The sequence below is a fragment of the Lagenorhynchus albirostris genome, chromosome 10 (assembly GCF_949774975.1).
Source record: "Lagenorhynchus albirostris chromosome 10, mLagAlb1.1, whole genome shotgun sequence".
Lineage (NCBI taxonomy): Eukaryota > Metazoa > Chordata > Mammalia > Artiodactyla > Delphinidae > Lagenorhynchus > Lagenorhynchus albirostris.
The window spans coordinates 43,071,806-43,212,565 of NC_083104.1; the positions used below are offsets into that span (position 1 = coordinate 43,071,806).

A 140,760-nucleotide genomic window follows, 5' to 3' on the forward strand; every position below is an offset into this window, starting at 1 on the left:
AGTTCCTGTGTCTGGACTAATAATAAAGTTGACACAAAGATTAATAGGAAAAAAAGAAACCAATTTTAATTTGTGCACACCAAGGTTTCATAGAAATGGGACCTAAGAAGTGGCCAAAGCAGGCAGTTTTTAAATTTTTTAAACAAAGAAACAATAAATTTGTGAGGAATTGACAGAACAAAGAAACTTAGGCTTTGGGTGCTTAATGAGTAAGGAATTTAAGCATAGTTTGGGTTTGGGTAGTAAATTAGTAAAGAAGTAACAACGTTTTCTTATATAGACTTCTCAGTCCTGAATTCCCTATCTCTGGTGATAAGAATTACCTTTCTACAGGGAGGGGAAACTTTCATAGGGATATGTATTTCCTGTTTTCAGTGGACAGAGAGAAAGCTCAAAGTGTCCCTTTTGCATGGGCCATTTCTTATGTAACTTTAATTAAAAAATAATCAATATGCCATTGTGGTGTATTTTGGGGTGGTCTGCCCTGGGCCCCAACAGTGACCTGATGGGAGTAGACCAGAGAATGTTTTACCCTGAGGCCAGCCTTTTCTCAGGAGAGGTTGTTAAGGATGTTGACTTAAACAAAAATGCACATGAGAGTTGTGAGTTTAAGTTTTCTTCAGGGTCTTACTGAAGACTATAGCCTGGGAGCCAGCCATTCAGTAGCTCTGAGTAAACTGCTCCAAAGAGGTAGGAGAGGAGACAGTATTTTTATGAATTTTTTGGCTAAGACATATACACAACTCAAGCATACATCTTGGTAAAAGATTAATGCTAAAAAAAAAGATTAAAGTTAATCACAAACAAAATCAAGTTAATGATTTTAATGCTTTTCCATGTACAGGAAGATGCAAGAAGCTGGGGTCACTGGAATACTTTCTGAGATATGCATCTTAGCTATCTAGGGGCCCATCGATTCAAAGAACAGAGTGCCTCATTTTGTTTTTTCATCCTGAATTCCCCTCAAGGCCCATTGTGCACTGTCAGTGGGTGACTGCAGTGGGTTGTGACTTAACCTTTGTAGAACCGGATGGTGAGTTATACTCCTCATTCTTTTTTTGCTCACAAGGAGGACTGTGTGCTGGCTCAGATTGAGCGTGGGTTAAAGCTTAGGGAGCTTGGAGGAAAGAATCTTAACCGAAGTTTAACAAGCATTTTGTTCTGATTGGTCAATGGGAACAAGCAGTTCAGTTAATCATTTATGAGGCCAAGAATGGGAACTTAAAGGGTCTGTGTCTAGTCTTGTCATAGGTAAACAAGGGGGCACACGTAAGTCTTACCTAAGTCATATGGAAGAGCATGGTTCTTTGTAGTCTTTTCCAGAACACAAAAAAGGCTCTGTGTGTGCACGCACACGTGTGTGTGTGTGTGTGTGTGTGTGTGTTTCTTTGACTGTCCCTGTTTTCCAGGAGCACATGGCTCAGGGAAAATTCAACATTGTCAGGATGAAGCCTGGACTACAATATTTTCTAGAAGCTCCCCAGGTAATGTATAGATTACAATAAAAGAATTGAGAGACACATCAACTAATCAAAACGTGTGGACCTTATTCAAATCCTAATTCAAACAAAACTATTTGTAAAAATGACCTTTATAAAACAATTGGGAATTTTAATACTGAATCTTTGATGAAGTTAAGGAATTACTGCTATTTTTTTAGGTGGGATAATGATATTGTACCTATGAATTTTTAATTTTTTAAAAAAGTGATAATGGTATTGTCATTATATTTTTTAAAAAGATTCCTTATATTTTAGAGATACTCATTGGAGGAAATGTGTGTAGGTTAAATGATATGATTTCTGGGATTTGCTTCAGTATCATATAGAAGGGGAAAAAGTGGGTGAGGAAAGTTGGCCATGAATTGGTAACTGTCAAAGTTGGGTGGTGTGGGTCACGTGGGTTCATTAGATTAGTCTGTCTACGCTTGCATATGTTTGAAATAAAAAAGCTTTTCTAAGGAAGCTCCCTAATTGTTCTTAATAGGCAGCCCATGTTGAAAACTGCTTTTTATATCCTTACTTATTTTTAGTCTGCTCAATTGCCAAGACCTGAAAGAGGTCTGTTAAGGGTTCCTTTTCCATGGCTATTGCATTTCTTTCCATTTCCCCTTGTATTTTCTGCAATGCTTCATTTCTATAATTCATTGCTTTATTGTTTGACACATTAAGGTTTATGAAAGATTTCCTTTTCCTTGCCATGAAAAAAATGTTCATGGCAAAAGTAAAGAAAAAAAATCAAGTAGTATAAAAAGGTACACTGAAAAATAGATTTCTCTTTCAACTCAGATTCCCAACTTTCAGTCCCTCTGCCGAGTGTCAGACACAATTATCAATTTCCTCTCTCTCCATCAAGAAATAGTCGATGTGTATGTGAACACATATATGTACATATGTACACATACTTGGAAGGCAGCTATGCTCACCACTATACCACCAATGCCATATTCAGGTACATATATTTGAATGTCATACACACACACACATACACACAATTGGGACCAAAGGATTTTACATTCTGTTAGACTTCTTGCATTTATCACTTTAATCTTGTACAGAAAATGGAAAACTATACACTGTGGTCAACCCTGCAGCATTACTGATTCTGTTTCTATGAGAGCTATTTTACAACTCTGTAAATTATAGATAACTGATAACAAGGCAGAATAACTCCTATCTATAGACATGTAAATCAATTCTGTCAAGTGCAGGGACAACCTCCCCCACTGGTAGTAAACCAGTTTGGCCCTCATTTGCACATCCATTTCACCCTTCCTTTATTGCACATGAATCTGTGCTTCTTGACTTCTCCTTTGAGCCAGTTATGACATCTGACTAGCCCTCCTCAGTATAAAAGTCTTTCCATGTCCCTGTTTCTTGATTGTGGGGAAAAGGCTTCAGTCTCACAGGCCTTCCCCACATTCCAAAAAGCTGGCTCAAGCCGTTAATGATTAGGAAAAGAGAGTCACAGGACTCCTGGTTCCTCCTGAAGGAATATAGATAACAATTTGATCCATATCTTTGAGTTGTTCTGCAGAAACTGAGACCCTCACCCAGGTGGAGAATAGTGACTATATGCTGACCACAAGCACTAGACCCCAGACTGGTTGGAACCAGAAGGCTGAGATTCCTAATACATCACCCGGTTACCTCACCACCAACCAATCAGAAGAAGTTTCAGGAACTGATCAGGCATCCCACGACCCTATCCCCTAACAATATCTTTTAAAACCCTTGCCTGAAAGCCATTGGGAAGTTTGGGTCTTTTGAGCACAAGCAGCCCATACTCCTTGCTTGGCCCTTGCAATAAACCTTTCTCTGTTCCAAAAGCCGACGTTTTGATTTGTTTGGCCTCACTGTGCGCTGGGCACACAAACTTAGGTTTGACAACAGTCCTTCATTGTGAGCAAAATGAAATCGTTAACACTTGTTCATTTTATATCTGCATGAGAGTCATGTTTTTTTTTTTTAAGAATTATCCTTTAACAGCGTTTCACAAATAGGCTGAACATACAACTCTGGGATTTAAGGAAAACCCAACTTTACTTCTGTCTCTCATTGTCCAGTGTGAATAACTGTCTGGATGTATCAACTCATTTAATCTGTCCCAGTCATTTGCTTCAACAATGCATCAGAGGACGAGGGGAAGATGGCGGAACAGTAAGACGCGGAGATCACCTTCCTCTCCACAGATACACCAGAAACACATCTACACGTGGAACAACTCCTACAGAACACCTACTGAACGCTGGCAGAAGACCTCAGACCTCCCAAAACGCAAGAAACTCCTCACGTACCTGGGAGAAAAAAAGAAAAAACAGAGGCAAAAGAATAGGAACGGGACCTGCACCAGTGGAAGGGAGCTGTGAAGGAGGAAAGGTTTCCACACACTAGGAAGCCCCTTCGCGGGCGGAGACTGCAGGTAGCGGAGGGTGGAGCTTCGGAGCTGTGGAGGACAGCGCAGCAACAGGGGTGCGGAGGGCAAAGCGGGGAGATTCCCGCACAGAGGATCGGTGCCGACCGGCACTCACCAGGCCGAGAGGCTTGTCTGCTCACCCGCCGGGGCGGGCGGGGCTGCAAGCTGAGGCTCGGGCTTTGGTTGGAGCGCAGGGAGAGGACTGGGGTTGGCGGCGTGAACACAGCCTGAAGGGGTTAGTGCACCATGTCTAGCTGGGAGGGAGTCCAGGAAAAGGTCTGGAGCTGCTGAAGAGGCAAGAGACTTTTTCTTCCCTCTTTGTTTCCTGGTGCACAAGGAGAGGGGGTTAAGAGTGCTGCTTAAAGGAGCTCCAGAGACGGGCGCAAGCCGCGGCTAAAAGCGCGGACCCCAGAGACGGGCAGGAGACGCTAAGGCTGCTGCTGCCCCCACCAAGAAGCCTGTGGGCGAGCACAGGTCACTATCCACACCTCCCTTCCAGGGAGCCTGTGCAGCCCGCCACTGCCAGGTTCCCAGGATCCAGGGACAACTTACCCGAGAGAACGCACGGCGAGCCTCAGGCTGGTGCAACGTCACGCCGGCCTCTGCCGCCGCAGGCTCACCCCACACTCTGCGCCCCTCCCTCCCCCCGGCCTGAGTGAGCCAGAGCCCCCGAAACAGCAGCTCCTTTAACCCCGTCCTGTCTGAGCTGAAAAACAGACGCCCTCCGGGGACAGGGACATATACGCAGAGGCGGGGCCAAATCTAAAGCTGAGCCCCTGGGAGCTGTGAGAACAAAGAAGAGAAAGGGAAATCTCTCCTAGCAGCCTCAGAAGCAGCAGATTAAAGCTCCACAATCAACTTGATGTACCCTGCATCTGTGGAATACATGAATAGACAACGAATCATCCCAAATTGAGGAAGTGGACTTTGAGAGCGAGATTTATGATTTTTTTCCCCTTTTCCTCTTTTTCTGAGTGTGTATGCTTCTGTATGAGATTTTGTCTGTATAGCTTTGCTTCCACCATTTGTCCTAAGGTTCTTTCCATCCGTTTTTTTTTTAAAAATTTTTTTCTTAATTAGTTTTTAATTTAATAACTTTATTATATTTTACTTTATTTTATTTTACTTTATCTTCTTCCTTTCTTTCGTTTTTCCTTCCTTCCCTCCTTCCTTCCTTCCTTCCTCCCACCATCCCTCCCTCCTTTCTTTCTTTCCTTCTTTCTTTCTTCCTTCCTTCCTTCCTCTCTTTCTTTCTTTCTTTCTTCCTACTTCTACTAATTCTTTCTCTCTACTTTTTCTCCCTTTTATCCTCAGCCATGTGGATGAAAGGCTCTTGGTGCTGCAGCCAGGAGTCAGTGCTGTCCCTCTGAGGTGGGAGAGCCAATTTCAGGACACTGGTCAACAAGAGACCTCCCAGCTCCACGTAATATCAAACAGCGAAAATCTCCCAGAGATTTCCATTTCAACGCCAGCACCCAGCTTCACTCAATGACCAGCAAGCTACAGTGCTGGACACCCTATGCCAAACAACTAGCAAAACAGGAACACAACCCCACCCATTAGCAGAGACGCTGCCTAAAGTCATAATAAGTCCACAGACACCCCAAAACACACCACCAGACGTGGACCTGCCCACCAGAGAGACAAGATCCAGCCTCATCCACCAGAACACAGGCACTAGTCCCCTCCACCAGGAAGCCTACACAACCCACTGAACCAACCTTAGCCACTGGGGACAGACACCAAAAACAACGGGAACTACGAACCTGCAGCCTGCAAAAAGGAGACCCCAAACACAGTAAGATAAGCAAAATGAGAAGACCGAAAAACACACCGCAGATGAAGGAGCAAGATAAAAACCCACCAGACCTAACAAATGAAGAGGAAATAGGCAGTCTATCTGAAAAAGAAATCAGAATAATGATAGTAAAGATGATCCAAAATCTTGGAAATAGAATAGACAAAATACAAGAAACATTTAACAAGGACGTAGAAGAACTAAAGATGAAACAAACAATGATGAACAACACAATAAATGAAATGAAAAATACTCTAGATGGGATCAATAGCAGAATAACTAAGGCAGAAGAACGGATAAGTGACCTGGAAGATAAAATAGTGGAAATAACTACTGCAGAGCAGAATAAAGAAAAAAGAATGAAAAGAACTGAGGACAGTCTCAGAGACCTCTGGAACAACATTAAATGCACCAACATTCGAATTATAGGGGTTCCAGAAGAAGAAGAGAAAAAGAACGGAACTGAGAAAATATTTGAAGAGATTATAGTTGAAAACTTCCATAATATGGGAAAGGAAATAGTTAATCAAGTCCAGGAAGCACAGAGAGTCCCATACAGGATAAATCCAAGGAGAAATACACCAAGACACATATTAATCAAACTGTTAAAAATTAAATACAAAGAAAGCATATTAAAAGCAGCAAGGGAAAAACAACAAATAACACACAAGGGAATCCCCATAAGGTTAACAGCTGATCTTTCAGCAGAAACTCTGCAAGCCAGAAGGGAGTGACAGGACATACTGAAAGTGATGAGGGAGAAAAACCTGCAGGCAAGATTACTCTACCCAGCAAGGATCTCATTCAGATTTGATGGAGAAATTAAAACATTTACAGACAAGCAAAAGCTGAGAGAGTTCAGCACCACCAAACCAGCTTTACAACAAATGCTAAAGGAACTGCTCTAGGCAAGAAACACAAGAGAAGGAAAAGACCTATAATAACGAACCCAAAACAATTAAGAAAATGGGAATAGGAACATACATATCGATAATTACCTTAAATGTAAATGGACTAAATGCTCCCACCGAAAGACACAGATTGGCTGACTGGATACAAAAACAAGACCCATATATATGCTGTCTACAAGAGACCCACTTCAGACCTAGAGACACATACAGACTGAAAGTAAGGGGATGGAAAAAGATATTCCATGCAAATGGAAACCAAAAGAAAGCTATATCAGACAAAATAGACTTTAAAATAAAGACTATTAGACGAGACAAAGAAGGACACTACATAATGATCAAGGGATCGATCCAAGAAGAAGATATAACAATTGTAAATATTTATGCACCCAACACAGGAGCACCTCAATACATAAGGCAAATACTAACAGCCATAAAAGGGGAAATCGACAGTAACACATTCATAGTAGGGGACTTTAACACCCCACTTTCACCAATGGAGAGATCATCCAAAATGAAAATAAATAAGGAAAAACAACCTTTAAATGATACATTAAACAAGATGGACTAAATTGATATTTATAGGACATTCCATCCAAAAACAACAGAATACATATTTTTCTCAAGTGCTCATGGGACATTCTCCAGGATAGATCATATCTTGGGTCACAAATCAAGCCTTGGTAAATTTAAGAAAATTTAAATTGTATCAAGTATCTTTTCCGACCACAATGCTATGAGACTAGATATCAATTCCAGGAAAAGATCTGTAAAACATGCAAACACATGGAGGCTAAACAATACACTACTTAATAACGAAGTGATCACTGAAGAAATCAAAGAGGAAATCAAAAAATACCTAGAAACAAATGACAATGGAGACACCACGACCCAAAACCTATGGGATGCAGCAAAAGCAGTTCTAAGAGGGAAGTTTATAGCAATACCTTCCTACCTTAAGAAACAGGAAACATCTCAAATAAACCACCTAACCTTGCACCTAAAGCAATTAGAGAAAGAAGAACAAAAAACCCCCAAAGTTAGCAGAAGGAAAGAAATCATAAAAATCAGATCAGAAAAAAATGAAAAAGAAATGAAGGAAACAATAGCAAAGATCAATAAAACTAAAAGCTGGTTCTTTGAGAAGATAAACAAAATAGATAAACCATTAGCCAGACTCATCAAGAAAAAAACGGAGAAGACTCAAATCAATAGAATTAGAAATGAAAAAGGAGAAGTAACAACTGACACTGCAGAAATACAAAAGATCATGAGAGATTACTACAAGCAACTCTATGCCAATAAAATGGACAACCTGGAAGAAATGGACAAATTCTTAGAAATGCACAACCTGCCAAGACTGAATCAGGAAGAAATAGAAAATATGAACAGACCAATCACAAGCACTGAAATTGAAACTGTGATTAAAAATCTTCCAACAAACAAAAGCCCAGGACCAGACGGCTTCACAGGCAAATTCTATCAAACATTTAGAGAAGAGCTAACACCTATCCTTCTCAAACTCTTCCAAAATATAGCAGAGGGAGGAACACTCCCAAATTCATTCTACGAGGCCACCACCACCTTGATACCAAAACCAGACAAGGATGTCACAAAGAAAGAAAACTACAGGCCAATATCACTGATGAACATAGATGCAAAAATCCTCAACAAAATACTAGCAAACAGAATCCAACAGCACATTAAAAGGATCATACACCAAGATCAAGTGGGGTTTATTCCAGGAATGCAAGGATTCTTCAATATATGCAAATCAATCAATGTGATAAACCATATTAACAAGTTGAAGGATTAAAACCATATGATCATCTCAATAGATGCAGAGAAAGCTTTTGACAAAATTCAACACCCATTTATGATAAAAACCCTGCAGAAAGTAGGCATAGAGGGAACTTTCCTCAACATAATAAAGGCCATATATGACAAGTCCACAGCAAACATCATCCTCAGTGGTGAAAAACTGAAAGCATTTCCACTAAGATCAGGAACAAGACAAGGTTGCCCACTCTCACCACTCTTATTCAACATAGTTTTGGAAGTTTCAGCCACAGCAATCAGAGAAGAAAAGGAAATAAACGGAATCCAAATTGGAAAAGAAGAAGTAAAGCTGTCACTGTTTGCAGATGACATGATACTATACATAGAGAATCCTAAAGATGCTATCAGAAAACTACTAGAGCTAATCAATGAATTTGGTAAAGTAGCAGGATACAAAATTAATGCACAGAAATCTCTGGCATTCCTATATACTAATGATGAAAAATCTGAAAGTGAAATCAAGAAAACACTCCCATTTACCATTGCAAGAAAAAGAATAAAATATCTAGGAATAAACCTACCTAAGGAGACAAAAGACCTGTATGCAGAAAATTATAAGACACTGATAAAAGAAATTAAAGATGATACAAATAGATGGAGAGATATACCATGTTCGTGGATTGGAAGAATCAACATTGTGAAAATGACTCTACTACCCAAAGCAATCTATAGATTCAATGCAATCACTGTCAAACTACCACTGGCATTTTCCACAGAACTAGAACAAAAAATTTCACAATTTGTATGGAAACACAAAAGACCCCGAATAGCCAAAGCAATCTTGAGAACGAAAAACGAAGCTGGAGGAATCAGGCTCCCTGACTTCAGACTATACTACAAAGCTACAGTAATCAAGACAGTATGGTACTGGCACAAAAACAGAAAGATAGATCAATGGAACAGGATAGAAAGCCCAGAGATAAACCCACGCACATATGGACACCTTATCTTTGATAAAGGAGGCAGGAATGTACAGTGGAGAAAGGACAGCCTCTTTAATAAGTGGTGCTGGGAAAACTGGACAGGTACATGTAAAAGTACGAGATTAGATCACTCCCTAATACCATACACTAAAATAAGCTCAAAATGGATTAAAGACCTAAACGTAAGGCCAGAAACTATCAAACTCTTAGAGGAAAACATAGGCAGAACACTCTATGACATAAATCACAGCAAGATCCTTTCTGACCCACCTCCTAGAGAAATGGAAATAAAAACAAAAATAAACAAATGGGACCTAATGAAACTTAAAAGCTTTTGCACAGCAAAGGAGACCATAAACAAGACCAAAAGACAACCTCAGAATGGGAGAAAATATTTGCAAATGAAGCAACTGACAAAGGATTAATCTCCAAAATTTACAAGCAGCTCATGCAGCTCAATAACAAAAAAGCAAACAACCCAATCCAAAAATGGGCAGAAGACCTAAATAGACATTTCTCCAAAGAAGATATACAGACTGCCAACAAACACATGAAAGAATGCTCAACATCATTAATCATTAGAGAAATGCAAATCAAAACTACAATGAGGGCTTCCCTGGTGGCGCAAGTGGTTGAGAGTCCGCCTGCCGATGCAGGGGACATAGGTTCGTGCCCCGGTCTGGGAAGATCCCACATGCCGCGGGCCGGCTGGGCCCGTGAGCCATGGCCGCTGAGCCTGCGTCTCTGGAGCCTGTGCTCCGCAATGGGAGAGGCCACAACAGTGAGAGGCCCGCGTACCACAAAAAAAAAAAAAAAAAAACTACAATGAGATATCATCTCACACCAGTCAGAATGGCCATCATCAAAAAATCTAGAAACAATAAATGCTGGAGAGGGTGTGGAGAAAAGGGAACACTCTTGCACTGCTGGTGGGAATGTGAATTGGTTCAGCCACTATGGAGAACAGTATGGAGGTTCCTTAAAAAACTACAAATAGAACTACCATATGACCCAGCAATCCCACTACTGGGCATATACCCTGAGAAAACCATAATTCAAAAGGAGTCATGTACCAAAATGTTCATTGCAGCTCTATTTACAATAGCCCAGAGATGGAAACAACCTAAGTGCCCATCATCGGATGAATGGATAAAGAAGATGTGGCACATATATACAATGGAATATTACTCAGCCATAAAAAGAAACGAAATTGAGCTATTTGTAATGAGGTGGATGGACCTAGAGTCTGTCACACAGAGTGAAGTAAGTCAGAAAGAGAAAGACAAATACCGTATGCTAACACATATATATGGAATTTAAGAAAAAAAAATGTCATGAACAACCTAGGGGTAAGACAGGAATAAAGGCACAGACCTACTGGAGAACGGACTTGAGGATATGGGGAGGGGGAAGGGTGAGCTGTGACAAAGCTAGAGAGAGAGGCATGGACATATTTACATTACCAAACGTAAGGTAGATAGCTAGTGGGAAGCAGCCGCATAGCACAGGGAGAGCAGCTCAGTGCTTTGTGACTGCCTGGAGGGGTGGGATAGGGAGGGTGGGAGGGAGGGAGACGCAAGAGGGAAGACATATGGGAACATATGTATATGTATAACTGATTCACTTTGTTATAAAGCAGAAACCAACACACCATTGTAAAGCGATTATACCCCAATAAAGATGTTAAAAAAAAAAAGAAAAACCACATTAAAAAAACGCATCAAAAAAAATTCTTTTACTGTATTTTTCAGTTAAATGTAATTGCACTTGTAGGATGAATTTCTAGAAGAGCAACTGCTAAATCACCCTCCAAGGAGATTATACCAATTTATCCTCCCACGAAGTCTCTAAAATGATGGGTTTTCCACATTCTCTGAACACAGTATATTATCAAATTTTTAGATCTTTTCCAATCTGGTAGGTGAAAAATGGAATCTTATTTAAATATGTATTTCCTTCATTATGAATGAGATTAAACACATTTTCATACAATGTAAGCCATTAATTTTCTTTTTCTGTAAGCTGCCTATTTATGTCCTGTGTTCATTTTTTTTCCGTTGTGTTTTGGTACTTTTCATATTAACTTATATGCTCTCTTGGTATATTAAGGAAATTGGCCCTTTGTCATGTGTGTTGCAAATATATTTTCCCATTGTGGTGCTGGGGTACCATGAAGAGACGGGGCAAAACAAGCGTAGTACAACTCAGTGGACTGATAATATAGCTGCATCTAGAAAGGCTGCAATTCTCCAGCCTTCCAGAAGTGACTGAGCTGTTACCTTCTCATTCACAACCGCTCAGCAATGGGATCTAATTGAAGTGCAAGAAAAAGACTCACTGAAGAGTTACCATGGAAACTAGCCCTCCCACAGCATTTAGCATTCAAAAGCTTCTGCAGGCATTCATGTACAACAAATTAGCAAAGAAAGATTTCCAGACTCACAACCCTAATTTTGAATGCAGTTTAAAGGTGTTTGGAGGCATAAAGAATACCTGTGGTTTCTATAGGGAGTTTACCAGGAAAATAATTGTCTTGGGTTCTAGCTTCTGTGCAAGATAATTTGTTGAGATATTCGAGGGTACTTTGTTTTTGCAGCAGTTTTCCCTCCTTCCCCCACCTTCTGCTGATGGTTGCCAGTCCACAGTACTTGCTGATCTCAGGAGTGGTTTGTAATAGCGGTCCTGAAGCTTAAAGACTCCCTCTTGTCTTGCCTTTAAAGAAAGCCCAAGCTCAATGAAGAGCTTAGGCTGCAAATCTAGGTGGGAAAGGGTGTGCAGGGGGAAAAAATCCATACTCTTTGTAGGGCAGAGAGGTGAGTGAAAGCAGGAAGAGAGGTTCTACAAAGAGTAAAGACCTGTGACCACTGTTGAAAGCATCCCGGTTGGTGACAGACCCTGGTCAATGATGGCTGCATATCTTAGAAGGGTGGGGCCCTAGGCACTAGGATTTCCAGCTATAACAAAAACCCCCAGTCCCAGTGGAGGAAAAGAACAGAGGCCTGGCCACTTTCAAAGGACACTGGGTACCTCAGCCCTAACCACTGTGGCCTGAGGATTGTTGGTGCTTCCCCATATGACTCCTGGTCATTCGTCAGTGACCTAACGGTGGATCAAGGTAGTCAGAGGAGCCTTAATAATAACTGAGGATGACTTTTCCATCATTTTGGCTGTCTGGGAACTCAGAATTATAAATAATTTCAATAAGCTAATATGATATACTTATATGTCAAAGTTTTAGAGTAAAATTCACATCCACTGTACTTTTTTGGACTAGTATTTTAGGAAGCCTCAGGCAGTTCAGCTCCTGTACAAAAATTCCACCACAAAAAAGTACATTTGTGGGACTTCCCTGGTGGTCCAGTGGCAAAGAATCTGCCTTCCCATGCAGGGGACGCCAGTTCGATCCCTGGTCTCGGAACTAAGATTCCACATGCCGCAGGAGAACTAAGCCCGCACACTGCAACGAAGAGCCCCCGCAGCGCAACAAAAGATCCCGCATGACACAACGAAGACCAGACGCAGCCAAGAATAATAAATAAATAAATAAATAAATTTTTAAAGTACATTTGTGATGTAGGTTTAATTTTTTTTGTCCACTTAGTAAATACTTATAAGTGCATTCATTTTGCTTTATTTTCTTTTATTCCCGCAATCAATTATGGTTTTTTATGGGAGTGAATAGGCTTTCTAAAAATGTACTTTGATTATGACATTTTATCAGTAGGAAATAAGTACCAAGGATTTTAAGGTCTGACTTGTCACACATTAGAGCCAGTGAGGTTCAAAATCAGGGATGGCTTGGATGGTTCTCTACTGCCCTCCAGTGGGAAAGCTAGACAAGGTCAAAACATTTTTGGAACGGAAGAAACTGGCTTCTCTTCCTAATATTGGTGTGTAAGAACCTAGGGGTAAGACAGGAATAAAGACACAGACCTAGTAGAGAATGGACTTGAGGATATGGGAAGGGGGAAGGGTAAGCTGTAACAAAGCTAGAGAGAGGCATGGACATATATACACTACCAAACGTAAGGTAGATAGCTAGTGGGAAGCAGCCGCATAGCACAGGGAGAGCAGCTCAGTGCTTTGTGACTGCCTGGAGGGGTGGGATAGGGAGGGTGGGAGGGAGGGAGACGCAAGAGGGAAGAGATATGGGAACATATGTATATGTATAACTGATTCACTTTGTTATAAAGCAGAAACTAACACACCATTGTAAAGCAATTATACTCCAATAAAGATGTAAAAAAAAAAAGAAGTAAAAAGAACTAAAGGATACTTTTTTCCCAGTGTATTCAGAAATAAGTTAACGTTGAATAAGGAGTCACTCAGTAAAGCCTTCTAAGACTGTATTTAAACCTGAGGATTTGCTGACAAGACATAAACTAGCATACAACTTTTGACATAAACATCTTAAGCATTCGGAGTCTCTATGTTTACTTATATAATATTGCTTCACTTATGCATGCTTATTTAATTATGATCTTACAGTCTATTATATATCATAACACCCTATTTCTTTAAGGAAGCATTGTTTTAGAGAATCATTAAAGAATTATAAGGAAATAATGCAGCTTCTCAATTTCTTCATGAAGTTGGTTGATATCATGACAGGTTTGCTTTACAAAGTTTATTTAGCACTTCCACATTACTTGCATGAGGCTTAAAATTTTATTCTTTTTAAAATTCATCTTTAAAATATCCAAGTTAATGCATTAAGCACTAGCAGACCGTAGTAGCTGCAAACCAAGGCGTTGCATGATTGTGTGCTTTTAAACAAATGTTCAAAACATATTAATTCCTCTTAAAGAATTAAAACAGAAAACATTCATGTCTCCCCCCCGATGATGGTAAGTCTGGGGTTTGGTTCAAAGACATACCTGGTCACCTTCACTTCCTTCAGTAAATGGCTTGGTCATGGAGCCAGAAAACATGTATTTAAACATGTGGACAAATCTGGTAAAAGGCCTTATCATTTCATGAATCTTTTTCCAGGCTGTTGAAAACAAGAAAGCAGGCAAGAACAAAAGATAAATTTCAAGCTGGTGTGAAAAATTTACAAAGTGATAGAGTCTACATTATATAAAACAGGAGAAAATCTATCCTGGGAAATTACAACATTTTGGTAATGTTATTATAACATTTTGGCAATGTTTCCTGAGCAAGGTGATGTTAAAAATAACACCTAAAGTATATTGAATATTTCCTACCTACCAGGTACTGTGGTAAGGTTATTTCATAAGAACCATATGAAATAGGTACTGTTATGATTCCATTTTTTTTTTTTTTTTTTTTTTTTTTTTTTTGCGGTACGCGGGCCTCTCACTGTTGTGGCCTCTCCCGTTGCGGAGCACAGGTTCCGGACGCGCAGGCCGAGCGGCCATGGCTCACGGGCCCAGCTGCTCTGCGGCATGTGGGATCTTCCCAGACCGGGGCACGAACCCGCGTCCCCTGCATCGGCAGGCGGACTTTCAACCACTGCGCCACCAGGGAAGCCCTATGATTCCATTTTACAGATTTAAAAAACTGAAGATGTAAGAAGTTAATTGACAGGTAACTGACAGAGGGAAGGGTCCCTCCAGAGTAAGATTTAACAAGAACCACTCTGGTTTATTTGTAAGTAGAAGCCTTCTAGAACTCTTATTTACTTTTTAAATCGATTGTATTTTTATTTAATACGTATGTGGATTTTTTTTTCAGGATGTTAAAGTTTTCATGTTGCCTAGGACTTTAAACAGAGGTCTCAAAAACTGAGAAAAATATAGTAGGTGTCAAGGCTTCTTACATTTTGAATAAAGGTACCAATCTTCCTATGGAGGAAATTCTAAGAGACTGATGAAGGAATTCTGCCAGGAAAGCCTCCTGACAGTTACACAAGAAAAGACAAAGAATTAAATGGAGATTGTAGAAGCTGATGATGAGACTATCTTTGTAAAGTTGTGAAAGTGCTGTGACATTTCCCCTCCTCATGGAGAAGGGAGGGTGCATTAGTTATCTATTGCTGCATAACAAATTATCCCACAACAACAAACATTTATTATCTCACACAGTTTCTGCAGTGGCAGGAATTTGGGAGCAGTTTAGCTGAACAGTGCTGCCTCAGAGTTTCTCACCAAGTTGCAGTCAAGATGTCATCTGATTAATTAAGCTGAGGTCACATGCATAGACTCTTGCTATAAGAAGGCTAGAGAAACTGAGTAACTGTCTTTATCACTTTCTGTAAGCAGTGCTCACCACCAAGACACATAGTGGGGAATTCCCCAAACACAGAAAGAGAACTCAAATGATGGACAGCAGAAAATAAAGCCACAAAAATATCAAATGTAAAGTCATCCCTTTGGCTGCCCAACACCAATATAACCACTGCTTTCAATGCTTATACTTCAAAAAAAAGTTGTCACTTAAAATACTGCAACTATCCTTTACACAGTCAAAGATGCACTCACTCTGTCACCCTCCAAAAGAGTCAACCCAATGCTTCATCAATTACCACATCCATCCTCCATTTCTAAGTCTACAACCTCTAGTTGCTATCTTTTCCTCTGCAACTTACTAAATAATGAATTTACCAACAATAGGACACCCCACATATAATAGTGAAGTAAAGGGTAAAGAAAGAAAATAAAAGTTAAAACACTTAAAAGTATACATGATACATCAAGAAAGGAAAGGAAACATGACTGTTCTCATTTCTTCCCCTGATCATGAGAATTTCACTTCCCTTTATGACTTCCTTTTTCCACCAGCTATTCTGTTGTCCCTTTACCTTCAACAAATACCTTCATTTCTAAGGGATCTGAGTGTTTGATGTACCTATCTGTTTAAAGCTATATCAGCAAACCTATTTCTGCTTCATGATCAGGGTTAATTACTTCCACCAAAACCATAACCTTGCTCTTCTTCTCTTTCCTATTCAGTGACACAAAACATGCAAAATGGTGAGGTGGCAGTCCCAGCTCCAAATCAATAGAACCGTCATTCAGCCTTGTTGGAGGAATTCCTTTCTTTGGTAACAAACCTCTAAACCAGCAGAGTCCAGAATTTCAGAGAATGGCAGTTTAAAAAATTGTAATTGGAGGACATTAGGTATAATATCCCTTTGTTCCTAAATCCACTAATTTTACCTTTGGAAATGTAGTGGTTTTAAAACATATCCACAAATTCTTTGACATTTCTCCCATTTTAAAAAAAGGAGTCTCCTTAGATATAAGCAGTCTTAGTGATTAAGTTCTATTAATTGAATGTGGTTGAAGTGACACTGCAGGACTTCTACTGTTAGTTTAGAAAAGGCATTACAGTTCCCACCTGGATTTCTCTCTCCTGGCATGCTTGCCCTTGGAACCCAGCTACTATGTTGTGAGGAGCCAAACAGCACTGTGGAAAGGCCATGAGTAGGTGTTCTGCCCACAGATTCAGCATCAGTCACCAGACATGTAAAGGAGTGGGCCTTTAGATGATTCCAGCTGCCAACTTTTTAGCTGCCCCAACTGGCATCAAGTGGAAAGTGGAAGAGAGATAAGCTGTCCCCACTGAGCCCTGCATAAATTACAGATTTGTAGGCAAAGTAAATGTTGAAGTTGCTTTAAACGACTAAGTTTTGGGGTGGTTATACAGCAGTAGATAACAGGAACAGGAAGAAAGAGTGCCAAATATTGCACACTAGTTCAAAGCATATACTGCATCCTATAAAACAGCATCAAAAAGGGTTATTTTCCAGAAAGCACCATAACTAAGACTTCAATAAGACCAGGTGCTTCTTGGTGATAGACTATACAATTAGACCAATGAATTCTATGGGCAACAGCCCACTGCATTGCTTCTTTCATTACAGAGTGAATTTCTTGATCAGAAGCAATATGGTGTCAGACACAATGACAGTGCATAAAGCATTCAGGAAGTTCCCAGATGGTGGTGCTGACAGAGCACAGCAATCAAGGAAAGCAAATTTAAACTTAGTGTATTTCAGAGAGGACAAATAACTACCACTTCCTCGATGACTGGGAGGGCCAATGGAATCCGCTTGCCTCCAAGTGGTTGGCTGGTCCTCCTGGAGCATGAGGCATATCACCAACTCAGGACTGCTCACTGCTGCTAGCAACCTGAACGCTCAGCAGTGGCTTGGTGATCCCATGCACAGCTCCAAACTTGTTATCATCACCATTTCATTCATGAGTCCACTGAGCAATCACTGAGCCTGGAAAAGGAGGCTGAGTTTAATCCACAAAGCTGTTCATTTCATCCATATGATTCTTAAGATTCATTCTGCAAAGTCCATCACCATATCCCTTCCCAAGGCTTCCTTGTCACCAGTTCTCCAATCGTGCTCTTTCCATGTCCTCGACCAACTGGCCAAATAATTAGCCTGGGACCATCAAGACTTATAATTAGTGTCAGGAAAATTTCCTCAGGTCAGACCTTCATCCAGAAAGGTCTAACTGTCCCAGTATAAGAGATGATTTAAACCAGATACTAGAGTGAGCCCCAATTCCTTCAGGATTTGGAATTTAGTCGTCTCTGTCAACATTTTTTTTTTTTTTTTTGGCCGTGGGTCATGCGGGATCTTATTTCCCGCCCCCGACAGGGAATCAAAACCATGCCCCCTGCAGTGGAAGCTCAAAGTCTTAACCACTGGATCACGAGGTAAGTCCGGCTGTAAACAATTTTAACTAGTATTTTTTGCCTTCTTATAACATCAATTTTTTTTTGGCCGCTGAGTCCTAATCAGGACCGCCAGGGAATTCCCTACCTCTTATTTAAACGAACACTGTGCGCCTCCATAAGATGGGGCCACCTCCTTTGCAAACCTTTCTATTTCTCCTCCTTCCAGGCCAGTTTATAATCCTCCGCCTTTTTTAGGTACTTCATGGCAAATATGCCGGTTCCCTTGGCTGCCCACGAATGTTTGAGGGAGTGGAGGTGGAGTCCATGGCGCCCATCTCCAACATTAATTCTTTCAGCGCTTTTCTTATGCCTACTTGGGCCTCTGAGGAGAACAGCGCAAGCCAGGGTCCAGGCCCACACAGAGCTGGATACAGATTGCTCCCTTGGGTCACAAAGTGGCTCTCTCTCCGTCAGCACTATATGCACGCAACGATTTTTAAGTGCTTTTGTCGCACTACAGGGTCACCGGCCGCAGCGACAAAGAGTCCCTGAGAAAAGCTCCACAATGCCTCGGCCAAAGGGGAAGAGGCGGGACATCCGCCCGGTCCAAGCCACTTCCGGAAATGACGTAGGACTGTCAACATGCAAGATGGCGGCCCATCACCGGCAGAACACGGCAGGGCGGAGGAAAGTACAGGTAGGGACCCCGGCTCCTCGACCTCCCGGGCGTGGCAGGCATCCCCGGGCCCACCTCCAGCGAGCAGATACCTCGGGCCGCGGTCGGCCGGGGTAGCGGCTTGAGGCGAGCGGGACGGGGCGCGGCCGGCGGCTAGGGGTGGGGCTGCGGCTCTAACGGCTTGAGGAAGGGGCGGGGGGCGGCTGACTGGACCCGCCGGGGCCCCGTCCCGGGACCCTTGGGCGCGCGGTTGGGAGCCTGGGGTTGCTGGTCGTCCACTGTTTCGTAGGCTTGGGCTTGCGTGGTCGGGCTGGGCTCGTTCCCCGCCCATCTGCCTCCCTTCCCTTGCCTGTCTCCAAAGCGCTGTGGCCAGCGGCGTCGGAGCGGAGGCCTGCGGGAGCTTCCCCGCGGGGCGGGCAGCGGAGTGAGTGGGCCCGTGCGGGGGCGTGGCGGGGCTGCGGCTGGGCTGCGGAGCCCTGCAGGGTTTTTGAGCAGGGGTCTGCATGTGGGAGCCCCCTGCCTCCTTTTATGCGGGAGCTTCCCCCCACCCCCAAGGTGAAAATGACGTGGGAGTATGCTTGTGTTAGTGGGGGAATTATAATTTTCATTGTTTTGGAATTTAATTTCGTCTTCACCGTTTCTTCTTCAGAGTGCATCCTTGAATCTTTCTTTCTGTTTCTCTAATGTATTATTCAAGGGTAAAGAGTTACCTAACCCGCCCGTGTGTGCTTTATGCCTTCGTGAATCCAGTTTTGTTTTGGGTACGTTTAAGCGTTATTGCTTTCTGTTATTTTCAACGATCTGAGGAGTAAAAGCCCTATTACAGGTGTTTACCTGCAGGTATGTTGTATGTAGTGGTGACAGTACGGTGCACTTATTAAACATTTACTGAGCACTTAGTTTAGGCCCCAAAATGTGCAAAGAATTGAGAGAGTACAGGAATAAGTAACACCCAAGCTTTCTTTATAAAACACAGCATTATATATAGTTCTACAGGTTGAAATCAGCCAGTGTTTAATAGGTAGTCCGGACAAGGGCTTCCTTCATTGAGGAAATGGCTGTAGGTCATAAAGTCTTCTGGCCAGTTCACTTCTTTGTTTTATTGATCTCATTGATCAGTACAGTGTCCTAGGCACTCACTTAGATGTTTGTTGAATTGAGTGACATTAATAAGAATCTAAAATAGCATACCTTGTTGGTGATTTTTAAGTGCATCAGTGATGGGATTTAAGTAACCCCAGCATCCAAGTCAGGTGAGAATGTCTGTTCCTGACTAAAATGTAACTCAAAATTGTAACTTGATTATATTCTAGACACTAGAGTGGTAGGTACCTTCCTTAGGGTAGTAAGGAGAGTTAATCAAGTGTCTTAGTTTCTTGCATTTAGACTTAAAAGTCAATATAAAAGTACTGGATGGGGGAAATGTAAATTAGCTGCAGCATGTGTGGAAAAACTGAGTGTTTTAATAAGCTGAATATGAGCCATTGTATGCAGGATGAGGAAGATGATCATTTCACTCTTCACTGATCAGAGTACAAAACTAGAGTTTGGGGATCAGCACTTAGCACCTTGTTCTTAATAGGTATAGCAATCAGATTGGTGAAGTGACTTGAAGCTATTTCCTAGGAAGAGCATTCAGAAGAACCATCTAAGATCAGTCTGCTGAAGAGAAGATTCAATGAGTCTTGTTAGCTGCTTTCAGAATTTGTCTTTAAGGTGTAGAACCAGTATGAGAAGCCACAGAGATTGATTTTATCTCAACACAAGGGAGAACTTTTGTTTATGGAAGTGTTTTTTAAACTAGTGCATGTTCATTGCAAAAAGAAAAAACCCCACAAACAAAAGTGTAAATGATAATTGTCTTCCACTCTTCAAAGAAAACTGCTTTGAAGACTGTGAGATATAATCCTAGCTAAGGGTTTTTCACTGAGAGCCCTATTGACATCTTGGGCTGGATAATTCTTAATTGTGGGAGGACTGTTGTTTTCCATCATCCTGCCTTCCCACTAGACACTGGCACCTTCCCAGTTGTGACAACGAAAATTGACTCTAGACATTTTCAGATGTCCCCTGGAGGGCAGAGTTGTTGCTGGTTGAAAACTAATGTTCTGTACTTCTTCGTGTGTGTACCCGACTTAGGTGATTTTTTTACTCTAAGTGGAGTCATGGTATTCACTGTTTCGTGTCTTCCTGTTTGTCAGATTTGTAAATACACATTTCCTTTGACCCAGCAATTCCTTGTCTAAAAAATTGTTTTACAAAAGTACATATGCAGGGCTTCCCTGGTGGCGCAGTGGTTGAGAGTCTGCCTGCCGGTGCAGGGGAGACGGGTTCGTGCCTAGGTCCGGGAAGATCCCACATGCCGCGCAGCGGCTGGGCCCGAGAGCCATGGCCGCACTGAGCCTGCGCGTCCGGAGCCTGTGCTCTGCAACGGGAGAGGCCACAACAGTAAGAGGCCCACAGACCACAAAAAAAAAAAAAAAAAAAAAAAAGTATGTATGCATATATCTTTCTCTCATTATGCAAGGGTGTTTATTATAGGAATGCTGTCATTGTGAAAAGCAAAAATCTAAATGTTTATCAGTAGTAAATTGGCAGATAAGTTAGGTACATTCATATAGTAGATTAGTTTGTAATTAAAAGATAAGCTAGATGTATATTATTAAAAAGGAAAGGTGTCCAGAAGTCAAAATAGGAAATCAACATATCATGGTCCCATTTCCACAAAGGAAATAAGGCATTTTCAAAGTCTGGAAGGATATCAACAGTGATTATCTCTGGAGTATTACATTATGTGATTATTGGTAAGGTGGGAAACAGAATATCTTTTACTTTAAAATAATGAACCTTTATATTTTTTAACTTTTTACAACATTCTTTGCTCTTATAAATTAAAAAAAAATCTTTCCATTTTGGAAAAAATATATATGGCTACAGTAATTTATTTTGCCTCTTGGCTGTCTGTTTCTTGTACTAAGAGGCAGTAGCCCTGAGCTCCGTTATCAAATAGTAGGCCAGAAAGAACCGTTGAGACTTATAATATTGATAAATAACCAGTGGAGAAGGGTCCAAGCATACTACTTATTAATTATAGACACAATGAAGAATGAGCACATGTCCTACCATCTTAAACTTCTAAGGAGACTGGAGGTGAGTATGTGGAGGAGGGGTGGATTTGTGATTGTCCGAAACATGATCAGACAAATGTGTGAATTTAAATATATGATGCAGCTCTCTCCTGGTAATCAGGATATCACAGCAAGGCTTTTCACTCCCTGGCAATCCCTTTAATGTTATGATTTTCCAACAACCTGGGTTTGTTGGTTGGCTGTCTGTCTCCATCTTTCCTTCAGCTGTGGCCTCTTTTCCTTACTTGCTTCAGAACTCTTGGAATGAGGTTGGACAAAAGTTACTAGTGTTCGTGGTTTAGGAGCAATAACCATGCCCTAGTACTCAGTGTTGGTCCAAGAATGTAAATACTTGGTCTTTCATAACAAGATAATTCTTTTGGTTGGAAATGACCCCAAATCCAACATAACCGGGTTCACACAATAAACATATGTATTGGCTCATATAAATGATAACTCAAGAGGTGGTGCTAGCTTCACGCAAATCTTGAACCAGCAGATTCACTGTGACTCTCTACCCTGAGGAGTGATGTAAAGTCACCTTTACCATTGGGCTGCCTCCAAGTTGTCCTCTCCTATTCCCAAACTCCTAGATCTAGGTCTTCCCTCTTGGTGGCATGGTGGCTGCACCTGTTCTAGACCTCAAATCCTTTCCCCATACTATCCATGGTAACAGTCTCTTAAATAGTCCCTACACAATTTCTTCTGGCATTTGCTTGCTTTGAGGAAGATATTGGGGAGCAGTGGGGAATATAGAGGCAACCAACAAATGTCTGTTCTACCAGTACTAATCCCCTTTCCCTGCCAAATATTTAGTTATTCTAGACCTAGTCAGAGCTCAGCGTGGTCTTTACTCCTCATTCTGAGCCCCAATTCTGGGTTGTTTAATCTTCAAGACTTTCTTAAGGTAGCAGTAGGATGATGCCAAATCCTGGTTTCTCAAGGAAAGACCCTTATAAATTAGCCATATGTCCAAGGTAAGTTACTTTTTATATAGGATGGGTAATAAAAAATTCAGTGCCAATATGATATCCAGTGGAACAGGGGTCAGTAAACTTTTTCTCTAAAGGGCCAGGTGTTAATATTTTAGGCTTTGCAGGCCATTCTCCTGTTTGGTAACCACTCAACTCTGCCATTATAACATGGAACCAGCAATAGGACAATATCCAAATGAATAGGTGTGGCTGTGTTCCATTAAAACTTTGTTTACAAAACAGACTTTGTTCTGGATTTGGCCCTTTGGTGGGTTTTTACTAACCTCTGTAGAAGTTTTTTACTAACCCCTGACTAAGAGAAGTCAGGCTAGAAATTGTCCTATTTTTATTTGCAAGACTACTTTTTAGAATACTTTTTAAAATCAGCACTCTCGAAACATAGGGACAAGCAGAAAGTCATGGTCCACGAGGTTGAACAGGAAAAACACATGTAAGAATTATTCATATTTGGCCAATTTTTCTTGGCCAAATTTAGCCTGATGTAGCCTGAGAGCTAGAAGTAGCCTTACACAAAAGAGCTGTGTGGTTCTCTTTATAAGGTGTTACAGAACAGGCAAAAGTAATCTATGGTGAAAAGGGTCAGTTCTAGATTGTCTGGGGGTGGGGTGTAGAGGTTGGGAAGAGGATGAGGGAACTTTCTAGGGTGGTGATGTATATATCTTGGTAGAATTTTGTATTACACAGGTGTATGTATTTGTCAGATGTATCTATGTATGCTTAAGATGTGTGCATTTCACTAAATGTAAATCTTACCTTTGAAAAAGGAGCCATAAATAAATAATGAACTCTGGTCAATGATATACATGCTGAAGTACTTAGGAGGAAATACTATTAATGATGCACAACTTAATTTGAAAGCCATTGAAAAATGATATGGATCAAATGGATGGGTATGTTCAAATGGATAGAAAGTGTTCATTGTAGAATATATCCATATGGATATATGGATGTTTGCTGTGTAATTCTTCCAACGTTTATATGTTCTCTAAATTTTTCATAATACGATGTTGGGGGAAAAATAACCTTTAAATGTCAAAAAATGATTAATGATAAGCAGCAGAGGAGGGAAAGTGAAATTTTTTTGTGGTGGTCAGAGAAAGCCTTGCTCAGAAGCTGACTTTTGAGTAAGAATCTAACAGAAATGAGATTGTTACTTGGCGGAAGAGCATTCCAGTGAGAATATCAAATGCAAAGGTCCTGAGGTGGGAATGTACCTGGCCTATTTGTGGAATAATAAAGTTGCCATTGTGGTTGCCATGGAGTGAGTGAGGGGAAGGGAGTAGGAGCTGAAATCAGAGAGGTAACTGCAGACCAAATCATGTAGAGCACTACAGGCCATAGTAGGGCTTTGGCTTTTACTCCTGAGTGAGGTAGGAAGCATTTGGTGGATTTTGTGCAGAAGAAATGTGTTTTCTCAGGATCACCTGACTGCAGGTGAGCAAGGGCAGAGCAGAGAGACCAGTAGCTATTTAAGAAATCCAGGTGCTATATGATAGTGGCTCCACCCAAGGTGGTGAAAATGGGTTGAATTCTGGATGACAAAACTGGCTGACAGGATGTGAGATGAGAGAAGTTGAAGTAAGCCTGGCCCTAAGGTTTTGGGCCTGAGCAACTGGAAGAATGGAGTTGCCATTAACGTCATCAATGAGGAAGACAGGAAAAGCTCATTTGGAGAGGACTGTCAGGAGCTCGGTTCGGGACGTGCCGTGATTAAGATGTCTGTTAGACATCCAAGTGGAAATGAGTTAATGCACACCTCGGGGAAGCCTGGGGGAATAGCCCAGAGTGTCCTCTTTGTGAGCCTGAAATGCTTTTAAGTCTCCTTTCTTTTCTTAAAAATATTGTGATTCTGTAATATATCCATATTTGTTTTCATACAAAAAATTGTTACTGTGGTAGGCAGAATGCCCGCCCCCCACCACTGCCAAATGTCCATGCCCTAATCCCTGGAATTTATGCATATGTTATGGTTACATGATAAAAAGGATTTTGCAGCTGTAATTAATGTTACAGACCTTGAAATAGGAGGATTATCCTGGATTATCCCAGTGGGCCCAATCTAATCATGTGAGCCCTTAAAAAGTAGAGAACTTTCTCCGCTGGAGGACCAAGTCAGAAAAATGTGAGACATGAGGGCGGCCCTTCTGTTGCAGGAGAAGGCACATAGAAAGCATGAAGATTGCAGGTAGCCTCCAGGAACAAGGATGAATCCCTGGCTGAAAGCCAGCAAGGAAACAGGTCCCTCGGGCCTACAACTTCAGGGAGCTGAATTCAGCCACCAACCTGAATGAGCTTGGGAGCAGGCTTTCCTAGCGTAACCTAACTGGATATTGCTGCTGGGGGAAATACCCTGTCATTTTTCTCCCTGTCAGAGTCCCTTTAACTGTCTCTTCCAAATGCATACTTCGTACTGAAGGTCTGGCTTCTGGCTTCCCATCCCTTGCAGAGTCCTTATAGTACCTTCTCTTCCTTCCCCCCCCTCCTTTTTTTTTAAGCAAATCTAGGCAGAAATGAGTCCTCATCTTCTCTGCCTTTGCCTGTACTCTTGACTTTGCCTAAATGAAGTTTTTCCAGGACTTTGTTCACTCATTTATTGCTTCTGTGTCCAGCACCTTCTACTCTTCTTTTTCTTTTACTTCCATCTCTTCTGCCTGCAAAGCTTGCCTGTATCTTGAGAAAAAAACTTCACTTACTGTCTTTCCCCCACTAGAATGAAAGCTCCAGGAGGGCTTCTGTGCTCACTACTGTATCCTCAGCATTTAGAATAGAGCCTGGCAACTGGTGGATGCTTAATCAGTATTTGTTGAAAGACCTGAATCCTATTTTTCTTCTGTCTACAGCCAATTTTTTTTCTTTAACAAGTTTTTAATGTGATATGTCTTGGAATATATCATTGTATGTAATTTATTCTTTAATGACTACGTAGAATGGATGGACCATAATTGACCTAGCCATTTTCTTATTGAAGTTATTGTTCCTATTTTGTCCATCATGCTAAAATTTACAAAAAAAATTAATAGCAGAGTTATGAAATAGTAAAGGAAGTCTTACAAAAGTAAGCAAAAAGACAGAGATAGATAGTATAGAATGCATAAAAGATGAAGGATCAGTTTGAAAGTTCCAACATCTGACTGATGAGAGTTTAAGAAGGAGCAAAGAAAACAGAGATGGTTATTAATGAATTGATGTAAGATTTCCCAGAGCTGAAAGTTTCTAGATTGAAAGGGCTTTCAAAGTACACAGCAAAATTAATGATAAAATGACCAAAAATTATCATGATAAAGAACCCCCCCAAAAAAATACCCCACCAAGTAAAAAGAGAAGATCCTAAAATCTTGGGCTGTATAGGTGGTGGTGCGGGAGAGAATGAAAATGGGATCACCTTGAAGTTGAGTGAAACAGAATTGGCATTGAATTCAGTGGCAGCACTGGATGCTAGAGGAAATTAGAGTAGTGCTTTCAAAAGCTGAGTTTTTTTCTACATGGACTTCTTTATCCTGCCAAATCAAGTGTCAAGGTAATGACCTTTTCAGACATGCAAGGGCTAAGTCACCTCCCATGTACCTTCTTCTATGTTAGTTTCTTAAGGTCCTGGGGATGTACTTCTGCCGTACTGGGAAGTGAGCAAGGAAAAGAGACATTGGAATTCAGGAAACAATGGCTCTAACCCAGAAAAGCAGTAAAGGGAAGCACCGAAGGTGACAACTGTGCCAGCAGACCGAGAGGGCAGCCAGCCCAGATTAGAGTGAGAATGTGGGAGATTCTGAGGGGGAAGCCTTGTGGGAAAGTGGGGGTTGGAGGTGGGTTCTTGCTGGACTATCTAATATGCTGCAGTAATTCAAGAAAATCGAAGTTAAAGTAGAGGGAGCCATTGAAGGAAAGAAGGAACTCTAGGGAAAATGAAGAGCTCTCTGAGGAAGGAAATGTATTCATAATATAGTACTTGGCTAGTCAGTAGATAGCAATTACAGTCCAACAGTGTAGCACAGATTATTTAATCAACCAAAAACAGTGATAGATCTATCGATATCAGAAGAGTAGAGGGAAGAATTACTGAGGCAAGTTTCAGAGCTACATCCTAACCTACCATAGCTTGAGTAAATAGGCGATGTCTAAAATGGATAAGGATAAGTACAATATTTCGAGAAATGCCGTAGCTATCTAATAGAAACAACCAAGAGTTGAAATTAATTACCTCTAAGGATTAAGACTGGGTATGGGGAGTCTTAACCAGACAGTAGGGAGATGGTTTTTCATTATTGTCTTTCAGTACTATTTGATTTTCTGAATACAGGCAAGAATTAGTTGGATAAGAATTAAATTATAAATTCAAAAAACTAAGTAATATATGCCTATTATAAAACATTCATACTGTATTAAAAAGGCATGAGTGAGTGACAGTCACCATAATTCCATCACTCAGGAATAACTACTGGTAGTTTTATACATGTATATCCTTCTAAACTTGTGTGTTTATTTTTAAATATATGTATATTTAATATTATGCAACATTTTTACAGTAATGATTATTATACACTACTGTGTTAGACCATGCATACTTCACTTAAATATACCCTGGGTTTCTTCCCATATTAATCAGTCTAGAGTTACACCAACATTTTTAATGATTAAATAGTATTCTCTTTTATAGATGTGTGTGCCAAAATTTACCCAACTAGGTTGGATACTTATAGTTTTTTGCTGTTTTTTTTGGGGGGGGGGGGGTGGTGTTGGTTGTTTTTTTTTTTTTTTTTTTTTGCGGTACGCGGGCCTCTCACTGTTGTGGCCTCTCCTGTTGCAGAGCACAGGCTCCGGACATGCAGGCTCAGCAGCCATGGCTCACGGGCCCAACCGCTCTGTGGCATGTGGGATCTTCCCGGACCGGGGCACGAACCCGTGTCCCCTGCATTGGCAGGCGGACTCTGAACCACTGCACCACCAGGGAAGCCCTATTTGCTGTTTTTAATCTCACATCTGTAATAGATGCCCTTAAAGAGGTTGGTCCAAACTTTTTTTGCTGAGAATTCCTTGCCACCTGGAATGAGGACTGACAATCATGTTGTTATTCTCTGACCCTTTCCCACTGGGCCAATCAGATCATCTCCCAGAAATTTGAAAATCAAGATTCATGTATGCTACCTCATCTTCGTTAAATAGGAAATGTACTGAGAAAAGCTGATAAGGAGCCTTGAAGCCCCAGAGGAAGAGGCATTAAGAGAGACTGAAACTAACATTGAAGCCAGCTTGTTTCCTGATGGTTTTTCAGTATCTGATTCTTGCAAAAAATGTTTATGAGATGTCTTTTGTATGCCAGATACTATATTAAGGATACTGTGGTAGGAGGAACAAGGCAGACAAGTTCCTTGCCCTCTTGCAGCTTTTATTCTAATGGAGAAGATATAGCAAAAAAGATAAATATGCAGCGTGGTAAGAACTGTAGAAGAAATGGAGTAGGGGAGGTGATAGGGGAAGGAGATCAGGGAAGGCCTTTTAGAGGAGATTACTTTTCTGCTAAGACCTGGAGTGTGAGGGTGAGGGTGAGTCAGCCAAGATGAAAGCTGGGAGAATAGTATTCTTGTGGGGATTGGAGAGGTGAGGAATCTTCTTGGCACAGGGAAAAGTAAATCTGAAGGCCCTAGGATGGGAAAGAACTTGATGTGTTTGAGGAACAGGAAGGAGTTTAGTGTGACTGTCGTCAAAGAGCATAGGGGAAGTTAGTTTGAGGTGAGTGTGAGTTTGCAGGGTAGAACCAAAGCATATGAGGAATTTGGACTTGACTTTAAATGCAGTGAAAAGCTTAAGTAGAAAAGTGCCATGATTTTATTTTTAAAATGTCTCTTATGAGTCATGATTGAATTTCCTGCCCTTGAGCTCTGTTAGATATCCTTGTTAAATTCTCATCTTAAATTCTCCATTTTTAAAAATATTTAAGCTTGTTTGAGTAGATTTCAGTTACAGTTACTTGCACCGAAAGGCCGGGTTAAAACAACATCCTTGTCTTTGTGTATACAACCCTGGCCCTTTTCACATCTTTTATTATTTATGTGTTTGTTGGCCATTTTCTTTTCTTTAAAAAAAATTTCCTCTTCGTGATCTCTGTTTCTCCTTCTGTTGGAGAGGTTGACTTTTTCTGTTGTTATCTAAGGAATCTTTGTATGTTGTCAAGAGTAAACTCTTGTCTTTTGTATTCATTTTTTCCCCAGTTAGGTGTTTGCCTTGTAACCTTGCTCATGTTATTTTTTTGACATTCAGAAGTTTGCTTTGTTTTAAATAACAGCTTTAATGAGATAAAATTCACATAAATTTACCTTTTTAAAGTATACAACTCAGTGATTCTTAATATATTTGCAAAGTGCATTGACCACCTAATTCCAGAACATCACCCCCAAAAAGAAATCCTGTACACCATAGTAGTCATTCCCCATTCTCCTCTTCCCCAAGCCCCTGGAAACCATTAATCTACTGTCTGTGGATTTTTCAGTTGATGGACATTTGAGTTGTTTCCATTTTTTGGCTATTGTGAATAATGCTGCTGTGAACATTTGTGTATGTATAGAAAGTTTTGGCTTGTGTTTGGTTAGATCAGCGTTGCCCTTTTCTTTTTCAAAGATTGTGGTCTTTCTTGTCACGTTAGCAGAGCCTTCTCTATGTAGAGACTATGTAAATACTTGCAAGTATTTTCATGATTAGGTTATTAAATTTCAATCTTTAGTCCATATGAAAATTCATTTTGGTTTAAGATTTGGAGAGAGGATATTATTTTTTGCAATAGAACCACTAGATGTTCCTAGATAATTTATTAAATAATTTATCATGCCCTCATTGTTTCAAAATCTGTTCATATCAAAATAAAAAATGTATAATGGGAAAATATGTTTCTGAATTTTGTTTTATTTCATTGATCCTTTTATATATTCATATTGTGGTCCTCCTTTGTAATTCTGGTAGCTTTATAATACCTTTTAAGATATTTAAAGAATATCCTTTCATTTAAAAAAGTGACTGGGTAGTCCCCTCAAAGCATTGTACTATTGGTATATATTTTGTCAACTTCTAGAAAGAAATCCAGTGAGACTCTGACCACAGTTGGGTTAAAATCACAAAGTTAGGAAAAAATTGTTTATTTTGGATCTTCCTGTACTACCTTCCTTTACTACTTCCTGTAGTACTTCCTGTACTAATATGGTATGTCTCCTTTATTCAAGTTTTCTTTTATGTACCTTGTCCTGTTGATTATGTATCTTCTTTGCAAAATGAATTTCTAGATATTTATTTTTGTTGCTATTGTAAATAGGGTCCCCTTTCCACCATTATATCTTAACTGGTTATTTCATTAGAATAGAAAAGTTTTGCTTTTGGCTGCCAGCCAGCTTGTTGAGTTTTTCTTAATTGTAATTGCTTTTGGTTGATTCTCTTGAGTTTTCTCATGGAGCAGACAGAGGTTATCAACCATAATAGAGTAGGGAAAAGTTCTCTGAAAGAAAAGTTTAGTGTGTTATTGGAGAGCAAAACCTCATTTTGCTTAGCAGGTCAAAGAAGGTCTTTTTGAGGAAGCATCATTTCAACAGAAATCTAAAGACTGCAGTAGGAGTTAGCCAGACAGAGTGGGAGGAAGAGCTTAGCCAGACAGAGTGGGACGAAGAGCTTCTAGACAGAGGGGACCAGCACATGTGCCCGTCTGGAGGCACAGTGTGTGCAAGGAGTGGGAGCAGTGAGCAAGGATGAGGGGCAGGAGAGGCACTTGAGGAGTCCAGATCCAATCCTGAGTCTAGTGGAGTAAGCAGCCAGAGGGGTTTTTGAACAGGGAGCGATATTCCTATTTACATTTTTTAAAGATATTTCTATTCATGTGTTAAAGATTCATCCAGCTGCTTTGTGGAAAATGGATTAAAGACAAACAAGGGTAGGGGAGAAAGTCCAGTTAGGAGATATTTGCAGTGGTTTAGCCTCAGACTTGCTTATCTTGGTCTAGGCTATTATTAATGTCACTCTTCTCTCCTCAGCCCTTCAGTCTCTATAGAGTAAAATAAAGTTTTTATTGGATTCGGAAATAAGTTTTATATTAGAAAACATGGGATTTTGAATTTCAGATTGGCCACTAGAAGGCTACATTTTATTATCACATGTTTGTAGCTTCATAAACAGCCAATCTTGACATATTTGTCAGGTTTCCTATGTTATTCGAGATGAAGTGGAGAAGTACAACCGAAATGGGGTCAATGCCCTGCAGCTGGACCCAGCACTAAACAGACTTTTCACGGCAGGTCGAGACTCCATCATAAGAATATGGAGTGTCAATCAGCACAAGGTAAGTCAGGGATTGAGTTTATATTTTAAATCTATATTCAGTAAGTTTTGGTCTGTCTAATATGGTGCCTTTCACAGTTTCAGATTTAATCTGTTTGAGCACTGAGTTATTTGGTACACTCTATAAATAAAGACGCTGCAACCAGAATTCAGTAAGCTGCTGAGAAAAACACCCCAGGGGAGTTTCAGAAGTGTTTTAGCTAAGGCAGGGACTCTATAAACTAGGTTTGTGATAAGAGCCCTTTGCTGCAAAGGAACAAAGAGATTTGTCTGGTAGGGAGCTTCTTTGCAACAATTTATTTTTCTGTTTTAAATATGTTCCCAAAAAGCTTTCTTGCATCCCTTTTCAGTGTTACTAAAAAAAGATTGAATATGCTTTTACATTTATAATTAACCTTGAACAAGTATTTGATATCTTCATTTAAAAGTGATTAGGGTGCCCACAAAACCCATAGGGCCTTATTATATAGTATAAAGTTGGTGTAAAACTATGAAAACAGGAGCAGGACTTAATGATATGTGAAGATAAATCCCCAGTCAAATGGAAAGGAGCTCTTTTTGTATTTTGTTTGAATGCCTGTATTATGAATGACATAGAAAGAAAGATTCAGGGAAGAAGAAGGAGCATTTCTTGAACTCCTAGCTATGTACCAGACACTTAGCACTTTCGTATCCAATATGGTTTTAATAATCCTTCAAGGCAGATATTAAGATCCATTTTCATAGGTGGGAAAACGGACTCAGAGACTCTAACCCATGGTTAAGTAGCTAGTTCATGACAGAGAGTTAGAACCCAATCTAACCCTGAAACCCTGATGTTAGACCTTGTCATTTTAAAAGTCTGTGTCTTTTAGCAAGCTCTACAAGTCTGATGCTCCATCTGAAAAGGAACCACTACTTTGCACAGTTCCTGGATAGTTTCTTTAAATGGACTTTGGTCCAGCAGGCTTTGAATTCTTTAACCAGTGGAAACAGTGGTGGCCCAATGTTAAAAACATGGAAAGTAAGAAAACTATGGCTCTGAAATGCTTTTTGGAACTTATATTTGAATTGGAATGTCACTTTCCTGGAAATTTACAGTATTTCAAACAAATTAAGGAAAACACAAGAACTAGCCTGGAAGAATTAGAAAGCTGCCTATCCTGCCGTCAGACATTTCTTTATGGTCCTCATTTTTATGACAAGATTGAATAGCATCATTTCTCAACTAGACTTATAGAGAGCTGTTCTTTTTGCCCATGAATCATCTTGAACTTGCCTGTCTTAGGTGTAGGATATAACCAAATACTCTTCTTTAAAAGTCCTCTTCTGGTGATTAAACCAAGTGAGAGGAATAGAAAAATCTTGAGTTACTGAATTGAAATGATGATCCTTTAGCCCTTGGCTTCCATTTCTTCTCTGAAGGACTGTAGATACTGTGACAAAATGTTTAGTTCACAGGTAAAAACAGCAGTAGGCAGCTAAGAGCAGAAGCGTGCATCCCCTTCTGCAGTCTGGCTACGCTTCTCACCACTCTCATCAGCTTCCTTTCTGTCCCTGCTGTCAGCTTTGAGCCTTCACCACTACTGAGTCAGATCCCCCCAGCTTGCAGATTTGTTCATGTCCTGTCCTTTCTAGTGAACCCCTTCCTATTGCACTCGTGTCACACACAGTGCCTAGCCCAGATCTTGTTGCCTTCACTAACTCAGGGCATAAAAATTAAGCATTTTTCCTGGAAACCTAGACTTTCATCAGTAATAAAACTGTCCTGAAACAAAACTTCTGTTTATATCTGTCATATGGAAGCATCAATTGTTTGATGAAATTCTACTCTGAATTCAGTTGTCAATTTTAAGACCTTAGAGCAGTGTGTCACATTAATTGAAGAATATAAACATATCTATAATTTGTGATATATTTTATCCTCTAATGTAGACTAAAGACATTTTTATGATTTTTCTTTTAATTTCAGCAAGATCCATATATAGCATCTATGGAACACCATACCGATTGGGTAAATGACATTGTACTCTGTTGTAATGGGAAAACATGTAAGTATTTCTTTGAATTTTGGGGCTGCTGGAAGATTTTAATTCAATTTGATAACTTTTTTTTTATGTAAGCCTTTTTATTGAAGTATAACATACATACAGAAAAGCACACACACCTTGAGAGTACAGCTCATTAAAATTTTACAAGGTGAACATCCATATCAAGAAACAGATTACCAGAAGCCCCCTTATGCCACCCTTTCAGTCACTACCCCTTGTCCCAAGGTAACTGCTCTCATGTCTTACAAGCACTATTGATTAGTTTGCCTGCATTGTCATTGTATATAAATAGACTCATACAACATGTATTCTTCTTTTAACTTTATTAATATCTCTTTTTGTTTTCATTATGGTAAGATCCATTTCTTGGTTTTGCAATCTGTGTTAGAGAAACTTTGCATAATCAAATTAGTTGTGCCTTCAACTGAAACATTAAAAAAAGTCTGTCTTGCCTATCTAAAAAAATATTTGAGACAAAATACAATAGGTTCTAGAAAGAACTTTCAGATGTGTATGTGTTTATGAATATTAAGATGTTTGAATTAATGTTAGGAATATTATAAATATTCAATACACATAAATATTCAAATATTTATGTATGAACATTTTGTATGTATGTGTGAAAGTTTGAGACAATGTTACATTGTTTTACGTTAATTCTTTAAAATGGTGTTAAGTCACATTACTAAGGGGTTTAATTCTTTGCCTCTTCTAGTAATATCTGCTTCCTCTGATACAACAGTAAAAGTATGGAATGCACATAAGGGATTTTGCATGTCAACATTAAGGACTCATAAGGTAAAACAACTAACACAATTTTCAATGTCTTTAGTGTAATACTGAGATCTCAGTACTTCATGTGGGTCATTTGCTTATTGATCTACAGAGTAGATCAGAGTATGTGTATTTTGTTGCAGGATTATGTAAAAGCCTTAGCATATGCCAAGGATAAAGAACTGGTAGCATCGGCTGGGTTGGACCGACAAATATTCCTTTGGGATGTGAATACTCTAACAGCATTGACTGCCTCAAATAACACTGTAACAAGTAAGGTGTTTGAAAATAATTTCTTTGAAAGTGATCCAAATTGACATAAATAAAGAATGGTTTATAAAACAAGTTTGATAAGTTTGCATTAAGAGAGTGGTTCTACCTACAGCGTTCTAGCCCCCAAGAGTATGATTAAACAACAAGGAACTAGTTTCTCACTGCAATCTAAAAATGGTAACTTCTCCAGGTGTAACCTGGTTATTTTTGTACATGTGCATGTGTTAGCTCCCTAGCTGAAGTGTAAGCTTCCACAGGGCAGAAGTGCCTGTCTTATTACTTTGTGTATCCCAGCTGTGCCTGGCCCAAAGCCACACTCTAGGCAGATATTATTGATGGAGGTGGTGATTACCTGGCAAAAAGTAGGCAGTTTTTGACTTTTAAAAGTGTTACTATATACTAAGAGCCTTTGAGTTAATGGCCAACTTGGAAAATACCCAAAGGAAAGAAAGGGTTTTAGTGCCAATATTGTGGGACCCTTTCAGAGCAGCCCTAAAGAATCCAGCCAACTCTTCCTGAACAGAAGAGTTCAGGAAGGCTAACCTAACATCTAGAGGCAATTCAGAGAGATTCACAGCAGGTTAGTAGCATGGATGCCTCATCAACTAAGAGATCTCAATTACCCAGTCAGATCCAGACAGGTCTAGACTTGAAACTCAGCTCACACTTGGCCCAACCAATAATAGTTCTCTAGGCCAGGTGTCAGTAGGGATTCTTGAGAGCACATTTACGGCTAAGCCTGGCCTAGAAGGTCTGTGTTCAGGATATGGGCCTGAACTATCTAGATTCCTACATAACAGGTCCAATTTGTCATGACTGTGGAATACTCATGTTGATATAACTAACAGTTCTAATATAATCTAGCGTGTGCCAAGAAGAGTAGGTTGGGAGACCGGTGTTTATAATTTCTTAAATATTATTTTGCCCTTTTTCTCAGGAAATATGTGAAAGTCTAAACACTGTTCTTCCCTTGTTTTCCGTGATTTTTCACCTGTACACAATCTCAGGGATTCAGCAGCTGGTCCCCGCTGGGGGCTGTCATAATACATCATTTAGCTCTCTCTAGATGTAAGGCCTGCCTGAAAGAGACACTAACAAGAAGGAATGAAGCAAAAAAAGCAGGATTGTCCCAAGGTCAGAGACGAGGCTAGGTGGTTATAGATTCTGCAACAGATATGTCTTGCTTAGAATTGTTTAGAGAGGATATCAAATAAGTTTTTTATAATTATGGAGGTAATAATAATAGCTAACATTTATTGAGCATTTAATACAAGCAGTTACCTTTCTAAATACTTTACATGTATTTACTCCTTTACTCACAGCATCTCAGTGTGTTTGTTTAAATTTATTCTTTGTTGTACAGTTGGAATCATACTGTATAGACAATTTTATATACATACTTCAGTGGTATTGAGTTCTGAATCAAAGGGCATGAATATGATTCTTGCTACACATTGTCTAATTTCCTTCTAGAAGAGTTGTACCAAATTATCATTCTACAAGTAATGTATGAGGGTGCCATTTTAACTGTATTTTTTGAGAATTAAGTATTGCCTTGTTTTTTATCTATTTGGTAGGTGAACATTGTATTTTTGTTTTGATTTGTGTTTTCTTGTAAATAATGAGTGTAGCCATAGTTTTCATTTCATTTTCATGTGCATCTTTGAAAATACATTACTTATGCATATAGTTTCTTAAATGGCAGTGCAATTCAATTCAGCAAATATTTATTGAGCACTTGTGTATGCTCAAATCCAGAAGAGATGTAAATTTTGTTAACAATATTATGATTTAGAATTATTTCCATTATAGAGATTTCTTTTCCTTAGAGTACTCATAAAGATAAGATTTTCTAAATCGAATAATTAAACTTGCAATTTGTGCTAACTAGTTATTAAACAGCTGATGATTTTAACATATAGCTCCATTTATCCTTACTAGCTTCTTCTTTAAGTGGGAACAAAGATTCCATTTATAGCCTGGCAATGAATCAACTGGGAACAATCATTGTATCAGGGTCCACTGAGAAGGTAAGGGGAAACTTAAAGGGTATATTTTAACACTAGAAAGTAAAGAAACCAAAATAATTTGATCTGGGTAATTACAGAATATATAGACAGCAGTTTTGCCTGGTGGCTACTAAAATAAGGTTTTATTTGAACAAATAAGAGTATAACTGTATAATTACTGTCGTGTGTGGTAACAGAGGCAGAGGGTGGAGTGGGGGAAGCCTGTGCTTTTTTTGACATTAAAAAGACTTCCTCCTACTTAAAAAAGTTGGGAGCCTTGGACACTGTCTATTGGCAGAAGTAGTACTCCCCTCTCAGAATTTAATAGTTGTCATTTGATTTATAAAAGTCATCCGTTATTTAACTTTGATCATTTGTATGATACTTTGTTAAAATTCGCAGGTTTTAAGAGTATGGGATCCAAGAACATGTGCAAAACTAATGAAGCTTAAAGGGCACACGGATAATGTTAAAGCATTGCTGTTGAACAGAGATGGCACACAGGTATGCAGTTCACATGAACATTTACCTACTGACCTTGTCAAAATTTCATACAGCAGAAGCTCCCCCACTTTGTATATTGTTGCATAGTTGGCTTGAACCAAAAGCCACACATATGAGAAACTGTGGTCTAATTTTTAAATCCTTAAAATCCTCAGTTGCACATATAATAATCCACATTTCAAAATCTCTCTGTTTGCCTAACTTTTAAATAAAGACCAAACGAAGGATTTCCTAAGAATAATTTTAATGCAAGTGAGTATATGCAGTTATGATATGTATAGCTGAAATAATTTAAAATGTTCCCTTGTGTAAAGCAGAAGGAAGCTTTGGTATTGAATGCTTTCTGGCAGTGTAGTAAATGCAAAATTTCCTCACAGTGGGTCTGTTTTCCAAGCAAATCTTGTCAGTTGACTATGTAGATACGGTCTGTAGATTTAGTTATCTAACATAGTACTTAGAGTGAACATTTCAAAGAAAAACATTTTGGTAATGTTTGAACATGTATTAATACTCTGTTGGCCACATAATTTGTGAATTATATATCACAATTCTGTCCTGTAGCAGTAGAAAAATGATCTTTCATCAGTGTAGATAATAAAAAACAAAAACTGAGCACCATTTTATGTTATGACATACCTCTACCATGTACTGCTGCCATTTTTTGCATAGGGCAGGGGTCATTGGAATTGATTGTGATTGGTTTAGAAGAAGGAGAGTATGAATGTGATGAGATGAGAAACACCATTGGTCTGTTACTCCTGTGGAAATTATGTCATGGAAGTTGCCTCATACATGAATTAGAGAAGCCTTTGTCTCCAGAGGTGAAAGGAAGGTTTGGAAAAGTAGCCAAAGGAAAGAAATTATTTTTTGAGAACCAGGCAGAGAAGCTTGAATATTCCCATGGAGGTCTTTGGAGATGAAGGATCTTGATATTAAAGTATTGTGTGGCCTTGAGGAGAGGAATCTACTGGTCCCTAGTTTGCTTATCTGCAAAGTGGGAGTCATAATATTTAGTTAGTGTAATTGGTGAGAAGAGTAGAAATAATAAGTATGTTCTTGTCTGTAAGCCATGGCATTTTCTAGAGCTCTTGAGTTTCTTCATAGCAGCATTTTCATGTGAGTCTAAAAAGCCCAGTACAGGGGAATTCTCTGGCATCCCAGTGGTTAGGACTCCATGCTTTTACTGCTGGGGCCCAGGGAACTAAGATCCCACAAGCCATGAGGCGTGGCCCAAAAAAGCCCAGTACAGTTAGCTCCTCACTGTTGCAGTAGCTGCTAGGCTACACTTGATGGTTGTGCATGCCTAGTTGTGTTAGCTTTGTCCAGGATTGAACTAGATCATATGGTCTCCATGGGACTGTGCTTAACTAGAGGCTATAGACAAGATGGTTTCCAGAAATGGGCTGTGGGCCTGTCAGACTTTCTTAAATCTCCTCCTGTCTATTACACTCCATGCCTTGTTTCCTATATAGACAATTACGAATGTGCTTTTACTTAAGACGATTTAGGTAGCACATTTACTTACACATGCACTTCACCTGTAGTCAGTTCCACTTACTGAAAGCAGAGAAGGTGATGTAGTACTACTTTAAAAGCCGCCTGTCATGGGCTTCCCTGGTGGCGCAGTGGTTGAGAGTCCGCCTGAATACAAATATTCTTTGATTATTATACAAATAATCAAAGATTATTATTATAGATTATTATACAAATAATCAAATATTATTTTGTATTCTATATCAGGGTTGATATAGAACTCTAATATACCCTGTGTTTCCTCATGCACTTTCACCTGTGCATTCTGGGTTTGGAACTTATCTCTTTACTTCTGTAAGTCACCCAGCCTGTGAGGACTTTCAACCCATCATCTTTGCCTTCCTTTTCCTAAAGTTGTCAGACCTTATTCCCTGAAGATACATGGTCTAGAATCTGAGTGATCAAAGCTTTACTAACAGCTTTGCCACCACAGAGTAGCATCTCTTCCTGGAGTGGAGAGCTCCTCCCTGCCTTCTCCCCATCAGACTGCCACAGTGCTCCTACACACGTGATGAAGGTCTGCTTGCCACCTTACTCCTGACAGTTTCTTTATTGGTTAGTCTCTTGGTTCTCTTGTGAACTAGTTGGAATTGGTGACTAAAGCACTGATGCTCCTGAAAGCTTATGGGGGAGTCTGTTAGTATGGTGTTTGTGTAACTAAACATGTCTGAAGGCCCCTTCAAGTCAGAGCAGGCCAGTAAATCCTTAATATTCCTGAAGGCCTCATCTGTTCAAACACTGTCCAGGTCTCCAAGCCCACAACTATCTTCTCTTCTTTGAAGGTCTTTGCCTGCTTAATTTCATACACCAGCACCAGCAGTTCCTTTCCCCTCAGGGTGATTTTTTTCCCCAAAGAAATAAGTTTTTATCCCTTTCCTCAGGTCACCACAGTAACTAGTAGAGAACGCCAGGCATGCTGAACGTGAATGTGGGGTGGCTGATTCTGCCTGTTTCTGTCACACTCTCTGTGTGCTCAGCCCTGATTTGTGTACCTGCAACTTCTATGTAGTTGACACTCCTGAGCCTTTAGAAATTGTCAGAATTGCCAATGTTAACTCTGAATGCTGAGGGTCTACATTTTGTATTAATGGATATTGAACTTGAAGCTCATATAGGAAGTATCCAAGCTCACAGAGTGAGTGGCAAGCCTGGATTTTGCTTTTGGCTCCTGTCAGTAGAATCCAGGAGACCTGGCAGGCCATCAGGAATCCAGAGCTGTGAGGTGGGGGACAAAACAGAGGTGTGACCCAGGGCTGCAGAAGGCTTCCTTGCCTAGTGCAATGCTTGTCAAACTTGGCATACCAGGGCTTCCCTGGTGGCGCAGTGGTTGAGAGTCCGCCTGCCGATGCAGGGGACACGGGTTCATGCCCCGCTCCGGGAGGATCCCACATTCTGTGGAGCGGCTGGGCCCGTGAGCCATGGCCGCTGAGCCTGCGCGTCCGGAGCTTGTGCTCCACAACGGGAGAGGCCACAACGGTGAGAGGCCTGCATACCGCAAAAAAAAAACAAAAAAAAAAACTTGGCATACCAGAATGACCTGGAGAGCCTGTCGAAACAGATTGCTGAGCCCCACCAGAGTTTCTGCCTCATTAGGTCTGGAATGGGAACGGGGAATTTACATTTTTAACATGTTCCCAAGGGATGGTGATGCAACAAGTGGCCAGGTACACAGGACAGAGGAAGTTTTGCTCAGAGGGTTCCCCTGCTTGAGCCCATACTGTTGCCTTTGGTTGTTTCAGGCTATGGTGTATGCTTGTCAGAAATCTTTATCAGAGTCAGGAATACAGGTTGTTAGAGGTGTGTGTTTGACATTGTGGAGTCAGGAGCGAAGACAAGTGCAAAGCACAAGAAAGCAGGAACTTTTTGGCAGGTTTCTAACCTTAGCTTTCTTTGTTCTCAGTGCCTTTCTGGCAGTTCTGATGGGACAATTCGCCTTTGGTCCCTTGGCCAGCAGAGATGTATAGCAACGTACCGAGTGCATGATGAAGGTGTTTGGGCTCTACAGGTCAATGACACCTTCACACATGTGTACTCTGGAGGAAGGGACCGGAAGATTTATTGTACAGACCTAAGAAACCCTGACATTCGGGTGCTAATCTGTGAAGAAAAAGCACCAGTTCTCAAGGTATGTCATATGTTTTAGTTTTATGATTAAGATTGTTACATGTGCTAGCCAAATACAGCAAAATCAATATTAAAACACAAATCAACTGTGAGGTTGTAAAAAGATACTTGTTAGTCACCCATAGAAGAAATGGCGATTTCATGGGTACATCAGGGATGGATGGCTCTCGCACTGGCGAATCCTAGTGAGCTGGCCCCAAAGTGCTCCTGAGCTCTCCTGGCTTTCCTAACCTGTCCTTAGAGGAGGAATATGAGGGGTTCAGGTATCTGAGAGTGGACAGCAAAGCAGAAATTTGTCCACTGCCTCAAGAGGAGGATGTAGAAGAGTTCTCCTGAAGAAGAGGGGAAGCTGGTTCATATTCCAAACCATCACTGACTCAAAATAGTCCTGGGTGGTGGGTAAAAGGGTACTTGAGAAGCCATCCATATTGACACCTGCTAAAAGTGAAGCCTAGAAAATGGCCAGTCATCATTGACAAGATGTTCAGTCTCACCGATGTTCACAGAATTGCACATTAAGACAACGGTGAGGAGATTTCCAGGTTTAAAATGGAGGCATAAAGGCAGCACTCCCCCCCACCCCTTCTCAGAAATCATCTGAAAACAACAAGGAAAGCAGGAAACAATTGTAAATACTCATCATCTACGAAACTAAGTGACATCTGAAACCACAGTATAGGAGGAAGGACTGAAAAAGGGAATAGAGGTCAAATGAGATACTTGAGAGGATGCCTGTGGTCTAAGAGCTCACATAATACTGGCCAGTTACAGTTCTTTAAAACAGATGGCACAGCCTAATGGACAAAAGCAATAATCCTTTAGAGAAGCAAGAGAGTGGAGGCTAAAATACAGGCACAGCATGTGTGCAGGAAGCACACTGATGGGGAGAGTCACGTATGGAGGAGAAACTGCACTGTGAGTCCCGCAGCTGCCAGGATCTCTTGGCTGTGGAGAAAAAGACTAGAAGTGTTTAGCACAGGCATAACCATGTTGTAAGGAGCATCACTTTGAAATGAAGAGGATTCCTACTTGCTAGTGGTTCAGCCCTGTCCCCATGTCTAAAAACCTGCAATTTCCTGGTGCAGGAAGAATAGTGAGCAAATGTAGAGTCATTCCATTTGCATAATGTATACATGGGTATATGTGTATTTTTATATGTATGGTATTTTAAAAATATAGGAGGACACAGTAAACTGTTCACAAAGTACAGTTGTATTCCTTAAGCAAATGTGTGGGGGGGTACATTATGTGGGTACTTTTCCTTTTGCTGTGTTGTTAGAATGGTTGTTTTGGTTTTTGCTACAAACATTTTCCAAGAAAAAAACATATTTCCTTGTTACTAAGAACATGAAGACAAAACACAGGAGTGACAAAACTAAAAAGTTATAGTAAGTCATCCTTTTGACTGTACCCATCTAGAACCCTTAAATTATCCACACTTAAAACTTTAAGCCACTCTTTTTGGTAAGTAGTCACCCCTATTACACTTTTATAGGGCTACGAATTCCTATAGCAAAGAGACTCATTCTTCTGTGCATCCCTAGCTTTTAACACACGCTGTGGTATCGTCAGCACACAGATGTTGAATGAAGGAGTTGATATTTAATAGTGTATAGCTGGTCCTGGCAGTTCAGAAGAGTCAACATTCCACAAAGCAATATTTTTGTGCTTTATTTCAGATGGAGCTTGACAGATCAGCTGATCCCCCTCCTGCAATCTGGGTTGCAACAACGAAGTCTACAGTAAATAAATGGGTAAGTGAGCCACTGTATATCTGGCAAAGGTTTATAAACATGTGGTTTGTTACCACGGACCTCCCAGGTACCAGTAGCAAATGCTCAGTATGAGCCTGACTCTCAGCATGCTTTTGGACAGTGACAAAAATCTGAAAGCCCCTATGAATGCAGGTGTGATCCTAAGGATTGTACAAAAATTAAAGTCATAGTCAAAATGCAGCTTCTGACTTCTTTGTCAGGAGCCAAGATACACATTTGATGTGCTTAGAATAAGCACTGTTCCCTGATAAAAACCAGTAAAGTACAGCTTTAAAGTAGTACAGCTTCTGATCTCATGAAGCTGTATTTGAAAAGAGGCAGCCCAAGTACCAACACAGCAGGGAAACTCCAGGATTCTGTTTTTCTAAACGTAGAGAAAGCAGGAAGTTGTTTTTTCAAATTCATTTCCTTTTTCTTTATAGCATGAAGAACAGGTATAGAAATAAAGGATAAGCAGAGAGAAATCAAAAAAGTACTATTAATTCTTAAGTCTTAATTAGAGAAGATTTAAGTTTTCTTGCTTACCAGACTGTTTGTGGATAACAAAAGAGAAAGTGTTTGCGTTTATTCCTGTTTATATGTAGATCAAGTGGTCTTTCTCTGTACTTGTAAAAAAAAATGTTATATAACTTGTTTAAATTTCATTGTGCCAATTTGAGATCAACATAGCTTTACCTGGAAGAGTGCCTAGTCTTCTCTCCAAAAAGACAACATTCCCTTCTTAATTTTTGTTTTGTATTTTTTTAATCATTGGTAGGTAATTGTATTTTGTGACTATTTTTTGGTTGATGTTGTTATTGTCGGTTTTTCTCATTTGTTCTTTGTTGTTGGTTTCTTTTTTGTTCTTTGTTTTTCTTGCCACTTTAAACTAATTGGCATAAAATGATTAAATAATGAATTTTGTTCCTTTAGACATTGAAAGGAATTCATAATTTTAGAGCCTCTGGAGATTATGACAATGACTGTACAAATCCTATAACACCCCTTTGTACACAACCCGACCAGGTTATTAAAGGTAAGTAAGGATATTGGAAGGTATTGTCCGTTTTACTGAAGTTAATTATACTTACGAAGAGATTGACAAAAATAAAGGAGATGACCTTCCTTTAAATGTAATCCTGATGTCAACAAAAGACTAATAGTATATTGGTTTGTTTTTAATAGAAGAAAAATATTTTTTAAATGCTTTTTAGTGACTTTAAAAATTGAGCTTTCTTGAGTTAATCTTTTTGCCCAGCATTAGAATAATCATGGTGTTGGTAAAGCCAGCAACCGCTTTGTAAAAGATATAAGATTTAATGTTGTCTTTTGGCACAAGCCAGAATGGTCAGATCTGGCCCCTGAATTCTGCATGCTACAACTGCGAGTGACAGCTCTGACTTAAAGGGGATTAAAAGTATTGAATGGTGTGTTTATCTATAGTTAAATGTCCACGCTGTGACCTTTAGGATGGAATGTCCATTCACGAAAAGGAAGATAGGAAACAAAAGTTAATGAGAGATAGGACTGATTCAGAGATTTCCTGTCATCATGTGGACTTTTCCTAGTGGGTAAAAAAATTATTAAGGGGTTTGTTCTTAATAATTTTCCACTAGTAGACCCTTGAAGTGAATGGAGAGTCTTTTAATCTGTTAATTAAAATCAGTTTTTCTTTGGTTAGCCTTAAATTGCCTTAGGTATAATTATATGGTATTCTGATTTACCTTCTCCTTTCTGGGGGCTAGTATGATTTACATTCTGTTACAGTACATGCCAGTTAACATTATTGCTGTACTGTGAATTTAAATATAGGATTGTTTTCCTAATTGTGTGAATTTGTTTCCTTTAGGGGGTGCTAGTATTATTCAGTGTCACATTCTTAATGATAAGAGACATATATTAACCAAAGATACCAATAATAATGTGGCATATTGGGATGTATTAAAGGTAAGTATCTTTTTGTAATTAAATATAGGTTATTGGATTATGTATCCCTTTATTTTTTATTGTAGTCTGTGTGTGTGTATATGTGTGTGTGTATAAAATAACCAAGATAATTATCATATAAATAAAGATTTAATTGCAGCCTTATTTTGGGGTGGATATTTATATTCTTATGTGAATATTAGATAAGGCCATAGTTTATCTTTTTTTTTTTTTTTTTTTTTTTTTTTGCGGTACGCGGGCCTCTCACTGTTGTGGCCTCTCCCGTTGCGGAGCACAGGCTCCGGACGCGCAGGCTCAGCGGCCATGGCTCGTGGGCCCAGCCGCTCCGTGGCATGTGGGATCTTCCCGGACCGGACACGAACCCGTGTCTCCTGCATCGGCAGGCGGCCTCTCAACCACTGCACCACCAGGGAAGCCCCATAGTTTATCTTTTTAAGTACCCAGAATTTGAATGGAACCGTTTTCTCTGTTTAGTGTATTACAAACTGTGTTGTGCTGCCTTCCCTTAAAATGAAAACAACAGAGTTCCTCGTCCTTGAAACTGTTGACGTTTTGTCAGGGGGGGCGGGGGGGGCGGGGTAGGATCTGTCCTGTGCATTGTAGGATGTTTAGGAGCACCCCTTAGCCTCTACCCAGTAGATGCCAGTAACCACCTTCATCCCTATCCCCCACTTCAGTTATAACAACCAAAAATGTCTCTAGATATTGCCAAATGTTTAGGAGGAGGAAGGAAGAAGGAGGATGCAAAATCACCCTGGGTTGAGAACCACTGGAGTACACAAAATAGGTTTGGCCATTTCTTAGGATTTATAGCCATCACTGTGAGCAGCAGTTACTACTTTGGGTCATGTTACAGTGACTCCTTGGATAATTGAGATGTATTAAGCTGTTCAACCACATTATAAATAGCACTGAAGAAGTTATAGACAGATTGAAAAGTTTGCTTTTAGAATCCTGACAAATGTTCCTTCTTAGTGTTGTTGTTATATTTGTTCAAAAAATATTTCTGGGGCTTCTCTGGTGGCGCAGTGGTTGAGAGTCCGCCTGCCGATGCAGGGGACACGGGTTCGTGCTCTGGTCTGGGAAGATCCCACATGCCGCGGAGTGGCTAGGCCTGTAAGCCATGGCCGCTGAGCCTGCGCGCGCGTCTGGAGCCTGTGCTCCGCAACAGGAGAGGCCACAGCAGTAAGAGGTACGCATACCACAAAAAAAAAAATTAAAAAATTCTGGAATGAATGAATACTGTGTGCACAGAACTGTGCTGAGGGTCACAAATGATGAAAAAGTGTATTTCATGATCCCTTTTTGTAGGAGGGACAACAGAGAACAAGATAGCTTATGGACAAAGGTGATTACTTACAACTGGAGAAATCAGGAGAACCTCACAGTGGAGAAATCGTTTGAACAGGGCCTTAAAGGATTCCAGCAGATGGATTATGGGAGGGCATTTTAGGAAGAGGGAGTGAATGGCAAAGGTACAAGAGGAAGGTAATCAAAACATACTTATTCAGGGCCAGGTGAACAGTTTTGTATAGCTGGAGACCAGAGTAAGTATAAGAGTAGTAGGGGTGTGTAAGGGTGAAAGATGAGATTCACATCATTTACCAAAAAGTCATGAATTTCAGGCTCCAGGCTTGGCCTTTCTTTGGTACTTCCTAAAGATTCTTAATCATAGATGATTTTAGAGCAGGAAAACCCTATGTTCAGAGCAGTAGCAGTATGTATCATGGGAAAGAAGCTGGAAGTCAGGAAGTCAGTTGTCTTAAGCATAGTGACTTGAGGATCTAAAGAAAGAGATGGATGAGTTTTGGCCACTGTGAAGCCTTGGAGAGATCCTGGCCAGACCGAAGACATCAGATCTCATTGTCCTCCAGGCCTTCCACCCTCCCCTGGAGTCCCTCAATAAGACGATTTGATCCAAAAATAAAAGAAGAGACAGATGTTGGGTATATTTTAAAGGAAGAATTGAAAAGATCTGGTATTTTGGTTAGGTTCCTGGTTATAAGGAACAGAGGTTCACTTAAGTTAACTTCTGGATCCAAAGGATAAACACATTTCTTTCTCGGAAAAGGGGACTGTCTCTGAATGGAAACCTTGGCCTGACTAACACATTCCCCCACTGTGGCGCAGCTGTGTGGGAAATCACATTACAGAACAGTTGCTTGGTGAGCATGGCTTCAGAACAAGAGACCTTAGTTGAGTGGAAAATTTAATTGCAGTAGGCTCCAAAAATTCCGATTGGTTTTTTCCCTACAGTAGAGATGTGCTTGTCAGGGGACCAGAAACTCACGTTTGTTTCAGAGAGGGGTTCTGTGAAGACGGAGAGGATTCAGAGTAGCCCTAAAGGACCTCATCAGTAGGAATTTGGCTGCTTCACCACTAATGTGGCCCTAGCTCTGCCCTGTGGCTAGGCTTTACCTCATGCTGCGCAGCATCTGATGTTCTCCAGAATATCTAACAAAGTCAAATCGAGCCAGTTCCTCTTTGATTTTCTGCCTATGAGTCTGATGTCCTCTCTTGGTCTAATTAGCTGAAGACTGAGTAGAGTCCTGCTGTCTGAATGGGAGGTAGTTCTACTTAGATGGGGCGCTCAGCTGGCATGCACCATCATTGGCATTTTTGTGTCCCTGGCAGCTTCCCATATCCAGACACTAGACCTTGAGGTTTTAAGATCAAGTGATCAGGCAAAATAGACATGGCATTATACAGAAATATGGAAGTAAGGAGTATTTAGGACCATATGCTCAGAGTTAGAGCTGCATTCTGACCTTGGCTCTGCCAGCTACTAGCCAAGTGATCTCCAGAATATGCTTACCTTTGTCTTTATTCCTAAAATCTGGATGGTCCATATTTCTTGGTAATGTTAAGGGGGTGTTTGAGAAGTATTTACTGTAATGACTGACACATAATAGTTAGGAGGCTGTTGTACTAATACAGGCGAAATATCGGATATTCCTCTAGAGTGGGGTGGGAACAAGGGGAAAAAAACAGAATGATTAGAAAGAGATTTAGGCCTATAGATAAGAGTGATGCTTGAATAAAAGGGAGTATCAAGAAAAGGAAGGAGCAGAGATTAGCCTAGGTTTCAGGATTAGTTTGGTGAGTGGAAGTGATACAGAGAACGTAAGAGGAGAAAGCATTGTTGGGCGAAAGGGACATGGTGAGAAAGACAACGGATTTGGATTTATGTGAGATATCTGGGTAGAGGTGTTTGCTGGGCAGAGAGCTATACAACCTAATGCACGAATGAAAGAACTGGGCTGGAGAAATCGGTTCAGCCGTCTTCAGCTGTGGATTATAATTGGAGCCATGAGAAAGGTCAGAGTTCCTAAGGGATACATCTATACTGAAAATAGAAGAAACCAAGTCATCTCCCTTTCAAGAATTTTTAGAAAAAGAGGAAGCCACAAAGGTGTGTAATAAAAAGGGGTAAGAAAACGAAGAGCTCAAGGACTAATTAAGCGTTTCAGAAAGGAGCTTGTGGTTAGCTGCATTGGCCTGCTGAGAGTTTGTGTGAGACACTGGAATGGAACGTGCACATGCATCTAGCCAATAAAGAGGATGGTGTCTGGGGAGAGCAGTTTCTAGGGAGATCTAAGGGCAAAAGCCAGACAGAGTGGGTTGAATAGTGTTTGGGAGGTGAAGAAACAGAATTTGAGGGGAGACAGTCTTAGATGAAATTTGGCTTTGGTGAGATGGGCAGGAAAGGCAGTAGCTGGAGAAGATTTAGGCATGAGAAGGTCAAGGGAAGGTTTTGTTTTGGTGTTTAGGCATTTTTAAGATGGGAGAAATTTGATCGTGGTTCACTGTTCGTGAGGAGAAGCCCGTAGACACATGAGAAGGTAAATGATGGTACAAGGTCCCCAAGAAGCAAGAGGTGAGGGGATCCAGAGCACAGAAAGGAGGGACACCTTTTGCCTTGCACCAGGAAGAACAGTAGCAGAAAGTTAAGAGGATTCTGTCAAGGCTTCTCTTTTTTTGAGAAGTAGAGGTCAGAGTCATGTGCTGGGGGTAGTGAGGGAGGTGGTGGCAGCAAGGTCAGGGGTATGAGGAGAGTAGAGATTTGACAAAGATGTTGTGGAGGACTGACTTTGGAAACAAGTTCCAGGTAGCATTAATGACTGTATATTTATAGTGGGAATACTGTCAAGGATTTGAGAGGCCATCTTGTCCTGTGTGTTGTCCATGTGGATGTTCATATTGTCCGGGATGCAAGCAAGATCTCAAGACGGGTTTTAAGACATTATGCCAGACTCAAGTTGCCATTGAATGAGGAAGATGAGGGAGAGTGAGCACAGAGGTTGCTAGATGGCTGTGAGGAAAAGGGGTACGGTTTACTGCAGCTAAATGATACGGGCTCAAAGAAATAGGAGTTTTTACACAGTGATGGTGGAATGATGGTCTCTGTATGCCATTAGAGAGTTATGGGATGTAGGAGAAGATGCAGAGTCACCCTTTGAGAAGACAGCTGATGAGATGGGACCCTCAGGAAAGAGCCAGTTTGCTGTTAGGAAGAATAGGTAGAGGGAACATTCTGTGATATTGTTCAGGATTGAGATGAACTGTGATTGGAAATGCTCCATGGCACGAGGGGAAGTTCAGGACATACTTTTGGGGAGCATAGATATTTAGGGAATGAATAAAAAGGATTGTAATGGTCAAGAAAGAGAAACTTAAAATTGCTGCCTATATTATAGCTGTTGTCTGAAGGTATTGATAGCTTCACAATTCTCCTAAAGTGCTTATAAACTGTTATTTGTTCCTTGAAGATTTTTTTTGCTTCATTTGACATTGCTTCCTGATAAGTGTGGTGGTATACTATATCAGTATGAGCAAAATTAGGTTACAGTTTCCCAAAAAAGAACAGTTTGTGGTTTTTTAATTTAAAATTTTAATAGGATGTAGTTACTTAAAGGTAAATGCTTTAAGATAAAAATATTTGACCATGTTCTTTTTGGAATGTATTTAAGACTCCATTATATTTAGGCAAATGTGTAAAATTTTGAGTAGCTAAGTCAGAATCAAATCAGTTGACCACTTAACATTGATAATTATCATACTTTATTTTTGATGTATAGGCATGTAAAGTTGAAGATCTGGGCAAAGTGGATTTTGAAGATGAAATTAAGAAAAGATTTAAGATGGTGTATGTACCAAATTGGTTCTCAGTAGACTTAAAAACAGGGGTAAGTTAGCAATTGATATTTGTGCGATTTGGGATAGTTGAAAATTTCTAATATAGCTCAAAATTAAGTATGATTAGTTATAGAGTCCTGTGTTTTTATGTATGAAAGGAAAAAATTTTATGCAGTTTAAATGCCTTTTCATATGCCAGTATATTAAATTGTAGTTGCATTGAATCACGCAGAAACACATTTTGGTTCTGAATCTGTGGCTTAGCACTTTAGTTAAATAGTACAAATAAGTAATGGTTTAGAGACTTATTTGGAGAATGTATTCACATGGAATGTCACTAACAATTTTTTTCTTTTGACAGATGTTGACAATTACTTTGGATGAGAGTGACTGTTTTGCTGCTTGGGTTTCTGCAAAAGATGCTGGCTTTAGCAGCCCCGACGGGTCAGATCCAAAACGTGAGTTTAAGTGTCCTTCTTTCCCTTTCTCCTTCCAAAAGAGAAGGTGGATCTGTGCTGTTTTTTTATGTGCTCATCTTTTTTTTTTTAAACAATATTTGGGTTTTTCAAAAATCATTTTTCAAGAAACTTGTATATTCTCTCATATGGAAATGGAAAATACTATTCATTTTAAATGTTTTGGGGATCTTGATTTTTCTCACAATCTATGGCTTAGCTTTAACAATTAAACATGCAGGACACTCTCTACCCTTAAACCATGTGGGAAGTCTGTTAGGTTAGGAAAGTGAATGTAGGAAACAGTTTTTCCCCCCCGATTTAAAAAAAAATTATTGAAGTATAATTGACATATAATGTATTAGTTTCAGATGTACAATATAATGATTCAATAGTTGTATATATTGTAAAATAATCACTACAATAAGTCTAGTTAACATCCATCACCATACACAGAAAATTTTTTTTTCTAAATGAGAATTTTTAGGATCTACTCTCTTAGCACCTTTCAAATATGCAATACAGTATTAGTAACTACAGTTGCCACGCTGTATATTACGTCCTCATGACTTATTTATTTTATAACTGGAAGATTGTACCTTTTGACCCCCTTCACCCATTTTACCCATTCCATTACTCCCCACATCTGGCAACCATCAATCTGTTCTCTGTATCTGTGAGCTTTGTTTTTTGGCTTTTTTGTTTTTAGATTCCACATATAAGTGGTATTTGTCTTTCTGTGTCTGACATATTTCACTTAACCATAATGCCTTCACGCTTCATCCTTGTTGTCGCAAATGGCAAGACTTCATTCTTTTTTATGACTGAATAATATTTCTGTGTGTGTGTGTGTGTGTGTGTGTGTATCACATTTTCTTTACCCATTCATCCATCAGTGGACAATGAGGTTGTTTCTAATATCTTGGCTATTGCAAATAGCGCTGCAGTGAACATGGGGGTGCATATATCTTTTTGAATTAGTGGTTTCTTTTTCTTTGGATAAATAGTCAGAAGTGGAATTACTAGATATAATAGTTTTATTTTTGAGGAACTGCCGTACTGTTGTCCACAGTGGCTTCACCAATTTACATTCCCATCAGTAGTGCACAAGGATTCCTGTTTCTCCACGTACTCTCAAACATTTGTTATTTGTGGTCTTTTTGATAATAGCCACTCTGACAGGTGTGAGGTGATATGTCATTGTGGTTTTGATTTGCATTTCCCTGGTGATTAATGATGTTGAGCATCTTTTCATGTACCTGTTGACTGTCTGTGTCTTCTTTGGAAAAATGTCTATTCAGATCTTCTACCCATTTTTTAATCAGATTGTTCAGTTTTTTTGCTATTGAGTTGTACGAATTTTTTATATATTTTGGATACTAACCCCTTTCAGATACATGATTTGCAAATATTTTCTCCCATTCACTAGGTTGCCTTTTCATTTTGTTGATGATTTCCTTTGCTCTGCAGAAGCTTTTTAGTTTGATGTAGTCCCACTTGTTTATTTTTGCCTTCATTGCCCTTGCTTTTGGTGTCAGATCCAAAAAAATCATTGCCAAGACCATTGTCAGCGAGCGTACTGCCTGTGTTTTCTTCTAGGAGTTTTATGGTTTCAGGTCTTACATCAAGTCTTTAATCCATATTGAGTTAATTCTTGTGTATGTTGAGAAGAGACTCATCTTCATAAGAGTCTATTACATTTTGTTGATTATGAATGTAGCATGTAGAAATACCTGATATATATAAATATAGTGTATTGGCTTTGTATGGAAATAGCCCTTTAAAGACTACAGTTGCTGTTTTTGTTTGTTCATTTTTAAAGAATGGCTATATCTGAACAACCAAATAGAATATGTGTTTGCTCCATATTATCACAGCTTTAAACATTCTAAGATAAAATTTTAATAGACTTCGTGATATCTCTAAATCTTGCTTTTAAACATCCTTGGCATTGGGTTAAGAATGTAACATCAGAGTTTGTGGAAATTTTTAATTTTTACTTCTTTCCCTCTATTTTTAAGTTAAAGCTAATGATTCTCTTTTCCATTTCTTTTTTATATTAACTCTTTTGCAGTGAACTTAGGAGGACTTTTACTCCAGGCCCTCCTAGAATATTGGCCTAGGACGCATGTGAATCCAATAGATGAAGAAGAAAATGAAGTAAACCATGGTTCGTGTTTTTATATCAGGATAATTGATTTAAAATTTACTCAGAAGTTAAGGATACTTAGATTGTTTGTTATCCTGAGAATGTTTTCTTAAAAAAATTATTTTAAGCATTTGCTAAAGTGTGACATAATAAATATATGTGATGTGCCCAATTTACTGCCCTCCCTTCCACATCCTAGAGAACATCCATCCAGTCTTAACTGAGATTCCAAGAGAGCTTTTAATCAGTGAGATTCTATACACAAGATATATAGAATAAACCCTGTGTATTCAAATGACCTTTGTCCTTAAACGTAGGCAGCTTAGCAGGGTTATTCCAAAGATATTTCTTAGGGTATCCATGGACCGGCTAGATTTACCTCCAGTGCTCGCTAATTAACATCAAAAAGCCAGGTTTGTCCTTGTGTAGTCAAACTTCACATTGGCTTGAAATGTAGATATTACCTAGTCTGATGATCTACCTGATCTTGGCTCAAAAATTCAAATCCCAACTCAGAAGTGTCAGGTTAAGTGAATGAGTATGTGTAAAGAATTAATGTCATTGAGGGCATTGAAAAGCTTTGTGTGCCACAGGCAGCGGCAGTAACTTTCTCTGGGAAGCAGAGGAGAATTTGGCTCAGTTTCATTAAAGAAAGGGGAAAAGAAATCTTAAAATTTCACAACTCATATGCAACCTTAAGTCCCACCCACTGAGGACTTATCTGCTGAAGATTCTCTGAAGATTGCCCACTTACGGTGGTCACCAGTGATGAGGACCTCCTGCCAGAGACTTTGTTCTGGCTGACTGATTCATCCAGAATGATTTTTGGAGTTTAAATCTGTTTTGCAAGGATGACATACCTCTTTCTCTGAAAGCCAGTCTCCTGATGTCCCTGTCATAGAGAGGGCACTGACCCCACCCGTGATGTCATTTCTTTTGTCACCTGGCCCACTTTATTCCCCTTTAGAATTGTACAGTGGGCTGTGAGCCAGAGAAATTCAGTGGAAATTTCTCTTCACAGAGGGTTGAGCAAGCTAGGTTCTGGTATGGGCTCTGCCATTTATCAGCCATGTAGTTATGGGCATGTCATTTCCTGTTCTTGGCTTATTTTTCTCCATCTGTAACATGACAGGGTGCCCTCAGAGGCCCAAGTAGCAATAATACATATTAAGTAATGAAAAAACAGTGGTACAGGGACTTCCCTGGTGGTCCAGTGGTTAAGACTTTGCCTTCCAATGCAGGGGTTGCGGGTTCAATCCCTGGTTGGGGACCTAATATCCCACATGCCTCGCAGCCAAAAAACCAAAACATAAAGCAGAAGCAATACTGAAACAAATTCAATAAAGACTTTAAAAAAGTCAAAAAAAATCTTTAAAAACAAAACAAAAAACAGTGGCACAGAGTAGGGGGGTGTGATGAATTGGGGGATTGGGATTGACGTATATTCGCTAATATGTATAAAATAGATGACTAATAAGAACCTGCTGTATAAAAATAAAATAAAACAAAATTCAAAGAAAAAGATCAAAAAAACAAAACAGTGGCACAATCAGCACCTCTTGGATCCAGGCTTTGGTTGGGGGTATAAAGAAAAAGTCACAGGAAACCCCAAATCATCCTTAAAATCAAACTGGCATAGTAAAGGCAGGACAGGACCCAGCCAGAGCTCAGGACACTGCACACTCTATGTGTCTGGTAATCTTCTGCTACACCTGCACCATGCTCAGTGGATACTCAAGAGCTGCTTAGATTATACTTGGGGAGCAGTTCAAGTATTCTGAGGCCTGTATTGTGTTGCAGGTGGGGGTAATAAAGATAAATGGGCATGGACCCTACCCTTCAGGGACTGGCATTCTGGTTGGGCAAAGGGCCGCTTACATCAGCATTATGAGATCAGAGAGTAGGTTCTGTGAGAGAGGTTCTGAGAGTGCTGTAAGGTTGCAGAGGGCAAGACTGCTTCCAGATTCATCAGGGAAGTGTTTATGCACAAGCTGGCACTTGAGTGGGGGTCGACGGCACTCCGTTCAAAAGATTACAAAGAAAGCAGAGTGAAATGAAGTCTGCAGAGAGCAGTAAAAATGAGATTATTACCTCTTTGAGGTTTTGTTTTTCACTGATACCTCTGCCATTAGTTGTGACTACCGTTAACCATAAAGTTTTTTCTGACAGAAATTTTTCTGAGCTCGGCATTTTACCGGCCCCATCCCGTCCCTGCAGCAAAAAAAGAGCAGATCATCGTTTATAAAGAGGCTGTCCTGTACTTACCTGTGGCTGAAATAGACGGTTATGTTTTTGTCTCAAATCTCAGACATTAATCTCTTCTGTTAAAATCCTCTAAAATGTAGTCATTTCTCATGAGGTACATCCCAAGTTGCCATATTTCGTATTTTCAAGAATTTAACTTTTTTTTTTACCTTTATTTTTGTCTCTGACTGACGTACAGGATTTTGACTTAAAAAATCTTGCAATGGTTGGGCTCTGTGGAAATGAAGTGTTTAGAGTCTGTGTTTTTAGCACTAACTCTGGATCCTGACACCATCTGTACCTTTTCCTAGTAAATGGGGAGCAGGAGAACCGAGTACAGAAGGGAAATGGCTATTTCCAGGTGCCCCCACACACTCCTGTGATCTTTGGTGAAGCTGGAGGTCGCACCTTGTTCAGGTACGGGTAAGAAGGGCTAAGAAGACATCCTGTTTGCCAAGAAGTATTCATTCAAGCACATGTTTAACTTCTAGAGGTGTCAGGGGTTTGGAAGCTTCTTCATCTCCATGACATAGTTAAGTGTCTGGTGCTATTAGACCCCATTCTAATTGTGAGCTGAGCCTCTAGTGTTCAAATGAGGTTGATAGCTTGCCTTGAGGCAGCTTCTTAGTGGTTTCTGCAGGAAACCATCACCGGAAGTGTCTGCCCACAGGACAGCATCAGAGTAGATAACTTCCCTCGGGCTTGGCCAGGGGAGATGGACTGGGCTGCTCTTGGGAACTGTTGTGCCCAACAGTGGCCCGACCTGAGGAGTGAGGCAGTCCTTCATGAGGCCCTGCACGCAAGAGCTAGACTGGCTTCATCTCCAAGTTGCCAGCCAAGGCCCAGGGAGAGTCATGGGGGAAAGCCTACTAGAGTCTTCTGTAGGGCCAGAAGTAAGAAAAATGTTTGTCTTGCCCTTGAGGGCAGAATTTTCTTCCTTTATGATGGTTTCCTGAGAGTGTGGTTACCAAAAATAAACCTGACCCCCATTGTGTGTGGAGTGCCACACTCTATAGCACTGGCAGACGACCTTTCTCAAGTGCTTTGCCTATACCCAGGTTCCTATCCTCACCCAGGGAATCAGGCAGCTGTAGTATATGTCTGGCCTCAAAATCTGGGGGCCTGAGTTTTAGGGCTTGCTCTCCCTCTTAGCAGAGTGAGTCATTCTGCCTGCCTTCACTTTATTTCCTCAGCTGTCAAGTGAGGGTTATCCTAAATGAACTCTGTAACAGTCCCTCCCTCTAACGTTTATTGACAATGATTTTGGGATCTGTGCTTGTTTTGTCACTTACTACCTGTTGGATTATGTTTAGGCTGCTCTGCCGAGACTCTGGGGGTGAGACTGAGTCCATGCTTCTGAATGAGACAGTGCCACAATGGGTAATTGACATCACTGTGGATGTAAGTATCCTCCATTCCCACTTTGCCCTTTTATTTTTTTCCAAATCATGAAGACAATTAAGAACTACTTTAGACTGTGTAATCTTTAATTAAAACTACACTACCAAGTGGAATCCTCTTCTGCTTCCCTGCAGTTCCAAAGTTTCAGAAGAAGTATTAATAATTATTTATATATCTCTTTATGTCTTTAAATTATATAAATAATATACGCTTATCAAAGAAAATAATAAATGAATAAGGTGAAATTCCCATCCCTTTCCCAATCACTGTTTCTCTTTTATTCACTCCCTATTCTTCTTCCCAGAGGTAGTAAATATTAATAGTTTAATGCATAGCCTTCAGTAGTTTTTTCTGTGCGTACACAAGCATATATTATTTGTGTATATATGTGTGTGTGTATAGATCATTTTATTTTGCACAAAATCTCCTACTATATATACTGTTCTGCAACTTGATTTTTTTGTTTTTTTTTTCTCTTCTCTCTTAAAAATATATCTTGGACATTTTTTCATGTCTGTATATGGATCATTCCTTTTTAATGACTGCAAGGTATTCCATTGTATAAATGTACCAAGATCTATTTAGCCAGTCCCTATAAATGGACATTTAGGTTGTACCCAGTGTTTTCTATTACAAACAATGCTTCAGTGAACATCCTTGTACATATATCTTTGTGTACTTTTTAGGATAAATTCCTAGAAGTGGAATTGCTGGATCAAAGGGTATGCACATTTTAAATTTCGATAGATGTTGCCAAATTGCCCTCCACAAAGGCTGTACCAGTTTACACTCTTACCAACAGTGTATGAGTGCCCAGTACTGCACACCCTCACCAATGCTGGATACTTACAATCTTTGCTGAAAGATAGGCAGATTTTTGTTTTATAGGCAGATATTATCTCATTGTTTTAATGTGTTTTTTGGTTTTGGTTTCATTTGTGGTGAGGTTAAGCATCTTTTCACGTTGGCCATTTTTATTTCTTCTTTTGTGGATTGCCTATTTGCATTCTTTACTCAGTTTTCTATTGGGTTATTTGTCTTTCTTACTGACTTGTAGGCGTTGTTCATATTCAATATTAACCCTTTGACTATTATCTTGCCTCTCAATTGAATTTTACTTTGTTCATGATGTCTTTTGGCAGGCAAAGAGTTTTAATTTTTATATGACCAGATCCTTTTTGGCTCTGAGTTTCATGTCTTGCTTAGTTTCCCACTTCAAAGTAGCAAAAATGTTCTCTTCTTGTATTCTCTTCTAGTATGTTTATGATAATGGTTTGTGTCTAGATCTTCAGTCTATTAGAATTTATTCTGTTTGGTGTGAAGTAGAATGCTAACTTTCTCCAAATGGATAGCCAGTGTGCCAACACAATATATTGAATAAACTTTTGCTACTAATTTGAAATGCTATCTTTATCATATACTAAATTTCTATACACACATGGGTCTGTTTCTAGACTCTTTTATGTGCTATTGACCTATATTTCTAAAGATATATGAAAAGAGATTTAATCTCTAGAACTTGCAGAAAATTCATTTTCTGTCCCAGATATACCTCCAAGAACTTAAAACTGGTCTGACACCTGATAGATATTCTGTGGTCTTCTCTAAATCCGAGCTCCCCATAAACCACAACTTCCTTTGAGTGTTAAACTCACCTGGATGCATTGCTGACTTTGGGCCTGTGGCTCATTCCTCAGAGGAGACATCCAGACAGGATATGATATGGAGGCTCGGAGAGGATGAATCCCCAGAGAAAAGATGACCAATTAATTTTATCCTTCATCTAAGTATGTGGTTTACCTCGTGGTGGACATCTAGGTGGTTGGCTGAAGTTTCCACTCATTTAAAACCTCAGACCTTACTCTAATGTCAGAGGAAAAGAAAGTGGGAGGACTTTGATTGGCCTTTTCAGTTGGATGATGGGCTTCACCAGCGTAGAGCGTATGGTTTTGCTCAAAGGTGAATGTTGTGGGTTTCTCGCAAGACACTTAATTTTTTGTTTGGGCATTTTAATGTAGAACTCAGATTTTGGTTTGTATAGCTTAAAGAATTAAAATTTGTTTCCTTTTCATTCCTTGAATTGTTAATAGAGAAGATCCATGCTGCAATTTCATATTGCCACTGACATTGCATATAATTTGTCTTTATGTATCTTTTATTACAAAATGAAACATTATACTTTTCTGATACCTTTTCACTAAGGCTGACGTAGATAATTTGATAGCTTATTATAAATTTCATAGACAGTCACTTTTAATTGTGAAATAACTTAACTTGTGGATGGTTTTCCTGTTGACATCATTTTAGTTTATCAGCTAACAGAAACTATCTTACCTTTTTTCACTTTTCATGTTTCAGAAAAATATGCCCAAATTCAACAAAATTCCTTTCTACCTCCAACCTCATGCATCTTCAGGAGCAAAAACCTTAAAAAAGTAAGTAAATGGAGTGTCATGTGATACTTTGATCTAATTTATTGCCAGAGATTTTTAAAAATTCCTTATAATTGCTTTTATAGCACAGGAGGCAAGTACTAGATCTAAGGCTAATTTCATAATATTGAAAGTTTATATAATTTAACCATATACCAAGTACCTACTGTGGCCGGCTGCAGATGTTCAAAATAAGTAAAACATGGATTTTGTCTCTCATAGTTTAGGACACAGTCTGCGTATAGTAACTGCTTTTATGGATACTTACGGAATGATGAGTGTAGGGGAAAGAAATGAATTTTTGGCTGTAGCTTTCCAGAAAGCTTTCTTGAAGGACATGGAATTTGAGCTGGACATGTAAGGATGGATAGAACTTCAAAAGAGAGATATTCCAGGTCCAGAAAATGGTTCGATCAGGGATGTGGAAGTAGGAGCCTGCATAAGATATTGAAATTGTCAAGGACCTGTGTAGCTGCAGCATAGGATGGAGGGGTGGCCAGGAGATGCTAGGAGGGGAGTCAGAAAGAACATTCAAGGTTTCACTGATGTGTATCCCAGCAAGTAGAATCAGTAGGACTTTAAAACCTTTTGTTAGAGAGATTTCCAAACATATGCAAAAAAAGACAATAGGAGAATGAACCCCCATTATCCCATCACACAGCTTAAATAATTCTCAACATATGGCTAAACATTTTGTTTCATCTATACCTCTACCTGCCCTCCCTCCCACTGAACCCACCTGCCTACACACACATACACACACACACACACACACACGATTATTTTAAAGCAAGTTCTGGATATCACTTCAACTAGGTTTAATGACTGAAGTTCAGGATGACTTTCAGAGTATGAGCCTTAGCTACTTGGTTTGACCATTATTAACTGATGTCAGAGATACAGAAGTAGGCTTGGGGGTAAGGAAATTGCTGAATCTAGTTTTGGACATGTAGAGTTTGAGGTACCTTTGGGACATCCAGCTGGAGCTGCCTAGCTAGCTGTTGTGTTGGTAGGTCTGGAGATCAGACATGCAGTTGAAACTCAAGGGCTTGGCTATAGGAGGAGGAAGCCTTGGGAGAAATGAGCACATATATCATCGGAGCCTGGTAAGCACCAGGGGCTGCCTTCCCTTCCATGAGCATTTAGTTTGCCCATGCTCTGGGAAAGTCTTTAAGGGAATAAAACCCAGAAGGCTATTCCTTATGTATATAGAAGGTTTAAGAATATGTATTTAATCTCATTTATTTGCACATAATCTGTCTTAGGGGAGGACACCATAGAAAATCTATTGGCGATTCTAAAAATGGATTACGGCAATGACTAAGAACATTTATTGGTTTATGTTTCTGTGATATGTTTTATCTTTGTCAAATGTTAACACCAAGAAATATGGAAGAGATAATATCCAGTGATTTCCAGATGTCACAATCTGCCTTTGCTTTTTACAGAGATAGACTCTCTGCTAGTGACATGCTTCAAGTCCGGAAAGTAATGGAACACGTCTATGAGAAAATCATCAACTTGGATAATGAGTCTCAAACCACTAGCTCTTCTAATAATGAAAAACCAGGAGAACAGGAAAAAGAAGAGGATATTGCTGTGTTGGCAGAGGAGAAAATTGAACTTTTGTGCCAGGACCAGGTAAGTGGACTTGAGGACACAGCCCCATGTTTTCCAGTGCTGGTGCTCAGAATTTCATCATGTGGTGGGATTGTAGTTTCCAAGTCTGTTGCCTTTGGGGGGCTTTTGCTTTTAGGAGCACTGGGTCTCTCCCACCTATTTGTGAGGCCCCTTCTGAAGGGCTCTATAGCCCACCTTAAAGCTTCCATTTATCCCTGGGGCAGTTTTCAGGAAAGGGACATGGAGACTTAAATGCACACACAGACAAATGTGGATGTGCTGGTGGCTTTTTTTTTCTGACAAGAAAGATACATGCTCGTCTTTTTTTTTTTTTTTTCCGGTACGCGAGCCTCTCAGTGTTGTGGCCTCTCCCGTTGTGGAGCACAGGCTCCGGACGCGCAGGCCCAGCGGCCATGGCTCACGGGCCCAGCCGCTCCGCGGCATGTGGGATCTTCCCGGACCGGAGCACGAACCCGTGTCCCCTGCATCGGCAGGCGGACTCTCAACCACTGCGCCACCAGGGATGCCCCATGCTCGTCTTTATTTGCAGGGCAGCATCTGCCACGTTAGTTTAAGATTTGAAGTGGAGGTGGGTGGAGCATTGGTGGAGATGTTGTAAATGAAGATACACTCAAGGTATTTCTTCAGAGGAATGACTGAACATGGCCTGTCTGGCCTAGCCACACAAGCTGCACATCTTACTATGCCCAGATCCGTGCCTGCTTGCAAAGCAGCTGTGTCAGCAAGAACCGGCCACCAGGCATGGGCAAGGAGAGTCCCAGAGTTAACGATAAAAGCCTTAGATATACCTTTTTTATTATTCATTTTTTGCTATTCAGGTTTTGGATCCAAATATGGACCTTCGAACAGTGAAACACTTCATATGGAAGAGTGGTGGTGACCTCACCCTCCATTACCGTCAGAAGTCCACGTGAAGGGTGGGCGAACGCTCCTGGGTATTCATTTACTGACCTTCCTCTATGGCCCCAAGAGTAGTGCTAGGAAGCCCACTGAGCCCCAACGGGAACAAGACTTCTAACGGCCGATTTGGTATGGACTGAGATTCTCTTTCAATTGAAGTGACTAATCGAGATGTAATATAGAAACCAGTCTCCATGTGTAGATTAAGCTGTCCCCAGGAAGGCAGAGTGCCAGAGCAGAAGAGCCCCGATCAGACTGTGTCTTGCGAGGTGTACAGAGAACTAACGACAGGCCAGCGCAGACTTTGCTTCCTCCTTTTGTTTCAGAGGACCCTATCTTGATCTGTTAGCACTTGTTAGAAACACATTGGTAGGGCCACATCTGTCACTGTGTTTCAACTCCAAACCCACACTCTTGAGCTTTGCTAAGAGTACATTCCACTCATGCAGTACCTATGAAGGCTTTTTCCAAGTTTGTCATTTAAAAAAAAAAAGTTGTTTTCACCATTTAAGACAGTTACTTTTAATAGGAATTTGCTGCTGCACAATTCGAGAGCCAGCCCATTTCATAATAAATGATTATTGTTGGGCTTGTTTTTAATATTGCATCTCAGATGTGTTCTTGCAGGAAGATCTGTTGAAATTCCAGGTGCTGGATCACAGCACTGGGACTGCCAGCCTAGAGTACGCCCAGCCTGTGCCCAGCGGTGATACCCCCACGGTGCCCGGACTGTTTGGCGGCCACAGGGAGGTGCAGCTCTCTTACTCCTTCCTCCGCTGTGTCGTTTTATTTATGGGCAAAGCCAGGTGACACCACAGGTTCTTGCTCTGGGTGAGCAGCGTGACACCATCAAAACTTAAGACTGTGATGAGATTTTAACTTCATTTAAATGCTACCTAATATTTATGGTGTCAGAGTAAAAGGGTATCATAGTGAGTTAATTTGATATTCACATCCTGGAAGTATACATGTTTGTTTTTTCCAGTTTTATATGCAGGTTTTTGTTGTTGTTGTACCTGTATCCAGATTTCTTTTCACTGTTCTTTCTAACAATCTAAAGCTTTCATAGAATCATTTGGATCTTGTACAGAATATAACTTATTGGGGATAAATACTTCAACTTTTGGCAGAAAAAAATACTTTGGATTCTCCCCAAGGTCATTTGTATTTGGAATAGAACAATGGTCCACCCCCATAAAACTACGTAAGACAAGCCTCCTGGATGAAGCCAGAAGCACAAGTGCCTTCAGAGGGCAGTTTATTCCAGTCCAGTTGCCTCCCCAGCATGGCCCGTCCCCACAACAGCAGGGACTGCGGAGGGGGTGGGGAAGGTTTTTTCTTTTCTACGCCTTCACAGGTTCAGCTGGAGGCAGCTGGTGGCCTGAGTCCAGACCTCACTATCTGAGATATTCCAACCGGCACGACCGTAGAGGCAGGGTTTCCTCACTGCTCGTCAGCCTCCTTTGGAAAGTGGGCTGGTCACTGCCGCCACACTTTGAAGAGTGCGCAAAGACACGCCACATCTCCAGTGAGCCTGTCTCCCTTATGCAGAGAGCAACCGGCTGTTTTTAAAAATCCTTTCTATCTGTTGAATACAACAGTGCACTTTTGGTGCACATTTTTTAGCAATAGTTGTGAATTAATGGCAAAAACAAAACAAAAAAACTCATTTACCAGCCCTCAGTTGTGTTTGCACGATGGGCCCTTGGGCTGAAGGAATGGGCCTCGCTGGGCCATGCTGCCCTGAGTGCCGAGCCTCGAGGGGCGGCTGTGCTCCCTTCCTGTCATAGATCTCACCCCCAGCATGGTTGTGGTTTTTTTTTGTTGTTCCAGTCAAACCAGTAATAGTTTCCAGAAAATCTTGACAGTCTGCAATGCCAAAAGGGTAAAAATCTGTATTTCACAGTTGTATAGAATAAAGGCTTTAGTTACAATATTTCAAAGTGTAAGTACACATTTATTTTCACTTGTCATTTTCCTTCATAGCAGATTACAGAGAAAGGAAGAAACTTCTCGTTTTGTGTTTACCGTGGAAATAATTAGCATTGCTATCCATTTTATCCCCCAATTTAAGGAGGGGAGTGTGTGAAAGTGAGGGAGGGAAGAACCAGGTCCCTTGGGTGAGGGTGACTCTGGGTCGGACTGCCAGGCTACAGTGAAGGGAAGCTGGCCTCAGAACAGGCCCATGGTGATTCTTTTCTACTTCCTGGATTGCTGCACTGGGCTCCCAGACAGTCCAGGAACCAGGCTCCAGCACTGGCTTTGGACACAATGCCTCCCTGTTCTGTGGGCTTATCAGCTGCTCTGGTAGTCTTGACAAAGACTTGGCTTTTTAGATGTAGTCACAGTGCTAGAAGCGAAGTGTTTGCTGGTTTGGGGCCCTCCCTCCATATACTTGGTCTGTGCCCCCCAGAGCATACAGTCCTCGTCCTATGAGCCTAAGAGAGCTCTGAATTCCCTGTAAGTGCACACATTCCAAATCAAATGGTAAAGGTGGGACTTTCGACTGGGCCGAGAGTAGAAGGCCAGGCTAGAGGCAGCTTTCATGGTACTCCGCGAGGGCTGAGGGAAGGTGAGGGACTCTAGCCAAAGAGGAGAGGACTTCAAGTGATGAGGGGCCATCCCTGGACGGAGCCCTCCTCTTCCTGCAGGAACCAGGCAGAGCAAAAGACTCGACCTAGTCTTAGCCTCCCAAGGCACTGGAGGTGAGGGGAACAGCCCTCTCCTATACTACAGGAAAGAACAGAAGGGTCCCTACCCAATCTTGTCCAGGTCCCTCATCTCCCCTTGGAGTGGGAGCTGTGTGTGAAGAACTCCAGTCGGGAGGACTGGCTCTAACAGTCTGCTTAGGATGGTGAAATTAAATTTGTAACTTTTACTCACCACTGGGGCTGGCTGGATGACTTCTATATTTAGAAGAGATGGTTGTAAAAGTTTGGGAGCTGACAGGAGTCACAACTGGAGACACTTGTGTGTCCCCAGGTCTGTGGGGTGTAGACGGTGGCAAAGAAGAAGCATCGTGGTCCAAGCACAGGTGAGTGTGCTGAAGGGCCTAGAATTTCCAACCATCCTCCCTCAGAAGAGGTGGGCAAGTTCACTGCCTCTCCTCCAACCATGGCTGGAATATGTGGTTAGCATGAGCCAACTGTGCTGTGTAGCACAGAGTGAGACAGTAATTGGAGCGGCAGGGGTCCCCAGGGCTTGGGGGTGCCTTCCATTACAGATAGAGCTGGCTGAGCTCTGTGGAAAGAATCACTGCAAGCCCTACAGAGCGATTAGGCAAACACTCCACACCAACCCCTTCGTCCCTCACCCCATCTTCACACCTCATGGTGCCTGGACTCTGCTACCTTCTGCGCACCCACAGAGCAGGAGCAAGCAGTGGGTACGTGGCCAAAAGATGCCCTTCCCCAAGGCCTGCGGCCACTGAAGTTCCACACCCTACCCGAGCAACAAAGAATCCTTTGCTCTCCGACCCTATCTCCTGGAAAACTTATTTAACCTGGGTGCTACTCCCAGCCCCTACTACCCCAAAAGTACTTGAGATTCTCAAACAAGTGGCCAATTCCCCAAAGGCAGGACCATCAGGCAGAATGAATGCTGGGAGGTCACCTCTTGGAGACCAGTAGCGTCTGAATGGACACAAGCCACGCCACCCCCCACCCCCTGTCAGCAGCAGCCTAGGAAGCGTAATGCAGGGGGCTTGGCCACGCAGTGTGGCCTGAGCTGCCTCCCACTTCTGGGCCTCATGAAATGCCATCAGAGGCCCTTCTTAGTGCCTGGGGTGTTATTCTGGGGGGGAGAGCTGTGCCTGGCTGGCTGCCCCCTCAGCCTGTGCCCCGAAATCTGGGCTCTCTGTGCTTGCTGACTCCTCCTCAGCCTGGGCTTCGAGCAGCTCAGCGGACAGCCCATCTTCTGGTGAGGCTGCAGAGGTGAGGCTGTCGGGAAGTGTCAGCTGAGGCAGGTGGTCCGCCTGGGCGCCTGGGCTGTCTGGGAAGGAGACCTCAAACTCTGACCCAGACCAGGTGGCCTCACCTGAAACACACGGGGTGGAGCTGAGGAGGCCCACAGACCAGGGCCAGTGTGGCCTGGGGCAGTAACCCCGCTGACCCTCAACTCCCACCCCCAGCGTTGATGGGGGATGGGTGCTTTAGCGTACAAATGCCTTGATGCGGCTGCATTCCACCTGCAGGCCAGCCTCTAACCCAGCTGAGAGACTCAGGGCCGCCTTCCCCACAACCCGGGGTCCTTCCCAGAAGGCCTCCGAAGGTGCCGGCCGGCCACTCACCACCACGCTCACGAGAACCCCTGCTGGAGCAGACGTCCTCCGGCCCTGAGGCTGAGACCGCAGTGGAGGTCAGCTCTGTGGAGGAGGGCAGCCCAGACCAGGCGCTGGCGTTGCTGCTGTCCATGAGGGAGATGCCGGACACGTCCAGGAAGCCTAGGGGAAGGTGCACAGTTCTCTGCCAGAACAAAACCCTGACCAATGGAAGGCCAGCGCCCTGGGCTCACGGCGCCCTGTTCCTGGGGCATCTGACCCGGCCAGAGACTGTAACCTCCTCAGCCCGTGGCAATGCCCCCAGCCAACCCCAGAGGTTCCCCACTGCTGGTTTCTGAGGAAAGAAAGGGGCCTGGGGTTGGGTATCATGGGAATAGCCCAGTGGCAGAGGGCCCAGACCCTGCTCTGTGCCTAGTGTGCTGTGTGACTTTGAGCAGGCCCCCTCTCTTCTCTGGACGGCAGTCTTACCATCCGTATACTGATTGGATCACCTGCAGTTATCTTGGCGGATATCAGATAGGAGGGCTCAGTGGGTCTGCCGAAGTCCAGCCCAGAGCCCGGGACCTGCTCCAGCACAGGGCTTGCAGGCCCTCAGCTTCCTCTCAGCCTGCTCGGTACCTGGGTCCATGACTCGCTGCAGTGGAGGCGGAGCCTGAAGAGGAATCTCCATGGAACGGGGAAGGTCGCCAAGGTCTGGAGTGCCATGGCCAGGACTCTTGGGCCCAGGGAGCTGTTCCTCCTTGGAGGAGCCAGGTGCCTGCAGCAGGGCCTACAGGGAGCCAGGGAAAAAAAGGAACAGGAGGGGCCTATTGGACAGGGTAGTCAAACCTAACCGCCAGTTCACACCCACCGGGAGCACCACTCAGCCCAAGGGAGCAAACAGCCCTGGGCATCTAACGCTTCCTCTACAGCAGATGTGAAGTCAGGCAAGAGGGGCCTGGCTGGCCTCCCGTGCAGTGCGGACATGGACTCGGGGCACCCTTCCCACTCTGCTGAGCAGCCCCAAGGGCCCACCAGACGGAGCCCCATCCATGACCCACAGGAAGAGTCCATGCCTGGAGAACAGTCCCCAAGGGCCCCCGTGCAGACCCCAGGCACCAGCCCAATGCCCAGAGGCACTTGGGGGACCTCTCAACAGCCACGATCTGGCTGCAGACCCAGACAGACACCCAGCCCCTGGCCTAACTTTACCACAGACTCACGGAGGCACAGAACAAGGCTCTGCCCACCTCTGGGCCTTAGTTTCCCAGTCATGAAATGAAAATGACAACCAGTGCCTCACACTACCCTCACCTCCAGACCCAAGTGGCAGGAGAACCGAAGTAGGTTCCGCTGTCCCAGGACGGGCCCATCTTCTCCCACTGGGTCCCACAAGCAGATGGGCCTCCCAAGGCTTCTGCAGGCAGGCCCCCAGTGAGGACAGCCCCAGTCTCCTCTTCCCAGCTGCAGGCCCTTCTGCCCACATGAAGCTCCCCTCTCACCACAGCTGGCAGGTGCTCCCCACGTACCTCCACGTAGTCACCCTGCCTGGAGCCTGTCTCCAGGCCAGAAGGGGCAGGAGAGTCCTGCGGGGTGGGTCCAGGTGGTGGGGCACCAGGCGGCGGGACACCAGGCGGCGGGACACCAGGCGGCAGGACACCAAGTGGCGGGATACCAGGTGGCGGGACACCAGGTGGTGGGACACCAGATGGCTTCTTGTGGTGGCTGGGAGGCTGGGTTGGGATCCGGTGCAGATACCCATAGCCGATACCACAGCCCAAGCTGCCGAACACCAGAAACATTCACTCCGGGGCTTGTCCCACAGCCCTTCCTATCCCTGCCACCCCCATACACCAGCAATGAGGGGGCCTCATGGACCAACTGTCAGCCTCAGGACCCCTGGGCCCAGGGCCCATCCCTCCATCCCCACCATGGGACTCCAGGTCCATGCCCAATGGCCAGGGTCCCCCACGGCCCCACCAGGGCCCCACCCTGCAGCCCTGCAACCCCAGGAAATACCTGCCCTCTCCTCCCCAGGCTGCATTGGGAGTGACAGTCACCTCCCGGCAGGAGTCGGACTCGGAGTTATAAATCATCAGCTTCAAGGGCTTCCCCTCATGGGATTCAATGAGTGAGAAGAAGTCCTCGGACTACGACAGACAACATGGTACCTGAGCCCTGCTCCCACCCTGGGATGGGAAGCCTCACAAGACAAGACGCTTCTCATGGACAGTACCCACTTCTCCACACCCCATCCAGGGGGCGGGGGGGAAGGCTATGTGTGGTTCCTTACCTCCTGGAGGATCTGGTCTGAGCCAACCACGTAGTCGGTGTAGGGGCGCAAGCCAGCGAGGGAGGCAGGGGAACAGGGTTCCACATCCTGAGGAAAGAATCACGAACTATCCAACTATCGGCCTTGCTTCTGGGGGGCGGCGGGTGGGAAGCTGCCTCTCCAGGAGCTGCCTCTCCACCTGTCCTCTGTCCCCAGGCCAGGACCTCAAGTCCAGACTCTCCCAGCCCAGCCCCTGGTTCCCCTGCCTCCCCCGGTCCACAGCCTGTCCAGCAGAGGGCAGCACCGTGCCACAGGCAGGAGCTCCCGCATCTGACCACCTAGGTCCAACTCCTGGCTCCACCAGCGGCTAGCTAGGGCGCTATGGACAAACACTTAACCCCTCGGCCTCAGTTTCCCCACAATTAAAAGTGGGATATGTAGTGCTCACTCAAGAGTTGCTGAGAAGATTAAAAAAAATAATATATGCACAGAATGAAAACCACACCTTGGCCCACAGTAAGTGCCCAACTGCATTGCTGTTACGGCTGCAGGCACAGAACTGAAGACCCATGGGGTGGTGGGTGGGGGGAGGTTGAAGGAGAGGGTGGTGAGAAGTGGGTACGAGGATTGCCTTCTCCCTTGGAAAGCTCCACTACCCAACCCCCAATCTCCCGGGAAATATAGAGGGATTTGTATCACCACCCCCATTGCACTTATGGACAAACTGAGGCTGGCTGAAAAGGTTGAGAAGGCTCCCACGAGGAGTCAGTGAGCAATAGAGGGGGCTAGAAACCAAATCAGCCAGTGTCCAGCTCAGGGCACCCTCTGTCCATCAAGCCGTAGGACCGAGCATTCAAGAACTTGGGCCCCATCAGTGACTGCATGTCACGTGTGCATGTGTGTCTGTGAACGAACACTAACAGCAACATCTGTGACAACTCAGTCACAGAGATTCATTAAGGTTCAGACCCCAGGCACCAGCCCAGTGCCCAAGGATGCTCTCAGGGGACCTGCCAAGAAAAATCATAATATCCTAGAGCAGCGGGTCTCCGACCCTTCTGGCACCAAGGACCAGTTTTGTGGAAGACAATTTTTCCACGGACGGCGGGGGTGTTAACGGTTCAGGCGGTAACGCGAGCGATGGGGAGCAGCAGATGAAGCTTTGCTCGCTCGCCTGCTGCTCACCTCCTGCTGTGAGGCCTGGTTCCTAACAGGCTGGGGACCAGTACCAGTCCGCGGCCCTGGGGTTGGGGACCCCTCCCCTAGAGTACACCAGAAAAAAACACTCTTTTAGATAAAGACTAAAGCAGCCGCAGCAGCAGCCTTCTGGCAGTACAACCAAGCTTCCAGCAGATGGCGTCCCCACCTTTCCAAAGAAGCAGCCAACGTCTAGAGGGTAAGAAAATGCCCTAAGTCACAGGGCACTGTTGGGCTGAGAGGAGTTGCGCTCTCTGGGACACTGGAAAGGGGAGACCACACCCTGCCCTTGGGACCCTCTAATAGACCCACTGTCTGCTGGCCTCTCCCGGGAGGCCCCCACCACACACCCATCCCATACGCCTCGCCCACTCACCAGCACGTGCCACACATGCTCGCTGGCCCTTCGGAAGCTGCAGAAGCGCACGCTGGCGCCCAGCAGGCCCTGGCCGCCCCACATGTTGCTGGGCACCACCTCCACCTCGCGAACCTTATTGGTCTTCATGCTGAACACCTCCAGCTTCACCGGCTTCTCCACATTGGCCTTCAGTAGGGCCTTGAGCGTGTCATTCTCCTTGTTCTGCAGGGGCAGCGGGGCTGACTCCCGGACCCCCCCACACACACCCGGCCAGGCCCCCCAGACAAGTCTGGGTCTGAGATGGGGCAAGGGCCTTGGTGGCTGGGTGGGCCTGCAGCCACTGTGACCCCCAGCACCCCCAAGCCCTGCTAAACCTTCCTCCTTCAGTCCCCCCGGAGAACACAACAAAGTAAGCAAAGAGCCCCCGGGGTCCAGAGCATTGCAGCACTGCCCACTCTGAGCTGCCCCTTCCAGAGCTCTCACACTTCTCAGGCCCCTCTGGGCAGACCCCGTAGACCTTGCAGCCAGTGCCAGGAGTCCACCTGCTCCAGCCCGCCCCTGAGAGCCCGGGAGCTGAGCTCCAGGCAGGGCCCCCATCAGGCTCAGGAAGAAGGGGAGATAGGGCTCAGCCTCCCTTCAGCAGAAAAGGGAGGCAGGAGCAGGGCTGGGGCCCCTGTGGGACAGCAGGAGACACACACAAGCAAAGCAGAGGCAGAAGGGGGGCCTCACCAGCCTTGAGTGCCCAATGGTGATGATGAAGTCGAAGTAGGGCTCCAGGCCTGCCTGCTGGGCGGGGGAGTTCTCCTGCACCTGTGCTGCACAGAGGCCACGGTCACTGTGCTGGCCCTGGGACTCTCCCAGAAGCCCCCAGCCGTCAATTCTAGAAACCATCACCACTCCCCGTGTCCCGGCGAGGACAGAGACACCAGCATGAACCGTTCCAGGCAGGCCACACATGGGCATGGTCAAGGTTCACTCCATCTTCTCTCACTACCTTCCTGGGCACAGGTTTTCCTCTTTTGGAAAATCACTCTTTCCTGAGTATGATCCACAGATGCTTCCAGAGATGCCTCATAGGAGAACCCAGAGCAGTAGGCCACACAGAGACAGGGTGACACAGATGGCTGCCCCAGAAGCCTGGGCTGGGGCTGCTGGAAAGCCAGAAGGGTTTACCAGAAATGTTTAGATGTGGACAGGAAGGGAGTGCCCCAGGATGGATGGAGCCAGGGCCATGCCCAGAAAGACGGGGTGCAGAAGGCAGCCTGTGGCCAGATCCCAGAGAGCCCCTGACCCTGTGGTGACAGATCCTGGCCCAGTTCCACAGGTGGGGCGATAGGAGCTGTTGAGGAGGGGTGGCTGAGGAGAGCAGACCCCAGGGTCTGGAATGAGCTTGAGCCAGGGAGCCTGGTGAGCAGCGCAGAGTCCCCTCACCATCCAACCTCCCCACACAGGACAGCTCCTCCAGCGGCCATTCCCAGCCCAAGGGGCTCCTGCCCTGCCCTCAACTCCTGAACTCCCTGCTGTCTCCAAAAACACCACAACCAGGCTTGCAGCTATGGTGGAAATCCATCTCAAAGGCCCCATTCACAGAGCTTTGCTCAAACAATGCAGCCTTTATCCCCAGGTCTGGACCGAATATGGGCCCCACACCCTCGGGCCTTTGGCTGTGAGCACTTGATGCCCTGTTGGTCAGGCACCAGCCAGGCCAGCAGCCCACACGGCACAGGGCTCATGTGGCCTCAGGTTCCGGATGCTTCCTTGAGGGGAAGGCCCCCATGGCTTCTGCCACCCACTAGCCCCTCCAGTCTTGGAGTCCCCACACTGAAGGAGAGCTCACCGTTGAGGCTATGGATCAAGGCCAGTTCACCCCTGGAATGAGGGCTCCCTCCAGGCAGTGGAACCGACGGAGCCCCACCTTGCCACCTCCAGAAGCTGCCATGGCTTCCAGTGAGAATGAGCCCAGAAACCAACTCCAGCCCTAGTTGGCCTGGCCCAGAGAGCAGCTGCTTGGAGCCTGCCCCTCCGTCCCTTCAGGGGGAAGCTGGGACGAGGGGTCTTCGGAGAATCAGAGGACAGTTCGCCAGGGAGAGCTGGCGGGGAGCTGCTCCTCCCTGCTCTGGGCCACTCCACCTCCCTCGGGTAAGGCCCCCACTCCAGAGGCCGGTTGCCCTCTAGCCTCCTCAACACTGTGTCTGCCAACCTCCATCATTAATGAGGCTCAGAGGCTGGGGCCCCCAGTGCGCAGGCCCGGCCCTCTCCCAGCCCACCCAGCGCCTCCACCTCCCCTCTCCTGTGGCCTTGTCCTCAGTCTGGCCTTGTCAAGGTCCCTTGCTCTGGGCCTTCTCATCACCCACTATGGCTCCACAGCGGAAATCACCTGCGGTGCTGCCCACCGCACCCCCGGCCCCGCAACAAGCGTCCCCTCTGTCTGGCTCTCCCTTGGGCGTTCCCATCACCCCAGATCCCGCAGCCCCACAACGAGTGCTGCTTTCATAACACTCCCCCTGCCCCCTGTATCTCCCATCAGGGCACCTAGAGTGATAAACAACGATGGCAGTTTACGCCTTCTGAGGCTTGGCTGGGTGCCAGAAGACTGCACCACCTGCTTCCCCTGTCATTTAACCGTCTCACTAACCCCAACTGACAGGGGAGGAAAAGCACTCAGTTATTCAGCAACAGCCTGACCCCAGGAAATCCGACCCAGAGTCTGCTCCTGTCCACTGCCGAGGACAGTGACTCCTCCACCATGCCCAGCACACCGTGGGAACGCCAATATTTAGGGAAGGCAGCACACTTGCTCTTCATTTTTTTTTAAATGTTTAGGAGGCAGTGTCACACCTCCACTTAAAACCTCCCAATGGCTCCACAGCTCAGCATAAAATCCTAAATCCTCAGGACAAAACGCAAGGCCCCAAGCAACCTGGCCTCAACCTTTAGCACTCTCCTCACATGGGCCACGCCACCCAAGCACACCAACCCCACCTCCTTGCTTCTCCTCAAGCCCAGCAAGCACAGTCCCACCTCAGGGCCTCCCTCTGCCCAGAACGCTCTTCCCCCAAATATCTGTATTGTCCTTACTTCCTTCCAAGGTGTCTGTTCAAACATGACTTGATCAGAGGCCTTTCCTGACCCCTGTATACAAGAGCACCCACTCATCACTCTGGATCCCCTCACTCTGCTTTATTTTTCTTGCTAGCAATGATCACCACCTACCATATATTTCCTGTCTGTCTCCCTTCCCTCTCTGCTGGCATCCAAATGTAAACTCCATGAGAAAAGGGACAATATCTTTTCTGCTCACTGCTTTATGTTCAGTACCTGGAACTCTACCTGCCACAGCATATGTGCTCAAAATCACTGTTTTGGCTATAAGGATATACTGTACAACGCAGGGAATACAGCCAATATTTTATAATAACTATAAATGGAGTATAACCTTTAAAAATTGTGAATCACTATATTGTACACATATATAATATTGTACATCAACTAAATAAAACTACACGTATGAAACGGGGGGAAAAAAAACTGTTTTGTGAATGAAGACCTCCAATTCCCCAGTCTCTCCATTCTGTCCCTCTCCAACAGGCCCTTCCCATCTTCACTCTTACCATCACCACCATCACCACCGTCACCAACGTCACCACCACCACCCCACCCCCCATTGTCGATATCCTCAATTTGCCTTCCATCAAACCTGTTGGAAGACTCTTCCTGGCTGCATGCATTTCACTGTCCACCTTTTCTGTCCGGTGCCTCACCATGACGTCCACTAGGGAAAGCCCACCACCAAGCACAGATTCTGTTACCTCTGGGTCCTGAAGCCATCCTGGCTTTCCTTTTAGGAAACCTCTTCTTTAGCTGCCCCCCTCCCTCATAGTTGTTAACAGAGCCTCCCATCACAATGCAGACACCGCTCAACAGCCAGGCACCAAACTGACAAGCCTGTCTGCCTACCCCCATCTCTGCTGCCATCCACCGTGCACAAGGGAGAAGGGAGTCCTGCCCCGCGGCGCGCCGGGGACGGACACTCTCCTGCCCCTCTCAGCTCTGTTACAGCCCCTCCTTCTCCGCAGTACAAATCACCCCAAATCTCCATCTTGCTGCGGGCCCCTCTCCTCACCTTCAGGCTCTAGGAACCCACTCGATCTCCACTTTCCCCGGGACCTCTGTGGCGACACCGAAGGCACATTATCAGCCGCGGCCTTACCGCGCTTCTCCGCAATGTTCCACCGGGGAGCCCTCCCCCCACCATCCCCCGCAAACTCTCTCCACGAGCCCTCTGCCGCATTCTCTTGGCTCTCCCGCTCCCACTTTCCCGGGCTGGTTCTCATCGGTCTTCGACCCCACCACAGGCAGCATGCGCGCTGGCAGGCTCCCCCGCAGCTGGCGTCCACTCGGTTACCCCGACCCCCTGGATCCAAGGGCGGGGACAGCCGGGCCCTGGGCTTAGCTGGCTCTCTCCCCAGGCCCAGTAACAAGCGCAGTGCACAACAGGCGATCATAAATGTGATCATACAAGTGCACAAATGCGTCCCGACTGGACCTGGTGCTTTCACTCTTCAACCGGGAGAAGTGCCATTCCGGGGCGGCCCGACACGACCAGGAAACGCTCCAGCTTCCTGCAGAGCTGGCACTTGGGGCTGGCGCCGGGCCGACCCGCGGCCGCAGACGGGCCGGGGCCCAGGAGTGCCGTGGCGCCATCTCTCGCCGGCGGCTCCTACCGGGAAGGGGCATCACTCTCCCCCGGGCGGCCGCACTAAGGCCGAGACCCCGCCTCTACCGCCCCCAGGCCGGTGATCGGACGTCCCCCGCACATTGGTGGGGACGCCATGCCAAGGCCACCGGTGCCGCAGGGGCCACTCACCCCGTGCAGGTGGAAGCCCTCGGCGCCTCCCGCGGGCTGCTCGGCGCTGGCGCCCAGGCCCATGGCCACTGTCGGCTCGGGCGCCGGTGCCCGGGACCGCGGCGCCACCAGCGTACTAACCCTCTCGGCGCTCGACTACCCGCGCCTTGTCACGTGGGTGTCTGGCCACGCCCACCCTTAACTCTGACGCCCTTAGAGAGCGGCCGGCTGCTCCGTTTCCAAGGACGCGCGCGCCTCCAACAGCAGGCCGCGAGAGGCGCGACCGGGACTCTGACTCGGGAATCCCGCTCCGCGAGGCACCACCAGACCCGGACTCGGAGCCGCAGGTGCCCGGAGATGAGCATCAATGATTCCTCCCTTATGGTGCGTGGCCCGGGCACTGCCCAGCCGCTCCCTCCGGGACTCTCCGCCCCTGGCCTGGTGACCCCCGCGCCTTGCAGCTCTCCTGTTACCTCTCTGACCGCTCGTGCTGCCTCCGCTACCCGCCTTTCGCTGTCCCCGGCCTCTTCAGGCTGCCTTCGTCCCTTCTCGCCTCACTCTCCGTGGCAAGCGCATCCTCTCTAGTGTTCTCTGAGCCCACAGTCATCATCCCCACCCAGTCCTATCCCCGAGCTGCCCCAAACCAAAGCATAAAAACCCAGCTCCATCACCTAGCCATTATCTCCCCTTCCCCTGTCTGTGCCTCTTCTGGGTCCTTCACCTCAGTGGATCGCACCACCATTTGCTCCCCCAGCCTTTACTCTTTCCCATACTAATCTCTAGATCCTGTCTATCGGCAGGAAGTATCAGCTCCTAAATGTCTCCTGAGATCACCCACTTTTTATCTCCTAGTCCAGGATCACCACCATCTCCCCTCTGGGCACCCGCAACAGTCCCCTTCCCAACTGGTTTCTCTGCTTCAGCTCTCTTCACCAGCAGTCCCCCACCACCACCGCCACCACCACCACCACCGCCACCAACATCCACGACCACCCCAACACACACACACACACACACACACACACACAAGCCAGAGTGTTTGCAAAAACACACACCTGAGTACATCCCCCGCCCCGCCCCCCCCCCCCCCCCCCGCCGTGCTCAACGCTTAAAACCATTCCAGCTGCTTCCTATTACCCTCAGGATGGTGTCTGGGCTCTTTCATATGGCCCACAAGCCTGTTCACAATCCAACCACATCTGTCCCCAACCCCGGCACCCACAAACCTTAGGGGAAGTGAGACTTCACTTTGAAATCTCAGCGCCTCTTACTATGTGACCTTTGTCAAGCCACAGCCTCCATGGGCTTCGGCTTCCTTAACTGTGAAGGATATGGAGAGGATAATGCATAGATGATGGGCGTAAAGCCCTTGGTACACTTCCCCACAGGTGGTTAGCCCACAATAACTTGTACCTCTAAGTACTGGCGTCATGATTCTTATTATCGGTTCACTTTCTTCCCCCTTATTCCCTTCCTAAGGCAAAACCTGAGTTGAACTCCCCATCACATTTGAACCAGAATCTGTGGTTAATTCCAAAACAAACATCTCCAAACTCCTTCCCAAGAAAACTGTATGGAGCTGTTCCTGGGGCTGGGGAGGAATGGGATGAGGTCTGAATATTCTTTCTCTTCTCTTTACAGAATTGGAAGAGGAGAAGGGACTAGGGGAGGGAGCAGGTCAGAACAGACAGAAAAGGGGCTGGGACTATTGCAACTGTGTCTTCCTCCTCGCAGGCTGGGATCATTTATTACAGCCAAGAAAAGTACTTCCGCCATGTGCAGCAGGCCGCGGCCGTGGGCCTGGAAAAATTCAGCAATGACCCAGTGCTGCAGTTCTTTAAAGCCTATGGAGTCCTCAGAGAAGGTAGGGACTCGTCAGTGTTGCCTTCTGACCTCAGGCACTAGCCCAGCACTAATGTGCTGGCTCCACCTGGATGCCTACTTCTACCCCAATCATGTTCCCATGGAAAAAGTCTTACACTCAGTAGCTAGATTCCCAGGTTAATCCACAGAATGTAATCCATATCTAGTTCACTTTTGAGACCTTAGAGACCTCGCTACCCCTGCTCTGCACCTCAGTCTCCCTATCTGTAAAATGAGTGGGGGGAAAGATGACTGCAAGATTATTGAACCAATCCCAGGCTTGGAAACTGAGAGCCAGTAGTGCAGAAAAAGGAGGAAGTGGTAGGTGTGGCCACAGGCAGGTGTGGGACAGGAGCAGGGAGAGAAGTGGGGCCCATGGAGGTGCGACTCACTGACATTTAGAAGGTCGTCCTGGGCGGGGGGCCAGCTGAGCTGCCCATGGCCAATGTCAGTGGACATGGAAGGATAAATATAGCTGAGCAGCTAGCTGGGAATGCACAGAGGTCCTTCTTCAGAACCAACCTACAGGAATCCTTGTGCATACTCCTGGACCATGGTGCCAGCAGCCCTTTCAGGAAGCTTCAGTCTTCAGGGAACTTGGGCCACTAGTGACCTTTTGGACTAGTTAGTCCAAGTCTTGGGTCAGGTGGTACCAAGCCTTGGGTCAGCCCTGTGTCTGCCATGGAGCCTCCTGCCCTCTGAGCATGGAGCCCCAGAGAATAACCACTTGGGCTGTCTTCACAGAGCGCATCCAGGATGCCATCAGCAGCCTAGAGAGCATCCAGAATCACCCAGATGTGTCCCTGTGCTCCGTCATGGCTCTCATTTATGCTCACAAGTGCTGTGAAACCATCGGTGAGTGCAGCCATGCTCAGCCAGGCCTGGCCCAGTGGGGAAAAGAGAGCCCCACTCCAGAGATATAGCCCCTCTTGGGCTGCAGGAGGTGTGTGCACTCGAGACTGCAGATGCTGTGAGGAGTGGTTCCCCTCCCCTCCCCATGGAGACCTCAAAGAAGACCCCATGCCCAGGCCCAATTGAGTGGGAGCCGCAGGCAGAAAGCATGACAGTGGGAGGGGTCCTCCTTCCACATCCCGAGAGCTGGGAGACACCCTGGTTTCCCTTGCCAAGATCTTGTCGAGAACAACCAAGCCAAAATAAAAAATTCTGCCCCTCATCTGCACCTCTCTAGAGTCAGGAAGAGATTCTAAGAAACTACGTACAAACTACAATTTCCTCACCCGGAATGGATTTTGGGCCTGAGGTGGGGGGTTCAGGTTTGATCTGTCTGCCCAGCAAACTGCTGGGCACAGAGGAGAAAAGATAAATCTCAGCCAGCAAACCCAGTTCCAGGGCTGGGCAGCTCCTGTGGCATCACACGGGCCAGTGTTCCTGGTTCCCAGGCCCTGGGCTGTCGTGTAGTTGGCTCCGTGTGTTGAGGGAGGCCCAGAGCGTGGAGAGGCAGGGCCAGACAGACCTCCCCATCCTAACTTGTCCCCCTCCTCCTCTCTCTCGGATTCCCAGACCGAGAAGCAATTCAGGAACTTGAGAGCAGCCTGAAGGAAATCCGCAAGACAGCCAGCGGGACTGCCCTGTACTATGCCGGCCTCTTCCTGTGGCTCATGGGCCGCCATGACAAGGCCAAGGAATACATTGACCGCACGTTGAAGGTCTCCAGCAGCTCCAGAGAGGTACCAGCCCTGGGCATTATGGGGGCAACAGCCAAAGAAAGCAGTGTCCAAACACATCCTAAAGGGTGGCCCTTACTCCCATGGAGGGCCCTGGGGCTGGGGGAGGGCCACACCCAGACACCAACAAGACCCATGCTGGCTCAGGGTTTAGACAACTACACACTGGCCTTTGTCCATAGAGTCCGATTGCAGATAGGTTTTATGGCCTGCACTATATATTTTTAAAATCTTGAATTAGTTTGCTGACATTTAGAAATCAGAAGATTTTTTACCTAAAAGTCCAGATTTCTTGGTTCTTTTGAAAAACTAGGTGAGCTGACTACACTGGGCCTGTATTCCTTCCTTGCAGTGATCTGCTAGGTGTCAGTGGTGGCTCACACAGATCTCATATGCAGTGGATGTCATGTGCTGTAGAATTGTACTCATGGTAGAATTAAAAGCCTCAGTCTAAGCCATGCATCTCAGCAGGGTATATATCACCCCAGCCCCCCAAGGGGGTGAAAATTGGTTATTGGAGGAGGGGGTGAAAAAAACCTCACTGTTTGTATATAAAATACAGATATAAACACAGTACATAAATGGTATATCTGTGATATTAAAATTTCTTGGAGGGGGAGGGAATGATTAGGGGAGAAATGACTAAAAAGTCTCCTTAGGAGGCCAGTAATGGAAAAGAATTGAGAAACCTGCTCTAGGCCGTGAGAGATGCTTCAGGGCAGGGTCTTCCAAGCACCCCTCTAACCTTGCCTCCTGGACCTGGCCTGTGGCACCTGCCAGGCGAGGCAGGGTGAAGGCTGAAGGGGAGCCACCAAGGCCCATGAGCTCAGTATGGCCACTTGCCCGCTCAGAGGGCATTCCTGGCTTCCCATGCAGGCTAGGCCCTGTGCTGGTCTAAGAAGTGGAGAGAGCTGGAGTGGCCCTACCCTGGCGCCCTGACCCCAGTGTAAAATAAACACGCAATGACAAGACGGGTGGTAGTGCCTCCATAAGGGGCAAGAGAACCATGGGGGTCATAGGGAGGGCCCCAACCCAGCCTGGAAGGTCAAGGAAAGCCTCCTACAGGAGGGGCCTCCTCGGCTGAGTTTTAAAGACTGGTGGTGGTTAATCAGATGAAGGGACTTGGTTTGGGGGACGCGTACTGGGAAGGGCATTCCAGACGAAGGAACAAGAGGTGTGAAGGCCTGTAGGGAGAAAGCAGGACTCGCCTGGGATCTGGGAGCAGTGGTGCCCAGCAGGGCCTCAGGGAGTGGAATGACAAAGGGCGGGATGTGGGCAGGAGAGGCAGTCTGGATGGAGGCAATACAGGACCAAGCACTTCATCTTTCCCCTTGTTCTTATGCCAGGGCTACGTGCTCAGAGGCTGGGTGGACCTCAGCTCAGACAAACCCCACACTGTGAAGAAATCCATCAAGTACCTCGAGTATGGCATTCAGGACACCAAAGATGTTCTGGGGCTGATGGGAAAGGTAGGAGGGGCAAGAATGTCCCCACCCAGAGACCTCAGTCTCTAGACCCCCCAGCTGGTGGATGAGGAACAAAGGTCTGGAGAGCATCAGGGACTCAGAACAGCCCCGGGCCTGCTCCAGTCCTCCCTGCTACCTGCCCAATCTTGAGTTTCCGTTGCCTGTGTGGGGTCTTCTTGGAGGCTAGGCTTCCTCAGCTCTGGCAGGCTTTGTCTCTTTGCCTTTTGTTTTCACCCACTGCCCCTTTTCTATGCATCTTTCTTTCACACTTTCTCATCTAACCTGTTAAATTCACTTAGTGGCCATAAGAGAAGGGAGGTATGTGTTTTGTATTTTCTGACCTTAATTTAAATTGTTTCCTTTTTCTGATGTGGCCCTCGTTGAATCAATCTATGATGGAAAAACTATCCTCTTATCCTCTTCTGTTTGTATATCCTTTCTTACAAATTGAATAGTTACTCATTAAAAAACCAGAAGTCTAAGAAGGTCAAAAGATGATTTAAAATGGCATCCTTAGCCCTACCACCCCCGAACAACCCATGTTAACATTTTAGGGCCATGTCCGAGTCTTTCTTCTACGCATTGGTTCGGGGTGTGCCTTCGGTGGTTTTCTGGGGAGCAGAGGCCATGAGGTTATCTCACAGGAGGTTTAGCAGGTTATGCCCTTGGGACCAACACTTGTGGAGAAAGTGAAAGAAGCAGGAGAGAGAACTTGGGCTGTGAAGCAGCTCCAGTGAAGGCCTCAGCCGGCTCTGCTTGGAATTATGGAGCTGGGATGGCCCTTCACTGACTCCCTCACTGACAAGATGCTGACTGTGTGACCTGCCCCTCGCGGAGGTGTGTGACCTACCCCTCGCGGAGGTGTGTGACCTGGTACCAGGCAGCTGCCTGCAGCCACGGGTGATCCCAGGAGGGAGACTCCCCCAAGAGCTGTCAGCGTCCAACTCCCCTTTTCCTGAAGGAGGTCACACACAGCACCCACCATGGGGTGGGAGATAGTGTGGGTAGTTCATATAGTTGTAATCATAGGGCATCTTACCGTTTGGTCTCTTTCTCTTCATGTAAGGTTATATCATAAGCACGTGTCATTCTGAATGTCTGCCTAAAGCCAGGCCCCTGTTGTGTGGGCCTAATGTAATTTGCCGACCCCGCCTCCTATTGTTTGGATATCGAGATTGTTTCTAGTTATACACTTAGAAAGAGTTCTACAGTGAACACGTTTATGCATATATCTTTATTTAGAATAATCCTCCTCTTGTTTTTAATAAGTCTCTTAATGGAGGGTTACTGTAAACTGAAGCCATCCTTTCGGAGTCCAGTTTCAAGCCTTTTGGGAGCATTGCCCTCTGCCCCTCAGGCATCTGTGTCATGACTCACCCAGGAGAGCCTGGTGGCTGGCTGCCTGCAGAGGCCATGACCCCAGCCAGGTGTGCCTTGAGAGCGGAAAAAGCACCGCAGGCTTGCCGTGGAGAGGGGAGGGTTACCTGCAAACCCTAACCGACTCTGAGTTGCTGCACTGGCCCAGTGAGCAGTTTTCAGTGGTGAATTTTAGGAAAGTGAATGGGAAATGATGGGCCATATGTGGAATTGGAAAGTGCCCAGCAACTCCAGCTTCTCCGCTGGGGGTGGGGGGTGGGGAGGCGGGGGGGCCCTCCCATGACCTTGCTCTGTCCCAGGCCTGCTCAGGGCTCAGCCATCTCCTGGAGCCCCTGCCTTGTCTCTCAAGGAACCCAAGACGGCTGTGGACCCTGATTTGTCACTCTGAGTGATGGATCCTGCCCACATGTCAGGCTCTGCTCCTGTCCTGGTGGGGACCCTGACACCCCTCCATCCTTCGTGGGCACCAGTGGGACTCTTTTCTTTGGCTTTCGACAGGCAACGTACTTCATGATGCTGCAGAACTACTCGGGGGCCCTGGAGGTGGTGAACCAGATCACCGTCGCCTGGGGCAGTTTCCTGCCGGCCTTGGTCCTAAAGATGCGGCTGTTCTTGGCTCGGCAGGACTGGGAGCAGACGGTAGAAACGGGACACAGGTGAGGAGTGGGGCCAACCTGCTATTTCCTTCCTTTGCTAGCCAAGGGGGCTAATCGTTCCCATCTTACACAGAGGCGAGATGGGAGCTGCTGTGTACTTGATGGAGTAAGACACAAAAGTCAGTATTGTCAACAGGAGTTATGAATAGTGACATTATGACATTGGGGGCGGGGGAGGAGAGGGAGGATGGACATGAACTAGACACTTACCTGTCATAGCAGGAAGCCGACAGCAGAGACCTGCAGTGGAGGAATCAAGAAACAGGCCTGTCAAGAGGTCTAAGCATAGTGTTTAGGAGAGAGATGGAGGGAACTACCAAAGGAACCCAAAGCAACAAGAGTTACAGGGTAAAGAGCAGTTGTCTCTGAGGAGTGGTGGGGAGGGGAGAGTAAAGGGAGAAAGGGACTATTGTATTAGTTACTTTTAAAAACTGTGGGTGCGATATGCGTTAATAAAAACTTCAGGGGACAAAGGTCATTGTTGCCTGAGAGAAGACTTTAGTAGCAAGCTGAGTGCATCCGGAAGACAGCCTAGGGTTCCGGAGTTATGCGGTCTGTGGAAGCCAGATGCCAAGTATAGGGTGATCCTGAAGCACTTTCACTGTGAATAGAGATAAAGATGGCTTCAGGGGAGGGATGTTTGATGGAGGGTTTTGTAGAAAGGAATTTTCTAGATAACTGAAACTTATCTCTTTAACCTCTAACGCTTTAACTATTTTTATCACAGTAATCCTAAAACGTACAGTACCAATTTTCTTCCTAAAAAGAGTTAGTGGACTACGTTTTTTTCTGAGTGACCATGAGTCACCACTACAAGTTTTTACTAAGTTGTGTGTGGGAAAAATAAAACAAAACACAAACATACCTCTTCCTTCCCTGTGGAGGGATGATAACTCCTCTGATGATAGCTGGAATTTGAGTCTCAGAAAGAGGCGCTGGTAGGAAACTGAAAGTGATTCCAGCCTGTGCCAAGCCTGGGCAGGTCCTCAGCAGCCCTCTCTCACAGTTGACACCTGGCCGGTGTCCTTGGCAGGAGCTGGGTCAAGAGCTTGCTTTGGAGGCTCTGCCTTGGGCCCACAGGATACCTGGAAACACCTGGCTGAAGGCCTCAACCTTGAGTGTGTGCGGCCTCCCTGCCCAGGCCCTGCCGCATCCACCTGCAGGGAGATGGTGTTTGGTGCCAGTGGGTTGAGTCCAACACCCAACACCTTCCCTCATGGAGGGTTTCCCAGCTCATAGAGTTCCCCCATTGCTCTTTAATTTTTTTTTTTTTTCCGGCCACACCACAGGGCATGCAGGATCTTAGTTCCCTAACCAGGGATCAAAACCATGCTCCCTGCAATGGAAACGTGGCGTCCTAACCACTGGACTGCCAGGGAAGCCCCTCCCGCATTGCTCTTTTTTTTTTTTTTTTAACATCTTTATTGGAGCATAATTGCCTTACAATGGTGTGTTAGTTTCTGCTTTATAACAAAGTGAGTCAGTTATACATATCCCCATTGCTCTTTAAATCTCTGCTCTCTGTAGGTGTGTATCTCTTTTCAGCCCTAAAAATTGTTCATTTTTTCCTTCTCTCTTATTTTTCTCCACTGATACTAAAATAATTTGTCTCTTTCATTTAAAGAACCAGCTTTGAGTTTTGTTGATGCTATTATCTTTGTTTCCTAATTTATTAATTTCTGCTCTTTATTATTTTCTGCCAACTACCTCCTCTGGAGCTACTCTGTTGCTATTGTCTGACTCTTGGGTTGGATGCCTGGCCATTCTCAATCTTCTTTTAGAAGATAAGCATTTAAGTCTATGAATGTCCCTAGAGGTACCATTTAACAGTATCTACACATTTGGATACTTCAGTAGTATTTTCAGTGTCTTTTGGTTCTAAGAATTTTCTAACATTCGTTCTGATTCTTTTTTAGTCCATACATCTTTTAAAAGTTTCTTTTAATTTCCAAATTATGAGGTTCCCAGTGCCTTCAAATTCATCATAAATGCTTAGAAGTCTTTGACTGTTGACTGTGCCTAATCGTGTTGGAATTTTATATGTCATTTAGAGTAACCATCAATTAAGCAGAAGGGCCATTCCCTGATCAGGCTGAAAAATATGAAATTTCCTGTAAAGAAATAGAATATTGGGACTTCCCTGGCGGTCCAGTGTTTAAGACTCCATGCTCCCAGTGCAGGGGTCATGGGTTCGATCCCTGACTGGGGAACTAAGATCCTGCATGCCACTTGGTGTGGCCAAAAAAGAAAAGAAAAGAAACAGAATATAGAAAACTCCACAATATGATCAGGAGCTGCATCTTCCCAAGGACATATGATGGAAACCAAGGTTCCTTTCCATCTTACAGCTGCAGACTGCCCCCCAAGCACCTCTCTGGCCCCCCCAGACCTTGGCACCATGGTCATACCTGTGCTATTTGGGACATAATGGGCTTCTGTCACAAAGACACCCCCAAATATGTGACTTAAATAACATAAGATGTTATTCCTCTCTCAGGGAAAAGTTTGGGTGGTAGGCCAGGGCTAGGATGACAGCTTAACTCTGTAGGGTCCCAGGCCCCTCCCTTCTCTCTCATTGCTGTCCTGTTCCTAAGATGTTGCTCACGTGGTCCACATTCCAACCAGCAGGGAGGAGGAAAGAGAAGAAATGGAAGGCATGCTGTAGGGGCACCACTGGATATATCCTGGGCACTTCCGCTTGCATCCTGTTGGGCAGAAATTAATCACATGGTCACTCCTGAGCTGCAAAGGGGGGCTGGGAAATGTAGTCTTTTCCGGTAGCCCTGTGCCCCAAGTTTGGGGGTTCTATTATTAAAAGGAGAAGGGGAGAATGGATGTTAGGAGACAATCAGAAGTTGCCGCCACACCTTCCTAGCCTTGCCTCTGAACATTCTCAATTCACGTGGCTCCTCCTCCTATTTCAGAATCCTAGAAAAAGATGAAAGCAATATTGATGCCTGCCAAATTCTAGCTGTGCATGAGCTTGCAAGAGAAGGAAACATAACCACAGTAAGTTCTTTCAAGACTCAGAAGTTACGCCTTGAAACCAACACAGCCAAGGAGGGACCCCTCACAGCACCTCCACCCCCAAGGCATTGGAGGGGGCTCCCTGGGTCTCAGCTCCCTGCCCCCTCCTCCATACTCCCTGCCAGGGTGGTCTGCTCTGGTTTGGTCTTTGAGCCACACAGTTCCAAAGGCCAGCAGTGAGGCTAACTCTGGTTCTGCCACATGTTCCCTGTGTGACCCTGGGCAGGGAATGAGCCTGAATAAGCCCCAGGATGCTCATCTGTAAAATGGAGATAATTCCACCCACTCCGTGAGCTTGTTATAAGGACTAAGATGACAGGTGGGACAACTGGGAACAGTGCCCAGTGTACTACAATAATTTGCTCCATGTTACCTGATAGAAGTCATGGTTGTGGGGGTTTTGTTTGTTTGTTTGGGGTTTTCTTGTTTGTTTTTTTGCCACACCACACGACTTGCAGGATCTTAGTTCCATGACCAGGGATTGAACCCAGGCCCACGGCAGTGAAAGTGCTGAGTACTAACCACTGAACCACCAGGGAATTCCCCACAGTTGTGTTTCATATTTCAGGAAATGCCTTTTTTTAGGGAATGGTTGGAATTGCTCAGGTATTGACAGTACCAGGCAGTACCTGGCCCCAGACTTGCTCCTAAGCCTTGTAGTTTTCCAAAGAAACCCCAAAGAGCCCTCACATCCAGTCAGAAGCACCTAGAATTCTTAATGAAAACCTCCATGCCCAGACAGCTTCTTATTTTCAAAAAGAGTTTGTGTATTCAGCTAAAACCCTGCCTTCTGAATAAAGACATTGCCTCTGCAGGTAGTGTGACAAATCAAGAGGCTGTAAGGGGTCATGGTGGGGAGAGGAAGTTTTCTGGTTCCATCTGGCCAGCTCTGAAATTACGGATTTTGTGGGGTGAGGTGAGGTGGAGGGCACCGTTCGTATTTGGGAGGAACCCTCGAAAAGGGCTCTACCACTGTCTCTGGGTCAGAACAAGAGAACAGGCATGTCCTCCGCTCCCTGAGACCCCAGAGCCCTGGGCAGGCCTTCCTAAGGCCTGGCCTGAAGGTTAGACCCAAGGGCAATTAGCATTTAATTCTTCTCCTTCGTTCCCACCTCAAACTCTGGGATCTGCCCCTCGCCCCAGCTCAGGCTGCCCAGTTCTTGTCTTGCAAAAAAGATCCACCCTACCCCGGGCTTCTGTTTTGGCACTTCTTTGCAGCTGGGGACTAAAAACTCCCTACTCCCACATAGAGAGTGGGCAGAAGAGTCCATTGGAAAGAACGCAGGCTTTGGAGTCAGTCAGCCACCTCGTTGGCTGGGTAACCTTGAGAAAATGACCTAACCTTTCTGACCCTTCATCTGCTGGACTGAAAAATTCGGGTATCTATAGTTACACTGACTTACAGGGTCGTTGGGAGCATTCACTGGAATGACAGGGAAGCACCAATGTGGTGACTCACATCAAAATGGAGCAGGGGTTTGGGGCCAGGGACCTGCCCTGACCATTTGCTCCTGGGCCAGCCCAGGTGGTTTGCTGCCAGCCTGGTGGGCTGTGATGTGGGCACCATGACAGGTGGCTCCTGGCCCTGCCTGGGGGTGTCCCAAAGGGCAGCTGCTCTTCACAGATTCATGAACAAAGCGGCAGTGCCAGCTCTGGGATGAATAATGCTCCTGAAAGCTCCGCCAATGAGGCTCCGAAGTAATACTGAAGCCTGGGCCCGCCCAAGGCCAATTAACTCTGAATCTCTGGGGCTGGCTTGGGGGCCTGGGTGTTTTTAAGATCTCCCAGCTGGTGTTCATGGGCAGCCACAGTTGAGAACCTCTGCCCCACTCCCCTTTTATATACTGCCTTTGACATTGTGTTTTGTTCTTGTAGGCTGCTGAGCGTGTTAGAAATCTGATTAAGGCGCTGGAAACAAGAGAGCCCCAAAATCCAAGCCTCCATCTTAAAAAAATTCTTGTGGTTGGCAGACTGGTAAGAAGGTGTTCCCTGGTTTCTGAACGAATGCTTCTTGTTATGTTCCCCGGGGGAGACCTGTGCTCCCTGGAAGCTCCCTGAGGACCCTGCACCTCCCCTCTCTGGCTTAAACTTGGCCTCTCAGGCTGGTGGCCCAGACCCCGGGGCCACTGCCTGCCTCCAGCCAATCACTGAATTGTGGGCTCTGTAGCCTGCACCTACATGTCCTTCAAAGATGCTATGAAGATCACGGAGGTGAGGTCTAGAAGTGCTTTCAGAGAGGGAGGCGCCCTGTTTGGGGAAAGAGGGCAGTGGCACAGCTGTGGTACAGCAAAGCAACGCCCAGCTCTAACCTCAGGGTGCTGGAGCACCGGACTCCCATATCCTTTCTGTGGAAGAGACCTGGTGAGGCTGGCCTGCCTAGGCCTCTCTGATGCCAGGCAAGGTGCAAACAGACCAGGCTGCCAAACAATCTGTCTGTGTCAGACCCTTGAGCCCCAGAGCCAGATTTACTAGAAGGAATTGCCATAAGAACAGGGGCAGCTCTGGGGAGTCGAATGCCACTGGGATACCCTCTTGTCCTCCACAACTATGTCTGATTCTCTCTGCCTCATTCTCCACGTGTGGCAGGGAAAGTGGCTGCTCACAGCCTTCAGAGCCACTTTCCATCAGTGGGACACAAAGAGTTTCTCTCATGCAACTTCAATTTGTGAAAAACCTCCTGGTGACTCGTTGGACCAATGACTGTGGCCAGACAGGGGCTGGGTCCCTCAGAGGGCCTGCGGCTGGAGGCGGGTTCCACAGATGTGGCCAGCGGGGGGTTCTTTGGGAGGTGGACAGCTACCCGGACCCAGCTGCCTGGACACAGGGTACCTCTTGGGCTCTCCTGAGCACCCCCTAGTCCCACCAGAGTGACACGGCCGTGCTCAGACAGGCTGGCCTGACTGATTTCCCCATTCCCGTGTCTGTGCCTTGCAGTCTGGGAGGCACCAGGCGATTCTGCAGCTGGTGTGTAGCTTCCTCGAGCGAACCTTCATGGCCACATCCTCCTACGCCCACGTGGCCACAGAGCTGGGCTACCTCTTTATCCTGCAGGACCAAGTGAAGGAGGCATCTCTGTGGTACTCGGAGGCCATGAAATTGGACGAGAGCAGCATGGCTGCCTTGACTGGTCTGTGCAGGCAGGGCAGGGCGAGGGGTGGTAGGGCGGGGGCTGGGAGCCAAGCAGGGTGGCCGCCGTGGGTCCAGAAGAGAGTGGGCTGGGAAGCATTCTCCCCAGGGTGTGTGTGAGTTTGGGGCTGCGTTGTATGATGGGGTGCCTGTCCACGAATCTACAAGTACAGATGTAAGAGGAACAGGAATTCTCAAAAGTGGTCAAAGCCATTCTGATCTACAGCCGACCTCCAATAGCCATACCCAGCCCATTACGCTCAGTCAGCCCTGCCTCCTCTCAGGCCTTACCAGGCCAGTGTGGGAGAAGGTTCTACTGCCAGAGCACCCCTCCCCAAAGCCTCTAGGCTCACCTCTGTAGACCCTCCCTCTTCAGGCCCCTGAGCTGAAAGGCCACCAGAGTGAGCAGTTTTGAGAGTTTTACTTCCCTGTCTGTCCCAGTGCTTCCCTCCGGCTTTATCTAAATGTCAAATGAATTTTCCGGAGCCCGATTTTCATTTTTACACAAAGCCCTCAAATCGGTGTCTCTGGTGAATCCTGAAGCAGCAGTGTTTGATCTTAGTGGGGGCAGCCTCATGACCAGTGTTCCAGGCAGGCTGGCTTCTTACCCTGGCTCTGAGGAGTTGTGGGCAAGTCACTTCTGTCTACACTCCAGGCTCCTCATCTGTGCGGCACAATCAAAACAGCAATCCAAGTGACTGGTCTTGATTTCTGGTTCAATACGTCAGGCTGACTCATCCGTCATCGCCTCTTCCTCCCTCCCCAAATCCCACAAAAGTCATGGGCGACCTTTTAAAAAGATAATGAGTCCCTGTAGCAGCCCCAGAAACAGGGAAAGGTGCCTTAGATGGACCAGGAACTTTGAAGGACTTCTCATTTTTAGAAGATACAAAGCAGATTGCATCCAACAAATGGAAACTCCAAGCAGGTCTAGAAACCCATAAGCCAACATGGGTTGGGGCAGCTAAAGAAATGAGTAGATCAGCTTTCCCCAAAGGGCTCCAGGAAAAAGAAAATTTTAAAAACATAAGCTCAGGGTCCCCAGAGGCTGGGAGCAAAACATGCCATAGGGTAGTCATTGAGATAACAGGAGGGTTATTGAGAGCCAGAGAATGGGATCAGGGAGGGTCTACCAGGTGGTGAGGTAGGAGGGAGCAAAACAGAGCCCCCCCCACCATGACGTCCCACCACCATCAGGGACATGAAGGACCAAAAGACTTGGATGCCCGGCACATAGGCAAATCCCCCAAAATGTTCCTCCACCAGGCTGAGTCCTTCCCCACTTCCTCATTCAAGGGAGATCCCCAGCCAATCAGCCAAAAGGAAAGTCCATACACTCCAGCCCAGGCCGAGCCCACTCTTGTGTGTCCTGGATTCATCCATCTTATCTGGCCCGTCTGGGAAAATCAGTGACCTTAACAATTTGGGAAATCTGCCCCAGATGCTAATACTCATCACTCTTGTCCATTTATAAATCTACTAGCAGTTTGAAAAAGGAACCAAGTGGAACGTGCAAAGCAGTGCCCATCTGAGGAGCAAAGTTAAGGCCAGATACAGAAAAGACTTTTTCCCCCAAACACTTCCCATATTGGCTGGCTCTAGAGGGTATTATGTCAGTAAGTAAAGAACATGCTACTAGGAAAAAATACAGAGAACAAAAAAGAGTTGCTGAAAATTTAAAATATGATTATTGCAAAGTAAAAAATTCCATAGATGAGCCAAATAGTGGGATGGATATAATTGAAAACCAAGTTGGTGATTAGGAAGACAGAAATAATTGCACCAAAATGGCCAAGGACTATCTTGTAAAAGAAGAATAGTAGGAAGAGAAGGGATTTGTCCTCCCAATATCAAAACATGTCTCAAAACAAGAGTAGTTAAGTCTGGACTTCCTTGGTGGTGCAGTGGTTAAGAATCCGCCTGCCAATGCAGGGGACACGGGTTTGAGCCCTGGTCCAGGAAGATCCCTCATGCCGCAGAGCAACAAAGCCCAAGCGCCACAACTACTGAGCCTACACTCTAGAGTCTGCGAGCCATAACTACTAAGCCCATGCGCCACAGCTACTGAAACCCGTGCGCTCTAGGGCCCAAGTGCCGCAACTGCTGAGCCCGCATGCTGTAACTACTGAAGCCTGTGCACCTAGAGCCCATGCTCCACAACAAGAGAAGCCACCACAATGAGAACCCCGTGCACTGCAACAAAGAGTAGCCCCTGCTCACCGCAATTAGAGAAAGCCCACGCACAGCAACGAAGACCCAACGTAACAATAAATAAATATTAAATGCTTTAAAAAAAATAAGTAGTGGAAGACCCAACGTAGCAATAAATAAATATTAAATGCTTTTTTTAAAAAAAGTAGTTAAGTCAGTTTGAGGCCAACACTGGAATAAACAAATAGATAAATGGGATAGAAACAGGTCTTATGATACAAATGACATTTCAAACCCATAGTTTCAATAACTTGTGATTGGACACCTGACTCTCCATTATGAAAAAAATAAAGGTAAATACCCATCTCACACTATCCTCAAAAATAAATTCCAGATGAGTTAGGTATTTAAAGATAAAAATTAAATTGGACTTGGGTTTCCTGGGGGATGCTAAGCCTAACCACAAACTCAGAAACTGTAAAGGAAAATGACCAATATGACTACGTAAAAACTTAAAACTAATGGATGGCAAAAGGCACAATAAAATAGTTAAAAGGTAAAAGGCAAACTAATGGAAAATGTAACAAAGACTATATATAAAGAGAATATAAATATATAAAGAGAAAAAATATATATATATAGAGAGAGAGAGAAGTCCATCCAAAGAAAAACAGGCAAAAGCTATCAGGAGGAAATTCACAGTAGAAAAGACCATTAAATATATAAAAAGATGTTCATTCTCCCTAAAAAAATTTTTTATATGTGAATTAAAATGAGTTACTGTTCACTCTTTAACCTGGTAAAGAGTGAAGCATGTTTGTGAGGTTGTGAGGAAAGAAAGAACACTTTCAAATTCTTGGCAGGAATGTTAATTCAGATATCCTTGGAGGACAAGTTGGCCTTATCTATCAATGTTTTAGATATGCGTGCCCTTTGACCCATCAGCTCTACTTCAGGAATTAGAACACACACAAATGTAGACCATGGCACTGTAATATTTAAACACTGAAAACAAACTAAATGTGAAATGAGGAGTCCTTCAGTAGGGCAGTAGTTAACTAAACGGTTACATCCACAGTGGAATATTATGTCATGATTAAAGGGAATGGGGTAGATTTGTATGAACTGATGGGAAAACATGGTATACGCTAATAACATATAAATGCTTCAAAAGATGTTTGGAGGCGTATACCCCAAACTGTTCATGTTGGTTCTTTCTAGAGAGAGACACAGCCAGAACATGAGCTAGGGATGTTTTCCTTGCCTTATGATATGAATTCTTTACCATGAGTATGTGCCACTCTAAGTTTGTGAAGATGTCGGAAAGGGCCCCTGCCATCCACTCTCCCGTCCCTGCCTCTGGACTGCTGGACTGCTGGCTCTGCTGCAGAGCTGGCTGCTCATCCTAGTTTTGCCCCATCCCAGGGGTCATCTGGTGCCAGATCTTAGACGGCCACCTGGAAGAGGCTGAGCATCAGCTGGAATTCCTGAAGGAGGTGCAGCAGTCCTTTGGGAAGTCCGAGGTCAGAGCTCTCTGGGCGCTGGGGTTGCTCCAGGATCGTGCCCCCGCCCCGCCTTCCTCCCACCCCCAGTTTCCAGTAAAGCACCCAAGACAGCCCAGGCTTCTGGCAACTCTGCGCAGAGGGTGTTGCTTCCAAGACCTGGGCCTGCCTCCCACAGGTGCTGGTTTTCCTCCAAGCCCTCCTGGCTTCCAAGAAGCACAAGGGAGAGCAGGAGGCCGCGGCACTGCTGAAGGAAGCGGCTGAGCTGCACTTCTCCAGCACGCAGGCCCTCCCCCTGAGCACCGAGTACTTTGAAAGGCTTGACCCCCTCTTCCTGGTCTGCATCGCCAAGGAGTACTTGGTCTTCTGCCCCAAGCAGGTTAGAGGAGAGTGCATCTTCATGGCGGCGGGGTGGGAGTGGGGTTGGTCCTGAGGACAGGTCTGGACGGAGGCAGGACCTACCTGGCAAGTCACCAGGGTGCTTGAGCCTCTGGCAGTTGGGGAGCCCAGCGCTTTTCACACTTGCACGTGCAGCGCACCAGTCAGCCAGGGAGTGGGGCACAAGCCCTGCATCTCCCAAGGGATGCCGATGCTTGCTGGTCCAGGTACCGCACTTGGAGGAGCAGGGCACTGGCCCCTGTGTCTGCATTTATCCTAGGGAAGAACTGGGCTCCCTTTTTGCCAGACGTCTTCTAAGAAGTATGTTGGTCTTTTCTTGTTTGTCTGGCTTTCCCAGACAGTCAAGATTCCTTGTGGGCAAGGATCATATCTCATACGCCTTAATATCCCCCCAGTGCCTTGTAATGTCATTCCACAAATATTTATTGAAGGCACTACCATGTGCCAGATGCCGTGCTAGGTAGGGGGGATGAAACAGTGAACAAAAGAAAGTCCCCATTCTCGGGAGCTGATGCTCTTGCACTAGGTGGTACGGAGTGCATGGTATATACATGTGGAAAAAAGTAAAACACTGCGAGAGTGTTTTCTGAGCACTCCCGGAGTCTCCGTTGGAATAGGGCAAACCGCACAGCCAGACCCCCGTGTTCCTACAGCCCCGGTCGCCAGGCCAGATTATGTCTCCTCTTCTTAAACAAGTCTCTGTGATCTTGAATCCTGTAGTCAAGGCAGCACCAGCCCTGATCGACCCGCTGTATTTGATGGCCCAGGTCAAGTATCTCTCAGGTGAGCCTGTAGGTCCTCATGGTCGGCGGGGCCCCTGGGTGAGTGTCCGCAGGCTCCCTGCCTGGGGTAGTCCACACACACATACCCTCAGGAGGCGGGCCCACTCCTTCCAGCCTCTAACCCCCAGACACCTTCCTGACTCCTCACCAGCAGGGGTCTCTCCAACCCGCCCTTTTGCTGATAGCTTACTTCAGCAGTCCCCAACCCTTTTGGCACCAGGGACCAGTTTCGTGGAAGACAATTTTTCTTCCACGAAGAAGCGGGGTGTGTGTGGGGGTGATGGTTCAGGCGGTAACGCGAGCGATGGGGAGCGGCAGAGGATGCTTTGCTCGCTGGCCCGCTGCTCACCTCCTGCTGTGCGGCCTGGCTCCTAACAGGCCGCGTCCGTGGCCCAGGGGTTGGGGACCCCTGGTTTACTTGATCTGTGCCAGGTAATAGTCACTGAAGTTGATTACGTGCTGGTACTGCTCTGATCCTGGGGGACAGCAGTACTCAAAACAGGCAAAAATTCCACCATGGAGTTTGTGTTCTAGTGAGGGGACTTGGACAGTAAATGCAGTATTGTTGTTAGGGCACGATTGTGCAATGGAGAAAATGAAAGCCGGGGAGGGTGTGCGGGGGTGCCAGGGTTGCAGTTTTTAAAAGGTGGTCAGGAAGGCCTTGTGAGGAGGGGAGACCCTGTACCATTAGACTTTAAGAGCCTCCAGCAGCCAGAACAGTCCCCGTCCATCCTGTCCCATCTCAAGGCCGAGATTCTGGAGGGAGAGGGAACAGGGGGAGAACCCTCCGTGGGGGCCTGTTGTCCTCTCCGAAGTCCTTGCTCCCTTCAGCCTTTCACCCCCGTCTGCCAAAGGCTCCAGAATGCCGTGGCGTGCCTGTGTCCTCTGGCTCTGCATTGTGTGGCTTACACTCTGTCCAGAGCTCCCCGGTCTTCATCCTCGGCCCTCCTAGTGTTCATCCGGCTGCCAGGTTTGCCCACTTCTTGAAGGTCTCCTGGGTACAAGGGGAGGGCAGAAACCGCCCCCATCCCGACACACACACAGTGGTGCTGACAGCTGCCAGCACCTTTAGGGACAAAGCAAGGTCTCCAGCTGCTTAGGTTGTCATGGTGACATCTTCACATTTCTGCAGCACAAGGGAAGGAGCAGGGAGTTTGGGACCCAGAAGCAGGTGTTCCCCACCAGCTGGTGATGGACCCCAAGCAGGAGCTGTTGAGGGACCTGGCTGCAGAGGGAGGAGGGCTCTCCCACCAGCTCGCTGTACCCCATTCCTGGGCTGCCACTGCCACCTGCTTAGGGCCAGCCTGGCTGCAGGGAGGCCTCTTAGCCTCAACGTGCCAAGGCATTCAGAGCTCAGCCTCAGGAGCCGATAGGCCTGGATTTAAATACTGACTTTGTCCCTTCCAAGCTGAGTGACTTGTATCACTGAAGTTTCAGTCCTGCATCATAATACCAACCTTGCGGGGCTGGGCAGACATTAAACCAGCCTTTCTAAAGTGCTCTGCCTATGTTGGTGCAGAGCAGGTGCTTCTTAAGTTGTGGCTATTATGGTTGCTGTTATTATTAGATTTTGTTCTGCTCTTAGGTGTGGGAATCGAGAGTTCAGTGTTCCCCTGAGCTTCCAGAGGGAGCAGTGAAGTAACTTAGCCATCTCCCTGAGGGTACAGAGAGAAGGGAGGTGTCACACCAAGGTTTGAATTTCCTGGCTTTTGTCTGGGTCAAGGCAAAAACTGTAGTTCTAATTTTAGGAAGAAACCTCTGAGTCAAGCAGAACAGAACTGGGTAAAATGCCCTATTGGGTGTTTCTGGGTAACAGGACGTGTAAAATTCCTTCTGCCTTTACATAGTGGGTCCTGAGAGTCCCAAGGATCCCTGGATGTAGAGATTTGTTTATTATTTCTAGGAGAGTTAGAGAATGCCCAGAGCACCCTGCAGCGTTGCCTGGAGCTGGACCCCACCTCCGTGGACGCCTACCTCCTCATGTCTCAGATCTACCTGGCTCAGGGCAACTTTGCCATGTGCTCCCACTGCCTGGAGCTGGGCGTCAGCTACAACTTCCAGGTGGGGGTCCCCTATGCCCTGTCACCTGCTCAGCATCCCACAGCCCAGCTAGCATCAGCCCCCACTTGGTTCAGGAGAGTAGCCTCAGGAGCTGCCTGCATCCCTCAGCCCCTTCTGCTGGCCCAAAGGCAGGAGCAGGCTCAGTGGGATGACTGTCCCCTGCCTTTTCCCCTCTGGAAGCTGGAGCCCCACACTTTGCTTATGCTCCTCTAGGTCCGAGACCACCCCCTCTATCACTTCATCAAGGCCAGGGCCCTCAACAAGTCTGGAGACTACCCAGAAGCCATAAAGGCACTGAAGATGATCATAAAATTACCAATTCTGAAGATGGAAGAAAGCAAGAAGTTCCATGGGCCCTCTGTGCGGCCCAGCGAGCGGGTATCCATCTTACTGGAATTGGCAGATGCCCTCCGGATGAATGGGGAGCTGGTAAGAAATGTGCTGCTCTCTCCCCTTGGTTCTGGGGCGTGCTGGAGGTCCAGGGTAGGCCTGGGAACAAGGCTTTTTGATTCTGGCTGATGTCTCCTGGTGCTTTATTTGAGGCTTTATTCATTTGGGAGCATCCCTCTCCCTTACCTAAAAGGCTTCAGTGGCTCCCATTGCCCTCAAGATAAACTCCAAACCCTACTGAGTCCTGCATGATCTGTCCCCTGCCTACGTCACTGTCCGTATAAGGATCTGGCAGGTGGAGCACACAGGCCCACCAGGGCCACCACAGGTAGTCGTGCAGGTTGGGCAATGCACAGCTCCAGTAGATGCCAGTTACATCCCCTTGAAGTTTTGCAGTGTACAACCTGCTCAACTATATGAGGCAGCCCTGGGACCTTGGAAGGTCTGGCTGGGCAAAGGCAGGAAGCACCAAAATGGGCAAAGAGAGTAACTTTGTTAGAATAATCAAGGGTACATATACAATGAAGATATAATTGGAATAGACCTTTATGTGCCCAATACCATAACGTTAAAATATCTTTGACTGAAAGCAGGAAGGTACAAGGAGAGGCGTCCATAGGTCTCCCATAGGAAGGAATCACCAACAGACTTTGAGGTGCTCGGGAACAAGTTCTTACAGTCAGGGGTTTCGTGCCCCTCAGCTGGCCCTGCCCTCCAGGAACAGTGGCCCTGGATGCCGAGGGGCTCTCTCTCCTTCCTGCTGCTCTGAGGTGGAGGTGGGCCATCCTCTCCTTGGCTTCCAGGAGTGGTGGGTGACAGCAAATGGAGGGTCTGTTGGGTTCCCTTGTCTTAGCATGAGGCCACGAAGGTCATGCAGGACACCATCAACGAGTTCAGTGGCACACCGGAGGAGATCCGCATCACCATTGCCAACGTGGATTTGGCCCTGAGCAAGGGGAACGTAGACCTGGCACTGAGCATTCTGAGGAACATCACACCCAAGCAGCCCTGCTACATGGAGGCCAAGGAGAAGATGGCCAGCATCTACCTGCAGACCTGCAAGGACGTCCGCCTCTACATCGGGTGCTACCGGTGAGCCCTGGGCAGTGCACTGACAGCCCCAGCCCCAGTGGCATCTCAGGGAGTGTTTTCTCCAGATTGTCTTCTTTACCCTGGGTCTTCAGAATGTGTCCTCAGAGTGTGTTTGATGAAAGTAGGGAATTTCCCATGGGTTAGGTCAGTCAGACCAGCTTGTGGCTGACTTGTGAGGATACAGGGGTGAATCTGCCCTGAGCCCTGCTTGCCCCCCGTTATGGGTCACATCCTGGTGGGAATCATTTTTCTGCCCCAGCCCCTGGCTCTGCCTGTCCTTGAGGAAATGTTCAGTGACTTAGATGTACCAACGTGAGTGAAGGAGGATGGAGAGCAGGGATTGGAAGCCCCAAGTTACTGTCTCTACGATTTGACATTGGGACTTCAAGGGTACTGCCCTGGTCCCCTTCCTCAGGCAAAACTCTATCTAGGCAATTCAGGAGGAAGGGGAGGTGATGCCAAGAGCAGTGGGAAACCAATAAGCAGTAGGGTGACATAGTCACACTGGAGGTTTAGAAAGAGCAGGCTGCCTCATGAAGAGGGGTCTGGGGGTTTGGGAGTGGAGGCCAGAGGAGTGGGTGGAAGTGCCGGCTGTGGTCCAGATGACAGTTGAGGAGAGGCTGAACTAAGGGAGCTAGCACCATGCCTCATCTGAGCCAATAAATATTGAGTGATGAATGAATGAGTAAATGAAAGAATGTCAGCCAGAATGAGTGGGAAAGAAGAGGAGATGGATTCAGGAATAGGAAGGATGCACAGGGCTGAGCTAAGGTTTTGGTTACTTTTGCAGGGAGCTCTGTGAACATCTGCCTGGCCCTCACACCAGCCTGCTACTGGGTGATGCTTTCATGAACATTCAGGAGGTGAGTGAAGGTCTCATGACCTCACCAAGTGCCCCCCCCGAAAAAAAACTTACTTCTCCAGTGAGAGGGAAGAGAGAGACTGCGGACCCTTTCCCCACCAGCCCGAGAAGGCCCTCGAGGTCTACGACGAGGCCTACAGAAAGAACCCACACGACGCATCCCTGATCAGCAGGATTGGGCAAGCTTACGTGAAGACCCACCAGTACACCAAGGTCAGGCTGGGCTGGGGTGGGAAGGGGTGGGGAGGGCCGGCCCAGCAGGGAAGATGGAGGAGGGTGCATGGGTGGGAGGCTGGGTGGGAGGGGAGAGCCCGCTGAATGGGGTGCCAAGGGGAGGACTCAGCAACTCCCCACCACCCCCCACCACCTGCCGAGGCTAAGGCTCGGGCCCTGAGCCAGGAGGGAGGCCTTTGCACCTGAGGCTTCTGTGATCTGGAGGGGCACACAGGCGCGGTGGCTGCGGCGGGGAGTGGGGCGGTGTGCACACGGTGTGAGGTGCTCACGAGTAAAACCAGACTTGATGCCGATATTTCCTGTGTGCACTAAGGCGATTAATTATTATGAGGCTGCCCAGAAGATTAGCGGACAGGACTTTCTGTGCCACGATCTGGCTGAACTGCTCCTGAAGTTAAAGAAGTTCAACAAAGCAGAAAAAGTTTTGAAGCAGGCACTGGATCATGACTTTGGTGAGTCAGCATCCTCACTCCCCTAACCTTCGAGCAGACAGACTGCCCCCGGCCCGCACCCTCTTCTCCTGCAGAATGGGGCAGGGGACGGGCACTGGTTGGGGCTCTGAACCCAGCCTCCATCCTCCCCCATGCCCCGCTTCCCAGGGGCCAGAAAACACTACTTTGAGTTTCCATTTTGCAGTCAAAGACATCCCATCCTTGATGAATGATGTCAAGTGCTTGCTTTTGCTGGCAAAGGTTTACAAGAGCCATAAGAAAGAAGATGTGATGGACACCTTGAACAAGGTAATTGACAAGTAGACTCAAGCTCTTTATCTGCCATTTCCTGATGGGAGCTGAAGATAGGATAGGACTGCAGGTCTGGAAGGCTCCAGGCCTGGTCCTCAAAAGAGGATCTAGGTTACACCTCCGACCTCCACCTTGCATTTATCCCCCCAGCCTTGCTCTCTTATTGATTGTGCACGGAAGTGCTCTAAGCCCGCCTGGGCTGGGCTGGAGAATGCAGGGCATAAGACAGTGCCTTTGTCCTCAAGGATGCTTGTGGTGATAATAATAGATAATGCCAGCAGGCTCCCATGCATTGAATGCTCTGTGCTGAGTTCTGTACTAGGCTTTTTGCTTTCTTATTTAATTCTCACAGTAGCCCTTTGAGCTAAGCACTGTGACATTCCTATTTAACAGATAAGACTCAAAGAGGTTAAGAAATGTACCCAAAGTCATACTGCTAGTAAGTGGTAGAGCTGAGATTTGAACCAGGTTTGGCTTGTCCCAGCCCAAAGTCTCCTGCTGGGAGACTCCTGGCCATTCTTCCCACTCCTTCACTCTTTCTACCCGAGGGTATGGCCTGGCACTTGCCCCTGGGGTGTATTCTGTGGTTGTAGAACATCTCGGACTGCTTGAGGTGACTTATCCCCTTGTTCCCCTCTGGATTTCCATTCCTCAGTCTGGCCCTTAGGGAACCCGGGGCTGATCTGTGCCCACTTCCCGAAACTTAACCCTGGCATCCTCATTTCCTCTTGCCCCAATGCTCTCTGGTTAACTCACTTGATCACTGTATGTCATGGACATTTGTGGGGGCCGCCTCAAGTTCCCAGCAGGGCAGTATTCAGAACAAATGCACCCATCAAAACACAGCCTGCGTTGAATACCTACGGTGTGCTTGTCTTAGCCTGTAGGACAGCTGAAGCAAATTAGACACAGTGAGTACCAAGGTGTGATGCAAACAGGTAAACAAGTCAAGTACAATAGAGTGTTTTGTTTGAGTGCCTTTGCTTCTGCTCCTGCCCCAGAGGCAGTGCCAGTTCACCTCCTGGGTACTCAGCCAGTGGCCCTGCCTGTCCAGAGCGACCCAGATTTGCTCAAGGGCACTTGAGATGCCCTTGCTAAGACAGCTGGCCCTGAGTTGAGAGCTTGGGGATTTGCTGTGAATTGGCCTGAGATCTGGCACATCAGGCTCTGGGTTTCTGATGCAGAGTTTACTGCTTTCCCAAGGCCATGGACCTCCAGTCTCGGATCCTGAAGCGTGTTCCCCTGGAGCAACCAGAAATGATCCCCTCCCAGAAGCAACTGGCAGCCTCCATCTGCATCCACTTTGGGGAGTACTACCTGGCAGAGAAGGAGTATGCCAAGGCAGTGCAGTCTTACAAAGATGCCCTCTCCTACTCACCCATTGACGATAAGGTGGGGATTGAAATAAGGTGGGTCCTCAAGAGCGAGACCCTCTTCCTTCTCTTGGGCCGCGAAGCCTCGCAGAGCTCCCTGACTAGGGACGGAGGCCAGTTCCTTCTCTGTGCCTCCCTGCAAGGGGCACAGACCCCTGGTGCCGGGGGGGCCTGCTCCAGCTGACCCCAGGGTCCTCACCCACCACAGCCCTCGGAGCAAGACTGGAAGCCTCGCTTTGTTTTTTTTGTTTGTTTGTTTGTTAATATTTATTTATTTTATTTGGCTGCACCAGGTCTTAGTTGCCACATGCGGGTTCTTAGTTGCGGCATGCATGCGGGATCTAGTTCCCTGACCAGGGATCGAACCCCGGCTCCCTGCTTTGGGAGCACGGAGCCTTAACCACTGGACCACCAGGGAAGTCCCCTGGAAGCCTCGCTTTGGACAGCCACTTGTGGAGGGTGGAGCAGGGAAGGTGTTGCTGAAAGGTGCTGCAAGTCTGCCCTTTTCAGGTCCCCCTTGCAGATGGAGAGACAATGAGAGTGTGGCTGCTGGGGGCTCTTTGGGCATGAAGCCCAGGCTAAGCTTCCAAGGAGGTTTAAAGTCTTGTGAGAGGTGTGGCTTCAGATAGGGAATGGTGGCTGGAGTTCACAGGCGGAGGGTAGATGAAGAGCCTAGTGACAGACCCATTCATTTATTTAATATGCTCTCATTTAACAGATTCCCAATATGTGCAAGCCAGGTACTGAGCTAGGCCCTGGAGATGCAGTGGGGCAAGACACGGTCTCTGCCCATAGACTGCCCTCAGGCATGGGGTACAGACAAGTACACATGCAGGTCTCATACCATGTGATACCCGCATGGGGCTCAGTACTCCGCGGGAGCTCAGAAGAGGGGTACCTGTCCAGGTGTCTGGGGCACAGAGGGCTTCCCAGAGGAGATGAGGTTGGAGCTGAAGCTGAAGGATGAGTATGAGTAAACCAGGCCCCAACTCTCAGCGGTTACTTAGTAAAAGGCACGGTGTGACTAGAGTATTGGGTGGGAGAAGGGGAAAGCCAGAGACCATCCCAGGGGATCAGAGACATATTTTGAAGGAAGAGCTGATAGAACTTGGGTGTGAGAGAACGAGGCATCGGTCCCTGAGCTTTCCCATGATGTGCATTGGGTAGTTATTGTATCTGGTCTTGTCCAGGTGGTGCCAGAACTGGCACGGCTCTACCTGCTGCAGGGCCACCTGGACTTGTGCGAGCAGCACTGCGCCATCCTCCTGCAGACTGAGAAGAACCATGAGACAGCCTCCGTGGTAAGAGACTCCGGGCCCTCTTCCCTGCCTTCCCCAGGGTCCCTGCGACCGCATGCGGGCTGCTTCCTAACCCCGTAACCCCAGGTGCCCGGCTGACCCGGCCCTGAGGGGCTGTCGGGCAGCAGGACTCAGCACTGGACCCGCTGCCCTTTGGATGGGAGGGGCGGGCTGGCAGCAGGGGGCAGCAGCGACCTCCCGGGCCAATCTGAGGGGAGGTGGTGAGGCTGATTCACTCCGGGGGAAACCACACCCAACTGTTGAAGGCAGGGGTGGGACAGGTTCCTGGGGCTTCGGGAAGTGTGTGGGAAGAGCCATCCCCAGTCCAGCCGCTCTCCACCCTGTCACCCAGACCACCTTCAGGACCGCCCCAGCAGAGGTGGGGAGCCCCCATTCCACCTCGCTGCCTGGAGCTGGTAGTTCTCAGATGGGGGTGGAGGGCCTAGCTCCTCGCATGTCTACCTCCAGCCTTTCCTTCCTACTTCCATCCTTGCCCCCCGCTCCCCCACCCCAGGCTGCCCCGCCTTCTCGGCTTCTCCCGTGGCAGCTTCTCCCAGAGCCCAGAGAGGCTACCTCGGAAATCCTCTCCTACCTTCCCTCCTTACCCACCCCGTTCCCACGACAGCCTCCCCGCCATGCCCATGCAAGCTGCTGTCCCAGCATCGCGTGTTTTCTGATAGATGATGGCTGACCTGATGTTTAGAAAACAGAAATACGAAGCTGCCATCAACCTCTACCACCAAGTCCTGGAGAAAGCGCCAGGTAACTGCCTGCATCGAGCCTACCCACTGAGACTGCCTGTGTCGGTTCCCACCAAGCGAGGGCTGCTCTCCCCCCAGAAGGGTGGGCCCTCTCCCCTCCTTCCTGACTGGGCAGAGGAAGCCCCCTCCTCTCTGATTGTTCCCAGAGAGGCAGGAAACTGATAAAGGCCCAGTGGAACGTGCTGGCCCTTCCCGAGTCCAAGGGGCCAGTTCCTGGTCTCAGGCAGGGCAGTGCTTGGCACTGGACCCAAGACAGCCTGTCTGTCCCCAAATCACAGACACTGGGGCTCAACATAAGTCCCCTTTTGAGGTCACAACCACCTAGAGGTAGCTAGAAATTCTCCCCTGACGTGTAGCTCCATTCCCACTCACTGCAACATAAAACCACTGCTTCTTGCTGGGGAAGGGGCCAGACACGAGGCTCAGGGTGGAGCCCCAGCCAGGCCCACACCAGAGTCACCCAGCAATCACAGCTATTAGGAGTTCGGGTCCTGGAGCCAGACTGTCTAGGTCTGAATCCTGGTCCTCTGTTTACCAGCTTTGTAACCTTTGGCAGATTACTTAACTTCTTTGTGTCTCAGTCTCCTCATCTGTAAATGGGAACAATAAGAGTACCTACTTTATTGCGTCTCAGTGGAGGCACTGGAGCCACTGGGTTGCCCCTGCTCAGCCCAGACGGGTAGTGTTTCCTGGTCCTCCCTGCCTCTCCCTGCCTGATTCAGCTATTGGTTATCACAGCCTGAAGGTTTCTGCTCTCTTGTTTTAGACAATTTTCCTGTGTTGAACAAACTAATCGATCTGCTACGAAGAAGTGGCAAACTTGAGGACGCCCCTGCCTTCTTTGAATTGGCCAAGAAGGTGTCCAGCCGGGTGCCTTTAGAACCAGGGTTCAACTACTGCAGAGGCATCTACTGCTGGTGGGTTGGGGTGGGTGTGTTGGCAGTTATGTGCAGGAGGTTGTCCCTAACGGACATGCTGGCGTTTGCTAGGGAAGCAGAAATTCAGCTTCCAGATCAGGAAGCAGGGAGACCAGCGATCCTGCCCCTGCATTGTGCAGATTCACAGAGTGACCCCTGTGTGTCCCTGTACTCCTCGGGCCTCAGTTTCCCTGTCTGATTCTTGGTGTTTCTCTCCTCCACTGTAGGCACATAGGGCAACCCAACGAAGCCCTGAAGTTCCTAAACAAAGCGCGCAAGGACAGCACTTGGGGCCAGAGCGCCATCTACTACATGGTGCAAATCTGTCTGAACCCAGACAATGAGATCGTGGGTGGAGAGGCTTTCGAGAACCTGGTGACTGAGAGCAAGTGAGGGCCCGGCTGGCCGGCAAGGGCAGGGGTGGGACCTGGGGGAAGGCAGAGAGAGCCCGCGGCCTCTGGGTCAAGGCCAGGTGAGGGCCAGGCTGTCAGGCCAGTGCCCTCTGCCCTCTGGCTTGGCATCCGATGCCCACGGCTCCACTGACAGGAAGGAGTTGGAGCAGCACGGCGTGCGCACTGCTGAGAAGCTGCTGCGGGAGTTCTACCCACACTCGGCCTGGGGCCAGACCCAGCTGCGGCTGCTGCAGAGCCTGTGTCTGCTGGCCACCAGGGAGAAGGCTAACGTGGAGGCGGCGCTGGGCACCTTCACTGAGATGGCCCAGGCCGAGGTGCACCAGCTGCCCACTGGGTGGACAGGCGGTGGGGGGATGCCGAGGGCGGGGCGAGGCAGCACCTGCTTCCCACCCTCACAGAAGGACAGCATTCCCGCCCTGCTGGCCATGGCACAGGCCTACTCGCTGCTGAAGCAGGTCCCCAAAGCACGCACGCAGCTGAAGCGTCTGGCCAAGGCCCCATGGACGCTGGCCGAGGCCGAGGACCTGGAGAAGAGCTGGCTCCTGCTGGCCGACATCTACTGCCAGGGCGGCAAGTTCGACCTGGCCTCGGAGCTGCTGCGGCGCTGCATGCAGTACAACAAGGCAAGGCGCGCACGGCTGTCGGGGCGGGGTCGGGGGAGGGGCACATGGGCTTTAGGGGCAGAGATGCGGGGGTAGGAAGGAGATGAGAAGAGGCGGGACAAGAGAGTTCCTGTGGACCACAGAGCAGGATGGGAACACGGAGCAAGGCAAGAGGAGGCGCACAGTGTCTGGGAGGGGGGAACGTGGAATGGGGAGGAGAGATGGGAAGGGTTCATGAGGTCGAGGGGCAGCGTGCAGGGAGGGTTTGGTGGGGCCGGGAGGGGCATTTGCAGGTCAGGGCAGGAGGGCTGCGGAGGAAGGCGTCCTGTCAGAGTGGGCACAGCTGAGAAGAGGGTACGCAGTTCACCCCTTGCCAAGGTGGGCGGTGCTGCTGGAGTCCCTGAGTGGTTTGGGTGAATGCACCCACCGCCCATCCCTTGCCCCAACCGGGATGGGATGTGGCTTTCCCTTCAGTCCTGCTGCAAGGCCTACGAGTACATGGGCTTCATCATGGAGAGAGAACAGTCGTACAAGGACGCAGCCACCAACTATGAGCTGGCCTGGAAGTACAGCCATCATGCCAACCCTGCCAGCGGTAAGGCAGCCAGGCAGGCGTGCGTGGGTGCTGGGCCGGAGGACCAACAAACTCACCCCGCAACACAAGGCCTATGTTCTGGCTGTTGTGGGAACCGGAGGGGTTCTCAGGTCGTCGGACTGCCACCCATTGTCTGCATTCTCCCTGCTCCTGGATAGGCTTCAAACTCGCTTTCAACTACTTGAAGGACAAGAGATTCGTGGAGGCCATCGAAGTCTGCCACGATGTAAGCCCCCGACAGTGGTGGGGGGCTTGCTGCAGTGGCGGGGAGCCCTGCCTGGTGCTTCACACCCTTTCTCTCTCGGTCCCAGGTCCTCAAGGAGCACCCCAACTACCCCAGAATCAGAGAAGAAATTTTGGAAAAGGCCCAAGGGTCTCTGAGGCCCTAGCTGTGGTCAGTGGGAGCCAGGGTGGGTGGAAACTATCAACCTACAGAAGTTTCATGGAGGGGGTGGGAAGTGGGTCAGTGGAGAAGAGAGTCAGAAAATGACATATTCTTCCCATTTCTATATTGTGTGTGGCTTACTTGAATCATGCCTAATCTGGTCTAAGGGACGTCCCAAAGCTTTATGTTTTTAAGGCACAAGAAGCAATTTTGCTCTGGGGAAGAAAGTTATCAACCAGCTTAGCTTCCACTGAGCTCACTGGGCAACTTCTAATGCGCTCCGCTTTTATCCCAGACTCTCAGAGGCCAAAGGGGAGCAAAGAGGTGGCTTAAAAAACACCCTACAGCTATTTTAATATTTTTATGTTTGCCCGTACAAGCGTCTCTTCTCCTGTCTGGTCCCCAGAATCCTGGATTAAAGAAGCAACTGCTCCTCTCTGCCAAGCTGCCCGCTGCGTCCTCCCTGGCAGGGGCCCAAACAGGCCCACTCTGTCCATGCATTCTGCCTCCCCCTCCCCAAGTCTTCAGCCAGCGTCTGCTGGTCCTTACCAGTTTGGGACAAACCCTGATTACTCTTGCCTCTGGCAGGAAAATACATCCCAAGTAAAACTAGCTCCTGCTTCATCTTTAGTAAAAGACAGTGACCAACTGATTCATCCTCGAGGAACCCTTTTAACACCTCAGGGGACAAAAGCAGGGGTCCCTGTGTAGATGAATAGTGTTAATTGTAACTGGCAAGAGGGTGACAGAGGTCACCTTTGGTGTGCTCCCAATACCTCTCTTCCTGTTTTGCAGGATGGCAGTAATGGGCCAGTCTGACCTCAGGGGAAGGAACTCTGAACTGGGAGTCAGGAGGCCTAGAATCTCCCTGTGTGACCTTCCCCTCTGGGTATGTGTCCCCATCTGTGGCAGGAAATTAGACTAGATCTCTGTGTTCCCAAATCATGGTACAAATGCCTGCTAATGATACACAGCAAACATTTGAAAGTTTAATAACTATGTGTTTAAGTATCATCCTTATAGAAAAAATAGTACAACAAACTCATGAATTTGCGGGTGCTGTTACGTAGAATGGTTCTAACTTTTAAGCATATTGATATAATTGATATAAAGTAAAATACTTAGTATGAGTAGAATGCAGATATGGCAGAGTTTTCAAGATAAGTTGTCCAGTGACTAAGGTTTGGGAACAGTGAACGGGTAAAGGTCCCTTCTAGAACAGCCTAAGTCATCCCTGATGGCTGCGAGCCTTGTCTTTATAACATATTGCTGATCTTGTGCATGGCCTTTTGGTATGAGTCAGTGATCTGGAATGTTTTCCCCAGGTTACCACCATCCTTCCTATGGGAAGCCAGCTGCCTTTATTATGACCTGCTTTACAACCTAGTTTCTTGGGGTGGATTATGTTGAGAAAAAAACCCAAGTGACCCTGGGGCCTGGGTAGGCTCAGGGAGTGGGTAGATGGGGAGTGGGTAGGCTCAGTCCAGCCATGGGCTGTGGCCACGGGATAGGAGCCTGCAGGGGCTTCCAGCCAGAGTATTGGAGCTGTCGGGGGCTGCCACCCAGACCCCCAGGCTGGCCAGAGCAGAGCCTCAGGACCCTTGGAGAGACCCAGGTTTTGGATCACGCGTGCTGGAGCAATCTCTACAATAGGGCTCCCAGGGATCAGTGAGAGGGGCCACGAGACAACTTGATGCACCAGAATACTCCACCCTGAGATGCCTAAGACCTGGCTGTCCCTGCCTAAGCTGGTACCAGGGACAGGTGGCCCCACCATAGCCCGGACTCCAAGCCATGAGTTCTCTAACGGCCACTCCACTGACGACATGACCACGTGACTATGTCTACACATATCCTGAGGCAAGCGATAGAAACCTAAAGGGTGACAGAACTGGCAAAAAAAAGAGGATAAAACATACAGAAATAGAGCAGACACATGAAAACAGAATGGGAAGTCAGACACGCACCCGAGGCTTACATGTTCCAGGCACTCCTCTGAGCACTGGGTGCGTATAACTGAGCAAGCTTGTGAGGTAAGCAGTGTTATTATTTGGACAATACGGGGGACAGCCAGGCACAGAGAGGGGAAGTAATTTGCATAAGTCACCTCACTAGTTAGTATAAGAGCTGGGATTCAAACCCTGGGACTCTGGGTCTGTGCTCTTAACCAGTAAGCCATAGAGAGGAAATAAGGCGTTCCCAGCATAGGCAGAGAATTAGAGCAAGAAAAGGGAGACCCAAGTCAGGTCTTTTTGGTGACCCCTCCTAGCATTTGTATAAATCATTATTATTCCTAGAGGGGAGGTCAACCTTGCTCCTCAGGCCCCCAGACTGGGGCCTCCTGGGGCAGGGTGCAGCCTGCTCTTCTGGCCTTTGGCCCAAGCTGCCAGGGACAGGTCAGACAGGTCTGGCTGGTGCAGATGGATGAGGTTCTGCAGCTTCTGGTGCTCAGGTCCCCAAGGACCTCAGCCACTCAGTCCCACATAAGGCCTGCACCAGCCATATCCCACTGCCCGCTTCACCCTCGAGGCCAGGCCCCAGCTCAGTACGGGTGAGTGGGAAGAAGTAAGCCCACACCCATCCCACACAGACAGCCCTGTCCCAGAAGACTGCCCTGCTGCTCCCCACCACCATCCAGGTGACCACTGGAGATGGCTTCATCCAAGGGGAAAACTGCTCCATCGGCCCGGCCAGCCTCTTCTCACTGGCTTCCTGTCTCTGAGTTGACTGGCTGGCATGGAAAGAGGCCCAGTGTCCCCCACTTCTATCCCCAACACAGCCTCAATGTCCATACTGCCCAGCAGGGCCTGCCTCCCCCTCCCCCTCCCTCCTCCCTGCCACCTGAGGGTGTACCTGTGCTCCTGGTCCCACAAATGTGCTCCCAGATCCACAAACACAGACCACACTGAAAAATAGAGCCTCTTTATTGGTACCTGTAAGCTCAGGTACAAGGTGTTCCCACAAGCTCGCAGGCTGGCAAGGCCTCCTAGGCAAGAGGGCAGGCCCAGAGCCTGGGCTTCTTGGCACAGACACAGAAAAATGAATAAATTACAGTTCTAATACTCAGGGACAATATAGAAACTATGATGCGAAATTCAACATCTGCAAACAAAGGGCATGAAAGCCATAAGGAGCCACCCCTCGCCCCTGGCCAACTGGCCTTAGGGTACAGGCAGGTGGACCAGGCTGGAGTGCGTGCCTGGAAAGCCCTGAGTGGTCAGGGGCGTGCTACAGGCCCTGGGGCAGCCCCTTGCCCTCTCTGGGCCTCCTGCTTCCCCCTCCTACATTGATGGGCTTGGAATAAAAGCTGCAGCCTTTGGGGAGGGGGGAAGATGGGGCAGAGGACAGGAAGGAGAGGGGGCTGCGTGGGGCAGAAGAGGGTTTTGGTCACGGTTGGTCAGCCCAGCCCCTCCCCCTGCCCAGATGCTGTCCCAGGCCAGCTCCGGCTTGCTCAGCCAGCCGGAGCAGGGCAGCTGCCACATTAGACAGAGGGCTCAAATCCATGCCTGGTCTACAGCAGAGCCCCGGCAAGGGCAGGGCTGCAGGACTAAAAGGCAAAGGGACTCGCAGGGGTCTGTGCCCCACCCCAACCCTAGCATTGCCTGCCAGCCACCTAGTCTCCAAATAAATTATGGAAATAAATTATAGTCTTCACAGTCCAGAGGATTCAGCCACCCATGAGTCTAGGGCTCAGGGTGGCAGAAGAAGCCTTAAGAAGTGGCTGATTTCAGCCCTGTGTGGCTGTCTTTGGGCTTAGGAACATCATACAAGACCGAAAAGGAGTCTGCAAAGCTCCAGGGGAGCCACATTTCTTCCTGCTCCTGGCACGGCCATGGAAGTGGAAGAGAGGGTGCGGGCATATGGGGGACCAGGCGGCTGAAAGGGGAAGTGCCCCCCCGTCCCGCTTCAGCACAGAAGGTTACAAAAATAAATAAATAAATCCAGAGTGTTGCATGAAAATTAGGAGTGCCCACATGGGAGCCAGCCAATGGGAGACCGTTACATACAGGCAGACCTCAGGGAGCCCCCAATTACAACGAAGCAGCAACAGGGCTCTTGGGGCCGGGAAAAGGCACCCTAACCCTCACACAGACACAGGCTCCACCAGCGACGCTGGGGCAGTGTCCTCAAACAACTGGCCGTCCATGAAGGGAGCCAGGGCCTCGGCGGCTGGCTCAGACAAGCCCATGATGGACTCCAGGAAGCACGTGCTGGCGTCCCCAGGGGGAGAAAAGGCAGGCAGGGTGAAGTGGGCCGCCTCGAGGTTGTCCAGGCTATCAGACACCTTTTGGGAGGTGTAGTGGGGCCCCAGACTATAGTCTGGCAGGGCCTGGAGCAGCTTGAAGGAGTCACAGGAGGACAAGCTCAGGTCCACTGAGCTGCTCTGGCCGGCATCCGTGATGGCTGGCACCGGGGGGCCGGGGAGGCTGCCTTCCCCCAAGCTTTCAAGGCCACTATTGAGGAGGCAGCTGGCATCCAGGTTGGCGTTTTCATCCAGGATGCCTGACGCGAGGCTGGAGCTGGAATAGCTGTGGGTCCAGCTGGCCAGGCCAGTGGGGTCACCGGTACCAAAGATGTCAGCTGGGTGGAAGCAGCTGAGGTTGTCCAGGCTGCCCACACCCCCTTCCTCCTCCTCCTCCCCCTCTCCACCCAGGTCAGAGTCACTGAAGCTCAGGATCCGAGCCAGGCTGTCATCGTCCACTCCGGGCTGGAAGCCGGGGCCGGGCAGGGCCGGGTGGGCAGAGCCACTGGGTGCCTCGCTGCTGCTCGATGCTGTGGATGAATCGGTCATGTCGCTGCTGCAGCTGTTGTCTCCCAGCTCGCTGCTCACGGGGGGCTTGGCCAGTGGGAACGTGGGGGCCAGGACCTGCTCGCTGGGGCTGAATGCGTCACCCTGAGCCGGGGCCTCCAGCTCCCCAAGGCTCTCGGCCCCCTGCTCCAGCTGCAGGCGGGTGAGCGTGTGAATGAAATGGGTCTGAACTCGCGCCTGATTAAATTCCACACGGCCCTTAGGGTTCTCACAGCCCTCTCTGCAGCAACCACAGGGGAACGCTGTGTGGTCCATCTGCAAAGAAAGCAGAGGTGCAGGTGAGGATCCGGCGGAGCCCGGAGCAGGCCCTGACTCAGGCTCGCCTTCCCAGCCCCGCCTGGCTCCCGTACCTGGCACTTGATGCCCGCCAGGCTACAGCTGCAGGTCTCAGGGTCACAGACCCTGTCACAGCGACAGCCACAGTCCTCCCGGGACTGGCGCAGGGCCTGCAGCTCTCGCTTCTCCTCACGATCGATCCTCCGCACGCCCGAGGCCCGCAGCAGAGCCCGCCGCTTCCGGGCTGGGTAGGGCTGGAGGAAGGTCATTTCCTCCAACTGGCCACCTGCCACGGCCACTGCCAAATCCTCCTCCACAGAGGCATCATCTATGGTGTCCACTGTAAGCGGCAGGCTGGCCTCCGTCTTGGGTATCCCGGCCTCCGAAAGCTGTGTCCAGAGAAGAGAGGAGAGACGTGAGAGGCAGACACGGATGCAGTTTCTGGCAGCATCGGTCACTTGATAAATACCCCCCTGCCACGTGCTTACTCTCTCTGGGCTGGGCACTGTGGATGCCATAGTGAATGGAACAGCCAAGAAAATACCCTTAGGGCGTTTGCAAACAGGTTTCGTATTCATATTATTCCCCAGTCCGTGGACAAACCCCTTCCCCCAGACAGATACACCGACCCCCGGTGTCCCATCCACTCCCCCTTCCCAGTGAGGTCAGGCATATTCAGGCACCACGTCCCCAGCCCTTCAGCAAACAGGAGACCTTCTATACCCATCTGCCTGCAGATAATTTGGCAGCAAACCCTGATCAGGCCAATCACAGCCCCACAGGCCTCCCACAAACACAACAAGCAAATCGGCATCCACCCTGACACCTGTCCCCCCAAGGCTAGGACTTCAGAGCAACTCCTAGGGCGAGGGCCATGCAGAGGGTCTCCCCACCTTCCATCTCAGCGCCTCCAGCTTCTCCTCCTTCAAGCGTAGGCGCAGCTTCTCTTGCCGTGCCCGGGCTTGCTCCTGCGTAAACTCGGCCAGGGAGAAGCGGCGGTAGGCACTGTGGCGGGAGGCCATACCCAGGGTGCAGCCGCCGCGGCTGGGCACACTGGTGAAGCCCTGGCACCGAGGGAAGTAGAAGACAGTGATGCCATCGAAGGCTACCCGGCCTGGGCGCTTCCGGGGGGTCCGCTTCAGGATGGACAGGGCTGGAAGGCAGGCAGGGGAGGGGCGGGCATTAGTTCTCTGTGAGGCAGGGCCTAACCCCCAGGAGGTGATGCTGAACCCTCTCTCCTCACACCCCAAAAAAGACATGGATCTGAGCCTAGGAGCCGGCCTGGCCGAGACTGGAGCTGGTAAAATGCAACATCACCCTATGTCAACACTGGCTCATTGTTATTTACCAGTCCAAATGAGAGCAGTAAATATCTTTCCCATCTTTAGTAGCCATTTACAGTTCCCCTGCACAGTTTTCTATAGTTCTTTTTTTTTTTTTTTCAGTGGGGGGGCGGTGAGTGCCATGCGGCATGCGGGATCTTAGTTTCCTGACCAGGGATGGAACCCGTGCCCCCTGCAGTGGAAGCACGGAGTCTTAACCACTGGGCCACCAGGGAAGTCCCTCTATAGTTCTTAAAAAATTTATTTGTAGGAGCTTTTTATATATACTCAATATTAGACATTAATCATCTAACCTATCTGTGCAAATATTTTAGTCCTTTTTTTTAACATCTTTATTGGAGTATAGTTGCTTTACAATGTTGTGTTAGTTTCTGCTAGTCCTTTATTTTTGCTTGTGGGCTTTTACGAAATAATTTCTAAGGTTTATATAATCAAAAGTATATTGAGCTCTTCCTTTATAGCTTCTGTATTTTGCAACAAGCTTAGAAAGGTCTACCCTTTATAAGTTATTAAGTATGTTGATTAGTAAGCTATGTATTGGCATATTCAATATATATATTGGTATATTATTGATTTTTATTAGGTTGAACCATAAGAAGTTACCATGAAATAATCAAATCTTAGCAATTCCATATATTTAAACTTAATATATTAATTTTGTACCCAGCTACCTGAGGGAATTCCCTTCTAATAGGTTTTCTGTATACATATTCTTGAATTTATCATGTAGTCGAACACCTGCAAATCATGGCAATTTCGCCTGTCCCAATCCAGTATATTTCTCATTCTCTTTGCTAACTGAATTGTCTAGCACTTCCTGAACAATGTCAACTAACAGTGGTGACAGACAGTGTCCTCATCTTGTTCCTGACTAAGTGGGACTGCTTCCAGTATTTTCTCATTAATTGTAATGCCAGGTTTTAGGTTGAGACATATATTTTTTTATCATTTAAGGTAGAATTTACTTATTCTTATCATACAGAGGGTCTTATCTGGAAGGAATATTACATGTTATCAAATATTCTTTCAGTATCTACAGCGGCTCTTTTATTTTTCCTCCTCTGACATAGTCATTTGGTAAACTATATTGATTAGATTTTATAGTATTAAACCACCCTTGTATTTCCAAAGTAAACCCATAGTAGTTTAGTCAGTTAATATACTGTTAGATTCTATCTAGTAAAAATTATACTTTCTCATGTATAATGTACAGATATGCATATAGTACATAAATAGACATATCTGTGGTATTAAGACATCATGGTGGGGAGGATCAGGGAGAAAATGTCTCAATGGGCTCCTTGGGGTTTGGGGTGCAATAATGAAAAATAAGGTTGAGAAGCACTGCTCTAGGGCCATCTTTGTCAGTTTGGAATCAGACTTACGCAAGCTTGAAAAAATAACTGGGAAAAAACCTTTTCACTGCGTTCAGGCAAAGCCAAACAGCATTTTGCTAGGCGAGGGACCAGCCTGACAGGCCCCTCAGCACAGAAGCGTGGAGTGTGGGACTCGGGCAGTTCAGCTGGTAGAGGATAGGGAGCCAGCTGGAGAAACAAAACAGGAACTGAGGGACAGAGCTGGGCGGGAAGGCCCCAGGGCCACTGAGGAGCCCTGCCCTGAACATGATGACTTATAAGCTGGAGAGTCCCAAGGTTAAAGGTGAATGCAGCTGGACCCAAGTGCCTCTGGACAGGGGGCATTCCCGAGTGACCCCTGTAGGACAGGAAGTAGATGAGGTGGGGAGTCAAGTAGGGAAGCTAAAGCCATGGGGACACGACCTCCAGAGGCCAGAACGACTTCATCAGGGCCCCCCAATTTTATCTTCAGGAAGGAAAGAGGGGTGTAATGCGTTCCCAGGGTGAAGGGACTCACGGGTGAAACTTCGGGGGCCACAGAAGTTGCGGTCAGGCAAGGGCATCTGATCCCAGGGGCCTTCCTCATCCGAGTCCCAAGACGGGGAGGCCGAAGAGCTCGGGGAGCAGGAGGGAGAGTGGCGGCCCGAGGAGGACAAAGAGGAGGAGGACGAGCAGAGTGAGGAGGAGTCCTCATCCAGCTGGTCGAACTTCCTCTTCAGCAGCCCAGTCATGGTGGTGAGGGGTGCTCTGGGGTCTGGGCACAGACAGCCTGGAACAGGAAGGGGAAAGCTCTAGATGGCAGGCCTGAGGGCGGAGGTGGGCACCCAGCCCTGGTCATCACCTCTCCCACCCACCCTCCAAGGCAACCCAGGCCCTCCCCAGGAGCCCTACGTGCCAGGGCCACATCTCTAGTTGGCTTCTTTGCACCAGATGGAGCACTGAGATCCAAACCCTCGTCCTGGCCCTTACAGACTCCCGCCACCTCTGCCCCAAAGCCCTCCTGGGACAGCACCGGGCACCTTCCCCTCTACCTCCTGTAACCCACCTACACGCACGCACACGCCAGACCGACAGATGGACCGACAGACCTCAGCCTGGCCACGCTCATTCCCCGGCAGGAATCCTGGGGCTGACTCACTGGCTGGGTGATTCACACAGCTGCATCTGTGTGCCTTTGTGTGTGTGAGGCTGGGCGCACGCCGACAGCCTGCACGGCCCTCGTACAGTGGCTCTTCCTCCTCCTCCTCCTGCCCCAGCACACCCACAGACACGCCACCCGCACACCCCAGCAACGGGCCCTCGTTAGGGGCCAGGCTGACCAGGACTCAGGGAACAGCGTGGCTTTGACACCAGCCCCGATTTCCAGCGTCCAACTTCCCTGTGATGGAGCTGCTCGGACTCTCCCTTAGAAACCCCCGCCCACAAGAGAAGTCCCCGGCCTCCAGGCCTGACTGGGGCCAGAGCCACCTGGGCTTTGTGTCTCTTTAGCATCTCCTATTTGATCTTCAAAATTCACCTTCATCTTGCCTTCCACTCCAATATCTAACCCTGTTTGTTTGAAATAACTTCCTAGGGAAATTCTTTTCTCCCCTTAAAAAAAAAAAAACCCTCTTCTAGTAAAACTGACCGGCCAAGACGACGCTCTCCCGTCCGTAGCTGGGTGACTTGGAGCACCCCAGGATACACTGCTTGCTGTGTCTCCCCTTTAAGGGTCTCAGCCCTCCACAGGAGTCCAACCAGAGATTCCCACAGCTTGGCTGGCCTCAACCGAGTGGAGGGCACTTGGGGCTCCTTCCCTTAAATGCTGCAGCAAATAACAACCCCTTCCACTGCTTGGGAATCCCCAAAGGACTCGGCCCTTAGGGCTGAGCCCAGCTACCTTGTCTCTCTGTGCCTCTCACCAGGAGGAAGGGGAAACGATGCAGAGGCCCCAGTGCTGGGGAGCCCCTCCCCCACTGCCATCACAGGAAATGAGAGTGAACAGGAAAAACCAACCAGAAGGCTGGTGATCTCCCCTACTCAGGTGTCCTTTCTAAACACCCCTATCCCCGTTTGCCTAGCCTTCCACAAAGTCTGTGGATCCCAGACCCAGGCAGTATGCCGTCAACCAACTTGCTAGATGAAATTCATCCCAGGGGCAGCCTCTCCCCACAGGCACATGAGCAGCAAGAGAAGCTCCCCGACTTGCCAACCCTCCAACAACAACGGTCCCAGGGAAGGAGGACGCACAGGTGTTTCCGGGGGCTTCTCAGCAAACAGTTTCTCAGGCTTGGCACCAGCCCCCACCCCCCAGGGTCAAACCACAAACAAACACAACCCAGCTCTCAGCTGACCTGAAGGCTCTCACAGGAGATGCGGGAACTCATGGCCCAGAGGCAGGCATACACACACATTTACACAAGCAGACAGAGCACAGAGGCACCCAGACACAGAAACACACAAGGACAAACCACAACCCACGCATCTTGTCCCCACCACAATCCTGTTGGGAGACCCCATCCTTTCCCAAACTCCAGATGCTGTCTACAGGGTGCTGAATGCTGTCCTAATCACACACCTAAGCCTGAGATTCCCCCGAACCAAAGGCTCACTTGGTCTCTCTGCCTGGCCATCCCTTAGAAACAAAATTCTGCAGGCCCCAAATCGAACCCCTTGTCTCTGTTCCCCACCCCCCATGCCATCTGTTCCTCTTCCTGTGTTCCCTATCTTAGTAACAGCACTGCCACCCACCCACTTACTCAAGCCAGAAACCTGCAGTCATCCTCAACTCCTTCCTGTCTCCCTCCATCCACATCCAGTCACCCAGTCCTGGAAGTACACATTAGCTCATTTAAGCCACACAAGGCCAGGCACAGACTTGGTAGGTATCACGGAGGCCACCCAGCATAGTGTTAAGAAAACCTTGGCTCCAGAACCAGACTGCTTACATTCGAACCCTGTCTTGGCTATCAGTTGGCTGGGTGACCCTGGGCAAGTTCCTTAAATTCTCTGTGTCTTCAATTCTTTGTCTTACAACCTCACAGGGATGGGAAGTTTATGTGAATCATTACATGCCAGGTTCTTAGAACAGTGGTAAATGCTTGGTGAATGTGTCATTCTACACTGAGAAAAAAAGAAAGAGCTCCTGGATACACACAATACAGATGGATCTCACTGATATCATGTTGAGTGACGGAAGCCAGACACAAGATTACATGTGAATGAAGTTCAAGAAAAGGCAAACCCAATCAGTGATGATAAACCCAATCAGTGATGATACAGTTCAGAATCGTGGTTATCCAGCAAGTGGGAAGGGCATGCACTGGGGACAGTCATGAGGGAATTTTCCCGGCGGGGGTGGGGGGGGTCGGGGGTGAGGGGTGTCTAGAAATATTCTATGTTGATCTGGGTGGTGGTTCCATGAGTGTCTAAAACGTCTCACTGTACACATAAGATTCATATACTTTGTGCATTTTACGTATGTCACCTTCAATTCTGTAAGTCTGTTACCCCTATCTCTCTGTTCCACTGCTACTACCCATGTCCCCTGCCTCTGTTTCTGCCCTCTGCCCGCAGCCACTCTTTACCCTACAGCTAGAGTGATCTTATTAAACCGCGTGTTTATCTACTGCCACCCCCATGCAGAAAATCATTCCCTAAGGGGAGCCCTTAGGATCAAGTCCACAATTCCACAAGTCCACAAAGAGGCTGATAAAGGCCTGGCTGCTGCCTCCCCTCCAGATTCATCATGCAAGACTCTCCCCAGCCCCCTCACTTTATACTCCAGCTGAACTTGCAGTTGCCCAAATGGCCATGACCTGCTCACCTCCTGGCCTTTGCACAAGCTGGAACCCAGCCTCACTCCCCTTTAGAAGTCATCTCCAAGAAGGCCTCCCTGAAACCCTCACTCCTCCCCACTACATGACTCTCTGGGCTCCCGCGGGCTCTGGGATTCCCCCATCGCAGCCCTTACGGCCCCTTCCTGCAATGGCCTCACTGCTCATCTCCCTCATGCCAGGCTGAAGGCCTCTCGGCCTGATCGGCACTGTGCCTGTGCCTGGAATAAAGTCTGGCACAGAGAAGCCTCCTGAGGACCATCAGAGGTAGGCAGCTGACGCTGCAGATCAGGTATACACAGAGAAACAATTTAGGCACATGAGGTCACGGGGGCCCGCTGGTCAGTGTGCCCTCCTCCTGCTCCTGTCACAGTTAGTTGGAGGGGAGGACGTGCCCATCCCCCAACCTGTGCCTGAGGGTTTGAGCAAGAATAGCACCCAGAAGGGGGTAGCTCTGAGAGCAGGAAAAGGAAGCTCAGGCTGCAGGCAGGTGCCAACACAGGCATCTCAGGAGGTTCCCCAAGAGTAAACAAATAGAAGGAGTGTTAAGGAAGCAGGTTCAAGCCAGATACCCTGGCTCTGCCTCAGGGATGTCTACAGACTGGGAGCTTAAGGTGAGGGGGTTATAAACTCCAAGGCTGCAGACAGGGAAACGGGGACACAGGAAAGCTACAGCCCGTGGTGCAGGTTCTAATGATGAGCACCCAGCAAAATCTGCAGATCTGGAAATGGGAAATCATCTCCTCCCTGACACTGGGGAGGAGGAAGAGCCCCTGGCTCTTGTGCTCCGCCGCCCGACCTAGGGATCCAGAGGCTGAGAGAGGCAGAGGCAGATGAGACAAAAAGACTCAGCCAGAGACAGGAGAGGCCAAGTCAGAAAAGGAATGAAAGATAGTGAAAGAGTCCAAGAAAAGTGTCAGACAGTGAGTCAGAGGGTGGGGGAGGGGCCCTCAGCAGCTACCCAGGAATCAAGATCCTGACCGTGGCACGGTTCCCAGGGTGAGCACAGCCCCCTCCGTGGGTCCTGGAGGAAGGAAAAGCAATTCCCAGGAGCCTGCTCAGACAGAAATACCACACCCCCAAGGAGCCCCGGAGACAGGCCCCGAATCGAAGAGAACCAGGCTTCTTCCGGGATCTGCCTGGGCCCTGAGAATCAGGCCGTCCTGCCGTCACCACCCACAGAAGCTGACAGCCCAGGAGGAGGAGGGGCGCCTCCCCACCCTACTAGCCACAACTATCTACACACTCAGGCCACACCATGTGAGCCAAGGGAAGGCCACCTCACCCTGGATACCAGGCAAACAAAGGCTGTTTGGGGGCAGGAATCCCCAGGCCTCTGAAAAGTCACACCAACTCCTCTTCGACCACAGCTGTCCCAATGCCCTGGCCCCCAGTGAGAGCTGGTATTGAGAAGGGGGAACCTTCAGCTGCCTCCACCCTCCTTCAGGAATTTGAAGAATGTCCTTTAACCTCAGAGCCCCAGGCCTTGGCCAGGCCAGGCCAGCTCCCCCCAGTACCTGGGGTCAGATGACCTCGGATCCTCAGGAACTACTTACTGGCAGAAGGAGAGAGCACCTCTGAGCACCTCAGGCCCCCATGGGGACTGGCTAGAAAGGCAGCCAAGGCAGCCCAGAGAGGGCAGGCAGGGAGCCTTGGCACACCCCTCCCCCACCCATCCCTCCAAAAGTGATCCCCGGGAGAGGGGACAGTTCCTCAGCCTTGGCCTCCAGGGCCTGGCACTGGGGAGGTGCCAAACGTTTGCTGGCTACATGAGGCAATTGCTCCTGCAGAAAGGAAACTGCACCTGACAGAGACTGCTTCTTCCACCTAAGCAAGGCCCCCTTCACTCTCATTCATTCATTCCTTCAACAAATATTTATGGAGCGCCTAAGACATGCCAAGCACTGTGTCACACACCTGGGCATACAGGGAGCAAGACACAGACCAGTGCTGCCCCCTTGAAGTTTTGAGTTTAGTGGGGAGGAGTATAATGGGTTACAAACCGTGCTGGGTGGTAGGATGGAGGGTGGGAGGGGTACAGCTGGGGGTGAAGACAGATCTCTTGGAGTAAAGGATGGGATGTAGGAAAAGCTCCAGAGAGAGAGGGGAGCACAGGAAGCGGGAGGGACTTGAAGAGGAAGAGGCAGAGAGATGAGGGGGAAGGGACGGCCTGGGAGGGGGCTTCAGGAGCCAGGGAGCCAGGGCTGACAGGGCAGGCTTTAGCCTGAGGGCACAGGAAGCCACAGAAGGGTTGAAGTAGGGAGTGACAATACCAGATTTGCATTTTAAAAAGATGGCTCAGCAAGGGACAGAAGGGGGTGTGACCGGTTGGACCAAGCTGCCAGAGCTAGGTGAGAGATGACAGGCCAAAGGCTTAGGAGAAAGGGGAAGGGAACCCGGTGACCTCTGGAGGTGGGGACCAAAGAAGGCAGTGATGATGAGGATTTGGGGGTAAGCTATGAGTTCCGCTCTAGAGGACTGTGAGACATCTGAGTGGAGGTGTCGAGTGGGCAGTGGAGCCCGGGAGGGACCCCCTTGTGTCAGGAGTGTGGGCTGTGTGTGACTGTGCCAGGGAGCAGGAGTGACTAAGTGTGTGACGGCTGCTGTAGTGTGGGCATCTCAACAGTGCCGTGCCGGTGTAAGGGCCCCCGGGAGGGGAAACTGAGGACCTGTAGGAAGTACGTGCTGGGGAGGGAGCCGTGCGTGGGGGAAGCCTACATGTGCCCGCGGGTGGCCGGTGTAGCTGCACCCATGACTCACAGCGGTGGCCTCTGCGTGTGACGGTGACTGACAAACAGGTGAGCGTACGACACAATCCCTCCTCCTCCCTCCCTCCCGGGGTCCGTGACTCACGGAGTCTCACTCCACTCTCACCCCTCCACTCCCTCCCTGACTGACGCCGGGCACTCGCCGCAGCCCCGGCACCCGCCCCCGGGGGGAGCCCGAGGAGGAAGGCGACAAATGTCACCTGCTCCGGCCACGCGAGGAACTTCTGAAAAGTTCTCAGGCAACTGGGTCAAAAGGGAACTCACCCGCGGACGCGCGCCCGTGGCCAGCCCGCCGCCAGCGCGCAACCACGGGGCAGCCACCCGCCCCGCGCTCGGGGCGCCGGGACCTCTTGGGGTCCCGGCGGCGGGGCGGGGAGGGGGAGCGGACAACCTGAGACTGTCGCCTCCCGGTTTCCCGACCCGGACTCCGGCCGTGGCGCGCCGTCCGGGGCCGGGCTGTCCCCGCCCTGGCACCCGCTCAAAGTGGCGGGGGGCAAACGGCAGGGTCCGGGAAGCAGCGCGTCCCGTGCGGGACACCCCCTCCTCAAGATCCCGTCGCCCGGCCCGGAGCCCACGGTGCTGACCTGCGATCCGGACGCTCGCCAAGGGCAACGCCGCGACCCTCGTCCTGGCCGGGAACGCCCCCTGCGCTGCGACCCCGCGCTCGCTCGCTCGCTCGCTAGCTCGGTGGGCAGCCGTCGGCCCAGCAGCCCCTCGCTCTGCGCGTCAGGCAGCGGCGGCGACGGCGGGAGACTGGCTGCGCCCGGCCCCGCCCGCAGCTCCGCCCTCCTCGTCAGTGGAAAACTCCGGGGCTCACGGCGCTGACGCACGCCGGGCCTCCCGCCCGCCGCCCCGCCCAGCCCCGCCCCGTGGCACCGCCCCCCCTGCCCCGGAGGCACCGCACCTCCCGGCCCGAGCCAACTTAGCGGCCGCGGGCCTCCCTGTGGACTCTGACCCCGCGCCAGCGCCGCGGGCGCTCTCGGCCCCCAGCCTTTCCCGCGCCCCTTCGCCGCCCTACCCCGGGCCCTCTCCCGCATGCGTTCCGGGAGTCTCTGACACTCCCGGCAGGCCGAGCAGGTCGGGAAGATCCCCACCTCTGCTCGCGGCCCCCGTTTACAGATCGGTACACTGAGGCCCGGAGCAGCGCGGAGCGTCCGTCGGGCCACCCGGCGGTGGCAGAGCCCAGGCCTCCTACACGCCCTAACCGCCACCGAGCCCGAGGCAGTTTACTATAATCCCATCAAACGTTCCCTCCTCTGCCCCCTTCCTACCCCTCACCCCCAGATCGCCTGGAAAGTATACTCTGGGGATGAAACGGGTGGGGGATGGGAGTAGAGATAGGGGGTTGGGAGACAAGGTCATCCTTGGTCCCGACCTTCACCTCTGCCCATGGGCCAGAGACTCTGCAGAAGCCCTGAGCTACGGGTTCCTATAACCAGCTTATCCCCATCCCCACCGCCACCCGATCCCTCTCTTAAAAAAGAAGAAAAAAAAAGGCTGGTTTCTTCTCAGCCAAACCCTGGCCACTTAAAATGGCCCACTGCCCGCTCTGCTCCCGCCAAGGCCTTTCCTGGGTAGGGGCCAACTCTCCCAGTATTACTGCGCCGGGGAAAGTGTGTGCATGCCCCGGCAGCGAGTTCTGGCCCAGGAACCCACCCTCCTCCCCTCTTCCCAAGCGCTGCCCTGAGCACGCGTGCCCTGAGCGTTTCTACCCTCACACCTTTCCTGCAGGTGTCCCTCTCGCCTGGAACGCCTTCTTGCCCTCTCGCTGCTTACCAGAATCCCACCGCCTTTAAGGTCTCAGCTTGCACTGCCTCCTCCAGGGAGCCTTCGTGGGAGCCTGACCCTCCCCCCTTCTGGCTCCCGCTGCATTCTGGGTTCTTTGACTGTCCTAGAAGAACGCTGTGTGTGACTAGCCCAGCCCTCAGGATTCCCTTCTACCTCACTCCAGGTGGCGGGTGGGGGTGACCTGTCCTGCCTGGATGGCATCTGGGGTAGAGATGATGGTAAGGGCCTCTCTAGCCACAGGTGTGTATGTGGAGGGGACCAGGAGGGGTCTGCCTGCCCTTTACCTTTCTAAGGAAGAACCCTAGGAGGAATGCAGGTTGGGGGAAGCCACAGCCCCTGTTCTTGCTGGATGCTTTGAATGTGTGTACCTGGGGGGCCTGCAGGGGGGAGGTAACCTTACAGTGACTTACCAGTGCCCTCAGGATGAAGTCTCAACTCTGTGGGGGCCTACAAAGCCAGAATAATCAGGTCCTCGCCCACCTTTGCAACCTCACCTCTTCAAAGTCCCACACCCCACTCACTTCACTGCTCCTCCATTTTGTCTTTAATGTGTGCACGTCTTTTTACTTGCACATTGTGCTTGTAACATTGCTACAACCTAGTTTTAATTTACACACGAGATATTCTGTTCTGTACCTCCATAAGTTTCTTCCACCCTAACCTCTGCACTTCCACCCCATGCCCTTGATAACTGCACTCCAGCTCTGATTGCCAGCAGTCAGTTCTTGGGGTGTGTCCTGCTCATCCTGATTTAAACTTCCAAAGATGCTGCTCCCCAGCCTGCACCTGCCTTGCACCCACTTAGTTGTATGGTTTCCTTGTGCATTTCCATGTGAGTTGTCTGTGAGTCCTGGGAGGGCAGGGACCATGTCTGACTATCCTTCGTGCTCGTTAAGAACATATTGAATAAATTGTCTATGCAGTAAACGTGTACAGGGAGCTGGGGCTCAAGGAGAGGGCAGGGCTGGAAGTGGGGATGGAAGGGTCATCAGCAGACAGCCGGTACCTTGAAGCCCTGGGTGTGGCTGAGACATCTCTGGAGGGAGTTGAAAGGCTACAAAGCTGTGTCCTTTGCTAGAGGTGACTCAGCCCTTAGGGCTATGAGGCGGGTGGCTACCCACCCACTCCCACCCCCCTCAAATACTCAGCTGCACTGTCTCCTGTGGCTGCTGGGTGATAGACCTTGCTGGTCCCAAGGAATCACTTCTTCCACTGCCTCCTCCTTCCTGCCTCTAATCCTCTAGGTGGGTCCTCAGGAGACAGGGAGGTCTCTGTGACCTACAGTGGAGTTCTAGTTTTCTCTCTCTCTCTCTCTCTCTCTCTCTCTCTCTCTCTGTGTATGTGTGTGTGTGTGTGTGTGTGTGTGTGTGTGTGTGTGTGTGTGTGTGTGTGTGTGAGTCTCTCTCTGTCTCTCTCTCTCAAGTCTTCCAATTTGTGAGATGGGGGCATTAGACCAGAGAACTCCACTACCTTCAACATTCCTTGAGCTAGTTTCTAGAAGATGCTGCCTGCTGATCAGGGAACTGGGTAGAGTTGAGCACTCGTTAATGAGGGTCTCTCAGGCTGTCTCAGTTTGCATCCTGCTGGGCTGTGTATGAGGGAAACCAGACAGGACAGAGACCAGAGCAGGGAGTTGGCAAGGGCTGGAGAGGGGGCGTAGAGCAGGGAGGCCAATGGTTGACAGGGTTTGGGAGGCAGGAAAAGAAGGAGAAAATAAGGGAAAACATAGGAGAATAAAAAGAATCAAATAAGTGATATGTTTTCTCTAGAAAAGCATCTCCCTGTCCTGGGATGGGATCACCAGATGTTCCCCAGATGTTGCTGGTGATGAGAAACATCTTCCTCTGGGATCACAAGTAAGCTCTTCCTGTTGGTAGGGAAATGAAGGGTCTGTTCCAAGGCAAGGAGGGTGGGTCTGGAGCAGCATCCATCTGTGACTATGGCACATACATAGGCAAAAACACACCCACACACCCTCAGGGAATTTTTGAATACTTTGGAGAGTCCCACAAGTTTCTCAAACATTCAGCATCCATGGACCACCCAATTTTAGGTAAATAAAAAATTACTACTAGTTTTAAATAGATTTTTTAAATTAAAAATTAATGATGCATTTCCATCCGAAGATTAAAATTAAAAGGACTTTTTTTTAAGTACTAAATGCAGCAGGATTGAGAATTCATCAGATTTATCATACATTGTTGTTGGGAGGGTAAACTGATACAGTTTGGAAAATAATTTGGCAGTACCTACTAAGGCCAGACTCTATGATCTTATAATTCTACTGCTCTGTATATTCCCAAGAGAAAAGAAGGTGCTTATGTCCACGAAAGACACTTACAAGAATGTTATGGCAGCTTTATTCATAACAGCCTGAAACTAGAAACAACGCAAATGTCCAATAGGTGACTGAAAACAACTACAATTTATCATACAATGAAATATTACACAGCAATGAAAAAGAACAATTGCCTCATATAATGACAAGGATGAATCTTTAAAACATTATGTTGAGTAAAAGAAACCAAGCACGAAAGAGGAATAACTATGATTCCATTTATTTATATGAAGTTTAAAAATAGGCAGAACTAAAGCACAGTGACAGATAATATTACCTTTGTGAGTATTGACTAGGAAGGGTGACGAGCCTTCTGGGGTACTGGAGATGTTCTATATCTTATTCTGGACAATGCTTGGACAAGCATATACATATGTAAAAATTCAAGGTCTACTCTTAAGATTTGTTTATGTCACTGTATGTAAGTCTAACCTTGATAAAAGGAGGGGAGGAGGGGATGACAATCATAGTGCCATAACTGTGAAAGGGATGCGGTTGTTCTCAGCTGTCCACCAGTAAGTCTGCCTCCTGACCAGTGAGGGATACCTGGGGCTCACAGGTCAGGTTCAGCTCTTTAGGTTTCTCTCCATTTAAATTACTGTAAGAGTTTTATTCCACCATGATTCTTAGGTGCAAGGAGGTTCATGGTTTTTGCATCTAAGGGTTTTATAGTTTTAGCTCTTACATTTATGTCTTTGATCGATTTTGAGTTAACTTTTGTATATGGTATAAGGTCAGAGTCAAGCTTCATTCTTTTGCATGTGAATAGCCAGTTTTCCCAGCACCCTGGCTGAAAAAATATTATTTTTCAAAATCAAATCAAAGCAGCTAAGTCCCAAGGAGAACTTCAACCTCAGTCAGCAGGGACCCTCTCCCATATGCTGCCTCCAAAGTTTGTCTGAGGAGTGGAGATGCCTTCTCTGTCCTAGATGGCCTGGCTCTCTGATCTTCAGTCCATGTTTTCTGCTCATGGGTAGCATGCCCCTATCCATGCCTATGGATTCACAGAGAGTAAGTGGGCTCTGCTGTTTCTGAGCCAACCTTGGTTGTGGGAAGGGAAGGAAGGAGTCTTTAGTGAGACTGGGAATGGGGACTAAGTCCTGTCTCCTTAGGAGGCTCAAACATCCCTCTGGGGATAACCTCAGCCTACCACCTCCTCCTCTGCCCAGTCCTCGGGAGCATCCTGTTCCTCTCCACCTTGCCTCCTCCTCCTCTCCCTCAAAGGAACTCATCTCTCCAAGCCCCCATCCCTCCACGTACCCTAGTCCCTCAAACAGGCTAAAGGTGTGGCTCCCAGGCCAGCAGTGTCAACATCACCCGACAACTTGTTAGAAATGAAGATTATTGGGTCCTCCCCAGACCCACTAATCAGAAACTCTGGCAGCGTGGCCCCAGCAACCTGCATTCTAACCAGCCCTCCATTGATTCTGATGCACATCAAAGATTGGGACCCACTGAGCTAAGGCTGTGGAAAGCGAAAACCAGGAGAGGGGAACGTCTTCGAGCACATTTCCTGAACATTCTTGTTCATCTGAACTAGAAGACTTTTTAGTGTAGATCTGTGGATTGAAAATCTAAGCAGTTGAGTTCTGGGTCAAAGGATTTTGACTGATATTGCCAAATCGCCCTCCCCAGAGTTGCACCAATTTTACTCTCAACCAGTAGTATTTGAGCATGCCTGTTTCCCAACACCCTCCCTGGCACTGAGTGTTATCAAACTTATTGATCTCTGCCAATCTGATAGGAGAAACCAAGAAGAGATCTTACTGTTTTAATTGCATCGCTCTAATTATGAGTGAAATTGAGGCTCTTATAAACTGTTTGTGTTTCCCTCTAAACCACGGGTTTATATTCTTTACTTATCTTGTGTTGTTTTAGGTCTTTGAGGATTAGGGGGATGAGCCCTTCTGTCTGTCACACATGTGGCACTTAATCCTGGTTTGCTTTTTACCCAGGTTGATAGTATGTTCTATCATACAGAAGTTTTAAATTTTTATGTAGCCAAATTTCTTAAATATTGACCTTAGGGATCCTGGTGTTTGTGTGCTGCATTCCCTATCAGGATGCGTTGGGTCTTCGTTGCTGCGTACGGGCTTTCTCTAGTTTCAGCGAGCAGGGGCTACTCTTCGTTGCAGTGTGCAGGCTTCTCATTGCAGTGCCTTCTCTTGCTGCGGAGCACGAGCTCTAGGCCCATGGGCTTCAGTAGTTGTGGCGCATGGGCTTGGTTGCTCCGCGGCATGTGGGATCTTCCTGGACCAGGGCTCGAAGCTGTGTCCTCTGTATTGGCAGGGGAACTCCCAACCACTGCGCCACCAGGGAAGCCCTTTACGGTCTTATTTTTAAATATATAAATCCTTTACCCATTTGGAATTTATTTTGACTTAAGGTATGGTATAGGGTTTCCATTTTATTTTTTCCCCCAAATGATTTATTTTCCTACCACCTGTTTCTTTTAATTCAAATGTCACCTTAAACAGAAATTGAATTCTCATGTGTTCTGGAGTCTGTTTCTAGTTCTCTACTCTGGTCCACTGGGTTGTCTGTTTCATCTTTGGGTACCAAATTGCTTTACAAATTACAATTTCATAATGTGTTTTGTCATCTGATAGGTGTAGCCCCATCGTGTTACTTTTCTTTTACAGGGCTTTCCCGGCCCCTTATTTAATTCCCCATTTGAGTTTCATATCATTTTTTGACAAGCTCCCCACCTTAAAATCCTGTATTTTAGTTAGAGTCACATTGAATTGATACATTAATTGAGCATTGATGTTTTTATAATATTGGGTCTTTCTATTCAAAAGGTCAGTATAGAATGTTCCCTGTATAATTTTAATATTCATAAAGGCCCTTATATGTCTTTTAAGTATTGTTCTGAATATTTTATCTTTTTGATTGCTATTATGAGTGCAATTGCTATTATATATTCTGGTAAATTGTATTTTTTATGTAGAGGAAGGCTACTGAGTTTTGTATATTAAGCTTTGTAAACTGCCATCATTTTGAATTCTCTTATTGTCTGTTGTACATTGTCGGTTGTGCATTTTTCAGTCATATCATCTATGCATAATTTAGCTATTCTGTTATGGTTTTGTTTGTTTTAAGCAGGAATTGATGTGGAATATTTTTCAAATGTCTTTTTGGCATGTATTGAGATGTTATATAGTTCTTCTCTGATCTATTAATATGGTCAGTTTTATTACAAATTCCCTAATGTTGGGCCACCCGCATTACTAGAATGAACTTACTTGGATATGATGAATGATTCTTTGAAGGTATTGTTGATTTATATTTGCTAGTATTTTATTTGAGATTTTTGCACCTCACGTTCTATCATATTTAATTACTAATTACTATTTGGATTCCCCACATTCCTCCTTATCTTTTGTTTCTTACTAGGTCATGAGCCGATGAGGTCAGTTAAAATGCACTCATGTCTCATCCAATTTCTCTTTGCATTTTCTGTATGTATACTGTCATTCTCAACTCTCATATCTTATTCTTGGTTTTGAAGCTATGCTAGAGATTTCAAAAAACTAGATTCTTAACGTGGATACGACTGTCTTTCCTGTTTAACTTCCTTTTCTCTCATTTAGCATTTTTATTTTGAATTTGACCTTGACTGATAGTAACATTGCAGCCTCAGCTCAGTATTTTCTTGTATACCTTGGTTTATATTTTATTTTTAACTTTTCTGAGTGATTCTGGTAAAGATGCATCTCTTCTATACAACATACAATAGAACATTGTTTTATGATCTCATAATCTTTTTTTCTGTTATAATATGGGTTTATTCTATTTACATTTCTTGATATAACGTGTATTATGCTTACTTCTGTCATCTTATCTTCTGCTGCTATTTTAATGCTTCCTCTGTTTTCTATGTTTTACATGCATTTTTTTTGTTTTCTTTGATATGTATGTGTGTGTGCTCACATGTGTTTGTATTTTTGTCTGATGATTTGAAGTTTTATAGTCTGTTTTTAATTTTTCTAGTGGTTGCCTTTATATTGATTTATTTCTCTGCCAAGAGAAGAAAACCTTCAAATGTAGGGAAAGAGTCATATTCTCAAAGGCTGAGCCTTGGCACCACAGTTCTGTCTTCAAATTCTTGATATCCTTAGAATCACACAAACAAAAACCAAAAAACAAAACAAAATTCTTGATATCCTCAACATGAAAAATAGTGATAGTCTCGCCCTGAAGCCAAAGGTTCAGGGTAACCAAGATACTGAATGTGCCACTGAGATGCTTCTTGAGTGAGCAAGCCACCTGTGGCAAAGAGCTATCGGTACCACAAAGGGATGCTGTATCTCATCTCTTATTTCAAAACCTCATGTGAATATCTTTCCCTCAACAGCCAGCATACTTTGTTCAACAGTGTCTTTTACTTGCTGTCCATTTCTCCACACAGTATTCTGAAAAGGCATAGTCGGAGAGGCATGAATAGAGGGCATTGACTCTTCTTGCTATTTGTTTCTACACATATCGAGATCAGGAGCCAGATTGTTGCCTGACAGCTGGTCTTTGTGAATACAGTGGTGTGTGGTTGGTGTTCAGATGCAAGTTGTGTGTGTGTGTGTGTGTGTGTGTGTGTGTGTGTGTGTGTGTGTGTGTGTGTTTTCTTTTAAATCTGACAGTCAGTGTACCATCAGATAATGGCACTCTCAAAACAGGATCACTTTAGGAAAGCTTATTTACAATGGTACTACTTACAAACATGTAGGTGTAGGAGCACCCCAAGGGATGGTGCAATAACCTGGACGAGCAGCAGCAGAGCTGTTACCACCAATAGACCTGAAGGGAAAATGTGGGGGGAAGGGAGAGGTCACTAGAAGGGAGAGAACTGAGTGGGCTGGCTGCCTTGGGAGGACCAGTGGCCCCCCACTGGAGGATACATCCAACCCATGGAGACTCACAGGCAGGAAACCAAAGAACTAAATACCTGATCTCATTTGCTTCCCTCTCCTGTCCCTGCTGGATCTCCCCATGGCTGAACCCAACTGGAAACCAGAAGCTCATTCATCTAATCTTGCAAAGGAATTCAGTGATACATAGAACAAAAAGTCAGCAGGTACATTTCCTTCCTGTGTTTTTGGAAAATATGTGGCAAGCTGACACATCAGTGGTACACCCATTAGGAATGCTTTCAATTACCAATAATAGAGAATGTACTACAGTTTACTTGTGTACTGTAATGGGAAGGCTGGAAGGTGGCAGCCACTGACATTCAATAGTGTCAGTGCTGGTGTCTCTAGAATTCTCTCAGCCTTTACCTTGTGCTGGTGCTTCATAGGTGCAAGATGGCTGCCCAGGTGCAGGCATCATGACCATAGTTAAGTCAGGAATAAGGGGGAAGGGGGGGTACCAGCACGTATACCCATTTTCTGAAAACAAAACAAAACCAAACCAAAAATTTTCATTCATAGAAATACCCTCAGCAGACTTTTCATCGTATTTAATAGGCCAGAACTGGGTCTCATGTCGCAGCAAAGGAGACTGGGAAAGTGGGAAATGGGCTGGTCATGATTGATTTAGACCACTTGTAATTAATTGCCTGAGATTGGAGACCTTGGTGTATGGATCAAAATCAGGAAAGAAGGGACGGAATAAATTTCTGGATCAACAATGAACAAGGTTTGCCACAAGTGGTTTGTATTCAACAACAAAGCCAACTGTCTGCTAGTACTCACTTAGGACAGCCATTGCTCTTTCACACTATGTGCCATTTATTTCATGTGACATCCAAAAGTATTGTTTGGGGACTTCCCTGGTGGTGCAGTGGTTAAGAATCCGCCTGCCAATGCAGGGGACACGGGTTCGATCCCTGATTCAGGAAGATCCCACATGCTGCGGAGCAGCAAAGCCCATGTGCCACAACTACTGATCCTGAGCTCTAGAGCCCGCAGGCCACAACTACTGATCCCACGTGCCACAACCACTGAAGCCCGCACGCCTATAGCCTGTGCTCCACAACAAGAGAAGCCACCACAATGAGAAGCCCACGCACCGCAACGAAGAGTAGCCCCCACTGGCCACAACTAGAGAAAGCCCGTGCGCAGCAATGAAGACCCAACACAGCCAAAAATAAATAAATAAATTTATAAAAAAGAAAAGGAGTCACCATTTTAAAAAAAAGAATGAAAATATTAAAAAGTCAAGTAAATAAAAAGACTCATTTAATTAAAAAAAAAAAGAGTGTTGTTTGATCAAGTAATCTTGCCAGGAGCTTGCTCTGCTTTTCCTCAATAGTTTATGACTCAATTTACATGTCATAGTTTGAAGTGTGTAGGTTTTCACTGTAAGTTGGACACCTTTAATGATGCCTCTCTGGTTTTGATCTTTTCTCTGTCTTTAGTGACAAAATGTATCTTGAACACACTGGACAGTATTATTTTACCCATATTATGGGAAGACTTGATTGGTTTTCTAACTAGCTTACGGGATCTGATGTGAAGAGGATGCAAAAGTCTCAGTGGGCTTCCTGCCACTCTTTGACAGAGTTTCATAAGAGATGATGCCTCCAGGGCAAAATGATTACCAGCTAACAGAATCCCAGTTTCAGATATTCATTCCCATATCTGTCTTTCTGAGTCACACTTCTTTTTCTCCTTGTGTAAAATTATCTCATTCTACACACTCATTTACTCTGGGATATATGATCATATTTTATATTGCAGTATTTTTTTTGCTATTTTCAATATTATTTTTATACTTTAATGAACCTCTTTTTTTTTTTTGCGGTACACGGGCCTCTCACTGCCGTGGCCTCTCCCGTTGCGGAGCACGGGCTCCAGACGCGCAGGCTCAGCGGCCATGGCTCACGGGCCCAGCCGCTCTGCGGCATGTGGGATCCCCCCAGACCGGGGCACGAACCCGCGTCCGCTGCATCGGCAGGCGGACTCCCAACCACTGTGCCACCAGGAAAGCCCAATGAACCTCTTTTGAACTACTGATCCATCTTTATGATTTGGGGCCATACTACCATATAATAGTAACAATAAAATGGAAATATAACACATGTAAACAATCACATGTAAATGGTGTGAAAAATCTCTTAGCAAGCTAAATTAGACTCCATGGCATTCTCTTTAGTATGAACTGAGCTGAACTGGCCAACTCACTTCTCGTGGTACAGGTGTGCCTACAAGACCATGATGATGATTACAAAGGTAATGGGATTTCTGTGGAAATGGTCACTGATCTCACATTTATGAAATGTGAACAAAATTGCTTGTCTGTGCAGCAGACCCTGCCATGCCCCACTCATATCCCATTACACTCACAATTCTCACATGTGTCGATGATGGTTTCTATGGGGCCAACAGGGATGTCATCCAGTGGAAGTGGAGCACGATATCCAAGGCCAGCTCCTGCAAGAGGAAATTCATTTCTATACCATCTATCGAGCTCTGCAGTGAACAGGGCCCTAGGTTCACTGGGAAGCGATGAAGGGCTGAGATCTTAACGAATCAAATGAATCCTTGCTCTCCCACATGGAGCTGATAGGTAAGAAGTGAGATAATTCACTTACTAGAAGCTAGAGTATACTAAGGGCCACAATAATAACAGCTGTGATGGTTTAAAAACATGGCTGCAAATTCTTTCACACTTATCAAAAGAGGGAATCTAATTCCTCTCCCCTTGAATATGGGCCAGCCTTAGTGACCTATCATGAACAAAATGTGCAAGAAGTGATACTGTATGATTTCCAAGGTTAGTTAGTAGGTGATAGAGCTACTGTACGCGCAACTGTTAGGTCAAAGGGTATGTTCATTTAAAATTCTGATCCTAATGCCAGGTTGTTCTCCATTTCTCTCCCACCCCTCCGCCTCCCAAAAGTGGATAAACACTCCTTTTGGATCAGTATACTGGTTTCAACTGGCATTTCTATACTATGGGAGAAGTGAAGCATCTTTTCCCTTGGAACCTCTCTTGGGGTCAGAAGACCCAGCTGGAGACAAGCGTGGGACTCAGGGGAGCCAGGGGGCCCCCGCCAACAATAGCCACGGCTCCACTTGCTCCCCCCTGCTCCCCTGTTTTCGGCGCTTTCCTTCCTCCCCCACAAGCTTCAGATTCCTGGAACCAGGCTCGGTGACCTCACGCCGGTGACTTCACATCCGGGACCTTCTGGGAATTCTCAGCAGCACTTTTTCGTAAGAAAACTAACGGGAGAGGCGGGAGGGGAGGAGGAAAGGGGTGCGTCAGGGGAGGGCCGGAGCTCCCCGCTCAGAGGCAGCTTCCTCCTTCCGGTCGGGGGTGGGTGGAGCTGGCAGCGGCGTGAGGCCGAGCGGCCGCCTGCTAGACCCGAGGCCCCGCCCCCACGCCCCCACGCTCCCCCACGCCCCCCACGCCCCCCACGCCCACCGCGGCTGGGTGCGCGCGCCAACCCGGGACTAGCGGCCGGGCGCCCGTCGCTACAGGTTTGGGACCAGGGGCCAATTACCGGGGGCCCCTAGGCTGAGCCTCTGCCAGAATTTTCTTCCGAAGTTAGATAGTTGTCTAACTTGGCGGCTCTGCCACAGGTGGGGAGCGGGTACCTTCATGAGGGAGAAAAAGTGTGTGTGTGTGTCGCTGACTCGCAGGTACCAACAGTAGTGGGGGAGGGGGGACACGTACAAAACCGAAAGTTTACAACGGCGTTTTCCAAGCTACAAAACTGCATAAAGTTGAGAGGTCAGAGAAGGACACCCTCCATGGCTTCTGCTTCCTTGAAAAGGTTGCCTCAGAGCTGTGTCTTCAACACCAAGCTTACAGAAATGAACCGGAGGGGGAAATGAGGGGGGCTGCATTATGACTTTCGTAAGCCTTAGGCACTTGGGCTTTCATGGGCTCCTTCCTCCGTAAAAAAATATTTAAGAGTATATTTAATAACTGTGGTGGTTACTGATGTTATATACTAAACCATTTTCTTCTACCCAAAAGTTCTTTTTTTCCTGTTGATTTTAAAAGAAGAATATTTTCATGGGCCCATCAAGTATTGTGGGCCTGAGGCTCCATCCATGCCTGCTGTGCCCAGTGGGTAAGCTGACCTTGGACAAAGCCAGGGTGGTGTGACAAAGCCTGGATAGAACATTAAAGGACCTGGAAGGTCTGATTATCTTGGGGGAATGGAGTGAGAGAGGCTATAAACACAGGCGGCAGCTGAACAAGAAGGGCCTTGAATGACGGGAGGAGTGTGGATTTTATGGTGGAGGTGGTGAGGAGCCATTGCAGGGCTGGACTGGAGGATTGATAGTTTGGGGGTGGCACTGGAGGTGGGAAGGGCATTGGGATCGCTGTCGCTGTAATGACATCCAAACTCTTCCTAAGCCACAGTGGAGATGGAAGGGAGGGGGAAGGGTAAGCCACAGATTGATGTGAGGAGGTGGGGCCTGGAGAAGCCTGGGTTGACTTCTCTGGCTCATCCCTCCTGGACAGGAGAAAACAAGAGGAGAAACTGTACCGGCTTCAGGACTTTGGGAAGATCAAATGGAGGGTTCTTCACCAGTCACAAAGCAGGGAGAGTTTGCATACCTTAATAGGTGTGTGGGCGGCTTCAGGGCCACCTCTTGCCCAGATGGCCCAGAAGACAAAACCACAGTCCTCACCTGGGCATTTCCAGAGTTCAGAATGAGAAGAAACAGACTGGGTTTTCAACACCTCTTACAGTAGAATACTGTTCCAGAATCTCATTTGGCTACATGTTGCTCAATCCCCAATAACTGCCCTTTCTCCCCAACCCTGCAGTCCCTGCCAGAAAACAAAAAACAAACAAAAAACTATACGTGATTCCCACCTTCCAACGCAAACACGGCTTCCTCCAGAGCAGACCAGGCCAAAATCCAGGGCTGGGATAGGAATTATACTTACAGGGAGAAGAACTGGGCTCAAATGACTCCTTGAAAGACAAACCTTCATTTATTCACTCTAAAACATGGATTGAGCACCTACTATGTGCTTTTGTACCATTCTAGGCACTGGAGATGCAACAATAAACAAATGAGAAGTGGTTGGCATGGAGATGATACTCCAGTGGAGGGAGATTTGCCTGTGGAGATGGCACTTTCCAAAGTTGGCCACATATTCTTCTAGAACGTTGCCTCTTCCTCATCAAAAGGTAGTGTCTAATACCCCTTCCATTCAATATACAGACTTGTGACTTACTTGTAACCAACCTAATGCAGAAGTGATTGTGTGTGACTTCTGAGGCTAGATCATAAAAGGCAATGCAGCTTCTGCCTTGTTAGTTGGGACACACGCCTTTGGAAATGAGATGCAACACAGGAAGTCCAACTACCCTGAGACTCCCATAATGTGAGGAGGCCCAGGCAACACGGGGAGGCCACACATATGTGTTCTGGCTGACATTCCAGCTGAGGTCCCAGCCAGTAGCCAGCATCAACTGCCAGACATTTGAGTGAGTGAGTTTTCAGATGTTTGCAGACCCTAGCTGTCATATTACCCCCACCCTTTGAGACTTTCCAGCTGAGGCCTCACACATCATGCCCACTGTGTTCTGTCCAAATTCCTGACCCACAGAATTCATGAGCACCATAAAATGGTTTTTTAAACCACTAAATTTGGGGTGGTTTGCCATGCAGGAATAGTATGCAGAACACTGACAATAAACAAGCAAATATGTGAGCAAGATACTTTTCTACTGTGATAGGTTCTCAGGAAAACAAACAAAAATAGCACAGCATGATAACTTGGAGGAAGGCCGCTATAGATTGGGAGTGGGTGGGTGTCGGGATAGGTGGGGGAGGCAGAGGAGGTATGGATCAGGAAAGTTCTTTCTGGAGAGACATTTGAACTGGAATGTGAGTGAGAAAGAGCCCAGCCACTAAAGATCTTGCAGAAGAGACTTCCTAGCATAGGGTACAGCAGGTGCAAAGGCCCTGAGGCAGGAATCAGCTTGGTGTGTTCTGTGAAGATCAGGAAGGCCAGTGTAACTAGGGGGATGTGGGTGAGGAGGAGAATGGGGCAATGAAGTTGGAGAGGAAGGTTGAGAGGCAAGGCATTCTGGTCTTACAGGCCCCTGAGAAGAGTTAGATTTCAGGCTGAGTGAGCTGAAAGCCTGTGGAGGGTATTATAAAGGAGTGACTTGGTCTGGTAAACTCTTGATAAGAGCTTTGGGTGCCAGGTGGATGACAGACTGTAAAGACAGGGCAAAGGGAAGACCACTTGGGAGGCTATGGCAGTGGTCCAGGAAAGGCGGGATGGATGGTGGCCTGGGACAGGGTGATGGCGGTGAAGATGGGGACTGTTGGATAAGCTGGGAACAGAGGCAGTGACAGAGTAATGAGAAGGGAGGAGGCGCCCGGCCGGCAGGACGGTCCTGGATGGGGCCGCGGCAGGGGTGAGGACCGGAACTGGCATCCTTCTGGAATCCGGGAGGGAGGCTCCGAGCAGGGGCCTGCCAGGACGGCGTGTACTGGCGTCCGGCGTCTGCCGCGCGGAGCCTGCCCCTGGCTGCGCGCCTGCCGGGTGTTTCCCAGCAACGGCTACCGCAGCCCGAAAAGTTCCGAACCCAGCGGCCGAGGTGATGTCATTGTCACCTTGGCGACGGCGGGTGGGAACACGCCCCCTCCAGGCTAGGGGCGGGGTCTGGGCGCCGCATGCTCCGCCCCCAGTCGGCCCACGTGGAAATGCCGCCCACTCCCCCGGCAGGAGGAGAGGCGGTGCCTGGGGTTCGGCAGCAGGTGTGATGGCGGGTGTGATAGCTTGTGAGGGCACTGGGCGAGGCCTTACTGAGCGGCGGCTGTTCTCCTTGCGTGCTGCCTCTGGTGCGCTCACTACCCATCCACCAACCTCTCCCCACTCTTCCCCTAGGCCGCCACCTCCAGCTATTAGGACTGGCTTCCTCTGTCATTCAGAGATGCCTTCCCCAACCACGCAAGCTAAAGTAACTGCCAATTCTCCTCTCGTGGGCTGACCTTGTTTTTATTTCCTTCACAGTATCGCTCCCTTCTAAAATTACCTTCTCTGCTTATAATATATTGTCTTCCTTCTCTAAGTTCCATGAGGTCAGGGGTAAATTCTGCCATGTTCATCTCTATTCTCAGCACCCTGGATGGAACCTGGCATGAAGTAGGTGCTCAATAAATGTTAGTTGGATGAATCAGTGAATTCACTCAATCATTTCATTTACCCAGGGGTTCATTTATTTGACATTTGTGCAGTGCCTTCTAGGCACTTGTGATAAGCAGTAAGGATACTGAGATGAACGAGACAGGGAGTCCACCTGGAGGTGAGAACAAGAGATAGATTAAAACTAATAATTACAGTAGGAGAAGTGAACAGCCTTGAGTTTCCAGACGCTGGGCATAGTTCCAAGCACTTTACATATATTAATTCACTTAATCTGCACAATAGTAGGCACTTATAATCGTGCCCACTTTACAAATGGGAACACTGAGAACAGTCATGCCATAAGTTACTGGGCCCTGTAATCAAGTGAGATCCCACAGAGGACGGGGGAGGGTGACCCGTGGCGAGGGGGTAATAATGAGATGTGTAGCCGGCCCAGGTAGGCCGATTTGCTATCTTAATTGCTTATACACACCAGTCTTCCAGGGGACAGACTGCTTCCAGCTCAGAGCTCTGCTGCCCCAGGGGAACCCCTGTCAGTGGAGCAGGCAATGATGGGGCTGGGAGGGATGTGGAGGGCTGATCCCTGGGCTGGTGGTATGATGGGAGCCTACCTGTTCAACAAAAGCAAAGTATGGACAAGTTTCCACCTAACCTTATCGGGGGCAGGATGTGTGTGTGGGTCGGGGGAGGCAGGGGTGGACAATCGTAGTTGTCCACCTATACAGAAGGGTGTTTAGGCAATCCAGGAACTACACTCACTCCCACCTCTGGGTGTTTGCATGTGCTCGTCCCCCTGCCTAGCTGGCACTTCCCCCTGATTGTCCCATAACTGGCTTTTTGTTATTCAGATCTCAGTTGAAAAATTTTTTCTCCTTGGAGGGGTGTGCCTTGGCCACACTCTCTAAGGCAATCACCTACCACTGTCACATCATCATGTTTTAAGATTCCTACCCCAGAGTGGGAGAATGGCTTAGTCAGCCGCATAACCCTTATTCCTGAACTGATTTTTCCTGTTTATTCATAGTCTCTCTGCCTCCTCATTCTAGAAAGTCAGTTCCCTGAGTGTATGACCCCATTAGACCTCACCTCTGTGTCCCAGCTGCCTAGAACAGGCCTGGCATGCAGCAGGCGCTCAGTGCTTTTTGAAAGTGTGGAAAAGGGCCCTTCACCAGATCATTCTGACTTTCCAGGCCAGGATCTGTGCCCTCCCCTTCCCAGGAACCTCTGCTCTAAACATTGCACCTGGCCTGACCAGGAGGAAGGTGGCCCAGCAGTCTTGGCCACTGGAGTTCTCCTGGCTGTGGCCCTCCCTCCTTCCCGGGCCTGACTGGGCCATTCTTCCACTCTGGGGCAGGATTCTGTTCAGATTCCACTCCAGGGTGGTGTCCAAGGTAGGGAGCAGCAGTGTATGTATGGGTTGGGGGATGGGGAGCAAGGAGAATGGGGGATGGGCAGGCCTTTCTGGTTCCCAACCAAGATGGTAGAAGAAGGGGTGGCTTTTCAGAGCTTTCTAACACTGCTGTTGCCAGGAACACAGGGCACCCGGAGGTGTGGCTGTTTTTCCCCTACAGTGAGAACCCAGACTCTGGGACAGATGCACAGTTAGACACAGAGAGGAGGGAATAAAACTTGGGTTTATTCAGACTGTATCCTTCCCATTTGGGGTACAGAGTCAGGGGCATTGGGGGTGGAGAGAACCTTTGGCTTCTAGGGACATTGGTGATCGCCGACATTTTCTGTATGACCTTTGTGCTGCCAGGATGATTCGCTGAATGAGAGAGATGGTAATGAAGGGGCCCTTCTGGGGCCCTAGTCAATCTGAAACAGAGACCAGTGCAGCTGGCCCTGTCCTCTCCAGGAATTAAAGAGCAGAAGACTAAGAACATTTGACTTGTATCAAAAGAAATGAAGGCTGAAGGTCACTCACGGGGTTCTGTCTCAGGCAGTGGCGTGCATACTCACTCGTGTTGGCACGCAGGCCAGGCCTGTGAGAGGAGCGTGTGTGCCTGTACAGATTACATCCTCCGCGAGCAGCTGTGAGCCCCCATCCAGCTCCTGGGCTTGGGCTACTCAGAGGGGCTTCTTTCCACTTTTCTCTCCCCCCTTTGGCAAGAACTGATGAAAAGGAAACTTTCCACAAGTCTCAGAACATGCCCTTTCTTTTTGGTCCTTGCCTCAGCTGTGCAGGAGGTAGGCACCCACCTCCGTCCCAGGGCCCTGGGGATGGGTGGGAGGCTGTGGTGGGAGGTGGAGGGGCTCACTGAGCAGCTGGCTGGGAGTGGCTGCAGGGCACACACACCTTCCCAGCTTCTGCCAGGCCTGTGCTGAGCCCGGCTGGACTGTGCAGGAACTGCCTCATCAAGGGAGAGGCGTGGAGCCCGAGGTGGGGGCCTGGGCCCCTGGGCGGCTCTGTGGGCTCGGTGACCGTGGTGGGGGAGGTGAGCACTGAGGTCCTGCACTGGTCCACCTTCTCATATTGCTCGGTCACTGTTCTTGTGGCTCCATAGTGCTGGGAGCCACCGGGCCCAGTCTGCAGCTCCAGAACACTTTTCTGCTGCCTGGTGGGCAGGGGGCTGGCTGAGGCAGGGGCATGCTGGGGCTGTCCGGAGCACTGGGTGGCTTCTTTCTTCCCAGCCTTGTCCCAGACATCTTTCTGGTGGGGCTGAGCCTGGCCCGTGGCCGACTCGATGGAGATAAAGGTTGGGGAGGAGGGTGAATCTCTGCTGGGAGGTAACACTTGAGGGAGGCTTGACTCTTCTCTCATGGTCTCCAGCCTCCGAGTAGAAGGGGTGGTTGGGGCTGCTTGATTTCTGGCCTCAGTGTGATTTCTGACCTTGGCCTGACCCTGGACCTCAGTGTGGCATGTAACCTCAGTTTGACTCCTGACCTCCTGGCCTGGGCAGTTGGGCCTGACTCTACTGCTGTCTGTGACACTGACCTTGTGGGCCCTGTGGTCCTTTAGAGGTCCCTGGGAATGGCCTCTGGTGTTAGTCCCAGGCTGGAGGCTAGACATGGAGCTGAGGGCCTTGTGCACGGCCTCCTCGATGTCCAGCAGCCTGGCCAGGGTCTGTTCCTTCAGCCGGGCCACCTCCGTGCTGACCCTTGTCAGTTCCCCAAAGGCCTGCTCCACTGAGGCCTCGGGCTTGTTGGGGGCAGCAGGAGCTGGAGGGGCCCCTCTCAGCTGGGGCACAGCCTCAAAGAGCCTCCTCAATGCCCGCACGTCCACAGTGCTTTTGGCCTCCTTCTCCAGTGCTTGCACCTGGCTCAGGAGGCCCTGGAGCTCTTGCTGGCTTCCCTGCAGAATCTTGGAGCTCTCAGGGACCCCTTGCTGGGAACCATCCGTGCACTTCTTTCCTGAGGGGCTGGGGCCCTGCTGTGGTGAGGTGGGGTCACTGCTGAGAGCTGAGAGCTTGAGGGGCTCAGGGCTCTGGTCGTTGCTGCCCGCAGCCTGACTTTTGGTGGGCCTGGGGGCCACGGTGCTGGAGTCATGCTGGGGGCTGTGCTGGCTCTGTCCAGTGGAGCATCCAGCCGGCGATATTCGGCCCTGGCCTGCAGTGGTGGGGACCTTGGTTGGCCGAAGGTCATGGTCAGCTGTACCAGTCTCACCTTGTCTGTATTTTCCTTGCCCCACCTCCTTAGAGGAGCTGGGAGAGAGGGCTGAGGGCTTGGGCAGCCAGTGAGGCGGGGGGATCTGGCTTAGATGTGCAGGTTTGGGGGGCAGCTGGGGCTTCTTCCTTGGGTGCGTGGTGGGCTCCAGTTTCGGGGTTTTTGTCTGTGAATCCCCAAGGCTTCTCTGGCCAGCAGGGCTGCTGTGGGACTGGAGAAGGGGGTCCTGCGTGGGCTCAGAGGCCTGCTGGATGGAATTCTCATCATGGCCGGCTTGGGCTGGGAAGTCAGGTCCCGTCACAGCAGCTGGGAGAGGAGGAGGAGGCGGAACAGAGGCATTATGGGAGTGCAGGCTGGCACCTGCAGCCTGAGGCCCAGAGGCCAGAGTGTGGGGGGCTAAAGGGGCAGCCTTCAGGGTGGTCTCTGCAGCTTGGAGGACCCCTGGGCCGAGTCCTGCCATCACCTTCTCTGGAGGTCCCCAGGCCTTCTGTGTGTGGCTCCCAGGCTCCTCTTGCCCAGGCCCGAGACTCTGACCTGGGCCTTCCAGGAGTGGGCTGGGAGCCTGAGACAGGAGCGCAGTCTCCCTGCCCCTTGGCAAGTCTCCTCTCTCAGAAAGCCAGACACCCCCCGGTAGGTCAAAGGTCCTGATGGGATGAGCAGTGTAAATGCCATCCTGAATAGTCACCCACCCCCTAGGCAGCCCTCCAGGCAGTGCTTTCTGTTCCCCACTGACCTTTCTGGGGGCTGCTGGGATCCTGGGGTCACCTCCAGCCAGAGGCCTGGTGTTGCTCTGGGCAGTCCCAGTGGCTGTGGCCGGTACTTGCAGAAGACTATCCTGGGAGGGCATAGAGGCGGCTCCAGGGGTGGGGCCCTGCTTGTGCTTGCTCAGAACTTGCTGGTCCAGGCTTTGGGCTTTGGCTGTTGCCATTCGCAGACTCTGCATGGCAGCCTGGAGGTTTGGGGACCTGGGCCCCAGGGGCATAGTCGTGGCTCCATCTGACTTTCCCAAAGCTTCCATCCCTTTCTGCCCAGTGCATCTACTTTCCTGCTTTTCTTCCCCAGCCAGAGGGACTGCCTTTCCAATGGCCTGTGGGGGGCAGGGGGTGGCCCCCGGCCCTCTCAGATGCCCCATCCCCATGCTGGGGTCCAGTGGGGGAACATGGATGATGCTCTCAGTCAGGGGCAGCCTCTGGGCCCCCTCGCTGGCTGGCACTGGACTTGAGTCAGCCGGTGGCTCCCATCGCAGACTGTGCAGGCCACTCAGGTCTCCTTTGTCTATGCAGCTGGCCAGCAGCTGCACACTGCTCCTCTCAGGGGCCCTGCTGGTTAGCCGGGGCTGCAGAGAGTAGGCGGTCAGTGCCACTAGGCCCTGCTCTGTCTCCTGCATCACTAGCCCAGTTCTCGCCACCGAGGTCCCGAGGCCACAAGCCAGCAACTGCTGGAACTCAGGGTCCATGTCTTCGACCTTCCAGCTGCTGCCTGGTGCTGGCAGCTTCAATGGCTTGAGGCGAAGCTGGCCCACTGGGTCCTCCTGCACCAGCAGCCCCTGCTGGTCCACGTCTGGCCGGCGCAGCACTTGGCGGACGATCCTGGGAAGCTCGCCAGACACCAGCTCCTCCTTCCGAACGTGGGGGCTGCCCTGACCTGGGCCTGGGAGCACGTACTTGGCAAGGCAGAGCTCCCCTGGCCCTCGGGCCTCCATGATGATGCCTCCGTGGTGCAGGATGCCAGGTGTGGCGTGCAGAGTCCGCAGGGTCCCCTCAGTTGCAGTCTGTTGCCTCTCCCACACCCTGTTGCCTGAGGGGCCCATGGGCTGCTCTTCCTGGAGGTTGCCCCCGTGGATGCTGTCAGCTGCCAGGGAGCCCATGGGGCAATTCTCAAAGAGCCAGGTGAACTTGTGCACAGAGCCTGCTGGGATGGGCTCAGGGATTACCCTGGATCCCTGGTTTTCCCTCTTGCCTGCCTCCAGGGCCTGGAAAACCTCCTTCCGACGAGACACCTGCCCTGAGGGGATGTCCACTCTGCTGCAGTATCGCACAGGCCCCCTTCTGCAGGGATGGCCTGAGGCCTGCAGAGGCTCAGTCTCAAAGACGTGTCTGTCTGTCTGTCTTTCCCCAGCCTGGACCTGGCTGACCTCAAGGTGCTGCTCCCTGGAGCTTTCTGGTCTGTCTGGGGGTTGGGGCGTGAACATCCAGGTGCAGGACCGTGCCTTGGCCTTGGGTGTGGGATCTGTGACCTCTGACCCCTGCTTCTCACCCAACTCACTCATTGGACATGTCTCGAACAACCAGCGGATGGTCTGCACATCGCCCTTGGGGGATGCTTCAAGCTGAGGGCCTCCCTGAGGCTTTCCTTCTTCTTCCCGTCGTTCCTGCTGCTCCCGTTGGTGGATTACCTCCAGGGGCTGGGTCTCAAAGAGCCACCGGGCAGTGCCCACGTCTCCAGCCACCACTTCCTGCCGGGTGATGCCCCGCACCACGTCGACGGTACTGGGGTTTTGGCCTAGTTGGTCTAGGGGCTGTGTCTCAAACATCCACCTGTAACCCTGTACATCACCTCCGACTACATGCTCTCTGCTGACAGAGGTCAGGGCATGGAGGTGGCCTTTGCCATCCTGCATGGCATACACCGGGGACCCTATGTCCTGGGACTGCCCAGCAGAATCAGTTCCTTCTGCTCTGCTTATGCTCCCATGGGCCGAAGCTTCACCCTGCCTGATGCTGTCTAGGGGTAGGGTCTCAAAAAGGTTCTTAAAGGTCTTCACGTCTCCCTTCACCCCATCCCTCTGGGGGGCACTCTGAGAGAGGCACAGTGCTGAGGAACCATCACTGGATAGACGCTCGTACATGAACCTCTCACCCTCCTGGGGTCCCACCCGCTGCAGGTGACCCACTTGGACCTTGTCTCTAAGTGTATCCAGGGGCTGCATCTCAAATAGCCACAGGGTGGAGCGGACATCACCGGGGATCACTTCCTCTTTGGGTGGCGCCTCAGGTCCAGCCTCCTCTTCCCCCTTTAGAGTGTCTAGTGCTCGGGTCTCAAACAAATGCCGCTGCTGCTGAACGTCTGGACCAGGAGGGATAAGATCTGGGGATGGCTGGAAGTCCTTCTCGTCCACCAAGATCTCCCGGATGGCATCCAGGGGCTGTGTCTCAAAGATCCAGCGAGTTGCACTGACGTCGGGCCTGGCCGCCTCCTCCAGAGAGATCCCCCGGATCACCCGCACCTGGCTGGGGTCCCGGTTGATGGCGTCCAGAGGCTGTGTTTCAAAGAGCCAACGGGCAGACCTCACCGCGTTGCTTTGGATCTCCTCCCGGCAGGCGGCCTTGACCTCGTGGATGGCTCCCTCTGCGTCCTGGATGGCACACAGCGGCTCTGTTTGGAACAGCTTCACCGTCTTCTTTACATCGCCCTTCAGCTCCTGGATCTCTGAGCGCAGCTCCAAGGGGCTCTGCTCCTGGATGGAGGGGCGGGAGCCCAGGCGGTCCAGTGGCCGCGTCTCGAA

At 47.6% G+C, this 140,760-nt stretch overlaps 5 protein-coding genes across 17 annotated transcripts in view; 2 read left to right on the top strand and 3 right to left on the bottom strand.

The window, feature by feature from the left end:
- The first annotated feature begins 18,618 nt into the window (after window positions 1–18,618).
- WDR48 (WD repeat domain 48) lies at window positions 18,619–62,329 on the top strand. Of its 4 annotated transcripts, none has more exons than XM_060162194.1 (19): window positions 18,619–18,678; window positions 30,948–31,088; window positions 33,039–33,117; window positions 33,833–33,915; window positions 34,035–34,164; window positions 36,106–36,194; window positions 36,576–36,677; window positions 40,111–40,335; window positions 42,014–42,088; window positions 43,022–43,124; window positions 43,938–44,035; window positions 49,114–49,221; window positions 49,533–49,629; window positions 51,701–51,796; window positions 54,331–54,436; window positions 55,333–55,420; window positions 57,779–57,855; window positions 59,301–59,493; window positions 60,312–62,329. In XM_060162194.1, the coding sequence occupies exons 1-19, from the start codon at window positions 18,631–18,633 to the stop codon at window positions 60,405–60,407; spliced, it is 2,034 nt and encodes a 677-aa protein (XP_060018177.1). In that variant the 5' UTR covers window positions 18,619–18,630; the 3' UTR covers window positions 60,408–62,329. The 4 variants fall into 4 exon arrangements, with proteins under 4 accessions (XP_060018177.1, XP_060018176.1, XP_060018178.1 ...); XM_060162193.1 differs by lacking the exon at window positions 18,619–18,678 and adding an exon at window positions 21,685–21,807; XM_060162195.1 differs by lacking the exons at window positions 18,619–18,678; window positions 30,948–31,088; window positions 34,035–34,164 and having other exon boundaries at window positions 33,070–33,117.
- Window positions 62,330–73,491, bottom strand: GORASP1 (golgi reassembly stacking protein 1). Of its 7 annotated transcripts, XM_060162203.1 has the most exons (10): window positions 73,346–73,471; window positions 72,602–72,647; window positions 69,208–69,293; window positions 68,497–68,700; window positions 66,945–67,031; window positions 66,671–66,801; window positions 66,181–66,433; window positions 65,291–65,441; window positions 64,682–64,834; window positions 62,330–64,428 (listed from the first exon to the last, which is right to left on the bottom strand). In XM_060162203.1, exons 1-10 carry the CDS (start codon window positions 73,406–73,408, stop codon window positions 64,181–64,183), a joined length of 1,422 nt encoding a protein of 473 aa, XP_060018186.1. In that variant the 5' UTR covers window positions 73,409–73,471; the 3' UTR covers window positions 62,330–64,180. The 7 variants fall into 7 exon arrangements, with proteins under 7 accessions (XP_060018186.1, XP_060018187.1, XP_060018188.1 ...); XM_060162204.1 differs by lacking the exon at window positions 72,602–72,647 and having other exon boundaries at window positions 69,208–69,288; window positions 73,346–73,491; XM_060162205.1 differs by lacking the exon at window positions 73,346–73,471 and having other exon boundaries at window positions 69,208–69,288; window positions 72,602–72,619.
- TTC21A (tetratricopeptide repeat domain 21A) lies at window positions 73,455–103,476 on the top strand. Its single transcript, XM_060162192.1, has 29 exons — window positions 73,455–73,708; window positions 75,059–75,188; window positions 75,932–76,042; window positions 76,709–76,875; window positions 78,219–78,341; window positions 80,214–80,371; window positions 83,296–83,380; window positions 85,274–85,372; window positions 86,333–86,525; window positions 90,101–90,198; window positions 90,356–90,556; window positions 91,230–91,359; window positions 93,262–93,419; window positions 93,633–93,848; window positions 94,663–94,901; window positions 95,692–95,764; window positions 95,866–95,976; window positions 96,311–96,449; window positions 96,634–96,737; window positions 97,944–98,132; window positions 99,304–99,414; window positions 100,092–100,173; window positions 100,939–101,089; window positions 101,317–101,478; window positions 101,636–101,816; window positions 101,901–102,125; window positions 102,579–102,699; window positions 102,858–102,925; window positions 103,011–103,476. The coding sequence occupies exons 1-29, from the start codon at window positions 73,682–73,684 to the stop codon at window positions 103,086–103,088; spliced, it is 3,930 nt and encodes a 1,309-aa protein (XP_060018175.1). The 5' UTR covers window positions 73,455–73,681; the 3' UTR covers window positions 103,089–103,476.
- A 2,514-nt stretch (window positions 103,477–105,990) lies between these two features.
- CSRNP1 (cysteine and serine rich nuclear protein 1) lies at window positions 105,991–118,190 on the bottom strand. 2 transcript variants are annotated; one of them, XM_060162198.1, is made up of 5 exons: window positions 118,036–118,190; window positions 111,386–111,637; window positions 109,064–109,323; window positions 108,245–108,559; window positions 105,991–108,149 (listed from the first exon to the last, which is right to left on the bottom strand). In XM_060162198.1, exons 2-5 carry the CDS (start codon window positions 111,597–111,599, stop codon window positions 107,169–107,171), a joined length of 1,770 nt encoding a protein of 589 aa, XP_060018181.1. In that variant the 5' UTR covers window positions 111,600–111,637; window positions 118,036–118,190; the 3' UTR covers window positions 105,991–107,168. The 2 variants fall into 2 exon arrangements, with proteins under 2 accessions (XP_060018181.1, XP_060018182.1); XM_060162199.1 differs by lacking the exon at window positions 118,036–118,190 and adding an exon at window positions 112,496–114,142.
- Window positions 118,191–135,265: 17,075 nt separating this feature from the next.
- The window catches only part of XIRP1 (xin actin binding repeat containing 1), a 9,072-nt gene continuing 3,577 nt past the window's right edge, over window positions 135,266–140,760 (bottom strand). For 2 of the 3 annotated variants that reach the window (XM_060162208.1, XM_060162209.1), the window contains exon 2: window positions 135,266–140,760. This exon is cut by the window's right edge. In XM_060162208.1, the coding sequence (XP_060018191.1) occupies window positions 135,907–140,760 (4,854 nt within the window). In that variant the 3' untranslated portion in view covers window positions 135,266–135,906. The other variant, XM_060162210.1, reaches the window with a different exon arrangement.

What these genes read in the sequence shown, in the direction of transcription:
- WDR48 (XM_060162193.1), top strand. Translation starts at nt 21,757, where the DNA reads ATGAAGAATGAGCACATGTCCTACCATCTTAAACTTCTAAGGAGACTG. An exon ending in CTGTTGTAATGGGAAAACAT is followed by an intron (nt 33,118 to 33,832) that starts GTAAGTATTTCT and finishes TGCCTCTTCTAG; the next exon opens with TAATATCTGCTTCCTCTGAT. An exon ending in CAACATTAAGGACTCATAAG is followed by an intron (nt 33,916 to 34,034) that starts GTAAAACAACTA and finishes ATTTTGTTGCAG; the next exon opens with GATTATGTAAAAGCCTTAGC.
- GORASP1 (XM_060162200.1), bottom strand. Translation starts at nt 69,075, where the DNA reads ATGGGGGCCCTGCCTGGAGCTCAGCTCCCGGGCTCTCAGGGGCGGGCT. An exon ending in AGCATGTGTGGCACGTGCTG is followed by an intron (nt 67,032 to 68,496) that starts GTGAGTGGGCGA and finishes TTCTTTCCTCAG; the next exon opens with GATGTGGAACCCTGTTCCCC. An exon ending in GGGTTCTCGTGAGCGTGGTG is followed by an intron (nt 64,429 to 64,681) that starts GTGAGTGGCCGG and finishes CGTGTGTTTCAG; the next exon opens with GTGAGGCCACCTGGTCTGGG.
- TTC21A (XM_060162192.1), top strand. Translation starts at nt 73,682, where the DNA reads ATGAGCATCAATGATTCCTCCCTTATG. An exon ending in TTCTGGGGCTGATGGGAAAG is followed by an intron (nt 78,342 to 80,213) that starts GTAGGAGGGGCA and finishes GGCTTTCGACAG; the next exon opens with GCAACGTACTTCATGATGCT. An exon ending in CAGCATGGCTGCCTTGACTG is followed by an intron (nt 86,526 to 90,100) that starts GTCTGTGCAGGC and finishes GCCCCATCCCAG; the next exon opens with GGGTCATCTGGTGCCAGATC.
- CSRNP1 (XM_060162198.1), bottom strand. Translation starts at nt 111,599, where the DNA reads ATGACTGGGCTGCTGAAGAGGAAGTTCGACCAGCTGGATGAGGACTCC. An exon ending in TGGAGGCGCTGAGATGGAAG is followed by an intron (nt 108,560 to 109,063) that starts GTGGGGAGACCC and finishes CTCTGGACACAG; the next exon opens with CTTTCGGAGGCCGGGATACC. An exon ending in TGGCGGGCATCAAGTGCCAG is followed by an intron (nt 108,150 to 108,244) that starts GTACGGGAGCCA and finishes CTTTCTTTGCAG; the next exon opens with ATGGACCACACAGCGTTCCC.